The sequence below is a fragment of the Coenobita brevimanus genome, chromosome 82, assembly GCF_032717465.1.
Source record: "Coenobita brevimanus isolate Jiangsu-jjx chromosome 82, ASM3271746v2, whole genome shotgun sequence".
In the NCBI taxonomy this organism is placed as follows: domain Eukaryota; kingdom Metazoa; phylum Arthropoda; class Malacostraca; order Decapoda; family Coenobitidae; genus Coenobita; species Coenobita brevimanus.
In genome coordinates this window covers 17,491,252-17,635,430 of record NC_137035.1, presented here as the reverse complement: position 1 = coordinate 17,635,430, position 144,179 = coordinate 17,491,252, and the positions used below count along the sequence as shown (strand labels likewise).

Here is a 144,179-nt window from a genome sequence, read left to right as displayed (position 1 = left end):
GGACTGCGTGGCGCCGATGGACGGGGCGCCGACAAGTGCTGAGATGTAAAACCGCCCCGACACTGCCCTCAACCTCTGGTGGAAAGGGCGATGGAAACTCGCCCAGCTCTCCAGCAGCAGCAGATGGAAGCATGGAGGGGAGGCCCGGTCCCGGTCGTCACGAGGGCACAACCCCGGTCCTGGTGGTGGCGGAGGGAGGGTCGTCGGCCGGGTAGTAGAGGGCGGAGGAGCCTCGACCTCCTGGTGGACCGACCAGGGCACTCCCTCAGATGGTAGGACAGGCGACCCTCGGCTGGTACGGCTGCTGTGGAGAGCTGGTCCCGCCGGGACCGAGGTGTTGCCTCGGCGAGAGGTGGGCTGCGAGTCGGACTATCCATATAACCACCTGTATGTCCACTGCTTGCCACCCCAACATTCGTCACACTCATATCTCAAGTTAAACCTGGAGAACAAGTGGTTAGAGAGGTCTGTTGTCTGAAAGATTATGGCACTGAATGAATGGTGAGAAAAACTAGCACCAAGCCTAGAGAGGCTAAGTAGCACTAAGGCAGCAAAGAATGAAGGATAATTAACTTAGATGCAAAATACACAGAAGAGAAAGAAAAGCAATATTAGAAATAGAAAAAGTAGAAGAATCATCAGGGAAATCAGCAAGCAACGAGGGGTGGGGTAATAATGAGAGGAAGGGAAAAGTAGAGCGATGATCAAAAAGTATGAACGGGCTGTCAAGAAAAAGATGTCTGATAGTCAAGGGGCAGTTACAGCGTGAACAAAGTGGCAGGGGGTCACCATTCATTGAGTGAGTGAGTGAGTCAGGTGTGACCCAACTGAAGACAAGCAAAGACAGTCTCCCATCGACGATTGGGATGAGTGGAAATAGACCAAGGAAGAACAGAAGGTTCAACGAGATGAAGCTTACTGGAGACCGGGGAGTCCCAGGAAGTTTGCCACAGGTCACGGAAGAGGCGTGTAAGAATAGGAAAACAATCAAGAGCAGGAATGGGCTGAGCAGAAGACGTGAGAGACCGAGCAGCAGAACGAGCCAGTGAATCTGCACGTTCATTACCAACTCCAACATGACTAGGGACCCAGCAATACTGAATCGACTTCTTACGCAGTGAAAAATAGAAGGGCCACTCTTGAATCTGGGTGACAAGGGGATGAGAAGAGGCCTGTAAAGAAGAAAGCACACTGTGAGAATCGGAGAAGATAACAAAAGAGGAGGAAGAGGAAAGAAACAGTGCCTTCAGAGCAAAAAGAACAGCATAAAGTTCTGCTGCGAGAACACCCGCAACAGAAGGAAGGGAATTGGAAAAAGAAGACCCAGGGGAGACAACAGCAAAACCAACACCACGAAGGGATTTGGAACCATCGGTAAAGATAGGAGTAGCAGAAGAGTGAGAAGACCTGTGTTCTAGAAGAAGGGAGCAGAGAGCAACAGGAGAAAGAAGAGAACGAGAACATGAGGGAAGAAAAGAACAAACCACTGGCGGAGGCAAAAGCCAAGGGGGGAAAGAAAGGTAAGGATGGGTGGAAAGATGAAACCAAGACTGAAGAAGCGCAAGGACATGGAGGGAAAAAGGACGCAGGTGAGAAGCAGACTGAAAAGAACAGTGAAGAAAGGGAGGAGGGCGGAGCAATTTATCAGATGGAAACTAAGGCAAATGTGCATAAGACCTAACTGTAAGGAGAGAACGACAAGAAGGGGGGGAGGGACGCCCAATTCGACACAAGCAAAGGCTTGTGACGGGTTGACCAAAAGGCACCTATGGCTAAACGAAGACCAGCATGATGAACGAAGTCAAGTTTTGAAAGAGTATAGGCAGAGGCAAAAGAATAGACACCCAAAATCGAGTTTAGAAAGAATAAGGACGGAGTGGAGATGAAGAAGCGTGGTGCGATCAGCGCCCCAAGAAAGGTGAGACAGCTTGTAGTAAGTGAAGACAAGGAAGAGTAGAAGAATGAAGGAAAGAAACACGTGCATTTCAGTTTAACCGAGAATCAAAGACAAGACCAAGAAAGGTTGCATAAGATCGATAAGGAAGAGGAGCTTCATACAGGTAAAGAGGTGACTGAGGTACAGTACGGGAACAGGTAAATGACACAGAATAAGACTTGGAGCGTGGGATACGAAAACCATGAGTGCTGGCCCAAGTCGAGACTGTGGTAACGTCAGACTGAATAAGAGATTGGAGACGAGGGAGATCCAAATCCGCAGTGTTAATAGCAAAATCACTGACATATAGAGAGGCAGAAATGGCGGGAGGCAGGGAAGAGACAATACCTTAATGACGATGAGAAAAATGGTAGCACTGAGGACACAGCCCAGGGGGATGCCCTCATGTTGAGGGAAGCCACGGGAGAGATGGGAACCGAGATGGACATGGAAGGTGTGGAGGGAAAGGAAATTTGAAGAAAAACACCAGAGTTACCATGAAGACTAAGGGACGCAGATTAAGGCAAGGAACAATTTGATTATATTAATTTTGTTACTTTTTCCATACAACCCACTGATATATCATATAAAAACATCACTGTTATTATCATCACACCATTCCTTAATGAGACAGCCCTAGCATTAATCTCAGTATGGACAATGAGTCCTGTATTAGTGCTGAAGTGGTGAGTTGCGTAACATGTGTAGACCGCTGGGCTTTCAAGTCTATGTCAAGTGACAGCTATTATCATCATACCAGTCCTTAATGAGACAGCCCTAGCATGACTTTCAACATTGACAATGGGTATTAGTGCTGAAGTGGTGCGTTGTGTAACTTATGTAGACTGCTGGGCTATGCCCAGTGACATAAAAACAAAAAATAATCTACTAGAAGTGGCAGCTTCAGGGTCTGCTGGTAGTAGTAGTAGTAGTAGTTGTTCCCTAGGCAGTCTGGCCGAAGAGCCCCGAGTCCCTCAGGAAGGCCATGGCCGAGACCGGGCTTTCCCACAGAGCTCTCAAAGAGTGTATGTTGTGTTGTTGGCATAGGTGATTGTGTGTAATGCAGTCTTCCATAATGTGCTTAATAGTATGGGGTGTTGTGTTGCATCCTGGACAGGCATCAGCAACGGAGTCATCCAGCCTCTTCTGATAGCTTAAGAGGGCTGGATGGTGCCCACATCTCAGCTTTGCCAGGTGGACCCTGTCCTCACGAGGAAGATAGGATTCAGAAGGTTGGATGTCAGGAGGCCGTGCATGCAGCTGTGTGTTGTCTTTAAGTGACTGAATGGAGTGGCGAGTGATCCGAGTGTGGATATGCTTCTGGAAGCTGGTCTGAGGTGGGCGAGATGACAGTATTTGTGTATGGTATCGTGTGCTGGGTGTTGTTTTGATGTTCCTTGGTGTGGGTGGATGTGCTGCCATGTACGAGTACTGTAGTGGATGTTGTGAGTTTGTGGAGGCTGCAGCAAGAAACTGGGTGCCTCTCATGTCTAGGTGATCCTTGACTTTGACTTTGGTTTCTTGATGTAGGTGGTCTGTGGGTGTAGTAGCTGTGCAGCCTGTGATTATTTTTAGGGCCTTGTTCTGTATGGTCTGTAGTGTGTTGTAGTGTGTTTTGGTGAGGTTAGAAGCCCAGGCAGGGCTTGCATAATTCATCACTGAACGTATGTATTGTTTGCATACTGTGGTGGTGGTTTCTTTGTTGTGTCCGGATGTTGGATGGGCAAGTGACCTCAAAGCATTGAGTCTTGGTATTATTTTATTTTTAATATTTGTGATGTGTTGTTTAAATGACATTGATGTATTGTACGTTACACCAAGGATTTTGTGTGTGTGTGTGTGTGTGTGTGTGTGTGTGTGTGGTAGGGGTGTTGTTTATGGTGAGGTGTGGGATGTGACTGTGTTCTGCTGTCCAGTTTGTGAGAAGAGTCACTGTAGATTTGGCTGGGGCTATTTTGAGCATGTTTGTGGTGAACCATTCATGTAGTGTGTTGAGGTAAGGTTGAATGATGTGTGCAGCTGTGTTTGCATTTTGGTGCGTACATGTAAGTGTTATATCTGCATAGGAAGCTATGTGTATCTGTGGTTTGTGGGGTGTGGGTACGTCGTGCATGTATAGGTTAAAGAGTGTAGGGGACAAAACAGATCCTTGGGGAACGCCGTTTGTGAAGTTTCTGATATTAGAAGACTGACCGGCAAATGTTACGTGTGCACATCTGCCTGCTAAGTAGTTTGCCAGCCATCTTTTTGTGTTATTGTGCATGTTTGTGTTGAGTATTTTGTTTGTGAGGTTGTGCCGAGGGATAGCATCAAAAGCTTTGCTAATGTCTAGTGTGATTAGGATTGTTCTGTGTGGTGGCCTAGCTGAATTCATGCCGTTGAAAACTCTCTGCGTAAGGTCTGTAAGAAGGGTGTTTGTGGAGTGTAGTGGCCTAAAGCCATGTTGTGACTGGGCTAGGGGAATGTGAGGTGTGACTAGTTGTAGTACCAGTCGTTCAGTGACTTTAGAGGGGGTGCAGAGGAGTGTGATGGGGCGATGTGAGGAGGGTAACGTGGGGTCTTTGTTGGGTTTAGGGATAGTGATGATATTGCCATGCTTCCAGATATTGGGTATTATGTTGTGTGAGTAGCTGTAGTTTGATATGTTGGTGAGTGCTTGTATGCCTTCTGATCCTAAGTGTTTAAGGTGAATGTTGCTTATGTTGTCTGGTCCACAGGCAGATGAGTGCTTGAGGTTGTTAATGATGTGCTTCGTCTGGTTGTAAGTGAAAGGTGCGTAGTCTGGGTCTGTGGGGAACTGTCTCTTACGTCGGATGATACGTCGGTCTTCGGGATGGGGGTTTAGATGGCTGACTTGTGAAAAGTGATTGATGAGAGTGCTTGCTTGCTGTTTGTTTGAGGGTATGGTGTCTGTCGTTGTGATGGAAGCGTGTGATTGTGTGGTGTTGCTGTTGGAAAGTGTGATGCTGTTTAGTGTTTTGTAGAGTTTGCTGATGTTTGTTTTGTGGTCAAGTGTTTGGAGATAATTTTTCCAGTTTAGTGTTTGCTGTTCTGATATTTTATTGTTTATCTGAGTGTTGAGTTCTTGTATTTGTATTTGTTGTATGGTGTCTTGTGTATGGGGTGTTGGGGAGTGTCGCAGTGTGTCCCGTTGTCTGATGAGGCCCTGAATTACTGGTGTGAAGTTGGGGTTGTGTCTCTTTCTGTTGTCTCTAGGGATGTGTCTTTTGTCTGCGTTTTGTATAACTGTATTGAAAGTGTGCGCAGCGGTGTTGATGTTTGTGATGGGTGTACTGTTTAGTGTTTCGAAATGTTGTTCTGTTTCAGTTACAAAGGCTTCCCAGTTGGCTCTCTTATAATTAGTGTATGTGTGTTTGTGGCCAGCTGGGGTGATTCTGGTTTTGGTAGTGATGATGATTGGGAGGTGATCAGAACCTAGGGTTTTGACCACTCTCCATGATGTAGTGGGAGCGAGGTTTGGGGAGCAGAAGGTGATGTCTGGAGATGAAGGGAGGAAGAGGGCTTGGTGTGGGATATGGGTATGTTGGTCTAGACTGTTTAGTATGAAAAGATGATCTGTCTGGGATTGTAGTACCAGCCCTCTGTCTGTGTCAGGGTTGTTGACATGCCAGGCCGACGACTTGGCGTTGAAATCACCACCCAGGATGATGTTGGGTATGTTAGTGATGTGGTGTATCTGTGGAGAGTAATTGTGTGGTACTGTGGGGGACGACTGGGGGGGAATGTATGTGTTAGCGATTGTTATGTGTGATTTGTTACCAGTGCGTATTTTAATTGATTGTATTTCTGTCGTGGTGTCATGTGGGGGGAGAAGTGACTTTGTGTGTGCACTGGTATCTGCAAAGTTGATGGATTTGTGTACCAAGTTGATGAGTCCACCGCCACTGCCGTCGGCCCGGTCTTGTCGAATGGTGGTGAAATTATGAAATGTCGGTGTTTTCTGTGCTCTGTGTAGTTTTGTTTCTTGCAAGATGGCAATGTGTATGTTCTGTTGTTTGATGATTTGTGTGAGTTCATGTTTTTTGGTGTTTATGCCATCTACGTTTAACTGAAGGATGTTTATGTTGTGTGTGCGATGTGTGTTGCCTGCTGCAGCACGGGGTGATGGTGGTGTGGGTGGAGGGGAAGGGGTAGGAGGTGGTTGTGATGGAGGTAAGGGTTGAGGTGGATTAGGATGGGTTGGAATGGGAGGAGTTGGGGGATTGGATGGTGTGGGAAGGGTCGGTGGGTTTGGCTGTGGTGCGAAGGAAGTAGGAGTAGGATTGGAAGAGGGGTTGATGGGTAGGGGGAAGGAGCATAAGGAGCAGGTCCAGGTGTTTGTGTAATGTTTTCTGGATGCAAGTGTTGTGCAGGTGTAATGGGTCCAGTTCTTGCAAGAATCGCACTGAACTGAACCCTTTGTCTGTCGGCTCGACGTGATAGGTTTTGAGGATGTTGGACATATGTATTTGTTGGTGGGTCCTGGATTGCTCTCAATGTCTCCGGCTAGAAGTTGTCGAGAAATGACAGCCGGGGAGTCATTTCTCGGTGTAGAAAAAACGGTGTTGTTGTGCGTGTTATGTTGGGAGATGTGGTACTTGCCCGGGCGACTGAAGCCACTCCCAGGTACTCGAGCCCCGTGAGGGGCTGGGGGGGTTTGCGGTGGTTTGGCCCCCATGCTGTCCTCCTCTTCTCTTCGACAGCCTCTGGGGGGTAGACCTACGACGACTGCTGGTTAAAGCCATTGGTGTGGTATAATGTGAGAAGGTGGTTTTCTTTGGTGTGGAGTGTTTTGGAATAGTGTGGTGTCGCTAAAGTCTAAGGGAGTGAAGCACCTTGTGCCTGAAGATCACAAGAAAGGGAGAGCCTGACCAAACCATACCTAGTGATGCTCCTGCATCTAAAAATTAACACTCATACAGCATGCCACATGGCTGGTGTGCCAGCTCATTCACCTGAGTCAATACACAAGCAACCTTACCTCAACCTAACAGACAGTCTTATTTTGTTGGAAAGGCAGAAATATACAATAAAGTACAGGTACTCATAATAACTTCCCTCCCAACTCTCTTTTTGTGGGAAGGACATGAAGTGTGCAGAATCTATCAAAGTTTTCTGTTTTCCGCAAAAGTAAATCTTGGTTACCAGGAGAATTATCACGAACTATTTTATTTTTAAAAAAATTATAAGGAAAGACAAGTGAACAAAATTCCCTTGCCTCCTGTTTTTCCTGCAGATCACACTACGGGTTATACCAGGGAATAAATTACATGTTTGTTAACTGAATCTGGCCTCTGAAGCATTGTCCCAGTCCTAAAGCATTCATGGAAGAACAGGCTAGCTGAACTACATTCAGTCATCCAGTGTAAGAATGCAGGGATTTAAATGAGGCAATCAGTTGGTGGCTGTTGGACATTTAACCCCTTTAACCTGAGAATTCATTTCAAAATTTATTCTTGCTTTCTGTAAATAATTTTAGGGGTTTGTTGATGTGTGTGAGTCCTTTTCAGATCGAAAAGTCTCCTCTAAGCCAGATAAAACTGTCTGGAGTTATCAAGAATAAAACTAAAAACAATGCCACCAGTCACCTGCTTCAACCACAGCATCTCTCAACTCACCACATAATTACACTGACTCTCAATGCTCCACACAATTACAATGGCTATCAACTCACTGACTCTCAATGCTTCGCATAATTACACTGACTCTCAACTCTCCATTCAATTACAATGACTCTCAACTCCATACAATTACACTGGCTCTTAACTCTCCACACAATTAGACTCTCAACTCTCTGCACATTCTACGCCACATGCTGAACAATCTTAGCACTTGTGTACGGTATAAGCATTAAGTCCTCATTATTAGTTACTTTTTATAATTTCAGTGTTTGCAATCGTTACTTTTTATAATCTCAGTTTGATCAATGAAGTCCACAGCATAGTTAAAAAGAAAAAAAAGAGAGAAAAAAAAAAGTTCCATTGCTACTCATAAATCTGAATTATCAATTTCCTTACGAGGAGCCTACACATAATGGCACTGTGAAACCCAGGTGGGTAGCTGTGTCATCCACTTGGGGGTAAAACCTCCTCATATTTCTCTGCAACTCACTCTGGGAAGGACCTGGGTCCAATCCTGGTGAGGTTCTGTCTACTCCAAGTGAGCACTGATCCTCACACGGTGTATGTACCGTACTGTACCTGTAGGATAGCCCCACAGAAGCAGTTGTTTACCTGTGGTTGACAGGTCTGCTCAGGCAGGCAGACTAAGGTCAACCAAGAACAATAACCAAGTTCCCTCACTTTACAATATTGGTTGTATGAAGAACGTTGTGATGTTCTGGAACCCACTCCTATTACATAATGACAACTTCATTACACCAAACCATGTCTATACAACATTAAGTGGCATGCTCAGTTATTAATAACAGAACATAAATCATTTAGATATTACTGTCATCAAACATTTGAAGTACTGTCCTGATCAAAAGTTTCCCTTCCATTCTCTGCCTTTTGTGACGATGAAAGGTGTTATACTGTACCGTTATGTGACAGGTGCATGTTGGTGATTTCTCCTTTATGGGATACTTCTCTGATGCACACTTGGAGCTCAAGGGTGGTTGTACTGCTGTAGTGTATCAGCTCCATTGCTTCCATACAATTTTTAGATGCTTGGTGGTCTAGTGTGTTACAGCACTCTAACCAGAGGTGAAACATAAAGGTAGATTTCTGAGGTGTGCTTGATGTTCACTGCTCATGTCCTTTCACTAAAGGGCATGCAATTGGTTACTTTTTCCTTAAACATCTGGTCTGAATAGCCTAGCCTTGGGCCCCTATGCTCCTGATGAAACAATACAGGATTGGATGATAGTATTAGCAGCAACATGAAGTATATAACAAAAAAAATATATATATATATATATATATATATAAGAAAGGTGGATATTCTTTGACACTGAGGTGGGAAAGAGAAATATACAAGGCATAACAAAATGCAGGCAGGGGAATGTCGGCAAACTTTTGCTCAAGATAGTACACATTAATAAAAAAATGTTGAATAAAACACCATTCCATTGTATATTGTAACTTAGGCAATTACATTTAAAGCACCTACTGTATATATTGTACTAATCACAAAATATAAACCATTTCACAGCATTAATATCATAGAACTTCTAAGGTTACACATTAATAATGACTGTTCAGTAAAATATCACACCATATTACACTATAATAACTTTGCCATTAAAGTTAAAGGTACTTATACTAACCACAAAGTGTAAATCATTTCAAGGCATTAATGTCATGAAACTTCTAATGTTGTGCATTAACAATTGCAGTTTAGTACAATGCTTCACCACTGTATACTATGAGAACTTCAGTACAGTACCCTCGCATCCAACACGGTAATATTGTCATGCATGGGTCCGGTGTTGGACCAAAAACGTGTTGGACAAACAACAGAGCTTATGGGGAAAAATGAATTATGTCAGCAACCCTGGGAAAAGTCACCCTAAATACCTACCATATACCTATACATATACTGGTACTACTGTAATTATAATAAATGATACTGTACTATGAATGATGACTAACCTTTTAGGATAATGTTGGTGGGCTTGATGGGAATGGAAGGTGATATCTGAGACTAGGTAGTCCTACTGGGTCCCTGGAGGATGGCTGCTGGCGTCACTAGCGGGTAATGGCTGCTGCTCCTCCTCAACCTCCCTCATAAATCCTTTGAAATTCCTCTCCCCTTTCTTCTGCCTCTCGAATTCTAGCCTGGTGGCCTGAGGGAGGTGCAGCCGCTTCTTGGGGTTCTCAGAAGGCTTCCTAGGCATCGTGAGCAGGGTAAAATGCAATAGCAAGGGCAGAAAATGCAGTAAGAAAAAAGCACCGTCCAATGTGAATTATACAACTGAGTGGCGCTGTGGCGGGAGAAATTTAAACAAAACATCACGTGAGAGCAGAAGCATTTTTCATTGGGCGACATCACGATCTCGTCACGATAGCGGGGAGGGAAGGCTACTTGATCGGAAGTTTTGATTGGCTGTCAGCGTCATGGGAACGTCCAGTATGACCGTGTTGGACCAGGGGTGATCGTGCTAGAGGCGAACTCTGCGGATTTCGCCCACTTCTCGGAGCTCCGTCAGTGTTATGCTTACGCACCCGTTTTACAGTACTTAAATCATATTAAATCGTACTAATTTTTTGCTCTCCGTGCTGGACGCGAATCGAGCTGGACAAACACATGTTGGACGCGAGGGTACTGTAGTTTTATTTAAAGGCACTTGTATATAGTATATAAATCACATGCAGTAACAACCACATATATCAAATGCACATACTCTAAATAGCTGTATCCAAATATGCATACAACACACTGTGCAAAGCAATGCACAGATGCAAACGATTAAAGATGTGGTCAACTTATCATGTCAGAATATGAACTATATTTAGACTGAAATAAGCAAGGCATATTCAGATTTGGCATATTAATATATGTTAATAGTTCAGGGGTACTTGGTGGTGTATTGGCTATGATGATCCCATTCAGAGTGATGGCCATTCTTAAGTTTGATTCCCAAGAGGTGAATGAAGGGTTTTCAGTCACATAATACCTCCAAGGGAAGCAGGCTGGTCAACTATCCTTAAACATACTGACAAAAGTATCCTAGCCCTGGGCCTCTGCACTTCAAAGAAGGTAAAATGTAACTGGCTGTTGTGATACAGTAATGATCCAGAAAAATATCTTGGCTACTGGTCACACATGCATGTATGCTGTACCCCTACACCAGCCACTAATTTACTGGTTTAACCTTTCCGGGGCTAGCCAGTTTTACTTTATGCAAACAGGCCCAGATACTCTACCAAAACCAAAGACCAAATTTAGAATACTATCCTGCAGTGCCTCATAGGCTTAATCCTTCCATTCTCACTTTTTAACCTCCACAACCTACCAACCCTTCCTCTTTCATTAACAGTATGGTCCTATGATGTTAACCTGTCAATACTTTCAACAGACAAAACTCAACAAGCTGCAGACTGGTTCCAACAGTACCTACTGGTATTTATTATTAGTCTATCAATCTATCTACAGTTAGACACCATAATCTGGTAAGGGGTGGCCATTTGACTTTGAGTTAGCTGTTTTGAGGGGAGGGGCACCAACTCTCCACCAATCCACATGTAGACGCATAAGGAACATGTATAGGTTGGTTATATGATTACCACCTGACATTGTACATGGTTTCCTGGCTTACAAGAAACCACTCGATGTAAAGTACATATTGTGTGTGTCTGTATATACTGTATATATATATACTGTATATATGCAGTAGGCTTGCACAGTGTGTAAGATGATGGGCAGTCCACAATCTCGCGTACTGTGAATACATAATCTTATGGGAAAAATAACATATGGGCGGGACTCCTCTATCTATCTATTGCTAGACGCCTCAATCCCATTTGGGGTGGCCACAAACAAATCGACTCCATGTATCCCTGTCCCCCGCCATTTCACTGCCCCGCTCACAACTAACATCCCCCTCTCTCATATACCTCTCCACCCCATCCCTCCATCTCATCCTCGGCCTCCCCCTCCCTCTTCCCCCCTCCATCTCACTGACATACACTCTCTTTGTCAGTCTTTCACCCTCCATCCTCTCCACATGACCAAACCACCTCAGTGTATTCCTCCTAATGCTTCCTATCATGATGCGGGACTCCTCAAACCTTTATATATTTTTTAACCTTAAAGGGAAAATTTTTAAGACATATACTACAGATACAGCTAAAATACAAAAACATGGTCAGTCACCTTAAAAACAGTAGACGAAAGGCCTGATGGACTTAAACAGCAGGGGTTCTGAGGTGCGGCAACACATTTAGTGTGCCCCCACCGCTCCACCCACACCACACGTGTTTAACGCTTGCCAGTGTTGTATTATTCCAGGCTCTGACAAAGAAATTTACGGCCTGTCGAATGTTATATTTCTCCTAGAATGCAGCGAAAGTCATTATGGTGAGGGTTGCAAGTATGCAAGGTGAAGCAGGCGAGTCAGGTGGGGCTGTGGAAGTGGAGGGGGAGACGGCTGGAGAGTAAAATGGGGCCGTGGTGGGGGAAGGGACGGCGGCAGGTGAGTCAGGGGAGGTGGTGAGGGGAGGACCCTTGATCTCCTCACTACTGTTCACATTTTCGGTAATTTCTTTCATCTCTTCTTGTTTGTCCATTTCATTCCTCATCTTGTTATGGATGTATTTGCAGTATAACAACTTGACATTCACGAAATAACCATTATGCAAGTGAATTAAAACGTTATTATAGAAACTGGATATCTATTCTTACTTACAGTTACTGCCGAAAACGTTATTGTCGAAGTCGTTATTGGTGAGATCTTACTGTAGACTCCTCTTAAGCACCTTCCCCAGGAGCCTCTAAGTCAAGATGGGCGCGTCATGCGTGGAGGAGGGTCGCGTAGTCAGGGAAAATAGCAGTTTTGGGCTATTCCTTGTCTCTGCCTTACGTATTGTGGGCTAAACTCGCGCATTCAAAGTTTTATGGTTATGATTTTTGGTCACTTGTGTACTATGCGATTTGCGCCATATATATATATATATATATATATATATATATACATCTATATACATCTTTCTATCTATCTATCTATCTATCTATCTATCTATCTATATATATATATACATCTATATATATATATAAATATATATATATATATATATTTATATATATATATATATATATATAAAATCTATATATATATATATATATATATATATATATATATATAATCTAGCTATATATATATATATATTCTATCTATCTATCTATCTATCTATATATATATATATATATAATCTATCTATCTATCTATCTATATATATATTAGACAGCAGCCCATTTCCCAAGACCCAGTCCTCTTCTGTGCCAAAAAACTTCATGTTACCACTTCAGATAACATCTCTGATAATGAAGGTATTTTTTATTGCTATATCTAACTCCTCCAGTCTGAAAAGTCTGTAATAAGTTTAATAAGTTTGTTAAAAGACGACACAAATACAATTATAAGATGGACTCAGGCTTATTGGGATAAGAAGACCTCAGAGTTTGGGTGAATATCATTCAATTTGGCTGGGGTGAGCAGACACAGGACAATGTCATGTAATATTAAGCTGCTGAAAGCTAAGTAATATATTATAGTTGTGGTTATTATGCTGAATTATTTTTCAACCAGTTTACTGTGGTTCTGCTAGTGTTCAACTGAAGAACCAAATATCCCTCAGACTGCAACACCCATCCATCAATTTATATATCCAGGTGCCTTCTTCAGTTGTCTATAAAAGACTGGGTTAAAGGGACCCAGCTCAATTAACTCTTGGTTGGCCTGGAAGCAAACCCAGGATTTCTCAGCTGAATGCCAAGTGTGCTGCTAATTTTAACACTGCCACCCCCATTTGAAAGCCACCCAGTTCTTCCATTAATGTTCCAGAGTTACATGTTGTGCTGACTTATCAATGTTATTTAGATACCATGGATTTCCCTAGTGGTACCTGGTGGTCTAATGGTTAGAATAGTCCAGTCAGGGTGGTCTTGCACAGATTTGATCCCCAACAGGTGACTGGCTTTTTTTTTTTTTTTTTTTTTTTTTTTTTTTTAAATGCCATTATAAGTAAGGTTGCCACTGACCTACAGAGGTATGGAATTATGATCTTCTAGCCCTGGGCCCTTGCACCTTAATGGGAGTAAAATGGGAATCTCTTCCTTTAGTAGAGAACCAGGAGTTTCAATGTACAGTGGTTATTCTGCGTTTGTAGGGATATGATGGTTATCCTGCTCTTTAAAGTTTAAGTTCTAGGTGCAACTTTTTCAGCATGGTTTACATAAATACTGGTTGGTAAAAAACAGTAACACCCAGTACCCCCTGTGAGGTGTACGGGTTCAAGGCTAGGCAATAGCAGTCCTTCACTACATGCCTTAAGTTTAAAAACCATCCACAAGTAGCATGAATAAAATAAACAATACCTGACTGGATTGACGGGGTTCTTGTTGCACCCCAAGGTTCATCCAGGGGACCACTGAAACCAATCACTTCAACCAGACACTCCCAGAGATGTTTGTTAAAGTTTGACTGAAGGGTTGTCTATGTTGTGACAGTGTGGTGCATGAGGCAAATAAGTGTGTTGTGGTGTGAGGGGCTGCACTGCAGTGTAGGCATAGTACTGTAGATTGACTGAGAGTTGTATCTGGTGTACGTAGGGAAAAGAAAGAGGGGTGGTGGACACATTGCAGTCTGGCTAGGTGTACTTGTGTCTTTCAGGGTTGCATAATATTTATGGGGTGGCCATCTGGTGGTGGTTTATGAAGGATGTTGTCTGACTAAATGTTTTGGATGGCTGCAGTGGCTATGGAGAAGAGGGGATGTTGCTGAGGCTTTGTGTGTGCAGTGTTCACAGTTTTCTCACTTTCTTCTTCTCTTTCATGGGGGTGATGCAACATACAGTTACACAGGTGGGATGGTGGTAGGTGGAGGCTCCCATCATCCACACATCTGATGTAGTGTTGCCGACTTTTCTTCATCTTTATTGTTCTTCTCTGTGTCTGCCCTCCTTGCTTCCTACTGACTACCATCCTTCCTTCCTGTCTCCTTTTACTAATCTGCTTTCCATTTAAGGTGACACTACACTAAGTGACAAGTCTAAGGGGTTCCTGTAACCCAAGAAATCATTTACAATGTTGAGTGGTAAACATATAACCAAATAATAGGGTAATGTGGAGCCTATTATGATGCCCCTGCTAACTGGGTGGAGAGATGCAAAAGAGCAAGTGTGGCATCCATCTTGGTACCAAACCTTCACACTCCTCCCTGCAAGCTGTCTATCACAAAGGAATATCAGTTCACTGTACAGGATGGCCCTGCTGAGGTGACTGTTTGCCTGGAGTTGACAGATGCACTTGGCCTGACAGACCGGGGGTACTTAAAAACATGGGTGGGATGGACCTTGAGCTGAAGCAATGAATTGTGTGCTTCTCATTTTCACGTGATATTTGACTAGAAGTACTTTCATTTCTTGAAGCAGGTAATTATTTATTTTTGTAGCTTTTGTGTAACCTAGCATTACCAATAAGGCTTTGTTTTGTGCATTATCTTTTCCATGTTGCTGACAGCTAATGTGGGACTCCAACCTAGGGTCAAGTACTTCTCTGCCATTCTTATGGACTGCTTGTAGAATGTTTTCAGAGATTCCTTCTGCTGTCTGCAGTAAGCACTTTCAGGGCTTCAAGTTTATGAGATATCTTTGCATTACTGTTGCCTGTATGGTGAGGAAAGGTCACGTGAGTATCTTTCCAGTGGAAGTGATTGGTTAAAGAGGGGAGGCTTGAGGGTGTGGGTGTGTATAAGATCTACATCTCGCCGGAGATAAAGAAGTATTGGTTTATTTGGCTGGCAAGGCAGATACAGTACCCTCGCATCCAAGAGGGTTTGTCCAAGATGTTTCGCATCCAAGATGGAGACCATAAATAATAATCCAAAATCTTGCTGTAATACAGTTGCATACGTCCAATACGGAACCAAAGGTTCATAATGGGCCAAATCCGAGGAGAATACAGCTATGACAGTTTCACCCGGTCCAGCATGGTTCCCGCGCCTGGGAGAGTGACGTGGTTGAGACGTTGTCCAATAAAATACTGGCATCTGGTCACGTGATGAGCAAGCAGGGCTTGATTTTGTCTTTCACTAGAACATCGTGGACACATTTACCGTGTGTTGCACTCAGTGTTTGTTCCTAGGTAACTGCCTATCCTTACGTAACCATGCCTAGGAAACTGTCTGCTAACCCCCTGAAGCATTGCCATCTACCTCAGGATACTAAGCTGGAGTTAAGCTCAGAAACACACAATTTCAAGGTGAGGAAATTTGTTTTGGTGCCAAAATAGGTCTAGGTTGATGTTTTTAGGGGCACTTTTCTAAGATTTTGTGACAATATTAATTTTTTTCATAAAGTCTTCTGTTGGTCCAAGACATTTTTCGTCCTAGAAGGGACCCTCAGGTGACAATATTACCGTCCTGGACAAGAGGGTACTGTAATCTGTTTCATCTAAGCCAGTATTCTAGTAAATATACAAGTAAATGTTTTGTTTCAATTTTAAAGGCCCCAGCATGATTGCAGGAGTCGGCCTTGGTCACCTAATGGTGGCTCTCCATGCTGATCGATCTCTGGCGGCTTCCCTATTCAGTCCCGTATTCCTAAGTTCACACTCAATGACCTCATCCCAGGTCTTTTTCGGTCTACATCTCGCAACCCTACCCCTAACGTTAACACTTCTAACTTTCTGCACCCAATTATCATCCCCCATCCTCTCCCCATGCCCAAACCATCTCAATCCACCTCTCCTCATCACAACACCAATACACTCCAGTTCCATCCTACCTCTCAACTTTTCCATCGTAAACCTAATCCCCCCCCCCCCCCCAAGCCTCACACTCAAGGATGCACTGTACATCTACCTAATCACTGTTATTTCTGTATGTGTGAGCCTCTGAATATCCTCTTCCTTTACTGCCCTGGTCTCACTATCATAAAGCATTACACTCCGAACACATGCTGCATACAAAGATCCCTTACCATGGAGGGAGAGCCCTCTCAATGTCAAGAGAGGCAACAGCTCCATGAACTTCTTCCAACCACTCCTCACTCTAACCACAGAGCTAGCTCCAGCACATAACATGTCTCTCGAATAACAAAACTCTTCCAAATACTCAAGAGCCTCACTGGCAAGATCAATCCTTTCATACCTGACAATCTCCACAAGCTCTCCCCAACACACTGCACACATGAAATCAGCATTATCTCTCTCTCTCTCTCTCTCTCTCTTTTTTTTTAAGTGTCCGACTCTGGGCAAAGGCTTCAGGGCCTATCCCAAGGCCCAGTAGTCCTCTTACACACTTCCACATGTCACCACCTCAACACTAACACCAACTGTCCATACTGAATACATGCCAGGGCTGTCTCATACAGGACTGGTGTACTGGTATTAGCATGAATATTTTAAAGACATGTCAGCAGGTCTTCTGGTAGATCAGTAAAGTCTGCTTTTTATGAAATTCAAATCCTTTGACTGTTCCCTGCCACGGCCGGGATTTGATCCTGGGTCCATTAGGACTGCAGGCCGCCTCTCTACCAATTCGACCACCACCTCCCCAGTCTAATACAACTACATTTCTTACGCACCCACTTATCACAAACTCGGCAAAAGATGAAATTACTTCCCATGCCCTTGTCGCAAATTGCACATGCCCACTCTCCCCCTTCTTTGAGAGTACAACAACCAGCCCTAGATACCATAACTTTTGTTTTATCTGCATTTACTCTTAGCTCTTTCAGGTAACAAATAGGTCCGTAGGTCCAGTGTGAGAAACTGCATTTTTCCCCAAAAAATCAAGTTTGTAAATTTAGAAAAAATGTTATATTTATGCATAGGGAACAAATGCATCTGTCTACAAAAATATTAGGGCTCTGCTTATCATACAAGAGCTGTAACAATGATGGGAAATTGCATAGCAAGTGGCGTGTGGTGTCACAAGTACAGGTATGCCCCGGTTTAACGATTCAATTGGTTATGTAAAAACCCATCGCTAGGTGGGGTATCGTATATTGGGGTAGATTCAACATGCAAAGTAATGGGATGTGTTTCTCAGCCATGGGTTTCCCCCCAAACCAAGTCCTAAACCCACGCAAATGAGCCCCAAAATAAAAAGCCAATCTAAATGGCCTAACAGCTGTAAAAGAAGCTAACCTAAGCCTAACACCTGTAAATACCTCACTAAAACCAACAAATAAATCTGAAAATCATCAAACATAAATCTGGAAAAAATCAAACTCAGTAAACTGTCATCAAACCTAAGTCTGGAAAAAATCAAGCTTAGTAAACTGTACCCCAAAATGACAATGTTCACCCCACCTATGGCTAAAACACATTAATCTGGAAAAAATCAAGCTTAGTAAACTGTACCCCAAAATGACAATGTTCACCCCACCTATGGCTAAAACACATTAATCTAAGTTTAAAAACAGTTTATGAATCAACCTATATACACAATTTTAGTCCAAAATATCAAAACAATCGGTTAAAAAATTCAAAACCCATCGTTAAACCAGGGTTTGGCCATCGTTAGGGGGGGTATGGTAGTATTTCTACCCACATCGTTAAGCCGAGGTATCACATCTAGGGGTATTGTATATCGAAGTACAGTATACATGTACATGGATTTCCATATATAAAATGATAAAGAAACACTCCTAATAACCTAAAATAATAAATCTCTGTTTATTTCTTCTCAACTGGACTCTCTAATACCCACGAAATCAGTAACAAATACTGATAACATTCACCAGCCTCCTGCCACAGCTTAAAATCTCCCATGCAAATGGGTGAGCCACGATTGTGGCCAAGAGACCTGTACCCATAAAGCCACGATCGTGGCCAAGAGACCCCAAAGGGTTAAACCCTAGCACCCCATACCATCTCTCCACTTCCTATATCTATCCTCTGCCTCCCTTTCATTCTCTGCAATCAGCACCAAATCTATTAGCATACAACGTCTCCCACAGAGTCCATTTCTGAAGTCACGTGAGAGGGTTTCAAGTACAGGTATACCCCAGTTTAACGATGCAATTGGTTAGGTAAAAACCCATCGTTAAGCCGGGTATTGTATATCGAGGTAGTTTTAACATGTAAAGTAATGGGATGTGTTTTTCAGCCTTGGGTTCTCCCCCCCCCCAACCAAGTCCAAAACCCAATCAAATGAGGGCAAAAACAAATTTAAAGCCAAACTAAATGGCCTAACAGCTGTAAAAGAACCTAACCTAAGCCTAATACCAGTAAATGGCTCACTAAAACCAACAAATAATATCTGAAAATCATCAAATATAAGTCTGGAAAAAATCAAACTTAGTAAACTGTACCCCAAAATGACAATGTTCACCCCACCTATGGCTAAAACATCTAAGTCTAAAAACAGTTTATAAATCAACCTAAGCACATAATTTTACTCTAAAACATCATCAAAATCGGTAAAAGAAAATCAAAACCCATCGTTAACCTGGGGTTTAGCCATCGTTAGGCTGGGTATGGTGGTATTTCTAACTCCATTGCTAAACATGGGTATCACATCTACGGGTATCATATATCGAGGTATACCTGTATACAGATCTCTTGCTCTCTCTGATATATAAAGGTACAGATATATAAAGTGAACTACAATCTTTCAAATCCATAATGCTTGGGTTCAAAGGCTCTGTGGAAAATGGAATACTGTATATTGAAAAGCAGAATGATTAGTATGGTAAAATTTTATTAATAATGGTAAAAAGAAATAAAGAAAAAAAACTACAGCACCATGAAGAGTAAATGCGATGAAGTACGGATATACCCAGAGATGAGGCACATCACTACCCGACGATTCGCTAGACCAGACAAAAGAAACGGGGGAACATTCCCACAATCCAAACGGCCATCGATTTGCTAGTCCAAATACTTGACCCCTCTCTAGGTCTGAAACGCATGCGTCTGAACACATATGTAGTGAAGCACGAGGCTCTCCCAGTCCTCCCTTCATCCCCTCTCTTCTCCCCCCCCACCAAGGTCCTTCCTCCATCCCCTCTCTTCTCCCCCCCCCAATGTCCCTCCTCCATCCCCCACTACACTTAGCACAGAAGTCTCCCAGGCATGTCTCCCTCCCCCAGCCCTGGTTTTCTCCCTCCATATCCCTCCACCTTCCCCCACTCCTGCTTGTCTCCCGTGTGTGTGTGAGTGAGTGAGTGAGCAAGAATGAGTGAGTGAGCGAGTGAGATGATGGAGATAGTAGGGCAGTCTGGCTTTCCTGTCTCCCTCCCCATCCTCCTACCCACCTCCACCCCCACTTATCTCCCTCCCCATTCCCCATCGCAGCACTGCACGTCCCACCACCTTACCTTCCTGCATGTAATGTTTGATGTTTCACTTTTTAGCAACAGTATTGTTTATGAGGACAGTAACATTACCTATTGTGTTTCTTTGTCAGTCTCTATTGACTGAGTAGGGTATATGAGAGTTTGGGTTTGGACCTGGAACACATCTCTGGCTTTTCTTCAGTATATATCTTACAAGGAAAACTGCTTTGATATCCGACATACTGTACTCGCTGACCGTACACTCCCACTGGGACGCAACACTTCGGGGTAGGCCTGTACCATGCATTAGTACTGGTAATATATCATCTGTTGTTATATTTGGTTCACATATTAACCCTATTAGGTTTCAACCCCAGTCAGATTACATCTGTCCTAGAGTCAGCTGCTCTAGTGCTGACCCACATCTTCGCTCTGCGATATTTTTCTTTGATCGGTCTGTGTAAATACACTTTTCATGACAGAATGATAGTTTTGGTGTCATTTTAAAGCTGAATAGTTGTACTTTATCACAGTATGTTAAGAAAAGGAAAACAAAGAAATTAAAAAGTCAAAATGGCAAGTTGAAGTTAGACAAAAACCAAAGATTTTATATCTTGCCTTAGGAAAATATTTGCCAAGAATAAAGTTATATGTGGTAGGTGGGGGTGCCCATCATCCACTCACTCAATGTAGAGGTGCCATAAGATCTCTACACTGAGTGACAAGCCAAATGGTTTCCTGTACCCAGGAAACCATTTACTATGCTGGGTGGTAACCATATAACTGGGGTTTCTGGCAGGGTTAAGTGTCCCCCAGATTCCCCTATCCAAAATCACTTAATCATGGCAGTCGTTTCAAAGAGCCTTGGAGGGCCCAATACTTGCCCAGGGCCCCAACCAAATGGGCAGACTCACGTGGCCATGTGGAATGTGAGAGGTGTGAATGAGGAGAGCAAAAGGGTGGAAGTGGTGAATGTGTTCAAGAGTGCAAGATATGCTGTGATGGCACTGTGTGAAACGAAGTTGAAAGGGTGCGACGTGGAGGAGTGGGAGGGTGTGAAATGTGTAAGATTGGGAATGAATGGGCGAGGAAGATGCAAGGAAGATGTTGCTTTGTTGATGAATGAGGTGTGGCAGAGTGGAATGAGAGACTACAAATGTGTTAGCTCGAGGTGTATGTATGTCAAGTTCAAGTTTGAGAAGGTGAAAGTGGCGCGATTTTAGTGTATGCACCGTGTCAGGACAGGAGTGAGAGAAAGAAAGCCAGGTTTTGGGATGAACTGGGTGAAGTAGTGGGAGAAATGCCCAGGAGCTATGAAGTGTTTGTGATGGGGGATATGAATGGAAGAATAGGCACTGGTCCTGAGGGTGACATAATGGGTTGTTATGGAGTACCAGGAGAAAATGATAATGGGAAGAGACTACAGGATATGTGTCAGGAGAGGAGGTTGTGCATTTGTAACTCGTATTTTAAATACAGAGATGCACATAAATATACATGCTATAGAGGGAATGAGGATCGTGATGAAAGAAGCCTGATTGATTACATGCTCGTAGAGAGGTTGATGATGGGAATGGCTGCTGATATGAGGGCTGTGAGAGGACGATGTGGAGGTCTGTCAGATCATATGATTGTGGTATGCAAGACTGATATGAGAGGAGTGAGGTGGATCAGGAGAGAGAGGAGCAGTCAGGGAGAAAGACTGAAAGTTGAGAAGCTGAGGATCAAAGAATGGCAGATGAATACAGGACCAAAGTTGAGGAGGAGTTGGAAAGAGTGAATTGCAACGAAATGGATCTGGACAGACTGTGTAATGCATATAGGGGTTGCTTAGTTAGGAATGCTAAAGCGGTGTGGCAGGAGTAACAACAAAGAAGAAAGGTACGGCATGGTGGGATGAGGAGGTAAAGAGAGCGGTGGAGGAAAAGAGGAAGAAGTGGCTAAAGTGGTTACAGGATAGGGGTTCAGCTGAAATAGGAACTGAGTATAACGACAGCAAGAAGCACGTGAAGAGCCTACTGAAGAGGAAAAAGAAGGAGGTAAATGAGGATCTGGGAAGAAAAATGAACGCGAACTACTTTGAAAATAGAAAGTTATTCTGGAAAGAGATGCGCAAATGTAGAACTGAAAGCGGAAAGAAATGTGATGGTGTGAAGGATGCAGGTGGTAGATTATTAACCAATGGAGATGAAGTAAGGACCAGATGGAAAGAATATTTTGAAAGCCTGGTGAATGTGAATAGAGAGAGCAGAGAAGTGGTAAACATGATTGGTTTCGGGGGTGTGCAGAGAAGGAATGCAGTGCCAGGAGACATGACACTCGCACAGGTGAAGAGTGCTGTGAAGCGGCTGAAAAATGGGAAAGCAGCTGGGGTTGATAAGGTGTAGGCAGAGATGCTTAAGTGCAGTAGAGAGAATGGAATGAAGTGCTTGTTGGAGATATGTAAGAAGGCATGGATGAGTGAAACTGTGCCTGCAGAGTGGAAAAAGGCTGTGATTGTACCCCTGTACAAAAATAAAGGTGAGTGAAGTGAGTGCAAGAATTACCGTGGCATAAGCTTACTGAGTGTGGTAGGGAAGGTATGTGGAAGAATTATTATAGAGAAAATCAGAGAGATATCAGAAATCCTAGTGAGTGATGAACAGGGTGGCTTTAGGAGTGGCAGAGGATGTGTGGACCAAATATTTGCAGTGAGACAGATAGTAGAGAAGGGTTGTGAGAAGGACCATAAGGTAATTATGGCATTCATGGATCTGGAAAAAGCATATGACAAAGTGGACAGAGAAGGATTGTGGAATGTTTTGCGCATGTTCGGTGTAAAGGATAAGCTGCTAGGTGCCGTCAAGAGTTTTTATGATGGTAGTGAAGCATGTGTTAGGGTTAATGGGCATCTAAGTGAATGGTTCAGGATCAGTGTGGGTGTGCGACAAGGTTGTGTGATGTCCCCATGGTTGTTCAATACATATATGGATGGGGTGATGAGAGAAGTAAAAACACGAGTAATGGAGAGAGGGATGGCATTGGTAATGAATGGTGATGGGTGGAATATCTCATATTTGTTGTATGCTGATGATGCAGCTTGCAAGTACCGGACAAGAGCTTGGTAGGCTAGTGCAGAGTTTTGCTGATGTCTGTGAGCATCGTGTCTTGAGAGTAGATGTAGAAAAGAGTAAAGTGATGGTTATTGAGAGAGAAGATGACACCCAGTGCGATGTTACTGTGTATGGAGAGAGGCTGGAATTGGTAAGAAAGTTCAAATACCTGGGTACAGTGATAGAAAAGAGAGGAAAATGTGCAAAAAAAGTGGAAAGTAGAGTGACACAAGGAAGAAAAGTAGCTGGTGCAATGAAGGCCTTGATAAGAAACAGAGGCTTGAGTGTTGCAGCTGCACGAGGCTTACATGAAGGAGTGTTACTGCCAACTTTAACATATGGATGTAAGACTATGGTGTGGCATGAAAATGAAAAGTCAAGAGTAAGAGCAGTGGAGATGGGACTGCTGAGGAATGTATGTGGAGTACAGAGGGTGGATAGGATACGAAATAATGTGATTCGCGAAAGATGCGGAGTGAGGAAGTCAGTGGACACCAGAATTGAAGAGAGTGTACTGAGATGGTATGGTCATGTGGAAAGAATGGACAACAATAGAGTGGTGAAAAAGGTATATCTGAGCGAATTTGAAGGAGGGAGGAGGCAAGGTAGGCCAAGGAGAAGGTGGAGAGATAAGGTGGATGAATATGTGAGGAAGAGAGGTTTGGAAGTCGGTGAGGCTAGGGAACTGACAGGAGCTCGGGCTGGCTGGATGAATGTTGTGAGGAGAAGTGCATGATCAGGGATTTTTGGCACCCCTTTTTAACATGGCAGCGTCTGGACTGACTCTGTCAAATATGATTATGTGACGCTACAGAACGTGGTGAATGTTTCTGGCGTATCCGATAGAGCCAGGATTCCGGGGGCTTGAATGATGAGTGAATGGAAGCGTGGTCCATTGAATTGTGCAAATTTGGGCTGTCTGGACATTGCTACTCCTCACCCTGCCCTAGGGTGGGAAAGGTCCGGATGATGATGATGATAAAGTTATACAGATATATCAATCTGGTTTGAACCATGCAAAGCTACAATAAATTACCTTTACAGTGATATGTAGTTTATGGCTTATTTATGCATGTTACTGTGCAGTAAAGCAAAAGAAAAAAGATGCACAATTTTGTATGATTCTCGGCCACATACAACATTCACTTAATGATCTTCTTCGTTGATCAGCCTGTGTAAATATACTTTTCATGATAAAAAGCTGGTTTTAGTGTCAATTTAAAGCTGAATAGCTGTACTTCATTGTAATATGTTCAAAAAAGGAAAATAAAGAAAATAATAAGTCAAAATGATGAGCTGAAGTTAGACGAAAACCAAACATTTTATATCCTGCCATATAAATTATATTTGCCAAGAATAAAGTAATAAAGATATATAAATCTGGTTTGAACCACGCAAAACTATGATAAATTACCTTTATGATATACTGTTTATGGCTATTTATGCATGTTACAGCGTGTCTTTGTTATGACACTTGAACGTGATTTATGATGAATATATTTCAAAAGTACAGTATGTGCAGCATGTGATGTGGTGTGTGGGAGGAAGAGAGGACGGAAGGGGGTGCAAGAAACAGTGTGGTGGACTGAAGAGGTGAAACAGGCTGTGGCACAAAAGAGGAATGCATACAATGAATGGATGAGTAATAGGGGCGTGGAAGAAGATGAGAGGCGGAAGAGAGAGTTATATGTAGAAATAAAGAGAGAGGTGAAAAGATTAGTATGAGAGAGTAAGAAGAGTGGATGAGGAATTTGGAAGGAGTTTGAGTGTAAAGTGGAGGGACTGTAAGAAAATGTTCTGGAAAGAGGTGAAGAGAGTAAGACAGGGTGGAAGTGAGGTTAGCACGGGAGTGAAAGATAAAAATGGTAGATTACTAGTGGAGAAGGGAGAAAAAGTGAGCAGATGGAGAGAACACTTTAAGGAATTGTTGAACATACAGGATGAAAGGGATGCAAGTATAAGTGGCTGGGGAACGGCTGAGAGAAGGAGGGAGGTGAGAAGACAGGAAGAAATCAGTAGGATAGAAGTTGTGGAAGCAATGAAGAAAGTTAAATTGAGGAAAGCCCCAGGAATTGATGGAGTGTGTAGTGAAATGCTGAAGCATGGGGGAGAGATAGTAGTAGAATGGATGTGGAAGATACGCAGATTGGCCTGGGAGGAAGGTAGAGTCCCGGAGGATTGAAAGTCAGGTATAATTATTCCCTTGTACGAAAGAAAAGGGGAAAAAGAAGTGTGTGGTAATCATACAGGCATTTGTCTTCTTAGTATAATAGGAAAAGTGTATGGTAGGATACTTATTGACAGAGTTAGAAAAAGAACAGAGGAATTACTTGGAGAAGAACAGGAAAGTTTTAGGAAGGGAAGAGGTTGTGTAGATCAGATATTCATTCTTAGGTCTTTAGTGGAAAAGTTTCTAGAGAAGAGAAAGAAGTTGTATGCGGCTTTCATGGATTTGGAGAAAGCATATGACAGGGTGGATAGACAAGGATTGTGGAAAGTATTAAGAATATATGGAGTAGATGGGAGGTTGTTGAATGCTGTGAAGAGTATGTATGATGGTACTAAGGCTGCAGTGCGTGTGGATGGTGAACTAAGTGAATTTTCCTCTTTGAAGGTTGGGTTGAAACAGGGATGTGTCATGTCTCCATGGCTGTTCAATCTGTACATGGATGGGGTAATAAAAGAGGTACAAGGTAGGGTAGTGGATGTTGAAGTGGCCCTGGTGAGAGAGGATAATGTTTGGAAACTCCCTGTACTGTTGTTTGCAGATGATACTGTGTTGTTGAGTGAAGACGAAGGGGAGCTGCAAGGCTTGGTGGATGAGTTTGGGAGAGTGTAAGAAACAGAATCTAAAGGTGAATGTAGGGAAGAGTAAAGTGATGGTCTGTGAGAGAGGTGAAGTCAGTGAATGTACAGCGAGGTTGGATGGTGAGGAATTGGAAAATGTAAGTACTTTAAGTACTTGGGTAGTGTGATGAGTAAGGATGGAGGTTTGGAGGGTGAAGTGCTTGAAAGGGTACAGCAGGGAAGAAAGGTTGCTGGTTCTTTGAAAGCAGTGACAAGAAACAGGGAAGTGAGCATGGAAGTGAAAAAGTTACTAAATGACAGTATTGTGATACCAACTCTAACGTATGGAAGTGAAGCTTGGACGATGTTGGAAGGACACAAATCAAGAGTGACAGCAGTGGAAATGAGTTATTTAAGAGGAGCCTGTGGAGTCACATGGAGAGACAGGCTGACGAATGAGGATATAAAGGAGCGTTGTGGTGTGGATGTGGATGTGATAGGATGCGTTATGAGGAACACACTGAGGTAGTTTGGCCACGTGGAGAGGATGGAGGATGAAAGACTGACGAAGAGAGTGTATGTGAGTGAGGTGGAGGGGGGAAGAGGGAGGAGGAGGCCGAGGATGAGATGGAGCGATGGGGTGGAGAGGTATATGAGAGAGGGGGGTGTGAGTTGGGAGCAGGGCAGTGAAATGGCGGGGGACAGGGCGATATGGAGGTGATTTGTTTGTGGCCACCCCAAACTGGATTGAGGCATCTGGCACTAGATAGATAGACAGATATTTGAAAAGCACTTTAAAATGACGGGTGAATGTGTCATCGAAATCTCCGAGGTTGGATCTGAAATGACACGTGAATGCGTCATCGAAATCTCAAAGGGTTAAGTTTGTTTTCAAATATGCAATGACTGTGTGAGGACATATAATGTGATTTCAGCACCGATCTATTGCATGAAAAAATATTTTGGAAAATGGAGGTTTTGGGAAACAGGGTCTTCGGATCTGGGTGGTTGTCCTGTGTGTGTGTGTGTGTGTGTGTGTGTGTGTGTGTGTGTGTGTGTGTGTGTGTGTGTGTGTGTGTGTGTGTGATATATACAGTTTCGTTTCGTTTTCGTTTCGTTTTTAAAGGCTCCAACATGCTTGCATGTGTCGGCCTTGGTCACCTAATGGCGGCTCTCCACGCTGCACGATCCATTGCAGCCTCCCTGTTCAGTCCCTTAACCCTAAGGTCACACTTAATGACCTCGTCCCATGTCTTTCTCGGTCTACCCCTCATAACCCCACCCCCAATATTAACACTTCTCACCTTCCTCACCCAATTATCATCCCCCATCCTCTCCACATCTCCAAACCACCTCAATCTACCTCTCCTCATCACAACACCAATACACTCCAGTCCCATCCTACCTCTCAACTCTTCCATTGTAAAGCCAGCCCCTCCAGGCCTTGGACGCAGGGACGCACTGCACATCCACCTAATCATTGTCATTTCTGTACGTCTGAGCCGGTGAATATCTTCCTCCTTCACTGCCCAGGTCTCACTGCCATACAGCATTACACTCCTAACACATGCTGCATACAAAGACCCCTTAGCACGTAGGGAGAGCCCTCTCAATGTCAGGAGAGGCAAGAGCTCCCTGAACTTCTTCCAACCACTTCTCACCCTAGCCACAGAGCTAGCTCCAGCCCCACCTCCAGCACACAACATGTCTCCCAAATAACAAAACTCTTCCACACACTCAAGAGATTCACCAGCAAGTTCAATCCTTTCACGTCTGACGATCTCCACATGCTCACCCCGGCACGCCGTACACATAAATTCAGCATTATCTCGCAGTCTACCTCTGATACCACTACATCTCTTATGCACCCATTTATCACACACACCGCACAAGATGGAATTACTTCCCACGCCCTTGTGGCAAACTGCACATGGCCACTCTCCCTCGTCTTTGACAGTACCGCCACCAACCCTAGATATCATCACTTTTGTTTTATCTGCATTTACCCTTAAACCCTTTTGCCCCATACCATCTCTCCACTTCCTAAACCTTTCCTCCGCCTCCCTTTCATTTTCTGCAATCAACACCAAATCATCAGCATACAACAACTCCCACGGGAGTCCGTTTCTAAAGTCACGTGAAAGGGCTTCAAGTACCATGATAAACAACATGGGACTCAAGACTGACCCCTGATGCACACCAACATTCACGGAAAACTCATCACTCAAATCTCCATTCACTCTCACCTGGGTGTGAGCACCCACATACATGGCCATAACCATCCTAACCAGCCACAGTATATATACGACAACGACGACGACGACGACCATCATCATCATCATCATACTGTACTAAAGACCACTGGTATTTGTTCATTAGGCAAATTATGAAAATCATTACATTTCTAAATGCAAGTTACACTCATACCTTTCACAACAAACTTTAGTTAAAATTTACCAGTTATGCTAAATGAATCATGATATTAACAGAGGTGACCGGACAACTGAACCATTGACTACTGAACTAGTGGAAAACTGAACCAGTGACAACTGAATAGCAGGCAATTGAACCAGTTGACAATGGTTAAAAATTTACTGAGAAACATATTCATCACTGTGAATGTTATAGTAAAATAAAGTGTAATATAAAAACATGTACCAGAGGATAAAGAATATGAAATTTTATAATTATGGTGCATTAGGCTGGGTTGGGTTAGGGTAAAAATTTATTGAGAAACATATTCTTCATTGTGAATGGTATAGTAAAATAGTATATAATATAAAAATTGTGTACAAGTAAGCAGTGCTTCAAGTGCAAAATGTAGAAAAATCACATCCAGGGCACTACAGTGTTCCTTATTTACAACACTGCTTCAGTTGTGCAATAGTTCAAGTCATTTGTTCGACTGTCATTGGTTCAGTTGTCCGGTGTCGTATGCACAGAGTGACTTACGTAGGAAGTTACCATTCCCTTCTCTGTTTAGCCTAAATTAATCTAACCTACCCTAACCTTATCCTAGAAATATTTAGCTTAAATTAACCTAAACTAACCTTAATTCATGAAATGACTGATTTCACAATCTGCCCATAACATCCACCGTTGACATAACTCATGCAGTAGCTCTTGATATTTCTAAAGCTTTCGACAGAGTATGGCACCGTTCCCTGCTGTCCAAACTCCCTTGCTATGGACTAACGTCTTTTGTTCCTTTGATTTCTTCATATCTTAGTGACAGGAAAATACGAGTAAAAGTAGATGATGTATATTCCAATTTTCACTCAATTAATACCGGCGTGCCGCAGAGGTCAGTTCTGGTGCCAACCCTATTCCTGGTTCATATTAATGATCTCTTATCTGTCACCCACAATCCCATCCACTCATACGCAGATGACTCAACACTACATTGTTCATTCACACTCAGACACCCATTTACAAAGTCTATCATCTCTACCTCTCAACTCAATACAGCCATCTCCATAAATCAAGACCTATCTACAATCAGTGAATGGGGACAAAACAACCTTGTTTCATTTAATGCTAGTAAAACTAAATATATACAATTTACTAATAGACAGATATTGCCAGATTCGTACATTGCCTTCAGTGCTACTAATATTTCCATCTCCAAAAGTATTGAAATTCTTGGCATCTCGCTTAACAATGCCCTCAGCTGGACCTCTCATGTTAGATCACTTGCTAAAACCACCTCAAAAAAACTTGGATTATTGTACAGAGTCCGTAACTTCTTCACTGATGAGCAGTTAGCTATAATTTATAAGAGTCATGTGCACGCTCAGCTTGAATATTACTCACCCTTGTGGAATGGATGTGGAGAGGTTGCATTAAAACAACTAGACAAAATTCAGAACAAAGCTGTTAGAATTATTAACAACCCTGCCATTACAAATAAACTACCTCCCCTGCAAGTAAGAAGGAATGTTGCCTCCCTTGCATTATTTTACAGATATTTTTGGCAAATGCTCAGACGAAGTTGTGTTCATGGTGCCATCTCTCCATGCCTTCCCTCGTGCTACACTGGCATCTGGTAGCGCTCATGACCGGAATGTCACTCAGCCATATTGCAGAACTTCTGCCTATCAGAATTCTTTCATTCCCCAAACTGCATCTCTCTGGAACTCGCTTCCCCAGAGTTGTTTCCCTCCAAATTTCAACCCACAGCTGTTTAAGTCTAACTGTTACAGATATTTTATGAAAAGAGGACACCAGTAATCTGATGTATGGATTATCTTTTCTTTATTCAATAGTTTTTCCTTCCTCCGTTGTTATTTAAAAGAAAAAAAAAAAGTATATATTTATTTATATTATCTGAGTGGGAGTGCTCACGATCCACTCACTCGATGTAGTGCTGCTGTCAGGTGTCTGCCATTTCCTCTCCTCCATCCTTCTTTCCTTCCATCCTCTTTTGTCTTCCTTTCCTTCATTCTTTCCTTGTCCTTCTGCCCACGGGTAACTTTACACTCGCTCTTCTGTCTTTCTTTCCTTCATTCTTTCCTCTTCCTTCTGCCTGTAGGAGTGACAAGCCAAACGGTTTCCTGTACACCAGGAAACCATTTACTACACTGGGTGGTAACCATATAACCAAATTATGGCGCCTGGTGGTTTAGTAGATAGTTATTGCGCTCCAATCGGACTGAGCTGGTGAAGGTTTATATCCAAAGAGTGGTTGGGGTTGATTGCTCATGTAATGCCACTCAGGGATGAGTGAGGCTGGTCACTCTCATCTTAACCCTTAGACTTACCAATGATGACTTGGGTCGTCATGCATTTGTCAACCTCTGACGTCAGTATGACGACTTTGCCCATCATCCGATGTAAGCTCTAAAGAAATATTTAGGAAGTTGTCGTTTTTGTTGGATGATGGGCAAAAGTGGGTGGAGCTAAGCCTGCCACAGCTGGTGCATGGGTGCTTACTTGGTTTGCTTGGCTCAGTGTGGTGTGAGGTTCCTCACAGGTAGGATGTACACCTCTTGACTTCCTGCCAAACACTTATGCTCCTTTTTCTCACGTATATATACGGTGTTATTATTTAAGAAAATACAACAAATTATGCATTATTGAAAAGGAAATTTATTCTGCTACGTATTGAAGCAAAAAATATTATTACTTCTTGAATAGTTTTTTTGGGGCAAATATTTTTTTAAAGAACAGTGTAACTCTAGCATGTCAGCTAACTTCAACTCACTTTTTTTGCTTTTTATTTTGTATATATTTTCTTTTTGAACAATGTACGACAGAGCAAAAGTCTTCATCTTCAAAATGAGACCAAAGTGGCCTTTCTATAATGAATAGTAACTTTCCTATGAGCGTTAGAAGTAAAATATCTCTACGCGACTGTTCTGAAAGCTCTTGAGCAAGAGACACGCGCCACAGCCAGAATTTACGCTCACCCCTTTACAGGATAGAGTTAAATGTCGGGATCAACTACCTAGCTCCGGGCTCCTACGCTCCTCATGGGGAAATGTAGGGTTGGATGATGGATGGATCTATATATCGACCTATAATTACCTATAGGTCGATAAAACATCCAACTATTTCCCTGACACATGTACAGTATTTCATAAAATGTTGTTGACAAATGGCACAATATTTGAGATAATATGCAGATACTTTCAACACAGCAGCTAAAAGGGCACTCGGAGCATGCACACTTATAGAGAGTGTGCAAAAAGAAATGGGCGCGGAAGCGCGTGCTCATCTATTTTTGCCATAACTGACATCACCGGTCTCATTAGTCGACTGTTTGTCAGGGTATGATTGATCGTACGTCAGGCATTCAAGCAGAGATCCCTCTGTATGATAAGGCCCGATATGATGAGCTCAGTGTGCTTGCAACTGTGACAGGGGAAGGATTGTGTGACTGCCTCTCACGTTTCAACATGCTGTCACACCCTGGGTCGTGTGTGTTTTCCCCCCCCAATAGGCGTTATTATGGTCAGAGGCAAAAACTTAACGTCTGAGCAGTTATCTACGATAACTATGCTGTGTAGGGATGGTACCTCCAACAATGAGACTGCACGCTTAACTGGAATTAACATCAAGACAGTGCGTCGTTGGACAAAGCGCTTCCGTGATGGCGGCGACAGCACCCCACTGCACCACAAGAAAAAATCTGGCAGGCCCTGAAAAGTGACTCAACGCACTTTGCATGTACTCAGAAGACAAATAGAGAGTAATCCTCGTCTAACAGCAAGACAGTTGAAGGAAAATAACCCGGTTTTCTTAAGAAATGTCAATGTTAGAACAGTACGACACGTTTTGCTCCACAGGCTCGGCTACCGCTCACACCGGCCTCGCAGGAAGCCACTAAGAACTTATGCCAAGCTCGCCTTAGGGTCGATTTTGCCAGGCGCTACTTACAGTGGGATGTTGCCAGATGGCACAAAGTGCTGTGGACAGACAAGGCAACCTTTACTGTGACTGGAAATAGGTGTGGAAATGTGAGGCGCTGCCGCACCAGCAACCCTCTCGCGAATAAATACATTGCTGCTACCACTAAACACCCTGATTATCTGATGGTTTGGGGTGCTTTTAGTTTCTTTGGTGTTGGTGAGCTAGTGTTCTTTAATAAGAAAGAAACTGTGAACAGGTATTCCTATCTTGAGCTTCTCTTAGAGCATTTGCCAGAGTGTTTCCGCCAGTGTTGCGCTAACTTTTTCATGCAGGACGGTGCGCCTGCACACACCTCAAAATATGTAACTAAGTGGTTAGATGATTGTGATGTAAGATACTTCAAGGACTGGCCTGCTAATTCTCCAGATTTAAACCCAATTGAAAACCTGTGGTCAATCGTCAAGCACCGGTTAAGGGGCCAGGACACCCCAACACTCGACAAGCTCCGCACCACTATCACGGATGAGTGGTGCAATATTCCACTCAACATCATCCAGAACCTTGCCTCATCAGTCTCTTGCCGTTTATGAGCATGCAAGAAGGCTAAGGGATGGAGCACGAGGTATTAGAAGTGGTAAGTGTTAAAATTTACTGTGTTTTATGGATGTAATAGGGTAACTTTTGGTGCTCACTCAGAACTCAGAGCCACTGCCCAATTCTTTTTGCCGCCAGATATATATATATATACAGGTTATCCCTTAATTCACGCGAACTTTTTTCACGCGATTTCGGTTATCCACAAATTTTTCGTACAATAATTAAAACAAAATTATAGTATTCAAATAAGTAATTTCAATATACAAGAGAAATAAATAAAATATAAAAAATGCCTACCTGCTGCCCGTGTGCACACATATATGTATGTGTGCATGTGTATGTGTGTGTGTGGGAGCCTGAGAGGTCGGTCTACCATGCACCACACAGTCAGTCTGAATCCGACGGTTGAATCATACATGGCTCGAGATCGAGAATCGTTATTTGTGGCTTATTTTTCTGCCTTCCAGTGATTGCTTGCCTTGTCTGCCAACATGGGGCCTAAGCGTAGTGCTAGTGATCCATGTGGTAACTCACCAAAGCGGCTGGTAAAGTGGTGTCACTGACAAAGTTAAAGTGTTAGACAAACTTCAGGGTGGAATGTCGAACCAATTCTCCATCAGGACGATTCCCCATCATTTATTTACATACCAGTTTATTTAGCACAGTACACTAGTTTTTTACCTATATGAATTATAAAATCCCCCTGAAAATTAGTTATTAAAGTATTAATTATTCAATAATAAGTATATTAACAGAATGACGGGGAACTGTCCATGTTTTGACGGTGAATTGTCTCAGAACTGTATGTTTGGGGTGAGTCAACTGTTCATACAATAAAGAAGGAGAACGTAGCATATGGGAGACAGTGACGGCTAGTGCACCAGACTGCTGAAGTGTCTCCACCTACGCCTGTGAACTGTCTTGGAACCGCATGTTTGGGGTGAATCAACTGTTCATACAATAAAGAAGGCAGAATGTAGCATACGGGAGGCAGTGAGGGCTAGTGCACCAGACTGCTGAAGTGTCTCCACCTACGCCTGTGCTTGTCAGGTTTCAGTTTTAAATTTCTTACATTTTTGTTGTTTTTAATACTTTATGCTAGTTTATAAGGTGTATGTAGTGCATAAACAGTATTATGCAGACGTAATATACGTATAGGCATGCGTAATTATGTGCACACATGGGCAGAACATATACGCGAATTTACCACATACGCGAAGGGTCTGGGAACCTAACCCTCGCATGAATTAAGGGCTTACTTGTATATATATATATATATATATATATATATATATATATATATCTATTGCCAGACGCCTCAATCCCGTTTGGGGTGGCCACAAACAAATCGCCCTGTCCCCCGCCATTTCACTGCCCTGCTCCCAACTCACACCCCTCTCTCTCATATACCTCTCCACCCCATCCCTCCATCTCATCCTCGGCCTCCCCCTCCCTCTTCCCCCCTCCACCTCACTCACATACACTCTCTTCGTCAGTCTTTCACCCTCCATCTTCTCCACATGGCCAAACCACCTCAGTGTGTTCCTCATAACGCTTCCTATCACATCCACATCCACACCACAAGGCTCCTTTATATCCTCATTCGTCAGCCTGGCTCTCCATGTGACTCCACAGGCTCCTCTTAACCCCTTAACCGTGGGGCGTCACTTTTGTGACGCTTGGGAGCATGGGATCATACCGCGGGGTGTCACTTTTGTGATTCTGTGATATTTTGAATTCACCCGGGCTTTCAAGTGGTGGCTTGTATCACCTATCAGTACTGCCAACGTCCAACACTAGTCAGCACTCCTAAACTCATCTGTACTCCCATCCATTGTTGACAATTTAGCCATTTATCCCCGTTCTTGACTCCCCTTTCTACCCCCCCTCCATTACCCTATCCTCTCGCCTGCCCGGCCGTGCTACGCTAAGTAAATCTTCCCTGGAATTTTTCACTGATTTCATCCATTGAAATAAGCCCTATGCCCTATTCTTATACCAAATAATATATACAAGAAAGAAATAAGGTAAGTGAGAGTGCCATACACCTGGAATTGGCTAATTATCACCTGACAACACCTCACGTGCACTCGTTCACTAATTTTCGCTGTTTATTTCCCCTTGAAATATGCCATATAATCTATTTTCATAATAAATATACATATAAGGAGGGAAGGGAGAAGCCTAAGTGATATTTACATTCACCTGGAACTACCTAATTTATTATGTATTGTCTAGATTTCCTGCCAATCATTTCACTGCTATATATTAGCTGCTGTCAAGAGGCTAACGTTGGCAGTAATGCATTTCCCTAGGTAGCCCACCACCCCGGCCCACCCTTATCAGTTCACTCTCATCTTCCAATGTGAAGGTACGTCTCTTTGCTCCTGCTTACTTTAGGCACTTTTCACCCCCATGCAAAGGGCCCTGTGACCTTTACTCCCTACTAAACCTCGAGTGGAAAGAGGTAAAGGGCTGACAAATGATAAAAGAGTGACTACGATCTTTCTATTGAGTAAAATAGTGCAAGTGGAATTGTATATAATGTGTAAACAGCAAGTGAAAGTAATGAATGTAAATATACGTGAACAGTGGAAAATAGTTTTATGTTACTTCAAGTGACGGTGCCTAACACAGTGTAAATAAAATAGAAATGTAAATAACGTAAATAAAATAGAGAACGTAAATAGAAATGTAAATGAGTAGTATTATAAGAGTACGAGTATATACCCTAGGAGTAATGAAAGTGAAAGTTTCACTCTAGCATGTATGAATACTATGAGCTATGAGAGTGAAGGTGAAAGTGACATTCACTCTCAATGCTAGTATACAGGACGAGAAAGTGAATGCTACGTATTTTACTGAAAGAAATTGAATCCCTACAGTGACAATAAACTAATACTACTGAAGGAAACTTATGGATAAAGACTGTAGATATATATAAGTGTTATATAGTAATAGAAATATAAAGTGTGAGGGGTTTTATGAATAATAAATGACAGAATAACAACAGCGAACTAGCGCAAGTGGGAAGGTCATGTGCGCTCGTAATTTTCATTGCTTTCACAGTGGTTTTTATTTGGAGTATGGATCTCAAACTACTTGATAATCATAGAGTAGTGTTTATAGTGTTAATATCTGGCTGTGGTAATCATATTACGGGTTGTCGGGAAGTGTAAAGTGGAGACTTCGTTACCCAACTTCAGCGGTCTCCACAAGTCCTACGGTAATCAACGAAAGCTCAACAAACATCCCAGGAGAAAGCTGAAGGTATGTGCCATATGCATATGTAATTTTAATATTCTAGGACTAATAACTGATTTTTGGGAAATATTTTTTGAGAGTCTGTCGGAGACCGAATAACCCCACGGGAGACGCAAAACATCGGGAAACGTGCCCGCGGTGTAAGGGTTAAATAACTCATTTCCACTGCTCTCACTCTTGACTTGTGTCCTTCCAACAACATCCAAGCTTCACTTCCATATATATATAAATATATATATATATATAATGTGTATGTGTGTGTGTATGTGTTTGTAACAAGCCAAATGGTTTCCTGTACATCAGGAAACCATTTACTATGCTGGGTGGTAACCATATAACCAAATTTTGGCGCTTGGTGGTTTAGTGGGTAATTACGGCACTCCAATCGGATTGAGCCGGTGAACATTTTATATCCAAGGGGTGGTTGGGGTTTATTGTTCACGTAATGCCACTCAGGGATGAGTGAGGCTGGTCAATCTCATCTTAAATGTCAGGACCAACATGCCTAGCCCTAGGCTCCTACGCTCTTCATGGGGTAAAGTAGGATTGGATGATGGATGTGTGTATATATATATATATATATATATATATATGGAGCCTCTGTGGTACAGTGGCAGAGTGCGTCTCGCACGCTGGTGGGAGGTGGGTTCGCCTCCTGCCAGAGTTGTAAAAACTTTGGGTTCACTGAGCCACTCACCACTTTGGCGGACACAAGGGGTGCTGTGGTTGAACCAGTGTTGCATACTAGTATGCTTGCACTCAGTTGGCTTAAGGCGGGCCAATTACACTTGGTTCAGACTACACAAACATCCAAAGCCACTACAACACTACAATCACACTCACAAGCACTTCTCACCCTACATACAGTCTCTACCAGACAGCCTAAGCCAATGGGTAGAGATACATTGGCTGTATCGTCCCTGCTACGGTAGGGATAGGCCGGTCCTGCAGTGGACCTCACCGGCTGATGATGATGATGATATCTATCTATCTATCTATATATATATATCTATATATATCTATCTATATATATATTGTTACGGAACAGAAAGATAATGTACACTTTAAGTGAGAATACTAAAAATCACTACTGTCCCGTAAAGTTCCAGGTTCAAAACAAAAGAGTTAGGTAAAATTACAAGTTAAAGTTTAATGCACAAACTAACAACAAAACATTCAGGACTCATAAGGATAATGTAATGGCAAATAAACAGGATAAATATATGGTTAACTGCAATAGCCTCTATTAACACGAAATTAGCAAGAGTAAATTTATCTAAGTCAGCCCTGATAAAATGAGATACCAGATAATACTCAGTGAATGCCAGATAAATAATTACAGATACAAACTATTATCAAAAATGACTGACAGAAAGAACCCTACATGAATTACAAAAACTTCACTAGGCCTACAAATTAAACTTATGCTATACAGTACAAGAAAAAATGCAACAATTATACTCAAATTACACACAGCTGCTAGATGTTTGGAGATTTCTTGAGCACTCACAATAATAATATCTGTACAGGGGAGGACAGAGATGTGAACAAAATGAGGAGCAGATCTAAGTGGCAATGATGCAGAGACTGAGCTCATTATATAGGAGCCAGGAGAGCTTGATACAACTTGTAATAAGGACGCGCAAATGAAGCCATGGGGACATAGAGTTGACAATCCCGCTCTGGACAACAGAGAGAACGACTTACTCTACTATAACGGTAGAAGGGGGGGACTGAGGCAGAACACGCTCGTGATCAAACATGCAGCATACTGTGCGTTAAAATTACACAAAGGATGATGAAATCATAGGCTATGTAACACCTCCCCACAAAGAAAAAAGAAATTTACAAAGGAAATTTCTTATTACTCTAAAACAATCTGTACATGGCATTACAGAACATGCAAATGTCTTTCCTAATGTTACAAAACATGAGATCTCCCTAGCACGTTCAGTCATAGGTACTTGCCAGTATCCCTTTAACAAATCAAACTTACTTATGTACCTAGCCTTTCCGATCTTGTCTATGCAATCTTCCACACGAGGGAGAGGGTAAGTGTCTGTTTTAGTTATCTGATGAACACGTCTGTAGTCGATGCAAAGCCTCTGTGACCCACCTGGCTTAGGGACTAGAGTGACAGGAGAACTCCACTCGCTCTGACAGGGCTCAATCATCTTGTGGTCCAACAGGTAGCCAAGCTCCTTCTGGATGAAAGGAACTTTCACTGGGTTCACACGGTAAGGAGGCAATTTAATTGGCTTTGCGTCTCCAACATCGACATCATGCATCAACACAGTGGTTCTTCCTGGAGTGGCACGGAACACTTGCGGGTACTCCTGCAGTAATGCCGAAAACTCCTGCCTTTCCTTCGGAGGTAGATGAGAAAGCTTAGTCTGGAGATCATTCATGATATCAGGATTCTTCCCCAAACTATCACTCAGGCTCATACTGCATGGGAGAGCTTCACTTGCAGACTCGGGTGGAACAGCTACAGTGCAGACTGGATTATTTTCGTCCCGCCTGTGATATAACTTTAGCATGTTGATGTGACATAGTTGCTTGCTCTTTCTACGATCTGGTGTGGCGATGACATAGCTGACATCACTGAGTTTCTTCTCCACGAAATAAGGACCACTAAACTTGGCTTGAAGAGGTTGCCCATGAACTGGTAGCAGAATCAAAACCTGATCTCCTGGCTGAAAGTGGCGTAACCTGGACTTCTTGTCATACCAAGTCTTCATCTTCTCCTGAGCAGCTCCTAAATTCTCTCTCGCCAGCTGTGAAGCAGTGGACAGCCGTTCTTTGAACTTCATCACATACTCCAGCAGGTTGACGTCATCTTCCTCCGACAGCCAGCATTCCTTGAGTAACTTAAGGGGTCCTCTTATTTCATGGCCAAACAGTAGTTCAAAAGGTGAGAAGCCCAGTGATTCATTTGGAGATTCTCTTGCAGCAAACACAACGAATGGAAGACCTTTATCCCAGTCTTTCTGATGTTCCAAACAGTATTTCTTGAGCATCGATTTGAGTGTTTGATGATATCTCTCCAACGCTCCTTGGGTCTGGGGATGGTAAGCTGAAGACGTGATCTGGGTGATGCCCAACTCTTTCAGAGACTGCTTGAAAACGTTTGACATGAAATTACTTCCCCGGTCTGACTGTACCTCCTTAGGCAGACCAAACTTTGTGAAGAACCCCAGCATTTCCTTAACCACGTTCTTTGCTGAGATGTTTCTAAGTGGAATGGCTTCAGGATAATGAGTAGCCATGTCAATCATGGTCAACACATAAGAAAATCCTGAAGAAGTCTTAGGAAGAGGGCCCACAATATCCACCAACACACGGGTGAATGGCGCCTCAAAAGGAGGAATGGGAACTAGAGGTGCAACCTTTTCGGTCTGATTACACTTCCCCACAACTTGACAGGTGTGACAAGACTTACAATACCAGGAAACATCCCTGAAGATACCTGGCCAGTAGAAGTGTTTCAAAATGCGTGCCACAGTCTTCCTCACTCCAAGGTGTCCTGCCAAACTGGAATCATGAGCCACTCGAATGATATCCTGCCTACAAACATGAGGGATGACAACTTGATGTACAACCTCCCATTCACAGTCGGCTGATGCTGTTGGGGGTCTCCACTTCCTCATAAGTACTCCTGACTTTACATAATAACAAGTAGAAGCACCGGCTGACTCTTCTTCACTGTAAGCAGAGTTAGCTAGACCTTTCAACTCAGGGTCAGCAACCTGCAACTCAACCAACTCTTGACGAGACAAATTATCAACACTACGGGGTACTGCCTCATCTGGTGAGTGGTCCAAATTAGCAAGAAAAGTGTCAGCTAGGATAACATCATCATCATCATTATCCTCTAAATCACCAGTAACTTTAGACTTAGCCCTAGTGACAGCACATGCAGGGAACACATCAGGGACATCACAATCCTGGGACGCAGCCACTGGCTCACTAGACAACTGAGGAGCTGGACACACTTGACTTCCACCAATATCATTTCCATACTAAAAATCACTACTGTCCCGTAAAGTTCCAGGTTCAAAACAAAAGAGTTAGGTAAAATTACAAGTTAAAGTTTAATGCACAAACTAACAACAAAACATTCAGGACTCATAAGGATAATGTAATGGCAAATAAACAGGATAAATATATGGTTAACTGCAATAGCCTCTATTAACACGAAATTAGCAAGAGTAAATTTATCTAAGTCAGCCCTGATAAAATGAGATACCAGATAATACTCAGTGAATGCCAGATAAATAATTACAGATACAAACTATTATCAAAAATGACTGACATAAAGAACCCTACATGAATTACAAAAACTTCACTAGGCCTACAAATTAAACTTATGCTATACAGTACAAGAAAAAATGCAACAATTATACTCAAATTACACACAGCTGCTAGATGTTTGGAGATTTCTTGAGCACTCACAATAATAATATCTGTACAGGGGAGGACAGAGATGTGAACAAAATGAGGAGCAGATCTAAGTGGCAATGATGCAGAGACTGAGCTCATTATATAGGAGCCAGGAGAGCTTGATACAACTTGTAATAAGGACGCGCAAATGAAGCCATGGGGACATAGAGTTGACAATCCCGCTCTGGACAACAGAGAGAACGACTTACTCTACTATAACGGTAGAAGGGGGGGACTGAGGCAGAACACGCTCGTGATCAAACATGCAGCATACTGTGCGTTAAAATTACACAAAGGATGATGAAATCATAGGCTATGTAACAATATATACTATATATATATATATATATATATATATATATATATATATTACTGTTAATTTCTCTGTGAATTACAAAATTATTTCCAGAAGTTTGACATATTCATAGCAACAGTACTGATCTGCTAGTCCCCAGAATTTACAACATTAAATGTATGGATAAAGTTGCATATTCTGGAGCACATTCTTGACATATCACAAAAACTAACTGTATTTGCGCTTTTTATAAAAAGATAATTATACTATGTGGTCTTGTGGATTAAGGCACTTCTATCAGGTGTGTCCCATAAGGGTTTATGTGAGGGAAGGTTAGGGTTTACTGAAAATAATGACACTCAAGGAAGTGCAACTAGTCACCCTTGCCTTGAATATGTCTTGATTGACTTTTGTAGCTCTGGGTTGTGATGCACAGCATGATGTAACAATGGACTGCGTGACTGATGGATAAACAAACAGACTGGCCCATGGCAGCTTCATGCGTTTGCTGTCATTTCCACTTTACCATATACTCCTTGCATCATTGCTGTGGAATAAAAAAAACATCATATCATTATTTACACTAAAAGCAGTGCAAAGTATAAGTGGTTGGGGAATGCCTGGGAGACGAGAAGTGAGAAGGGAGGAAGAGATGAATGTGTGAGGCACTGAAGAAAGTCAAAATGAGAAAAGCCCTCCAAAGTGATGCTGTTGAGAGAGAGAGAGAGAGAGAGAGACAATATTGACTTGGGTCAAATTTTCAACCAATACAGAATGACACTTACTGATGATCTTATGGAACAATTATGGGGGAGATCATTTTTGTTTGTATTGCAGGGACATGAGTTATTGCTGCTCCATAAGAGCTAAGAACTGGACCCATGCTGATGTAGCATTTTTAAAAACTCAAATTAGCCCTAGATATTATTATTACCTCCTGCAGTTAATAGGTCAAGTCCTGGGACATCATGTATATGGATGGTGTTATAAATGAGACACAATGTAGGACTGTCAATGTTGGAGTGTGCTACGTGAAAGTGGGTAAGGTTTGGAAACTGCCTGTACTGCTGTTTGCTGATGATACTGTATTATAATGGGAAGATGAATGGGTTTCAGAGTCTATGTAAGAAACAAAATCTAAAAATGAATGTAACTAAGAGTAAAGTTATGGTCTTTGAGGGAAATGAAGTAACAGAATGCAGAGTGAGGCTGGGTGGTCATGAAATAGGTTAAGTAAGTGTTTTCATATGCTGGATTTATGTACAGCAGTCTGATGAGCAATTAGAGGATGAAGTGCATCATAAGGTACAGCAGGGAAGAAAGGTTGCTGGTTCAATGAAAGCAGTAATTAAGAATTGGGAATTGAACAAGTAGAAAGTCTCTTCATGGCAATATAGTACCGTGATCCCCACTCTAACAAATGGAAGTGAAGCTTGGCCCCTGTTTGAAGGACACCAAATCAAGAGTGGGAGCAGTGGAAATTAATGGTCTGAGAGAAGCATGTGGAATTATGTGGAATGAGGCACAATAAGGAAGTGAAAGAATGCTGTGGTGTTGTGTGGGTGTGCTGTAACGAATTAGGAGAAATACTATGAGATGATTTAGTCATGAGGTGAGATGGAGAATAAGTGACTGATTAAGAGAGTGGTTATATGGTGGGGGAAAGGGACAGCGGGAGGCTGAGGATGAAGTGGTGGGACAGGATGGAGAGACATCCAAAAGGGGTGAAACTGGAAAGGGCAGCCTGATGGCCAATGACAGAGTGACATAATATTCATCTGTGGCCACCCCTTATGGGATTAAGGTATCAGGTGACAGATGTATAAAAAATCACAGGCCCAACTCAAACTCCTCTACTTTTTTTTTTACACATTACCCCCACCATAAGCAAACTAGTACTTTCAGTCAATAATCATTATACTGTACTGTGCAAACACACTCTTACTCTCTCTCCCTGTCACACCACAAGACATAATTTCAATATATTTAAGATGATGTTTGTGTCATTACTATACTCTGATGAAGGAAGAACTTGGTGGGAATGGAGAAGAAGTTCTGAGGCTACATGAAGTACCTACTATACTGCAGGAGTGAATATTCTACTGAAGAAAAATGGGAGAAATGGAGTTCCCCCGAGCTAAGCCCTGTATTGGACTATATAGCCCCGCTAGGGTTACAGGAGGGAGCTACCCCTCCCGGCACGGCAGCCCGGGCGAGGCTCGAACTTGCAATCCCCCGATCACAAGTCCAGCGCGCTACCACTGTGCTACCGCGCCCCCCTATTCTACTGAAGAGAAAGTGAATACTGTACTGCTGATGGAGTGGGTACTGTACCACAATAGGAGCAGCTACTGTACTACAGAAGGACTGACTACTAGAGGGAGTGATTTGTACTAAAGGTAGTGGCTATTGTACTGCTGAGAAAGTAGCTATTTTATTACAGGAATGGCTATTTACTATATTCAAGGAATTTGTGTTCATTTATTTACCCATTTGGTGTGAGGATTCTCTTGGGAATGAAGAAGCTTTGTAATGACCCTGATCATTTCATATCTCATTGATGATTTCTCATGACACATTCAGCTGATCAGCAACAATTGGGATGTTACTGAAGTCATTCATCATCAGATCTGAAGGGTGACCAGAGTGCATATGCTTGTTTCTCTCCTTTTACTCTTGTTGGGGAAGGAAGTTCTCAATTATGTCTCTGTCATCATCTCTGTACCTTAATTCACAACCTTGGCCCTATCACAATAAAAAATGACTAACACTTCTCTGATAATTGAAGGTGTTCTAGGAAAAATTGTTGTTGTTGATGTCATTGCTTAACTCTGGTCTGTCTGGCTGAGCAAACCCACTGACCACCAGTAAGCAACTGCTTCTGTGAGGCCAGCCTACAGGTACAATAATATATAGAACATACAATGTATAGGAAACCAGCATCCCCTTGTGGTGGACAGTGCCTCATCAGGGTTACACCAGAGTCCACTCCCATGATGAGGTGCAAGGATATAAGAAGTCTGGCTCCTGAATGGACAATGCAGCTGCCTTGTTCCACTGAGGTATGTAGATGGAACATATATAGTATTCAGCCCAGAGAAGACAGACACCCCTGCCCTGCAAAGTCCCGGGCCACCACTGGGCAAGGTGTAGCACCGGTTAGCTCATTTAAAACGTAGTAGGTAGGTGGTTGTCCTGGGAGGTTCTACCATGAGAGTGACATGGGGCCAAGGTCCAGTAGCTGGCCTTCTTCAACACTCCCAAGCAAGGAATTCAACCATATTTATCAAGTCGTTAAAGTCTGGGATAGGCGTACAGCTCATACTTATCTCCTATACACAGCTCATCCTCTTGGGGACTATGCCTCCTCCATTTTCCCTGCGTATTGCCATGCGGAAGAACCTTGTTCTGACCACTGCAAAGCACTGTCTGCCACAGGAAAGCCGCCACTTGCTCGTAATCAATGGGTCTGCTTGGGCAGACAGATCAGGTTACAGCAATACACTCTGGGTACATAGCATCAACATGTGTAGGTTCCACATCAGCTCCAGTTTATCTCTAAAGAGTTGGAGGATCCGAACCAAATTTTATCATGTACAAGGCTCCATAACAGTTAACTATCATGGTTCATTTTCTTTTTTGCATTTTATCACTTTATTTTCACTGTGACATGTTAGGTAGCTGTGTGAGTGAAGACAAACATATACTGTAAATACAAGAAATCCTAAACATAACTTAAGCTTAGGAGAGTTTTTAACTATGGTTCCGGATGAGTGTGGCTGGGGCAGATCACTTACAGGTGGCATCAGTCCTGCAACTGCACTTCTGCTTCTTACATGCTCAACACCAAATTCTTCACAATAACTATTGCATTACATTACTTACAAGAAAAGCGTACACTGTAGTCTGCTGCTGGCAAGTTTGATCAGCTCTATTTGCTCAGGATGAGTGAGGGTGGGGCAGATTACATGCATGTAGCATTTCCTTTTCATCTGTATTTTTGCATCTGATAGTTTTAGCACCAACGTCTGCACACCTTCAGGGGTCAGGTTGCTCCGTGGGAACAACAGACTGTTGCACTGCCTGTAAGATAAAAGTTTGATGGAAGACATACACTCATAGGGAAAAGCTGTTTACTGGGGATACAGACTAGTTTCAGTCCCACTTGCTCCAAGTTGGGCTGAAATTGTTTAATCTCCCAAATATGCTACTGGGTTATGTCTCAATATGTGACTATAACTCTTCCATCTAAACAATTCATTGCACTGTCACTGCAGGGGCAGTTGCTTGCCAGTGGTTGATGGGTCTCCATAGCTAGATGGACTGGGGTTGATCATCGACAGCATCTGCACTGTCATCATAAGAAAAGTTTATAACTCAATTATGACTCTGCATGCACTTTTCTTAGGTGCTTATGACTTCTGATAAAACATATACTGTACAGCAAGAGAATCTGTTTGCTGATGAATGATGAATGCTGAGAGGTATGAGGCATTAATTCTGTATTAACACAAAGTGCATGTTCATCAAATTTAAGTGTGACATATATGTGTTGTAAGTGGTATGGGGGATGATAAGACTCTAGTTTTGGGAGGGGACTTAAATGGTCATGTAGGTGAAGCAGCTCATGGATATGAAGGAGTACATGGGGGATGTGCATATGGTACAAGAAATGAGGAAGGGGAAAGGATACTTGAGCTTGGGGAGGCAATGAATATGACTGTGTGAAACACTCATTTTAAGAAAAGAGAGAGTAGGATGATTACATACAAGTTTGGGGGAAACAGCAGCCACACAGACTATTTCCTGGTCAGAAGGGTTGATAGGAGGTTTGTAAGGGATGTTAAAAGTTACAGGGAGAAAGGAGTATGTGCAGCAACACATGTTTTTGATGCGTGACATGAAACTTAAGGAGCGGGTGATGAAAAAGAGGACTTATGCACCTTGGAGGACATTATGGAAGTTGAAAAACCAGGTAGTAAGGGATGCCTTCTATACTGAGACGAGTAGAGTGGTGGCTGAACAGGGAGACCTTGACAGAAGTGTTAATGAACAGTGCATAGCCCTCAAGAACAACCTCTTAAGAGAGTATGTGGATGGACAAGGACCCCTCCCTCCCCAGACATAAAGTAACCAGTAACCTGGTGGTAGGATGAGGGTGTATAAGTTGCAGTTAAGGAGAAAAGAAAGCTTTTCTGGGAATGGAAAAAGGGTGGCAACAAAGAGGAATACTTGGCTGCCAAGCATAGGGCTAGAAAAGAGGTTTACAAGGCAAAGTTTGAGTCTCACAGACTTTTACTTGATTACCAAAATGATGTTTATGTTAGTTATTATTATTATAGGGGGTCTTAATTATTAACTAACATAAAGCGAACAACTCATCATTATATACAGTACGTGGATGGTGTTTTGATCAATACTCGGTATAAATATCTGAAGGCCTAAAATAAATATGCTGAGTACTTAGCTGTAGTGTTGATGATACTAAGTGCTGAATGATGAAGTCCAGGGATCGTGACAAGTTTGTTTACTGTCTGGTGGCAGGGAGAGAACTGAATAGTCTGGTGGCAAGGAGAGAACTGAACTTTCTGGTGGCAAGGAGAGAACTGAACAGCTTCGAGCAGCTTGGTGCGCGAAGTAAATGAACTTAAACTTATCAATGAATATATAATTAAATATGTTGTTTTGAGCATGACCATATTTATCTCTACTGATAAATAATATCTTACCTAACATATACAATACAAGAATTTATTTACAATAAAATGTGCTGTCGTGGGCGGGAAACTCAAATCCGAAATCCACGACATACTCCCCTGCCCAAAATATGTACAATATTTACAACTGTCCCGTCCCAATCAGGGTAAGCCAAAGTTAGGAGGAACCAAGAGCAGTCCAATGTGATGTCCTCCAAGGGGCATCACATCGGTCATTTATGTGTGTAGGGGGATGTTGGGTTGCGCCAGTTTGACTGTCATCTTCTTTCATTTCTAAATCAATTTCTAGTGGATACAGCTTAACCACCAGCGTAGTGGTCAAACCGGCACTTGTCCTTAACTGCACTACCCTACATTCTTGATTGGGACATGTAACAATTTGGTGACCCGACCTAGTCGCCAAAGAAGTCGAGGCCCATCATCGTGTATCAGCACGACGTCCCCAACTTGAGGCGCTGCCTTCCCTTTCTTGGATGGCAATTGACGATGTTGCTCCCTGTGTGATACTAGGTAGTCAGTGGCCCATCTCCTCCACAGATCTCATGCGATCTTTGTCACGTATAGGAGACGTCAATTTATTCCCGAATTAGTCCGCCAGGTGACATCCGTGAGATCATCATCCCTGACTTCCTGTTTCGGGAACTAAGACACCTCCCATTAATAAGTTGTGAAGGAGTAATAGGGAGTGGATCATCAAGTTCACCATATGTATATCCAAGTGGACGGTCATTGACTGTGGCCTCGAGCTCCAATAATACAGTATCCAACTTTTCACGAGTTACTAAAGCTCGACCCAATACCTTTCGCAGGCCAGCCTTTAGGATGCCTATCACTCTTTCCCAGATGGCACCAAACCATGGCGCCCTGGCCGGTATAAACCACCACTCACAGTCTACTTTTACCAATTCATTCTGTAACCTTGGATCGTTTTTTAACTACCTCAATACACTGGCTCCACTTACAAATGCAGTGGCATTATCACTAATTATGAGTTCAGGGAAGCCTCTCCTGCTACAGAACCAACAGAAGACATGAATGAAGGACTCACAGAAGAAGTTTGACACCGTCTCGATGTGTATAGCCCTAGTAACTGCACAGGTAAACAATACTACATATAATTTTCCTACAGTACCCTTCTCTTTAATGGGTAGAGCACCTGTGTAGCCTACTCCTGTTACTTGAAATGGATTCACTTCCTGAACCCTAAAGTACAGTAACGGCAGAGGCTGAACAGCACTATATGGGGCACCGTGTAACCTTTTACAAGTTATACATCTTCTTAAAACTTTCTTTACAACTTGTCTGATCCTAGGAATCAAAAATCTTTGTCTTATGTTACTTACGACATAACTTACTCCACTATGGCTACATACCTTGTGGCAGTTATTCAGAGAGGAGAGCCGCTAACCTATATTTACTAGGTATTAAGACAGGGTACTTTGCTTCATCCTTTAACCCATTGGAGCCCAGTGTTCCAAGTATTGGACAGAACTGGGATTTTTTAAGTCTTTATAAAGTAGGGAACCCCCGGGTAGGGACCTATGAGCTTCGCGACTACGAGCCGATAGGCGGAGGGCAGTACGCTCAGTACCCTCCCAGTCCCATGCCTCACCCAGCACCCCTGGGACCCAATGGGTTAATGACTGGCAAACCTATCAGTCTCTTTAACCCACTGGAGCCCAGTGTCCCGTGTATTGGACAGAACTGGGATTTTTCAAGTCTTTATAAAGTAGGGAACCCCAGGGTAGGGACCTATGAGCTTCGCGACTATGAGCCGATAGGCGGAGGGCGGTACGCTCGGTACCCTCCCAGTGCCATGCCTCACCCAGCACCCCTGGGATCCAATTGGTTAAGTCTGACAACTGTAACCTACCTTTACAACGCAATAGCTCACCTTCCGTATAGAGGCCTAACTGCTTCACAACATTACTTGGTGTGCCCTTTCCAGTGGACAAATAATGGTAATCCTCAGGGTACTCTTCCATTTGAGCTAACCTACTTATTACTGATTCTGCTGTCCTTAATTCCGGCACTGTCAAATAAGCCGGCATTGCCTCATGTTTTCTTTGTCTCCTATCTTTCAGTGTCTTGATAAATCTCAATACCCATGCCATCACATGCCTTGTCTTCACATAAGAACCATATTGGTCCCTATTCAATATGGCAGGAAGGGTTACCGATACTGGCAATGACAGGGTCTCTTCAAGGAGACAACCCTTGGTGGCGTCCCCAACTTCCTCAAATGGACCATTTTCCAGCCACATATCTTGGTGAGGTAGCCAAGTGGGCCCTCCCCACCACAAAGAGGAACCTATTAAGGACAAATGTGACGTCCCTCTGGAAACCATATCACTGGGGATGTCCTTTGTAGACACATAACAAAATTCAGAATCAGGGACTAATGCCTTTATTTCATCAATTCTGTTCTGAACATATACAGGCAACAGTTTTTTACTAGACAACCAGTATAGGGTTATCTGGATATCCGTCCAGAGGTATATATTTTCTATGCTGAACTCGTCCACATAGGCCTCATAAATATACTGGGCGAGACGAGCTGCTAGCATAACAGCAGTCAGTTCTAACTTTAGTACAGTGAGGGGTTTAATGGGTGCTACTTTGGCCTTTGCCATAACTAATCTACAACTTCCCCTCACTAACTAGGTAGGCTGCTACACCACATGCAGTTGTGCTTGCGTCACTAAATAGATGCAGCGTGACCCTTTTACTATCAGAGACTTGGAGTAGATGGGAAGTTGTTGAATGCTGTGAAGAGTATGTATGATGGTGCTAAGGCTGCAGTGCGTGTGGATCGTGAACTGAGTGAATTTTTCTCTTTGAAGGTTGGGTTGAAACAGGGATGTGTCATGTCTCCATGGTTGTTCAATCTCTACATGGATGGGGTAATAAAAGAGGTACAAGGTAGGGTAGTGGATGTTGGAGTGGCCCTTGTGAGAGAGGATAGTGTCTGGAAACTCCCTGTATTGTTATTTGAAGATGATACTGTGTTGTTGAATGAAGACGAAGGGGAGCTGCAAGGCTTGGTGGATGAGTTTGGGAGAGTGTGTAAGAAATGGAATCTAAAGGTGAATGTAGGGAAGAGTAAAGTGATGGTCTTTGAGAGAGGTGATGTCAGTGAATGTACAGTGAGGTTGGATGGTGAGGAATTGGAAAATGTGAGTAAATTTAAGTACCTGGGTAGTGTGATGAGTAAGGATGGAGGTTTGAAGGGTGAAGTGCTTGAAAGGGTACAGCAGGGAAGAAAGGTTGCTGGTTCCTTGAAAGCAGTGGTAAGAAGCAGGGAAGTGGGCATGGAAGTGAAAAAGTTACTACATGACAGTATTGTCATACCAACTCTAACGTATGGAAGTGAAGCTTGGACGTTGCTGGAAGGACGCAAGTCAAGAGTGAGAGCAGTGGAAATGAGTTATTTAAGAGGAGCCTGTGGAGTCACATGAAGAGACAGTCTGACAAATGAGGATATAAAGGAGCGTTGTGGTGTGGATGTGGATGTGATAGGAAGCGTTAGGAGGAATATACTGAGGTGGTTTGGCCATGTGGAGAGGATGGAGGGTGAAAGACTGACGAAGAGAGTGTATGTGAGTGAGGTGGAGGGAGAAAGAGGGAGGGGGAGGCTGAGGATGAGATGGAGGGATGGGGTGGAGAGGTATATGAGAGAGGGGGGTGTGAGTTGGAAGCGGGGCAGTGAAATGGCGGGGGACAGGGAGACGTGGAGGTGATTTGTTTGTGGCCACCCCAAACGGGATTGAGGCGTCTGACAATAGATAGATAGACAGACTTGGCGGGGAAATACAATATTGGTACTGTTAATCATATCCTCATATATCCCCTGCCATTCAACCTCCATATCTTCTGGTATGGGAACATCCCATCCACATTCAAAATGCCATAGATCTTGCACAAATTTTCTTGCACAGATGGTCACCGGCAATAATACTCCCAGAGGGTCAAACACACCTGCAGTTATGCTCAACACCTCATGTTTTGTCACTACGGTGGATATACTTTCGTGTCCCTTCACCTGCAACATAATATAATCATAATAATAACATCCACTATAATAAAATTCTGCAACAAAACTAACAATTCTGAATTTTTTTCAGCATCAGACAAAAATGTGGAACTTAACTGCACTATGACTAAAATAACAGATAATTAACTTACAGCTGACATAGGCCTACCCAAATTTCAATGCTTTCGCTTTCATACAAGGGGAATAAAACTGGATATTGAGTTGTTCTTGTAACAATGACAGTGATTTTGACTGTTGCACATGCACCACATGATGACAGGGATGTGGTAGAGAAAAACAGATTTTGGGATCAAGTGAGGAGTCATTGTTTGTGATGGGTGATTTGAATGGAAAAGATGGTAAAAGTCTGGTAATGATAACAGATGTTGGTTGAAGGACTCATGTCAGGAAAGGAACATAAGCATTAATCTGCATCATCGTCATCATCATCATCGTCATCATTCAGACCTCCTTTCCCATCCTAGGGCAAGATGAGGAGTAGCAATGTCCAACAGCCAAAGTTTGCCCAAGTCAACAGGCCAAGCTTCCATTCACTCATCATTCAAGCCCATGGAACCCTGGCTCCATGAGATGGGTAAAAAAAAAAAAAAAAATTCATCATGTTCTGTAGTTTCACATATACCTATCTGACAGTCAATCCGAACACTGTCACATTAAAAAGAGGTGCCAAATCCCTGATCATGCACTTCGCCACACAAAATTCATCCAGACAGCTCGGTCTCTTGTCAGTCCTTTAGCCTCACCAACTTCCATACCTCTCTTCCTCACACACTCATCCACCATATCCCTCCATCTTCTTGACCTACCATGCCTCCTCCCTCCTTCAAATTTGCTCAGATATACCTTTTTCACCACTCTATTGTCATCCATTCTCATCACACGACCAAACAATCTCAACACACTCTCTTCGATTCAAGTGTCCACAGACTTCCTTACTCTGCATCTTTCACGAATCACATTATTCCATATCTTATCCACTCTCAGTACTCTAAATAAATTTCTCAACAATCCCATTTCCACTGCTCTTACTCTTTCATTTTCATGCCACACCACAGTCTCATATCCGTATGTTAAAGCTGGCACTAACGCTCCATGCAAGCCTTGCACAGCTGCAACACTCAAGCCTCTGTTTTTTTCCAAGGCCTTCATAGCACCAGCTACTTTCCTTCCTTGTGTCACTCTACTTTCAACTTCTTTTGAACACTTTTCTCTCTTTTCTATCACTTTACCCAGGTATTTGAACTCCCTCACCAATTCCAGTTTCTCTCCATTCTCTGTAACATCACACTGGGATTCACCTTCTCTCTCAATAACCATCACTTTACTTTTTTCTACATTTACTCTCAAGGCACAATGCTCACAGACATACACAAAACTCTGCACTAGAGTACCAAGCCTTTGTTCAGTATTTGTAAGTAGCACTGCACATCCAACATACAGTATGGCCCCGCAACAAACGTTTTTTGACTGGCGATTTCAAGTCTAGCGATAGGATAGTGTTACGTGAGAGAGATGTCCTTTAACAACCCTACACAGTAACACTTAATACCCAGGTTCAAGGTTAACAAAAAGTAAACTAACAAAAAGATTCAATGCGTGTAATTATGACTAAATAAAATAAAATAAACAATGAAAGAACAACACAAATTAAATCAAGATCGTCCCGATTATAACTGCATAATTTATCACCAACAACACTCCAAAATATAACAAAGATCACAAATGCAAATTATCCACAAAGTTAAAACACTAACTTAGTTTCCAATACAAGGGTTAACAACAACTGGCACTCTCTGGTGGATGATTAAAAACCCAGCTCCTCACTCTGTCCCATCCAAAATCACTCTCCCGATCAATCTGCCGGCTTGTGTGAAGCCACCACCGGTAGGACTTTACGTCACCCTGGTAAATGGTGCCTCGTCCAATCACACGTGAGATCCTTCAACCAATCATCACGTTCCAGCGTTGACAGTTGTATGAAAGTAAGAAAGGAATCTCCGAGTGCCACAGGCTCTGAACTGACGTCCCACTCCGATTAACTGAAGCCTCAGGTGAGCGTAGGTGATGAATGAAGCAGAAGTTGAGGTAGCTGATGCTTCAGGTGAATTAGTATTGGCAATTCACGTCACACCTCCACCGCTAAAAGAGAATACGACAGTGGAGTATTCATTCACTTCTTAAGCTCGCGACAAACAGTCAGCAAGTACATTTTGGATGCCTTTGATATGTCTTATTTCAAAGCTATATTCTTGCAGTAGTAAGCTCCACCTAGTTAATCTCTGGTTTTTATATCTGAACTTACTTAGGAATTTAAGTGGGTAGTGGTCAGTAAAAATGGTAATGGGGCCCTGGACAGATTGCAAGTATACCTCAAAATGCTGCAGGGCTAAAATCAACGCCAATAACTCCTTCTCCACAACAGAATAGTTACATTGTGCATTATTAAACTTTTTACTAAAATAGCACACTGGGTGGTGAATACCATGATGGTCCTGCAGTAAAACTGCACCTGCCCCAATATTACTGGCGTCCACTGCCAAGGAAAAGGATTTCTCAAAATCAGGAGCCCTGAGCAGAGGGTAAGTGGACAAGATATCTTTAGTATGCCTGAAGGAAGTTGCACACTCACTAGACCAAGCAAATTTCTTACCCTTCTTTAAGAGGTCCGTTAAAGGAGCTGTTAAATGGGAAAAGTTACGGATAAACCTACGGTAGTAGCCGATCATGCCCAAGTACCTCTGGACATCTCGTTTACCTGTGGGAGTAGGGAAATCTAAAATAGCATTGACTTTAGCTGTAGGACGTGCCACCTGTCCATGTCCAACCATATACCCCAAATACTGTACCTGAGATTTTATAAATTCACACTTTGAGAGATTGACAACAAGATTAGCTTCATTAAGTCTAGTAAATAACATGGCAATTTGTTGGAGATGGTCAGCCCAAGTATGACTAAATAAAATAACGTCATCAATGTACACAACACAATCAGGAATATCTCTGATGACAGAATTCATTAAGCGCTGAAAGGTGGCAGAAGCATTCTTTAACCCATAGGGCATTACCTCACAGCAGAAAGTTTGATCATTTGCTACAAAACATGATATTTCTTTAGCTCTTTGAGTGAGAGGCACCTGCCAATAGCCTTTCATCAAATCAAATTTGCTAATAAACTTTGCTGTACCAACCTGATCAATGCAGTCATCCACACGGGGTAATGGATATGTGTCAGTCTTCGTTACTAAATTAACTCTTCTATAATCAACACAGAACCTATATTCACCATTAGGTTTGGGGACAAGAGTGACAGGACTGCTCCATGGACTGATTCCACGAGAAATTAAGTTAAGGTCTAACATATAATCCAGTTCCACCTGCAAGATGCTACGCCGTTGGGGGTGAAACACGATAAGCAGGCAGTTTAATTGGCGAAGCATCACCAGCATCAATATCATGGGTAATTAATGACGTAAGTCCTGGAGAATCCTGAAACACATTTGGGCTCTGTGAAAGAATTGTGATTAACTGGGTAATTTGATCAGGTAAGAGGTGGGACAACTTAGTAGGTAATTCTCTCCAGGCTGTAGAATTCTCTCCAAAAATTCTAATACCACCAAGAGTGAATGGACAGAGTTTGTCATCACCCTTAGATGGAAGACTGACACATACAGGACTAGGAGCAGTCTGCTGCAGAGTACCAGTCCCACTGTAGGCATCTCTCACAGCAGAACACTCCAAGTCGCTCATTCCCTCTGGAGACACCATTGCAACTGTGGGAGGATCAGGAGGAGATGAGTTAGGGACCCTGTAATATGGTTTTAACATGTTAATGTGACACAGCTGATGGGGCTTTTTACGATCAGGAGTGACAATGAGGTAATCAGTCTCACCTACTCTTTTGGCTACCATGTAAGGACCTCTATACTTAGCAGTAAATGGCTGGCCAGGCAAGGGAAGCAAAACTAGCACCTCATCCCCAGGGTGGAACTCCCGAGCACGTGCTCGTTTATCATACCAAGATTTCATGTTACCCTGAGCAACCTTCAGATTACTATTAGCAAACTCCCAAGTGGAGTGAAGACGCTCCTTGAACTCCATACAGTACTTGAGAAGATTGGTTTGACACTCCTTATCAACCCACTTCTCCTTCAGCAGTTGTAATGGTCCACGAACATGATGGCCAAACACTAACTCGTTGGGTGAGAATCCTAAGGATTCTGTTGGAACTTCTCTAGTTGCGAATAATACAAAGGGTACCCCTTTATCCCAATCTCTTCCCGTCTCTTCACAATATTTCCTCAACATAGATTTCAGTGTTTGATGGTAGCGTTCAAGGGCCCCTTGACTCTCAGGATGATATGCACTGGAGGTTATATGCTCTACTCCAAACCCCTTTAGGGATTGTTCAAAAAGATTTGAAGTAAAATTACTCCCCCGATCACTTTGGACTTCTCTTGGAAACCCCATCCTGGTAAAGAATTTTAAAAGTTCTTGTGTAATCACCTTGGAAGATGGATTCCTGATAGGGATTGCTTCAGGGTACCTAGATGCCATATCCAGAATCGTGAGAAGGTAACTGTGTCCATGAGAAGTCTTTGGTAGAGGGCCAACAATGTCTATCACAACCCTAGTGAAAGGGACCTCAAACACCGGTAAGGGCACTAAAGGGGCCACAGGCACCTTTTGGTTGGGTTTGCCGGAGATCTGACAAACATGACATGTACGACAAAATTGCGATACATCTGCACACATTCCCGGCCAGTAGAAATGAGAGCGTATGCGATCTAAGGTCTTTCGGACACCAAGGTGCCCTGCTAAAGGTAAATTATGTGCAGTTTCTAAAATTAACTTACGGCAAAGTTTGGGTACAACCACCTGATGGACATCCCACACACCATGGTCAACAGGCAGGTGTGAGGGACGCCATCGTCGCCACAATATCCCATTTTTGAGATAAAAGCATTCACCTAATTCATTCTCAAGGCTATCTGCACTCACAGCCTTAGCAGCCAAGTTTTTACAGTCAGCGTCCTCCTGCTGCAATGTTACTAAACCACTAGGACAACCTGGAGGTAAATCAGGTGGCGTAACTTCATCCACTGCGCGGTACATAAATGTATCGGAAAGATCAATATCGTTGCTAATTTCAGCACCACACACCACATCCTCACTTTCAGTCATAGTTCTACTAGAGGAAACAGGATCTTTGTGCTCAAAAGGGGTTGCCACACTTGCCATTGATCTAGTGACAGCACATACCGGAAAGGCCTCAGGAATCTCTCTCTCGAGCTCACAGGTCAGTTGCTCATATACCGGGACCACAGACAGGATAGGATCCACTTTAACCCTATCCCCAGCCAAATCGTTCCCTAACAAGAGATCAATCCCAGGCATAGGTAGCTCCTCTACCAGGCCAACACTAGCTCTGCCCTTAAAGAGACCACAATCTAGTTCGATCTCCGCCAAAGGTACAGAGAAAGGCCCACCAGCACCCCTCAACACTATGTGGTGGATAGCTTGACATTTATCTGGGTTAGGATTAAGCAATAGGGACCGAGATGCTCCAGTATCTCGCAACACTTTCACCTCGTACATTCTACCAGCGATCTTAATAGTGCCCTCAGAAATAAAAGGCTTGTAGGTGTCCAAGGACGTAAACATAACACTGTTCACCGATTTGGCCTCAGAGCGCTGAGCTACACAAGCAACCACATCGCTATCCTGACCCGATCCTTGGCTAGACTCCTCAGCTCTATTGTCAGCTACCACAGCAATTGCTTTCATTCTTCTTTCATCCCTTTCCTTAGCCCAACATTTCTCTGCTGAATGTCCCACTCTACCACAATATGTGCAATTTCTTTTGTTAGAACTACTCTTACCTCGACCCTGGAGAGTGATTCTGGCATGGGGTGGAGTCTGGGTACCGAAAGGTTTAAGAGGATTACCATCAGTAGAGTCAGGTTTATCATAGGGTATTTTACTACGAAGTTTTAAGTTAAGAACATAATCATCCGCCAGAGTAGCTGCCTCAGAGAGTTCACCGACACCTTTGTCTCTCAAATGATTTGCTACACGAGGTTCTATTTTCCACAAAAAGTTTTCCATTAACATTAATTCTTTAAGAGAATCAAAGTCATTAACAGCCTTACTTTTCAACCAATACTGGAAAGTAGTAGTCATGTCACTAAGAAACTCCACATGAGTCTGATCAGCCCGTTTGTGTGTTTTGCGAAATTTCTGTCTATAAGCTTCAGGCCGTAACTGGTATGCGGTTAAAACTGCTGACTTTAAGCGATCATAATCCCGCCTCACAGCAGGCTCCACAGACACGTAGGTAGTGCGAGCACGACCAACCAGAGCAGTTTGAAGCAAAACAGGCCACTGCACTTTCGGCCAACCCATGCCATTAGCAACCTCCTCAAATAAGAGGAAGAAATCATCCACTTTGTCTTCTGTGAATCGTGGAATTAGATTACTAGTGGTGATGGACATGGAAGATGCAGCAGTGGTAACAGGTTGGTTAAGTTGAGCCATTCGATATTCATGGTCAAGCTCAAGACGCCGTTGCTCGAGTTCACGATCTAGGTGACGTTGCTCTAGTTGGATTTTGAGCCTTTCTTGATCAAGGTCCTTGTCAGAAAGAATAGGATTCACCTCAGTGAAGTCTCGACCAGTAGCCCCCTCGCCGAGTCCTTCATTTCCTTGACGTCCATCTTGTTCCATTTGCTCCACTTCTCTCACGTTACCCCCGCTGCATGTGTTTGCTATCCCCACGACTTCCTTTTTCACCATGTTAACTAGAGCGGTTTTACTCATTGTCGAGAGTGCAGGCAAATTTAAGTAGGATGCAATCACAAGCAGTTCATGAGCAGTTAAATTATCAACATCAGATTCAGTTGGGTCACTGTCGATAAAACTTTTCGCATCTTCATTATTTATAATATGCATGGTTATCAAATTAAGCAGCTACATACACGAGACGATCCTGGTCACGGCACCACTCTGTTACGTGAGAGAGATGTCCTTTAACAACCCTACACAGTAACACTTAATACCCAGGTTCAAGGTTAACAAAAAGTAAACTAACAAAAAGATTCAATGCGTGTAATTATGACTAAATAAAATAAAATAAACAATGAAAGAACAACACAAATTAAATCAAGATCGTCCCGATTATAACTGCATAATTTATCACCAACAACACTCCAAAATATAACAAAGATCACAAATGCAAATTATCCACAAAGTTAAAACACTAACTTAGTTTCCAATACAAGGGTTAACAACAACTGGCACTCTCTGGTGGATGATTAAAAACCCAGCTCCTCACTCTGTCCCATCCAAAATCACTCTCCCGATCAATCTGCCGGCTTGTGTGAAGCCACCACCGGTAGGACTTTACGTCACCCTGGTAAATGGTGCCTCGTCCAATCACACGTGAGATCCTTCAACCAATCATCACGTTCCAGCGTTGACGGTTGTATGAAAGTAAGAAAGGAATCTCCGAGTGCCACAGGCTCTGAACTGACGTCCCACTCCGATTAACTGAAGCCTCAGGTGAGCGTAGGTGATGAATGAAGCAGAAGTTGAGGTAGCTGATGCTTCAGGTGAATTAGTATTGGCAATTCACGTCACAATAGAAACTGTCTTCAGCTTCTTAACTAGCGACAAAACCTCGAAACTAACGACTCCGTGGCAATCATCATCTAGCGAGCGAGCCACGAGGCACATTTCGACTCATTTTCCTAGCGAGTGAGTCTCGTCTAGGAAGTGAGTTGCATCTAGCGAATGAGTCATATGGCGTGTTTCGAATCACTGTTCTCCTGCCCATCGCTACGCTAGTGCAACCTTGCCTTTTTGTATACCTGGCCACCCCCATTGTTCACTGTTTTTGATAGCCTCATGGCTTCTGTGGCTGGTGGTGGAAATGGTGTGCCACCTGAAAGGCCATTTTCACTATTTTCATAGAGAAAATGAGGAACGTGATGCTATGAGAACGGCTATCAATGCAAATGACGAAGATGAAGGACCAGATGATGTTGCCCCATTCAGCCCCACTGAATCTAATGACTATGAAGGGCTTGAAAGTGATGATGAGATACTACAGGAGATACGGAGAAAGGCTGGTGCTCGAGAGGGTGGCAATGGTGAAGAGGAGGGTGGCCCTTACTCCCAGTAAGCATGCGCACTCCCGACTCCCAACTTTTTCTTTCAATAAACTGCATTCTGAGCATTTAATAGTGACTTTTTGTTGATTTGTCCTATTAATTATAATAAGTATATAAAAAGGTCTCTATTTAGTGGATAAAAGTAGACAAAAATGGAAAAACAGTCAAACTTTCTAAATGATCCAGTCTATTTATATTTTTCACTATACCTGTATAAAGTTTGCCTCCAAACTAGCGGTTTCACGACTAGCGAGGTTTCATCAGTCTCTTATGATCGCTAGTTGCGAGGCCCTACTGTACAACAAATCTGAGATATTCCAACCATCACCATTCAATACCAGCTTCATCCCTCTCTCCACTACTCATGTTCTTACTTCTTTCATCACCCCCACCCATATATGTATATATTGAACAACCATGGGGAACTCACACAACCTTGTTGCACACCCACACTGATCATGAACCAATCATTCAGATGCCTATATTCCCTCATACATGTCTCACTAGCATCAAAAAAACTCGACAGCACCTAGCAGCTTACTATCGACACCAAACATGCACAAAAGCTTCCACAATCCTTCACTGTCTACTTTGTCATATACTTTTTCCAGATCCATAATTGCCATAAACAACTTAAAGTTCTTCTTACACGCCTTCTCCATTATCTGTCTTACTGCAAATATTTGATCTGCACATCCTCTGCCACTCCTAAAGCCACCCTGTTTGTCACTCATTAGGATTTCTGATATCTCTCTTACTTTTTATCATTCTTCCATATACGTTCCCTACAACACTCAACAGACTTATGCCATGAAAATTCTTGCACTCACTTCACTCACTTTTATTTTTGTACTGGGGTACAATCAGTGCCTTTTTCCACTCTACTGGCACACTTTCACTCATCCATGCCTTCTTATGTAACTCCAACAAGCACTTCATTCCACTCTCTCCACTACACTTAATCATCTCTGCATACACCTCACCAACCTCAGTTGGTTTCCCATTTTTCAGCTGCTTCACAGCGTTCTTCACCTCTGCAAGTGTCACATTTCCTGGCACCACATTCCTTCTCGGTACACCCCCAAAACCTATCATGTTAATAGTTGCTTTCCTCTCTCCAGTCTCATTCAACAGATTTTCAAAATATTCTTTCCATCTGGTCCTAACTTAATCCCCATGGGTTAATAATCTACCACATCCATCTTCACACTTTCACACTTCTTTCCACTGTCACTTCTACATTTCCGCACCTCTTTCCAGAATAACTTCCAATTTTCAGAGTAATATGCATTCATTTTCTTTCCTATATCACCATTTGCCTCCTCATTTTTCCTCTTCACTAGTCTCTTTATGTGCTTCTTCTGTCTATCTATCCACCTATTGCCAGAAGCCTCAATCCCATAAGGGGAGGCCACAAACAAATCACCTCTACGTCGCCCTGTCCAACGACACTTTACTGTCTTGTTCCCAGCTCACACCCCCCACTCTCATATACCTCTCCACTCCCCTCCATCTCATCCTCGACCTCCTCCTCCTCCCTCTACCTCCCTCCACCTCACTTACACACACTCTCCTTATTAGTCTCTCACTCTCCATCTTCTCCATATGACCAAACCACCTCAATGTATTTCTCCAAATGTTTTCCATGACATCAAAATCCACACCACATCACTCCTTCACTCCCTCACTTTTCAGCCTGTCTCTCCATGTAACTCCACGTGCTCCTCTCAAATAACTCATTTCCACTGCTCTCACTCTTGACTTGTGTCCTTTCAACAAGGTCCAACCTTCACTTCCATACGTTAGAGTTGGAATCACAATACTTGTACTGTCATGCAGTGACTTTTTTACTTCCATCTCACTTCCCTGGTCCTTATAACTACTATCAAAGAACCAGCAACCTTTCCTCCCTGTTGTACCCTTTCAAGCACTTCATCCTCTAAACTTCCATCCTTACTCATGACACTACCCAAGTACTTAAATGCACTCACGTTTTCCATTTCCTCCTCATCCAGCCTCACTGTACATTCAGGACTACTTCCCTCAATGACCATAAATTTACTCTTCCCTACATTCACCTTTAGATTCCTTTTCTTACACACACTCCCAAACTCATCCACCAAGCCTTGCAGTTCCCCTTCGTCTTCATTTAACAACACAGTATCAACTGCAAACAACAGTACAAGGAGTTTCCAAATACTGTCCTCTCTCATTAGGGCTGCTCCAACATCCGCTGCCTTACCTTGTATCTCTTTTATAACCCCATCCATATACAGATTGAACAACCATGGAGACATGACACATCCCTGTTCCAATCTCACATTCAAACAGAAATATGTGCTCAGTTCACTATCCACATACACTGCAGCCATAGCACCCTCATACAAACTCTTCATGGCATTCAGCAACTTCCCATTTACTCCATATATCCTTAATACTTTCCATAATCCTTGCCTATCCACCCTGTCATGTGCTTTCTCCAAATCCACGAAGGCCGCCTACAACTTCTTTCCCTACTACTCTAGCAACTTTTCCACTAAGGATCTAAATATGAAAATCTGATCCACACAACCTCATCCCTTCCAAAAACCTCCCTGTTCTTCTCCAACTAATTCCTCTGTTATTTCCCTAACTCTGTCAATAAGTATCCTACCATATACTTTTCTTATTACACTAAGAATACAAATGCCCCTATGATTACCACACACTTCTTTTTCCCCTTTACCTTTGTACAGGGGAATAAGTATACCTGACTTCCAAATCCCTGGGACTTTACCTTCCTCCTAGGCCATTCTGCATATCTTTCATATCAATTCTACTACTATATCTCCCCCATGCTTCAGCATTTCACCACACACTTCATCAATTTGTGGACCTTTCCCCATTTTGACATTCTTCATTGCTTCCACTACTTCCATCCAACTGATTCCTTCCTGTCTTGTCACCTCCCTTCTCCTCGCAGCCATACCCCAGCCACTTATAGCGCGTTACTTTCATTCTCTATGTTCAACAATTCCTTAACGTTTTCTCGCAATCTGCTCACTTTTCCTCCCTTCTCCACTAGTAATCTACCATTTTAATCTTTCACTCATCGACTTACTTCTTTATCACTCTGTCAAACTCTCTTTACATCTTTCCAACACATTTTCTTAAATTCCTTCCACTTTACACTCAAATTCCTTCCAAATTTCTCATCCACTCTCTTCTTACTCTCCTTACTAATCTTTTCACCTCTCTCTTCCTCTCTACATATAACTCTCTCTTCTGTCTCTCAACTTCCTCAAAGCCCATTTCTCAACCAATCACTACATGCGTCCTACTTTTGCACCACAGCCTGTCTCACCTCTTCATTCCACAATGCTGTTCCTTGCACCCCCTTCCATCTTCTGTTCACCCCCCCACACCACCTCACATGCGGCCCGGATTTCTTCTGTGAATATCTTGCACACACCTTCCATGTTCCCCCAGTCTGCTCCAAATCATGTTTACCCAATCACTCCTCCACTTCTCCCTAATATTCTGCCTCTTTTCCATCCACTTGCAACCTTTCTACCCTCCTTGTATGGACTACTTCCTCCTATCCTTCCCTTCTCCTCCTCCTCCTCCATTTCCTTTGAACCTTGACTTTCACCACCACCAAGTGGTGGTCAGAAAGTCCACTCCCCCAACCTCTGTATGATCTTGCATCCATTACACACCTTCTCATTCTATCATCCATACACACATAATCAATCACTGCCTTCCATTAATTCAGTTCACCACCCAACCTTCTCATCACTTGCCATGTCTATCAGTGGATCATTTTGTGTCTAAAGAGGGTATTGGCTATTGCCAATCCCCTCCCAGCACAAATGTCCACTAAAGCACTGCCATTCTTATCCACTTCTGCAGGCACACCCCACTCACCATCTACTCCATCCATCTTCACATTCCCTACTTTTCCTTTCACATCTCCAATCAAAAACACTCTCTCATTCCTTTCAAAACTTTTCCATGCATGCTTCTACATTTGTCCAGAACTCTTCTTTCACTCTACTTACACGATCCTGCATTGGTGCGCGCACACACACACGCGCACACACACACACACACACACACACACACACACACACATACACACCATACACACACACACACACACACACACACACATACACACCATACACACACACACAGTGTATGTATGCGTAGTGTATGTTCCCCCAAAGACGAGAGCATGGAAGGATGACGAATACCATGAGATGTTGTCAGATATGGCTAGCTACTTGCAAAAAATAATTGAGAAAAGCAATAATATAATTTTGGTGGGTGACTTTAATTGTAAAGAGGTGAACTGGGAGGAATGGTACTCGGGAGGCGGCGAGGATTCGTGGGGTACTATGTTATTAAATATAATAATGAATAATGTGATGACGCAGTGGGTCAAAGAAGAAACACGGTTTCGAGGTGAGGATACACCAGCAAGGTTAGATTTACTGTTCACCAAAGAACCCGATGTAATAGAATCATTGGAATATCTCTGTCCTTTGGGAAAAAGTGATCACGTGGTCATTGAGTTCCAGATGTTAATAGGAAACGTCGAGCCAAGAGACGAGCTTCATAGACAGGGAAGATACAACTTTGGCAAAGCAAATTTTACAGGATTGAGAAACTTTTTTTGAAAATGCGGATTGGAGAAAATTCAGAGAAACAAGAGAGATACAGAGGAAGTGGGATATCTTTCTAGACCTCTATAATTTGGGAGTGGAAAAATTTGTACCAAGAGTAAGAGGGAAAGAAAACAGGAAAAAGGAGTGGTTTAATAGAAGGTGTATGATAGCCAAAAAAGAGAGAGATAAGGCGTGGAACAATTGGAGAAAGAGAGGTAACGACAGAACAAAGGAAGAATATAAAAGAACAAGAAACGAATACACAAGAATACGTAGGGAAGAAGAAAGGAATTTTGAAAAAGGTATAATTGACAAATGCAAGGATGAACCCAAACTGTTTTATAGATTTGTTAATGGCAGACTGAAACAAAAGGAAGGAATCACCAAGCTGAAAGTAGATGGAGAGGTCTTTAAGGATGCGGCAATGCAAGCAGAAATAATGAACAAACGTTTCCAGTCAGTTTTCACTAAAGAAAAGGAGCTTGTGGAAGGGGAGGGAGTGATTAGAAATGTTCCAGTGATGAAAGATATAAAAGTGGAGGTGCAGGAAGTGTATAAATTACTGGAAACTCAAGATGTAAGGAAAGCCCCAGGAACTGATGGAATTTCTAATTGGGTACTGAAGGAATGCAGAGAACAACTGGCGGATAAAATTCACAGCTTAATTGTATGCTCACTGGAAGAGGGGAAAGTGCCAAAAGAATGGAAGAGGGCAAATGTGGTACCAATTTATAAGGGAGGAAACAGGGAAGAACCCCTGAATTATAGACCAGTGTCTCTAACCAGCATGGTCGCAAAATTGTGTGAGAGAATCCTGAAAGACAGATGGATAAAATATCTGGAAGAGATGAATATTTTGGCTGAATGTCAGTTTGGATTCAGAAGTGGAAGGTCATGTGTTTCAAACTTGTTGAGCTTTTTACTCAAGAGCGATTGATGTGGTACAGGAGAGAGATGGTTGGGTGGATTGTGTGTACTTAGACTTAGAGAAGGCCTTTGACAAGGTACCTCATAAGAGACTAATGTGGAAGCTAGAATATATAGGAGGACTAAAGGGGAAACTTCTGGAATGGATGAGAGACTTTTTGAGAGACAGACAAATGAGGACAGTAATAAAGGAAAAGATGTCTGGATGGAGGGAAGTAACAAGTGGAGTCCCTCAAGGCTCAGTGTTGGCGCCAGTAATGTTCCTGATTTACGTAAATGATATGGTAGATGGAGTGAACAGTTATGCGAGTCTGTTTGCTGATGATGTAAAGATCTTGAGGAAGATAGAGGTTGAGGAGGATTGTAAAATACTGCAGGAGGATTTGGATAGGATACACAATTGGAGCCGGACGTTGGAAATGAAATTTAATGTAAAGAAATGTAAAATATTGGAAATGGGTAAAAGTAGCAGGAGACCATCACTGAATTATTTTTTGGGTAATGAATTAATCACAAAAAGGAGAGAAGAGAAAGATTTGGGAGTGCTGGTCCAAGATAGTTTGTCACCAGAAAAGCACATTAGCAAGATAGTTGGAGAGACTTATAAGCTCTTGACTAACATAAGAGTAGCATTTCATTATATGGATGAGGAAATGATGAAAAAATTGATAGTGGCCATGATCCGCCCCAGGTTAGAATATGCAGCGGTAGTGTGGTCCCCACACAAAAAGAAAGATATAAACAAGATTGAGAGAATACAAAGAACAGCAACCAAGATGGTCCCCAGTCTGACAGACCTGTCATACAGAGAGAGGCTGGAAAAACTGGATTTGCCTTCGTTAGAGGAAAGGAGAAAGAGGGGAGACACGATTGCGGTGTTCAGGACCATGGTGGGAGTAGATAAAATTGACAAAGAAGATCTGTTTGTATGGGATAAGAGAGCAACAAGAGGACATGGAATGAAATTGAAAAAGTCAAGCTGCTTGAAGGATATCAAGAAATATAGCTTTCCTTACAGAAGTATAGACTTATGGAATAGCCTGGACAAAGAGATCGTCCAGTCTAAAAACTTAAACGAGTTTAAAGTTAAATTTGACTTATTGAGAAACAGCGACGGAAACCCACGAGCATAGTACATTCCGTGTATATCACAATTAGGTATATTCTTAAATATTTGGAATGACTTAGACAAAGAGGTGGTGCATGAGAAAAACATTCATGTGTGTAAAGGTAGACTTGATAAATGTGGATATGGAGACAGGACAACACGAGCATTGCTCAATTCCTGTATACTACAAATAGGTAAATACAAATAGGTAAATACACACAAATTGCCCAAAATTGTAGTCCAACTTTCAATCTTACCCACACAATCCTTGAGCCAACGGATCCACACTCTCTTACATTCTCCTTCCATCTCTTGCACACAACAATACAAACTCCTTCTTTTGCCCTCTCGTTCTCACCTACTCCTGCACATATACCCCATCCATACTCCCATTCTCTCAGTCTCACCCTTCCATTTTCTCTCAGTTATTCCACATACATCCACTTTTGCATCCTCAAGCACCTAGACAATCTCTCTTTTTCACCTCATCATTCGCACCCCTTACATTCCATGTCGCAATCCATGATTCTTAATCTCAATATTTTCACTTCTCATTTCAACTGAACCCCCATCCTGTTTCCACTCGAGCTACTTCTTCCTCTTTTCCTCCACCGCTCTCTTAACCTCTTCATCCCGCCATGCTGTACCCTTCTTTGTTGTGCCACACTACACACCGCTTTAGCATTCCTAACTAAGCAATCCCTGTATACATTCCACATGCTGTCCAGATCCATTTCATTCCAATTCGCTGATTCTAACTCCTCCTCCACTTTGGGACTGTATTCATCTGTGTTTCTTTGATCCTGAGTTTCTCTACTTTCAGTCTCTCTCTCTGAGAGCTTCTCTCTCTCATGGTCCATCTCACTCCTCACAGCTTGATCTTGCATACCAAAATCATATGATCTGACAAACCTCCACATCTTCCTCACACTGCCCCTGTATCAGCAACACTACCCAGCACTGATTTCTCTAAGGGCACGTAATCAATCCGGCTCCTTTCAACATGATCTCCATTCCCCCTATACCACCTACATTTATGCGTATCTTTGTGATTAAAATATGAAATACAAATGCACAGCTTCCCTTCCTGACACGTCCTTCAATCAATCCCCATTATCATTCCCTCTTGGTACTCCATTACTACCCATTATATCATTCACAGGACCAGTGCCTACTCCTCCATTCATTTCGGCCATTATAATCACCTTATAACTCTGGGCATTTCTCCTACTACTTCATCCAGCTCATCCCAAAACCAGTCTTTCTCTGTCTCACTCCTGTCATCACACAGTGCATATGCTAGAATCACTGCCAGTTGCACCTTCTCAAACTTGAACTTGACATACATACATACTGAGCTGAACATTTGTAATCTCTCATTCCACTCTGCCATACTTCATTCATCAACAAAGCAACTCCTTCCCTGCATCTTCCTTGCCCATTCATGCCCGACCTTACACGCTTTAAACCCTCCCACTCTTCCACTTCACACCCATTCATCTTCATTTCACACAATGCCCTCACAGCATATCTCGCACTCTTGAACACATTCGCCACTTCCACCTTCTTACTCGCCTCATTCACACACCTCACATTCCACATGGCCATGCGAATCTGCCCATTTGGTTGAGGCCCTGGGCAGGTATTGGGCCCTCTAAGGCTCTCATAGTGATTTTTGATAGTGGTAGCTGGGGGACACTTAACCCGGCCAGAAACCCCGGTTATATGGTTACCACCCGGCATAATAAATGGTTTCTTGGGTACAGGAAACCATTTGGCTTGTCACTCAATGTCTAACTATCTATCTATCTATTGCCAGATGCCTCAATCCCACATGAGGTGGCCACAAACAAATCACCTCCATATCGCCCTGTCCCCCGCCATTTCACTACCCTGCTCCCAATTCACGCCCCACTCTCTCATATACCTCAATGCAGAGACCATAAACAACACTACACTGAGTGAGTGGATGATGGGCATCCCCACCTACCAACAACATTCAGATTTTAATCTCAAAGAAAAGCATACTCAGATGTGGTATGAAGAGACTGTAATGAATGATGACAGAAGCCTAACTGCTTAGTCAGGTGATAACACAGAGAAAGAGGGAGGTGCTTGAGTTTGTTACAGACATACATGGAAGATGAGAGGGCAGTGGACCTACTATCATATGACTGGTATGCAGAGCGACATTGGAAGGAACATGGAGGAAGAATGATGAAATGGGTACTCACAGTGAGAGAATAAAAGTTGGAAATGCTGAAAATCAGAGCAGCAGAAGAATATGAACAGAATACAAGTCTGTGAGCTTGGAAAGGATGGATTTGGAAAATCTGTAAAGAACATACAAAGTGTGTTTGGTTAGAAGTGATAAAGTGTGGTTGGCACCGTAAGGGTGTTATCTCTCAAGGATGGGGCAGCATGGTGGAATATAGAAGCAGAACAAGCAACAGAAGAGAAACTAAATAAATAGATGGAGTGGATGCATGAAAGGAATTCAGCTGAAAGAAAGATGAAATATGATGAGAGCAAGAAGTGTGCTGCTGTTGCTCAACCCCAGTCTGCTTGGCTGAGAAGATCCACTGACTGTAAGAAATTGCCCCTATAGAGTTGTCTAATGGGTTCCCTACATCACTGACACTGTATATACATCACAGTGTGACACATGCCACAGAGTGCTCCATTATATGTTCTATGCTGTGTGGGCCTATTCAACAAACAAGGCATATTATCTGTGATTCCACCCAACCCAAATCTAAGCTGCTAGCCAAGAAGGGCTGGGTGGAGTCCTGATCTAAGCCTTGATAAGTGTACTCCATCAGTTCTATCTAAAGATACCTCTGATAGGTAAATGTCAGGAGGGAGGGTTTAAAAAGTGTTCTCATCAAGGTGTTCCATTGCCTTGCATGCGAAATGAATGTGTAAGTGTTTCTTCATTGTTAGTCTTGGATGTCTGGAGGTGGGATATCGAAGAGGGTCTGATAACGTTTGCGTGGTGATTGCTTTTTAATTCTTGTTGTGTTGTAACATTTTCATACAATCCCAGTGGTGTTGTGTGTTAGCACAGGCTCCCACAGAGAATTGTGAGCCTCTAATATCAAGGTAATGTATTCTTTACCAGGAATGACTTTAGTTCTATAGAGTAAGTGAGTTGTGGGAGTGGTACTGGTCCACTTGCATAGCATTACTCTGCAGGGACGGCAGTATTAATGCTTTGTCTCCACCACTCCCCCTGAGAAAGGACTCGGTTCTTTTTGCCCCGTCCTTGATGGAACTCAAATTTTCCTGACCTGTTGCTTAGTCCCAGAACTCAATTTCTTTTAATTCTAATACAAGTCCTATTACGTATTAAAAATCAAGAGTGACAGCAGCATAAATGAGACTGTTAAGAACTCTATGTGGGCTGCACAAGCTGAACAAGAAATACAGAAATTTGTAGCAGATGTGAAGTGTAAGTCAGCCAATGAAAAGGTAAAAGTGTGTGTGTTTAGTTGGTGTGTTCACACAGAGACAATGGATGTACATAAGATTATTAAATGGGTATACAGTAAACTCTCAATTATCCGTCATCACATTTTCCAGCATACGTCATTATCCATCACAGCAAATGGCTGAGTTTAATTAATTTCCTATAAAACCCAAAAATCAAAATCTGCACCATTTGTCTTGTTCTCACACACAATTTCATTAATAACTTGGAATTCTGACCCACAACAGATGGCTTCACTTTGTTCTTGTTACCATAAGAGCAGAAGTAAACAAGTGCAAGCAGAATGTGTTTTAGAGTTAGACTGTAAATATATCTATCTATCTATTGCCAGATGCCTTAATCCCATATGGGGTGGCCACAAATAAATTGCCTCCACGTCATCCTGTCCCCCACCATTTCACTGCCCTGCCCCCAATTCACACCCCCCTCTCTCATTTACCTCTCCACTCGATCCCTCCACCTCATCCTTGGCCTTCCCCTCCCTCTCTCCCCCTCCACTCCACTCACATACACTCTCCTCATCAGTCTCTCACTCTCCATCCTCTCCACATGGCCAAATGGCCTCAATGTGTTTCTCTTAATGCTTCCTATCACATCCACATTCACACCACAACGCTCCTTCACATCCTCATTTGTCAGTCCGCCTCTCCATGTGACTCCACAGGCTCCTCTTAAATAACTCATTTCCACTGCTCTCACTCTTGACTTGTGTCTCTCCAACAACGTCCAAGCTTCACTTCCATACGTTAGAGGTGGTATCACAATACTGTCATGTAATAACTTTCTCACTTCCATGCTCACTTCCCTGTTTCTTATCATTGCCTTCAAGGAACCAGCAACCTTTCCTCCTTATTGTACCCTTTCAAGCACTTCACCTCCAAACTTCCATCCTTACTCATCACACTACCCAAGTACAGTACTTAAATGTACTCACATTTTCCATTTCCTCATCCTCCAACCTCACTGTACATTCACTGACTTCACCTCTCTCGAAAACCATAACTTTGCTCTTCCCTATATTCACTTTCTGATTCTGTATCTTACACACTCTCCCAAATTCATCCACCAAGCCTTGCAGCTCCCATTCATCGTCACTTAACAACACAGTATCATTTGCAAACAACAGTACAGGGAGTTTCCAAACACTGCCCTCTCTCACTAGGGCTACTCCAACATCCACTTCCTTACCTTGTATCTCTTTTATAACCCCGTCCATATACAGATTGAACAACCATGGAGACATGACACATCCCTGTTTCAATCCAACCTTCAAATAGAAAAACTCATTCAGTTCACTATCCACACACACTGCAGCCTTAGCACCCTCATACGTACTCTTCACAGCATTCAACAACTTCCCATCTACTCCATATATTCTTAATACTTTCCACAATCATTGTCTATCCACCCTCTCATAAACTTTCTCCAAATCCATGAAGGTGGCATACTACTTCTTTCCCTGCTCAAGAAACTTTTCAACTAAAGATCTAAGAATGAATATCTGATCAACACAACCTTTTCCCTTCCTAAAGCCTCCCTGTTCTGCTCCAACTAATTCCTCTGTAATTTCCCTAACTCTGTCAATAAGTATCCTACTGTATACCTTTCCTATTACACTAGGAATACAAATGCCCCTATGATTACCACACACTTCTTTTCCCCCTTTCCCTTTGCACAAGGGAATACTTATGCCTGACTTCCAATCCTCCAGGACTCTACCTTCCTCCCAGGCCAATCTGCACATCTTCCACATCCATTCTACTGTACTACTATCTCTCCCCCATGCTTCAGCATTTCACCACACACTCCATCAATTCCTAGGGGTTTCCCCATTTTAACTTTCTTCACTGCTTCCACAACTTTCATCCTACTGATTCCTTCCTGTCTTCTCACCTCCCTCCTTCTCCCAGCCATTCCCCAGCCACTTATACTAGCATTACTTTCATTCTCTATGTTCAACAATTCATTAAAGTGTTCTCTCCATTTGCTCACTTTTTCTCCCTTCTCAACTAGTAATCTACCATTTTTATCTTTCACTCCTCTACTAGCTTCATTGCCACCCTGTTTGACTCTCCTTACCTCTTTCCAGAACATTTTCTTACATGCCCTCCAATTGACACTCAAATTCCTTCCAAATTCCTCATCCACTCTCTGCTTACTCTCTCTTACTAATCTTTTCACCTCTCTCTTCCTTTCTACATATAAATCTCTCTTCCGTCTCTCAACTTCTTCCACGCCCCTATTTCTCATCCATTCATTATATGTTTTTTTCTTTTGTGCCACAGCCTGTCTCACCTCTTCATTCCACCATGCTGTTCCTTGCACCCCTTTTTGTCTTCTCTTCAGCCCACACACCACCTCACAAGCTGCACATATTTCTTCTGTGAATATCCTGCACACACCTTCCACGTCCCCCATCTGCCCCAATTCATATTTACTCAATCGTTCCTCCACTTCTCTCTTATATTCTGCCTTTTTCTCATCCTCTTGTAACCTTTCCACTCTCCTTGCATTTACTCCTTCCTCCTGTCCTCCCCTTCTTCTATTTCTCCATTTTACTTGGACCTTGATTCTGACCACCACTTGGTGGTGGTCAGAAAGTCCACTCCCCTAAACTCTATATGCTCTTGCATCCATTACACATCTTCGCATCCTTTCATCCACACACACATAATCAATCATTGTTTTCCTTTCATTCAGTTCAACATCTACCCTTCTCATCACTTGCCATGAATACCTGTGGATCATTTTGTGCCTGAAGAGGGTATTGGCTGTCACCAACCCCCTCCCAGCACAAATGTCCACTAATGCACTGCCATTCTCATCTACCTCTGCAGGCACACCCCACTCACCAACTACTCCATCCATCTTCATATTCCCTACTTTACCATTCATATCACCAATCAAAAACACTCTCTCATTCCTTCCAAACTTTTCCATGCACACTTCCACATTTGTCCAGAGCTCTTCTCTCACTCTGCTTGCACGATCTTGCATTGGCACATACACGCACACAATCACCCACATTCAAAGTCCAACTTTCAATCTTACCCACACAATCCTTGAGCCAACTGACCCATACTCACTAATATTCTCCTTCCATCTGTTACTCACAACAATACACACTCCTTCTTTTGCCCTCTCATTCTCACCTACTCCCACACATATACACCATCCATACTCCCATTCTCTCACAGTCTCACCTCTCCATTTAGTTTCAGTTATTTCACATACAACCGCATTCGCACCCTCAAGCCCTTGGACAATCTCTCTCTCTCTCTCTCTCTCACCTCATCATTTGCAACCCTTACATTCCACGTCGTCATCCGTACCAGGTAAATAACTGACACTATTTTTTTGTGTGGGTGTCAGTGCTGACCCTGTGTATGCAAGAATGTGATTTGAGGATTAAATATATTTCCACTTTTAGTAAGAATTAGTACTGTACTACTGAAATGAACGAACATATCTTGCTGAGTTTGGGTCATGTAAAGAGGTACTGTATTTATACAGGGGATCAGCGTTCTACAATTACCCTTACGTCACCATCATCATCATCGTCACTCTTACTTCTCAAGAAAAAAAAATGCAGCAGCCTAAACTAATGTAGAAATTTCATCCCAAATTATCTCAAATTTCATCCCACTTGTAAGAGAGAGAGAGAGAGAGAGAGCAAACTTACTGTAATTCTTCCATCTCCCACACTAGGTTCAGATCTGCCTGCATGGGCCTATGTAAAAGTGTCATGTACATTCTATTATTTTCTCTTTCATCTAAATTTTCTCTCTTTCTGTTGATTTCTTTTATAACATTTGGAAGTCTCGAAAATGAATGAGAAAGAGAGATAGAATTAACAGAAGGAAAAAATGAACAAAAAAAGGAAAAAAAAAACAGAAAACTGTGGGAGAAAAATAGAGTGGGGTGAGAAGAGAGATGAATTATTGTGGTCTGTCAATGTCTATCAATCTACTGTCAGTCACCTCAATCCCGTGAGGGGTGGCCACAAACAAATGTCACCCTGTCCATTGTCATTTCACTGTCCTGCTCTAAACTCTCACCCCCCTCTCTCATATACCTCTCCACTCCATCCCTCCATCTCATCCTTGGCCTCCCCCTACCTCTCCCCTCCTGCACCTCACTCAAACACACTCTCCTCCTTAAGTCTCTTGCTCTCCATCCTCTCCACATAGCCAAACCACCTCAATGTATTTCTCTTAACGCCCTCTATCACATCCACATCCATACAACAATGCTCTTTCACTTCCTATTTGTCAGTCTGTCTTTCCATGTAACTCCACATTCTCCTCTCAAATAACTCATTTCCACTGTTGTCACTCTTGACTTGTGTCCTTCGAACAAGGTCCAAGTTTCACTTCCATACATTAGAGTTGGTATCACAATACTGTCATGCAGTGAGTTTTTTACTTCCATGCTCACTTCCCTGTTCCTTATCACTGCTTTCAAAGAACCAGCAACCTTTCTTCCCTGTTGTACCCTTTCAAGCACTTCATCCTCTAAACTTCCATCCTTACTCATGACACTATCCAAGTACTTAAACACACTCACATTTTCCATCCTGTCAATGCGAGTTTTTAAAATGAAAACAAATCCCTACATACACAGGATTGGTTTCCATGGCATACCTAGTTTGACGAATGACTGCATAAACTGGTTACTGTACAAACACGTACCATGTGAGCATGAATTGCCTACTGTATGTGTTTAAGATATAATGAACCTTTATTCTTGTTTAAAATTGTCTTACATAACATTATAGATATAAGTCAGTGGGGTCAAGCACCAAAACCCCCCTTTTCCCGTAGGTCACTGTATTTCCCGCCACACAATGCGCATTGTCGTATAATGTGTACTCACGATTTGGCAAGGGATATTTAGGAAAAATATTTACTCAATTAACTAATTATTCTTATTCAATATCTACCAATAAGCTGTGAGGGAAATATAATTTAGCATTAAATTACTTATTTAACATGGAAATACATGCATATACAAATCTTTAACCCCTTAAACGCGGATCGTCGCTTTTGCGACGATCGCCAAAAAGGACATAACGGCGGATCGTCACGTTTGCGATTTGAGTTAATTTTGAATAAACGCGGGCAAGGATGTTCCAGCTGGTATTGTCTATCAGTACCGCCACCCTTTAACTACAATTAGCATACTTGACCTTTGTACTACTGACCTCCGTTGTTGCCAAGTATCGCGTCCCCCCCCCCCACGGCCCGGCCAGCCTGGCTGTGATATATGGCAGCGCGCTGACTGCTCAGAACTGTCAATCTGCGCTCTCCTCTCACATGCAGTTTATGCTAATAGGAAATGCTTGTTTCCCCAGTTGTCACACTAGCTTTTTTTCGCGTGGTTTTCCCCTGTTTAGCCTTATTTTCAGTGCTTATGGAAATGTTTGTTGAGTGACGGGAAGATCGCCGCCGCGCTGCATGTCGGCCATACGCTCCGTTGATTTTAGCCTTATTTTCAGTGCTTATTGTACAAATACGGATTCCAAACTACCTATACGTTGTAGTATAAAGTTTACTGTGACAGAATGAGGCTGTGGTAGAGGGGAAATTGGGTTGCTGGAGGTGTGAAAGTGAAGATTTTGTTACCCAACTTTGCAAGTCTCCACAAGCCCTTGGGTGGTCCAAGAAGGCTCAACACCTGTCTCTGGAGAAAGCTGAATGTAAGTACTATCTGCCATACCAAGTACAGTAATCACTCTAATATCCGAATGCCCAATATCCGAACATCCCCACTATCCGGACATAAGAATGTTTCATACTGTACTTTTTTCCATACTATACTTACCTCATTTCACTCTTTAATGTCCTTTATTGATGTAAATAGGGTGTTAGGAGCTATGCATGTGCAGTAGGAAGGTGTTTTTCTGAGTTAGGCTAGGTTAGGGTCCATAAGTACCAGTCCAGGAGCCAGGCACCAGAATGTTTATTATTGTATGAACCTACTTCTAAACCCTCATTTTATGTTTCTCTTGCATTTATTTCAGTCATTTATGTGCCTTATTGGTGTGATTTGGGTCTTAAATAGGTGCTATGCATGTCCAGAGGGAGTTGTATAGGTGTTTCTCTGAGTTAGGGTCCGTAAGTACAAGTCCATAAGCTGGGGCCCAATATCCGGACAGAACCAATATCCGGACCTACCTATGGCTCTATTACATCGGATATTGGAGTGATTACTGTATAATGTTCTAGGGTTAATCTCTGATTTTTGGCTAATATTTTCCTACAGGTACTCAGACCGAGATCCAACCAAGCCTCATGGTGGGGGTCGGATGTCCATGGCCGAGTTTTAGGGGTTAACCGTCACCTTGAATTTGCTGGCAGGCAATCAGCTGACTTTTTTTACATTCTAACAATGTAACTGATGTAATGTAATCACTCTATGCTCCATTGGTGTGCACATCTTACTGACAGAGTGCTTAATTTACTATTTATTTTTTATTTATTTATTAATTTATTTTTTTTTAATGTGACCAACTCTGGGCATAAGCTTCACAGCCTGCTTTCACGGCCCAGTAGTCCTCCTATGTACCGCACACCACTTCATGTCACCACTTCGGCGCTAACACCCACTGTCCATACTGAATACATGCTAGGGCTGTCTCATACAGGACTGGTGTATTGGTATTAGTGGGGGTATTTTTACGACATGTTGGCGGGCCTTCTGGTAGATCACTAAAGTCTGATTTTATGAATTTCAAATCCTTAAACTGTTCCCTGCCTCAGTGGGATTTGAACCCAGGTCCATCAGGACTTCAGGCCAACTCTTTACCGATTGAGCCACCGCCTCCTATTTAGGATATATATATTACACACTCATCTACATCTGCATTATTGAAATCATGACTTAATAAGGCCAGCATGTGATTTGTTTCTGACTGTTGGTGGTCTTTGTACCAGTCATCTCAACCTAATGGTCTACCCCAAACCATGACCTTCATGGTATAATATGTCGGGTGATATTTTTGAAGCAAAATTTTTCTGGGAGAAGAGCACATTACATGTCAGGAAATATACTCCATCACTACTCATCACTGTTCAGTACAATGGCATTTTATCAAGCTTAGTACAGTATTTAAGGTTGCTTTTCATGTCCGAGCAGCTATACAGTAAAGGAATAGGGTTTTATACAGGGATAGACCTCCTTTAGGGGGTACTACATTACTACCTGTCAGCATGTCACCTTCCGGCATCTTTTTTGCCACTATGTCAAATAATCATGTTTACTGTTTATGAGTGAGTATGAAGGTACGAGGCATGGAAGGCCAAAATGAAGGTGGTTTGATAATGTGGGTGAATATTTGGATCACTGAGGCATGGAAGTTAGGAAGTAATAGCACAGACAGGACAGAAATGGATGGGGTAAAGTAAGCATGGAGATGTACATGACAAGCATTGATTCCCCCCCCCCCTGCAAACTGGTACTCATTGGAATGGTTCTATTCCTTGGGTACAGTCAGCTCGACTATAATGCATTTTCTCATAACACTGATTGCCTACAGGCAGGAACCTGGTTAGGTCCTAAAAGTTACTACAAACTCACAATGAAGTTACATCTGCCATACCATTGGATACAGGCCTTAACATAGCCACATATAACACTTATCTGCCAGGGAACAGGTCATATGACTTCTTAGAGGTTCATTAGTGTGGTATGATGGTGTTTGATACTGGCATGGGGTGACTGTGTGTTCTACCTCAGCGGTTTGGACTAGTTACAATACAATGTTTTTTTAATTGTGCTCATCATTATCTGGTACATTTAGGGCCAGTATGAGATGGGTGGGGCAGGCTTAGGGTCATTTGGGCAACCCTGAGAATGGTGTTGACAATAAACTGTTCTTTCCATTGGCTCTGTGTCTTCCATGATGCTGTTCCTGAAGATGACTGACCTGCTGCATTAAAGGCAAGCCGACTGTATTAAAAATAGTGATTTTGTGTGGGTTATAATTTTAACCTAGGAAGTGGAGCCAAGAATTTTGAAGGTTTGAATGATGGAAGTGTGACAGATTTTTATTGGGCACTCAGCTGACAGTTCCCCTACTCATATAATTTCTTGTTTCTGTCCTGTATCTCCCCCAATCCATTTCAGTCAGAAACAGTTAAGATGATGATGATGATGGTAAAGATGACAATGCTGAGACACAACAACAGCCAATCCCATCCTGTCTCTTTGAAGTGTATGGACCTGAGGTAATATTACTGTAATTCAGTACATTTACGGGTAGATGGCAAGCATGATCAAAAGTTTCCAGTCACCGCCTGGGGATCTAACTTACAGAAGACCCTTACTCTACTGGGGCATTCTAACCACCATTAAAAGAGGACATAGCTGTAAAAAAAAACTGAAGTTACATGAAGATGTCAGGCATATACATTATCTTACTTATCACAGATAAGCGATGTCACCACATTCACCACTCGTTCCAGACCATCATTATTAACACCTGAAAGCCACAGCGCTGGACTTTGAGGCAGCTTTACCAGGTCCTTCCCTTCCACGTCAGGCAATACATGCAGGCCTGAAAGGTACAACAGTTGAGTGACTGATTACAAGGTCTGATCCTGCCAGTGTAATGTCAAAGGTTACTATTACCACATAAGAATAAAACTTTTGAAAATAAAAATAAAAACCTCACATACAACTGTAAAAGACACAATATAAAACCACATACAATAGGCCTGAAACTGTCCAAACAGCAAGCATGGCTCCACAGCAACTAAGGAGGTGGCCCCTCTCACCACAGATATATCTTCATCAAGCACTGGAGGACATCCCTTGGCCTAAACCTTGAGAATTACTGACAGCAAGCATCCCCTAGACTTGTACACTTAATTCATAGAGAGCAAACTCTACAACACAGTATATATATAATATATATATATATATATATATATATCTATATTTATATATATATAGATAGATAGATAGATAGATAGATAGATAGATAGATAGATACATAAATAGATAGATATAGATATATATATATATATATATATATATATTCTGGTTAGTACTTGGATGGGTGACCACTTGGGAACACCAGATGCTGTTGGCATCCCTACGTGTCAAGTGGGGTTGGTGGAGGATTAGTGCCTCTCCCTGTAAAACAATTAACTCTAAGCCATTGGCCACCCCGTCTGGGATACATGGCATCTGGCAATGATGATGATGATGATATATATATATATATATATATATATATATATATATTATAGCCCGACGCCCTAATCCCGCAAAGGGTGGCAGCAGACAAAACGCCTCCAGATTGCTCTGTCACCCACCATTTGACTACCCTCCCCCCAAATCATTCCCCCCTCCCTTACATACCTATCAACTCCATCCCTCCACCTCATCCTCGGTCTTTCCCTCCCTCCACTTCACCTACATACACCCTCTTAGTCAGTCTTTCATTCTCCATTCTTTCCACATGTCCACACCACCTCAGTGTATTTCTCCTAACCTTCCCAACCACATCCACATCCACCCCACAACGTTCCTTCACTTCTTCATTTGTCAACCTGTTCCTACATGTCACTCCACATGCTCCTCTCAAGTAACTCATTTCTACTGCTCCCAGTCTTGACTTGTTCCCCTCTAGCAAGGTCTATGCCTCGCCTCCATATGTCAGGGCAAGGATCACAATACTATATACATATATATATATATATATATATATATATATTAGATGGGAAGTTGTTGAATGCTGTGAAGAGTATGTATGATGGTGCTAAGGCTGCAGTTCATGTGGATAGTGAACTGAGTGAATTTTTCTATTTGAAAGTCGGGTTGAAAGAGGGATATGTCATGTCTCCATGGTCGTTCAATCTGTACATGGATGGGGTTATATAAGAGATACAAGGTAGGGCAATGGATGTAGACGTGGCCCTATTGAGAGAGAGCAGTGTTTGGAATCTCCCCGTACTGTTGTTTGTAGATCATACTATGCTGTTAAGTAAAGGTGAAGGAGAGCTGCAAGGCTTGGTGGATGAGTTTGGGAGAGTGTCTAAGGGACAGAATCTAAAGGGGAATGAAGGGAAAAGTAAAGTTATGGTCTTCATGAGAAGGGAAGTCAGTGAATGCACAGTGAGGTTGGATGAGGAGGAAATGGAAAATGTGAGTACGTTTAAGTACTGTACTTGGGTAGTGTGATGAGTAAAGATGGAAGTTTGGAGGGTGAAGTGCTTGAATGGGTACAGCAAGGAAGAAAGGTTGCTTGTTCCTTGAAAGCAGTGATAAGAAACAGGGAAGTGAGCATGGAAGTGAAAAAGTTACTAAATGAAAGTACTGTGATACCAACTCTAATGTATGGAAGTGAAGCTTGGACATTGTTGGAGGGACACAAGTCAAGAGTGAGAGCAGTGGAAATGAGTTATTTGAGAGGAACATGTAGAGTCACATGGAGAGACGGGCTGACAAATGAGGATGTAAAGGAACGTTGCAGTGTGGATGTGGATGTGATAGGAAGCGTTAAGAGAAACACACTGAGGTGGTTTGGCCATGTGGAAAGGATGGAGAGTGAGAGACTGACAAGGTGAGGGTATGTGAGTGAGGTGGGGGGGAGGTCAAGAATGAGATGGAGGGATGGACTGGAGAGGTATATGAGAGAGGGGGGTGTGAGTTGGGAGCAGGGCAGTGAAATGGCGGGGGACAGGGCAATGTGGAGGCGATTTGTTTGTGGCCACCCATTATGGGATTAAGGCGTCTGGCAATAGAGAGAGAGAGAGAGAGAGACCTCCTCCTCCTATCAGGTGTGCCTTCACCACATAATCAAACACCATTGGGCAACTAGCCCACCACCTACACTCGCACATTTTAACTGATAATTGCAATTTATATCTTTTAACTGGGATTTTCCCCAAAGTTACCATTATCAAAATTTTAAGATATATAGTATAAGAGTCACACCACAATCATAACCATTATGTCACCAGTTTATGACTTCATTCACCACACACAACCTCAGTCTTTTCACCTACGTCCTGCTACACATTACCCCCTCCAACACTCACTAATTGCAGTGACATCTGTAGGCATATCAAGGCAACTTTTCTGCTTGCTTCAATGACTGAACCTAATGAGACTTGGATTCACAGAGTGGTTCACGGAGGGAAGGAACTTTTGTGCTCGACAGTATGGTACAGTATACAAAAGTAGGTAAGGAATCACAACCCCCTTGCGGCAGACAGTACCTACCCCATGTTGGACCAGGATCTTCCCTATGGGAAGGTGCAGGGCACTATGAGGAGGTCTGACTCCTGGGAGGCTGCCACAAGCACTCCATCCATGGTGCACAGTGCCACCACATGTAGGCTCCTCATCAGCACCTGTGAGTGAGGTGCATGAGATGAGTAAGTGTCTTGTGGTTTGAGCAGCTGCATTATTGTGAGGGTATAATGGATTGATTGCGAGCTGTATTTTATGTTGTGTGAATGAGATGCATAAGCGTGTAAGTGTGCTGTGGTGTGGGTGGCTGCATTACTGTAAAGTCAAACTGGATTGTTCATGAGTGTTGTATTATGAAAGTGAGGTGGACAAGGCAAGTAAGTGTGATGTGCTGTTAAGGCGATTCCAGGGAATGCATAGAGGATTGTTTAAATGTTGTAGTTCACTGCTAAATAGATACTTGACTCCCAAGTCTTGTAGCAAGCAGTCAGCTGGTGAACTAATCTCATTAAAATTCTGCCACTAATCAAGCACATGGCATATGACTGACCCAAGTATTCTAATGAGAAATGATGACTCTCAATCATGGTTCTCAGAGGTCCCAATATCCTAGCAGCATGGGTGTCGTTAACGATGGAGAGCCGCAGATTGGTAATTGTGTCGGGTAACGATTCCAGGTTGTCCAAGTACGCAGTCAGTCGTATCAACTCACATCTGATGAAAGAAATTCAATACTGTACCCTGACCCTTCTATAAGGTGATGTATTTCTATGTCTGTCCTTGCTACCTCCATATGATTTTATTCACCTCTGGAGATATTTCTCAAGGTGTTAGACACACCCTTAATTAATTTACTCCATGCAAGAGGTCTCTCCCAAGGTTAATAAAGTTGTCTGGTAGGAGCATGAAAAAAATCAACAGTTATGTCTCTGGTCTGGAGGAGATAATACTATATATATAAAAATAAATAAATAAATAAATAAATAAATAAAAAATAATAATAATAATAATAATTTCTTGCTTAAAAAAAAAAAAAAAAAAAAAGGCCACCCAAACCTTGTGTCATCATCATCATCATGATCACTATCATCCGGACCTCCTGTCCCACCCTAGAGCAGGATGAGGAGTAGCAATGTCCAGACAACCCAAATTTGCCCACTCCAATGGGCCACATTTCCATTCACTCACCATTCAAGCCCCCGGAATCCTGGCTCAATTTGATACGCAAAACATTCACCATGTTCTGTAGCTTCACATAAATGAATCCGATAGAGTCAATCCGGATGCTGTCACGTTAAAAAAGGGTGCCAAATCCCTGATCATGCGCTTCTCCTCACAATATTCATCCAGCCAGCTCGATCTCTTGTCAGTTCTTTAGCCTCACTGACTTCCAAATTTCTCTTCCTCACACACTCACCCACCATATCTCTCCACCTTCTCGTTGGCCTACCTTGCCTCCTCCCTCCTTCAAATTCGCTCAGATATACCTATTCACCACTGTATAGTTGTCCATTCTCTCCACATGACCATACCATCTCAGTACACCCTCTTTGATTCTGGTGTCCACAGACTTCCTCACTCCACATCTATCATGAATCACATTATTTCATATCCTATCCACTCTCTGTATTCCACATACATTCCTCAGCAGTCCCATTTCCACCGCTCTCACTCCTGACTTTTAATTTTCAAGCCACACCACACTGTAGTCTCACATTTATATGTTAAAGTTGGCACAAACACTCCTTCATGTAGGCCTCATGCAACTGCATCACTCAAACCTGTTTCTTATCAAGGTCTTTATTGCACCAGCTACTATTCTTCCTTGTGTCACTCTACTTTCAACTTCTGCACATTTTCCTCTCTTTTCTATCACTGTACCCAGGTATTTGAATTCTCTCACCAATTCCAGTCTCCATTCACTGTAACATCGCATTGGGAGCCACCTTCTCTCTCAATAACCATCACTTTACTCTTTTCTACATTTACTCTCAAGGCACGATGCTCACAGACATCAGCAAAACTCTCCACTTGTCCACCAAGTTCTTGTCCAGTATTTGCAAGTAGTACTGCATGATCAGCATGCAACAAATATGAGCTATTCCATCCATCACCATTCATTACCAACGGCATCCCCCTCTCCATTACTCGTATTTTTACTTCCCTCATCACCCTTCATATATATATATATATATATATATATATATTATATATATATATATATATATCTATATATACATATATATATATATCTATATATATATCTATTTATATATATATATATATATATATATATATATATATATATATATATATATATATATATATGAACAACCATGGGGACATCACACAACCTTGTCGCAGTGACACCAATCGTGAACAATTCACTTAGATACCCATTAACCCTTACACATGCTTCACTACCATCATAAAAACTCTTGATGGCACCTAGTAGCTTTAAAAAAAAAAAAAAAAAAAAAAAAAAAAAACAAAAAGGCTTACCATCTACACCATACATGCACAAAAGCTTCCACAATCCTTGTCTACTTCACTGTATGCTTTTTCCGGATCCATGAATGCCATAAACACCTTACAGTCCTTCTCACAAGCCTTCTCCACTATCTGTCTCACTGCAAATATTTGATCCACACATCCACTGCCACTCCTAGAGCCACCCTGTTCATCACTCACTAGGTCATCTGATATCTCTTGTACTTTCTCTAGAATAATTCTTCCATATACCTTCCCTACAACACTCAAAAAACTTATGCCACGACAATTCTTGCACTCACTTCCTCACCTTTATTTTTGAACAGGAGTGCAATCACAACCTTTTTCCACTCTGCTGGCACAGTTTCACTCATCCATGCCTTCTTACATATCTCCAACAAGTACTTCATTCCGCTCTTTCCAAAACACTTAATAATCTCTATATACACCTTATCAACCCCAGTTGCCTTCCCATTTTTCAGTCACTTCACAGCACTCTTCACCTGTGCAACTGTCATGTTTCCTGGCACTGCATTCCTTCTCCGCACACACCCCAAACCAATCATGTTTACATCCGCTCTGCTCTCTCTGTTCCCATTCATCAGATTTTCAAAATATTCTTTCCATCTGGGCATTACTTCATTCCCACAGGTTAATAATCTACCACTTACATTTATATATATATATATATATACATGGTGATGACCATCATCCACTCACTTGATGTAGTGCTGCCTACTTCTTCCTTAGCCTTTATCATTCTTTTTCTGTGCCTGCCCTCCTCTCTTCCTATTTCTCCCATCTTTCCTGTCACTACTCAATGCTTTTCTTTCCGTTACAGGTGGCTTTACATTGAGTGACAAGCCAAATGGTTTCCTGTAAGCCAAGAAACCATTTACAACGTTGGGTGGTAACCATATAACCAAACCATACGTGCTCCCTATGTGTCCAGTGGGTTGGTGGAGGGTTAGTGCGCCTCCCTGTAAAACAAGTACCTCAGAGTCAAATGGCCACCCCGTACGGGATTATGGCGTCTGGCAATAGATAGATAGATAGATATATACAGTAATCTCCCACAGGTATACCCACTGTTTAATAATATTCAGCTTAATCCTGCATCATCCTTGAACATGCTTGGGGTTTCATTAACTCGGGACTTATCTTGGAATGATCATATTACATCTCTTGTAAAATCTGCTTCCAAGAGATTGGGTGTGCTAAGCCGACTCCGCTCTTTCCTTACCCCTGCACAATTGTTGACTCTATACAGGGGTTTTATCTGCCCCTGTGTGGAGTACAACTCTCATGTGTGGGGAGGCTCCCCACATACAGCTCTTCTCAATAGGGTGGAGTCAAAGGCTTTTCGTCTCATTAACTCTCCTCCTCTTACTGACTCACTTCAACCTCTGTCTCTTCGCCACACTGCTGCATCTTTATCTCTTTTCTATCGCTACTTTAATGATCACTGCTCCTCTGAACTGTCTGCATGCATTCCTCCAACTCTACAATGGGCGCGTAGCACCCGTCTGGCAGCAAACTCTCATCCCTTTTCTGTCCAACTCTCTAATGCAAGAGTTAACCGTTACTCCCAGTCTTTCATTTATGCAACAGGTCAACTCTGGAACTGTCTCTCTCTGTCTGTATTTCCTGCTGCCTATGATCTTGTCTTTCAAACGCAGTGTGTCCAGGCATCTCGAAATGATCGGATCTTGAATTTGGCTCTCTATTGTATTTTGTTTTTCTCTTGGATGGAACTGTTATTGCGGGCTCATGGCCTTTGGTTCCTTCTTCCTCGTAAAAAAAAAAAAAGAAAAAAAAACATACTATCCGGACGCCCACTCCTGGACACCCCACTTACCAGACATTGTGGGCCTGGACCTTTGGAACCCAAAAATGGCCAAAAAAAGAAAAAAATCCCCCCCAAATCCGACTTTTTCCCCACCCGTAATTTGAAACTGCCGCGCAGCGCCAAAAAGCTGTTTACACCATGGCCCCTTCACCCCTTCCTTCCTCCCCCCTTCCCTGTCAGGGTTGCCATTTGGTATTTTTCATTACCAAATGTGGGCCAATTTGGTAATGAAAAATTCATTTGGTAATGAATCAGAATAATGCATTACCAAACAGATTTTTCACATGTATGAGGATACACAGGATGGAGAGGGTGGATTGTTTGCTCTCTCTGATTAATTTGGTAGCCTACAGCGCATGAAAATAATCAACATGCTGTTAATTATAAGGAGAGTGATTACATTTATTTCCACTTGTAGCAAAGAGGAATATTTGGCTGCCATGCGTAGGGCTAGAAGAGAGGTATACAGGGCAAAGTCTGAGTCACAGAGACTATTACTTGATAACCTAAATCATGGGGAAAGGAAAAAAATATTTAGGGTGGCAGGTCAAGTGAAGAGGGATAATCGGGATATTATAGGTGAGCAGTGTGTGAAGAATGATGAAGGAAGGGTAGTGGTGAACAGTGAGGATATTAAAGATGCATGGAGAGAGCATTATAACCAGATGGTGAATGAGGAGTTTGACTGGGACAGAGAAGGTTTGGAGCCAGCAGATCCAGTGTCTGGCCCTTGGCCTTTGATTGATACTGCTACTGTGAGTGAGGCAATAGGCAGAATGAGGGTGGGGAAGGCAGCAGGTGTGTCTGGGTTGACTGCCAAAATGTTGAAGGCCTCAGGCGATATAGGGGTGAGTTTATTCACTGACCTGATTAATAGGATCATTTATGAGTGTGTTGTCCCAGATGATTGGCTGAAGAGTGTAATTGTAAATGTGTATAAAGGGAAGGGTGATGCCCTGGAAAGAGGAAATTATAGATGTATAAAGCTTTTATATCAGATAATGAAGGTAATGGAGAGAGTTTTAGAAAGTATGATTAGAGAAAGAGTGAATATTGATGAGATGCAATTTGGGTTTATGCCAGGTAGGGGGACCACTGACGCTATATTCATTGTTCGACAGCTTCAAGAAAAATATATTGGTAGGAGAAGCGATCTTTATTTTGTTTTTGTTGATTTGACAAAGTTCCTAGAGAGTTGGTGAAGTGGGCAAAGAGAAAGCTTGGCTTGGAGGAGTCGCTGGTTAGGGTGGTTATGGCCATGTATGTGGGTGCTCACACCCAGGTAAGAGTGAATGGAGATTTGAGTGATGAGTTTTCCGTGAATGTTGGTGTGCATCAGGGGTCAGTCTTGAGTCCCATGTTGTTTATCATGGTAATTGAAGCCCTTTCACGTGACCTTAGAAACGGACTCCCATGGAAGTTGTTGTATGCTGATGATTTGGTGTTGATTGCAGAGAACAAAAGGGAGGCAGAGGAAAGATTCAGGAAGTGGAGAGATGGTATGGGGCACAAGGGTTTAAGGGTAAATGCAGATAAAACAAAAGTGATGATATCTAGGGTTGGTGGCGGTACTGTCAAAGACGAGGGAGAGTGGCCATGTGCAGTTTGCCACAAGGGCGTGGGAAGTAATTCCATCTTGTGCGGTGTGTGTGATAAACGGTTGCATGAGAGATGTAGTGGTATCAGAGGTAGACTGCGAGATAATGCTGATTTTATGTGTACAGCGTGTTGGGGTGAGCAGGTGGAGCTTGCCAGCCGTGAAAGGATTGAATTTGCTGGTGAATCTCTTGAGTGTGTGGAAGAGTTTTGATATTTGGGAGACATGTTGTGTGCTGGAGGTGGGGATAGAGCTAGCTCTGTGGCTAGGGTGAGAAGTGGTTGGAAGAAGTTCAGGGAGCTCTTGCCTCTCCTGACATTGAGAGGACTCTCCCTATGTGCTATGGGGTCTTCGTATGCAGCATGTTTTAGGAGTGTAAAGCTGTATGGTAATGAGACCTGGGCAGTGAAGGAGGAAGATATTCGCCGGCTCAGACGTACAGAAATGACAATGATTAGGTGGATGTGCAGTGCGTCCCTGCGTCCAAGGCCTGGAGGGGCTGGGTTTATGATGGAAAAGTTGAGAGGTAGGATGGGACTGGAGTGTATTGGTGCTGTGATGAGGAGAGGTAGATTGAGATGGTTTGGACATGTGGAGAGGATGGGGGATGATAATTGGGTGAGGAGGGTGAGAAGTGTTAATATTGGGGGTGGGGTTACAAGGGGTAGACTGAGAAAGACATGGGACGAGGTCAGTAAGTGTGATCTCAGGGTTAAGGGACTGAACAGGGAGGCTGCAATGGATCGTGCAACGTGGAGAGCCGCCATTAGGTGACCAAGGCCGACACATGCAAGCATGTTGGAGCCTTTAAAAACGAAATGAAACGAAATGAAAACGAAATGAAACGATATATAATTAGTGAAGAATAAATGCTGGCTTTACGACTTTGGTAAAGAAAAGTTAAATCTGGCAATGAAAATTAAGGAGTTTGGTAATATGGCCAAGTTGCAATCTGGCATCCTTGCTTTGCCTTCACCATCAGTTACTGCACAACTGCGATCACGAGTAGATGCTTATTGCAGTGGATGCCCCACATGCTCGTTTTTGTGAATAAACAATGAATAAACTGCAATACCTCACCACTAGACCACACGGGAATTTACAGTGTTGTGCAGTGTTAAGAAATTAGAATTTAGAGTGCAAAGGATTAACTGTGGAGTGCAAACTGGCGGTTGAAACTGGCGTGGTGTAATTAAAAACAGAATTTGCAGTGTTAAACAATTATAACTCACAGTGCAAAGAATTACTGTAAGTGCAGCACAACACTGGATTATTGTACGTGCTTCAAGAGCATTTTCACCACTGCCAAGGCCATGGAGAGGGCGGCCACAGACGTTCTGTAAGTACCCTCACTGAGGTACAGTCACTTCTAATTCCTCATTCTTTGGTTCCTTTTAATCTATTTCATGCTTTATGTCCATTACTGGTGTGAATAGGGTCTTAAAGAGGTTTAAATAGGTGCTATGCATGCCCGGTAGGGAGTTATTTAGGTGGCTTTCAAAGCTAGGCTGGATTAAGGTCCTTAAGTACCAGTCCAGGAGCCAGAGGCCCACTTTCCGGACATGCCTTTGGCTCTATTAAGTTGGATAGTAGAGGGATTACTGTATGTAGGAATATATATATATATATATATATATGTGTGTGTGTGTGTATAATTATTCCCTTGTACCCCCCTGGGGGTAGGGGGGTTTTCAAGAATACTCCCCCAGTATCCCTGCTTGTCGTAAAAGGCGACTAAAAGGGTTGGCGGAGGGTTAGTGCCCCTCCCCGGAAAACAACTAACTAAAAAAACAAACAAGAAGCCTCGGACAAGGACTGACCAAACGATGACGACCCAGGACCGGACAAAGGACTTGGTAATGAGTACATGGACTGTAAGAGGAGCGAATGATGAGGTGAAAGAGAGAGAGATTGTCCAGGTGCTTGAGGGTGCGAAAGTGGATGTATGTGGAATAACTGAAACAAAATGGAGAGGAGAAAGTGTGAGAGAATGGGAGTATGGATGGGGTATATGTGCAGGAGTAGATGAGAATGAGAGGGCAAAGGAAGGAGTGTGTATAGTTGTGAGTAAAAGATGGAAGAAGAGCATAAGACAGTATGGATCAGTTGGGTCAAGGATTGTGTGGGTAAAGTTGAAAGTTGGAATACAAATGTGGGCGATTGTGTGTGTGTATGCGCCAACGCAAGATCGTGCTAGAAGAGTGAGAGAAGAGTTCTGGACAAATGTGGAAATGTGCATGGAAAAGTTTGGAAGGAATGAGAGAGTGTTTTTGATTGGTGATATGAATGGTAAAGTTGGTAATGTGAAGGTGGATGGAATAGTTGGTGAGTGGGGTGTGCCTGCCGAGATAGATGAGAATGGGAGTGCGTTAGTGGACATTTGTGCTGGGAAGGGTTGGTGATAGCCAATACCCTCTTCAGGCATAAAATGATCCACAGGTATACATGGCGAGTGATGAGAAGGGTGGGTGGTGAACTGAATGAAAGGAAGGCAATGATTGATTATGTGTGTGTGGATGAAAGGATGCAAAGATGTGTAAAGGATGCAAGACTGTATAGAGGTTGGGGGAGTGGACTTTCTGACCACTACTTGGTGGTGGCCAGAATTAGGATGCAAGTGAGATGGAGGAATAGAAGAAGGGAAAGACGAGAGGAAGGAATAGTTGCAAGGAGAGTGGAAAGGTTACAAGAGGATGAGAAAAAGGCAGAGTATAAGAGAGAAGTGGAGGAACGATTGGGCAAATATGAATTGGAGCAGATGGGAGACGTGGAAGGTGTGTGTAAGATATTTACAAAAGAAATATGTGAAGCGTGTGATGTGGTGTGTGGAAGGAAGAGAAGGTGGAGGGGGGTACAAGGAACAGCGTGGTGGACTGAAGAGGTGAAACAGGCTGTGGCACAAAAGAAGAAAGCATACAATGAATGGGTGAGAAATAGGGGCGTGGAAGAAGCTGAGAGGCGGAAGAGAGAGTTATATGTGGAAAGGAAGAGAGAGGTGAAAAGATTAGTAAGAGAGAGTAAGAAGAGAGTGGATGAGGAATTTGGAAGGAATTTGAGTGTAAAGTGGAGGGACTGTAAGAAAATGTTCTGGAGAGAAGTGAAAAGAGTAAGACAGGGTGGAAGTGAAGTTAGCAGGGGAGTGAAAGATAAAAATGGTAGATTACTAGTGGAGAAGGGAGAAAAAGTGAGCAGATGGAGAGAACACTTTAAGGAATTGTTGAACGTAGAGGATGGAAGTAATGCAAGTATAAGTGGCTGGGGAATGGCTGGGAGAAGGAGGGAGGTGAGAAGACAGGAAGAAATCAGAAGGATAGAAGTTGTGGAAGCAATGAAGAATGTTAAATCGGGGAAAGCCCCAGGAATTGATGGAGTGTGTGGTGAAATGCTGAAGCATGGGGGAAAGATAGTAGTAGAATGGATGTGGAAGATGTGCAGATTGGCCTGGGAGGAAGGTAGAGTCCCGGAGGATTGGAAGTCAGGTATAATTATTCCCTTGTACAAAGGAAACGGGAAAAAGAAGTGTGTGGTAATCATAGGGGCATTTGTCTTCTTAGTATAATAGGAAAAGTGTATGGTAGGATACTTATAGACAGAGTTAGAGAAAGAACAGAGAAATTAGTTGGAGAAGAACAGGGAGGCTTTAGGAAGGGAAGAGGTTATGTAGATCAGATATTCATTCTTAGATCTTTAGTGGAAAAGTTTCTAGAGAAGGGAAAGAAGTTGTATGCGGCTTTCATGGATTTGGAGAAAGCATATGACAGGGTGGATAGACAAGGATTGTGGAAAGTGTTAAGAATATATGGAGTAGATGGGAAGTTGTTGAATGCTGTGAAGAGTATGTACGATGGTGCGAAGGCTGCAGTGCGTGTGGATGGTGAACTAAGTGAATTTTTCTCTTTGAAAGTTGGTTTGAAACAAGGATGTGTCATGTCTCCATGGTTGTTCAATCTGTACATGGATGGGGTAATAAAAGAGGTACAAGGTAGGGTAGTGGATGTTGGAGTGGCCCTGGTGAGAGAGGATAGTGTTTGGAAACTCCCTGTACTGTTGTTTGCAGATAATACTGTGTTGTTGAGTGAAGACGAAGGGGAGCTGCAACGCTTGGTGGATGAGTTTGAGAGAGTGTGTAAGAAACGGAACCTAAAGGTGAATGTAGGGAAAAGTAAAGTGATGGTCTTTGAGAGAGGTGAAGTTAGTGAATGTACAGCGAGGTTAGATGGTGAGGAATTGGAAAATGTGAGTACGTTTAAGTATTTGGGTAGTGTGATGAGTAAGGATGGAGGTTTGGAGGGTGAAGTGCTTGAAAGGGTACAGCAGGGAAGAAAGGTTGCTGGTTCCTTGAAAGCAGTGATAGAAACAGGGAAGTGAGCATGGAAGTAGAAAAAGTTACTACATGACAGTATTGTGATACCAACTCTAACGTACGGAAGTGAAGCTTGGATATTGTTGTAAGGACACAAGTCAAGAGTGAGAGCAGTGGAAATGAGTTATTTAAGAGGAGCCTGTGGAGTCACGTGGAGAGACAGGCTGACGAATGAGGATATAAAGGAGCGTTGTGGTGTGGATGTGGATGTGATAGGAAGCGTTATGAGGAACACACTGAGGTGGTTTGGACATGTGGAGAGGATGGAGGGCGAAAGACTGACGAAGAGAGTGTATGTGAGTGAGGTGGAGGGGGGAAGAGGGAGGGGGAGGCCAAGGATGAGATGGAGGGATGGGGTGGAGAGGTATATGAGAGAGGGGGGTGTGAGTTGGGAGCAGGGCAGTGAAATGGCGGGGGACAGGGCGACTTGGAGGCGATTTGTTTGTAGCCACCCCAAACGGGATTGAGGCATCTGGCAATAGAAATAGACAAAGGAAAAGGGGAAAAAGAAGTGTGTGGTAATCATAGGGGCATTTGTCTTCTTAGTATAATAGGAAAAGTGTATGGTAGGATACTTATAGACAGAGTTAGAGAAAGAACAGAGAAATTAGTTGGAGAAGAACAGGGAGGCTTTAGGAAGGGAAGAGGTTGTATAGATCAGATATTCATTCTTAGATCTTTAGTGGAAAAGTTTCTAGAGAAGGGAAAGAAGTTGTATGCGGCTTTCATGGATTTGGAGAAAGCATATGACAGGGTGGATAGACAAGGATTGTGGAAAGTGTTAAGAATATATGGAGTAGATGGGAAGTTGTTGAATGCTGTGAAGAGTATGTACGATGGTGCAAAGGCTGCAGTGCGTGTGGATGGTGAACTAAGTGAATTTTTCTCTTTGAAAGTTGGTTTGAAACAGGGATGTGTCATGTCTCCATGGTTGTTCAATCTGTACATGGATGGGGTAATAAAAGAGGTACAAGGTAGGGTAGTGGATGTTGGAGTGGCCCTGGTGAGAGAGGATAGTGTTTGGAAACTCCCTGTACTGTTGTTTGCAGATGATACTGTGTTGTTGAGTGAAGACAAAGGGGAGCTGCAACGCTTGGTGGATGAGTTTGAGAGAGTGTGTAAGAAACGGAACCTAAAGGTGAATGTAGGGAAGAGTAAAGTGATGGTCTTTGAGAGAGGTGAAGTTAGTGAATGTACAGCGAGGTTAGATGGTGAGGAATTGGAAAATGTGAGTACGTTTAAGTATTTGGGTAGTGTGATGAGTACGGATGGAGGTTTGGAGGGTGAAGTGCTTGAAAGGGTACAGCAGGGAAGAAAGGTTGCTGGTTCCTTGAAAGCAGTGATAAGAAACAGGGAAGTGAGCATGGAAGTGAAAAAGTTACTACATGACAGTATTGTGATACCAACTCTAACGTACGGAAGTGAAGCTTGGATATTGTTGTAAGGACACAAGTCAAGAGTGAGAGCAGTGGAAATGAGTTATTTAAGAGGAGCCTGTGGAGACACGTGGAGAGACAGGCTGACGAATGAGGATATAAAGGAGCGTTGTGGTGTGGATGTGGATGTGATAGGAAGCGTTATGAGGAACACACTGAGGTGGTTTGGACATATGGAGAGGATGGAGGGCGAAAGACTGACGAAGAGAGTGTATGTGAGTGAGGTGGAGGGGGGAAGAGGGAGGGGGGAAGAGGGAGGGGGAGGCCGAGGATGAGATGGAGGGATGGGGTGGAGAGGTATATGAGAGAGGGGGGTGTGAGTTGGGAGCAGGGCAGTGAAATGGCGGGGGACAGGGCGACTTGGAGGCGATTTGTTTGTGGCCACCCCAAATGGGATTGAGGCGTCTGGCAATAGAAATAGACAAAGGAAAAGGGGAAAAAGAAGTGTGTGGTAATCATAGGGGCATTTGTCTTCTTAGTATAATAGGAAAAGTGTATGGTAGGATACTTATAGACAGAGTTAGAGAAAGAACAGAGAAATTAGTTGGAGAAGAACAGGGAGGCTTTAGGAAGGGAAGAGGTTGTATAGATCAGATATTCATTCTTAGATCTTTAGTGGAAAAGTTTCCAGAGAAGGGAAAGAAGTTGTATGCGGCTTTCATGGATTTGGAGAAAGCATATGACAGGGTGGATAGACAAGGATTGTGGAAAGTGTTAAGAATATAAATTATGGAGTAGATGGGAAGTTGTTGAATGCTGTGAAGAGTATGTACGATGGTGCAAAGGCTGCAGTGCGTGTGGATGGTGAACTAAGTGAATTTTTCTCTTTGAAAGTTGGTTTGAAACAGGGATGTGTCATGTCTCCATGGTTGTTCAATCTGTACATGGATGGGGTAATAAAAGAGGTACAAGGTAGGGTAGTGGATGTTGGAGTGGCCCTGGTGAGAGAGGATAGTGTTTGGAAACTCCCTGTACTGTTGTTTGCAGATGATACTGTGTTGTTGAGTGAAGACGAAGGGGAGCTGCAACGCTTGGTGGATGAGTTTGAGACAGTGTGTAAGAAACGGAACCTAAAGGTGAATGTAGGGAACAGTAAAGTGCTGGTCTTTGAGAGAGGTGAAGTTAGTGAATGTACAGCGAGGTTAGATGGTGAGGAATTGGAAAATGTGAGTACGTTTAAGTATTTGGGTAGTGTGATGAGTAAGGATGGAGGTTTGGAGGGTGAAGTGCTTGAAAGGGTACAGCAGGGAAGAAAGGTTGCTGGTTCCTTGAAAGCAGTGATAAGAAACAGGGAAGTGAGCATGGAAGTGAAAAAGTTACTACATGACAGTATTGTGATACCAACTCTAACGTACGGAAGTGAAGCTTGGATATTGTTGTAAGGACACAAGTCAAGAGTGAGAGCAGTGGAAATGAGTTATTTAAGAGGAGCCTGTGGAGTCACGTGGAGAGACAGGCTGACGAATGAGGATATAAAGGAGCGTTGTGGTGTGGATGTGGATGTGATAGGAAGTGTTATGAGGAACACACTGAGGTGGTTTGGACATGTGGAGAGGATGGAGGGCGAAAGACTGACGAAGAGAGTGTATGTGAGTGAGGTGGAGGGGGGAAGAGGGAGGGGGAGGCCGAGGATGAGATGGAGGGATGGGGTGGAGAGGTATATGAGAGAGGGGGGTGTGAGTTGGGAGCAGGGCAGTGAAATGGCGGGGGACAGGGCGACTTGGAGGCGATTTGTTTGTGGCCACCCCAAACGGGATTCAGGCGTCTGGCAATAGAAATAGACAAAGGAAAAGGGGAAAAAGAAGTGTGTGGTAATCATAGGGGCATTTGTCTTCTTAGTATAATAGGAAAAGTGTATGGTAGGATACTTATAGACAGAGTTAGAGAAAGAACAGAGAAATTAGTTGGAGAAGAACAGGGAGGCTTTAGGAAGGGAAGAGGTTGTATAGATCAGATATTCATTCTTAGATCTTTAGTGGAAAAGTTTCTAGAGAAGGGAAAGAAGTTGTATGCGGCTTTCATGGATTTGGAGAAAGCATATGACAAGGTGGATAGACAAGGATTGTGGAAAGTGTTAAGAATATATGGAGTAGATGGGAAGTTGTTGAATGCTGTGAAGAGTATGTACGATGGTGCAAAGGCTGCAGTGCGTGTGGATGGTGAACTAAGTGAATTTTTCTCTTTGAAAGTTGGTTTGAAACAGGGATGTGTCATGTCTCCATGGTTGTTCAATCTGTACATGGATGGGGTAATAAAAGAGGTACAAGGTAGGGTAGTGGATGTTGGAGGGGCCCTGGTGAGAGAGGACAGTGTTTGGAAACTCCCTGTACTGTTGTTTGCAGATGATACTGTGTTGTTGAGTGAAGACGAAGGGGAGCTGCAACGCTTGGTGGATGAGTTTGAGAGAGTGTGTAAGAAACGGAATCTAAAGGTGAATGTAGGGAAGAGTAAAGTGATGGTCTTTGAGAGAGGTGAAGTTAGTGAATGTACAGCGAGGTTGGATGGTGAGGAATTGGAAAAAGTGAGTACATTTAAGTACTTGGGTAGAGTGATAAGTAAGGATGGAGGTTTGGAGGGTGAAGTGCTTGAAAGGGTAAAGCAGGGAAGAAAGGTTGCTGGTTTTTTGAAAGCAGTGATAAGAAACAGGGAAGTGAGAATGGAAGTGAAAAAGTTTCTACATGACAGTATTGTGATACCAACTCTAATGTATGGAAATGAAGCTTGGACATTGTTGGAAGGACACAAGTCAAGAGTGAGAGCAGTGGAAATGAGTATTTAAGAGGAGCCTGTGGAGTCACGTGGAGAGACAGGCTGACGAATGAGGATATAAAGGAGTGTTGTGGTGTTGATGTGGATGTGATAGGAAGCGTTATGAGGAACACATTGAGGTGGTTGGCCATGTGGAGAGGATGGAGGGTGAAAGACTGACGAAGAGAGTGTATGTGAGTGAGGTGGAGGGGGAGACCAAGGATGAGATGGAGGGATGGGGTGGAGAGGTATATGAGAGAGGGGGGTGTGAGTTGGGAGCAGGGCAGTGAAATGGCGGGGGACAGGGCGACTTGGAGGCGATTTGTTTGTGGCCACCCCAAACGGGATTGAGGCATCTGGCAATATATATATATACAGTAATCACTCTAATATCTGGACGCCCAATATCCGAACATCCCCACTAACCGAACCTTATCGTCTTGGGATCAAACATTCCCAAAAAAAAAAAAAAAAAAAAAAAAAATTTTTTTTTTTTTTTTTTTTTTTGCCGTCCGTAATTTGAACTTGCCGCACGCGCCGCGTGAGAGCATTGTTTTGGTTCGTCATTCCTCCGACGTCCGATAGAGAGCCGCTGCATCCTCCCCACTTCCCGCCTGTCTCTCACCGCGACTGGACCTACGCTCTTCGCCATGGCTGCCAACGTGCTCGCTTTTGTGGTGGTGCCATACTTGCTGCAAGGCCTCCTGCTGCTCTCTGCCCTCCTCTTAGTGTGTGTGATGATGGCCCCGCCTCCTGAGAAAAGGAAGAGAGTGGTGTTGACTCTGGAGAAGAAACGGGAGATATTGGAGAAAGTTGATGCGGGTTGGTCTTCTTCACGCATTCTCCGCGAGTTCAACCTGGCCCGGTCGATTTTGTTCGATATCAAGCGTTCCCGAGACAAGCTCATGCAGTACACGGCTGACTTCTCGTCGAGAAGCAAACGCAACGTGGAGAGGAAGGTTATGTTAACCCCCAAGTATGCAGAAATCGACCGCTCCACGTTGATTTGGTATTGACAGCAACGTGCAGCTGGTGTGATGGTATGTGGAACGGAGCTGAAGGCTGCTGCTGAGAAGTTTGCAAGGCTTCACGACGCCCTAGACTTCAAGGCATCCGAGGGTTGGCTCTTCGCGTTCAAGTTGCGACATGGCCTTACTAACCGTAAAGCACATGGCGAAGCATTGGACGCTAACGAGGATGGAGTGGACGAGTTTCGGCACAAGGTGAAAGGCTTGATCGACAGGGAGGGCCTCACTCTCGGTCAAGTCGATAACGCTGACGAAACTGGCCTATTCTATCGCTCGGTGCCAACGAACACTCTAGCCGATGAGACGGAGAAGCGTGTACCTGGCCGCAAGCTTTCTAAGGAACGGATATCTGCTTTGTGTTGTGCCAATGCTAACGGCATGCACCGGCTTAAGCCCGTTATTGTTGGCCGTGCAAAGCAGCCTCGGTGTCTTCTTGGGGTGATGGATGTCCTTCCTGTCGTATGGTACCATTCTTTGAAAGCATGGCTCACAGCTATGATTTTCAAAGACTGGTTTCACCGTCACTTCGTCAAGGAGGTCATCCAGTACCAGACGAAGACACTGGGAATTCCTCGCGACCAGGTAAAGGCTCTCCTTCTCCTCGACAATGCACCTGCCCACCCGTGCGACAAGGACTTGGTTGCTGAGAATGGCCGTATTAGGTGCATGTTTCTGCCACCTAATACGACTACTCTCATTCAACCCATGGACCAAGGAGTGATCGTGGCAACAAAGCGCCTGTACCGTCGGAAGTTCCTGGATGAGGTGATGGTTGTTCTCGAGGACGAGGACGAGCGCAGGGAAGGACGTAACACTCGAGGCAAGCGGACTTTGGAAAACCTTCGCCGCTACAACATCAAGTCTGCGCTGTACAACTGGGCTAGTGCATGGAAGGAAGTCCCTGTGAAAACTCTTGAAAATGGTTGGTCTCGTCTGCTTCTCGGAACAGATGTGGAGTACAATTTCCTAAGGTTTGACGTGGATGACTTCCATGCACGGCTACGTACGCACAGCGACGATGTTGATGTGGACGATGTTCATGAGTGGTTGGACGACGACGAGGGCGATCCTCGGTATCAGACATTGTCTGATATCGAGATCGCGTCTTCGGTTGCTGGTGTCAGTCCCGAACTTGAAGATTCCGACGACGAAGGCGATGATGATGCGGACTCCTCTCAGCAGGACACTACTCCAGCCATCCCCAAGCTGAGCGCACTCCGGGAACATCTAGAGTTCGTCCTAGACTACCTGGAACACCCGGACTGCGACAGGGAGATGGTCGCCTGCCAGTGATACTCTCGGACTCTGACAGCAAATAAACAGCAAGAACTTCTCCACTAGACCACACGGGAATTTTGAGTGTTGTGCAGTGAAAAAAACGGTGTGTTGTGTTAAGGTTTTCGAAATGAGAGAAAAGACTCAGTAGAAAAGAAATTTAACGTAACTAACCTTCTTTGTTTTGGCTTTGGAAAATAAAAAAAACTTGGGAAAAGTTAATGTGCAACACTTAAATTTAATGGAACATTATTTGGACTAAAGTGAACACTGTGAAGAGAACGGACTTCTGTGTGTTATTGACTAAGTTCAGTGCAAGACTTCAGGAAGAGTGTACTGCAAGTGCTTCAGGAAATCGTTCTTACTGTCAGAGTCCGAGAGGAGGCGGTTATTCATCGAGGTGGCCAGGGACTTGCTGTAAGTAGCCAGAATGTTTCATATTGTACTTTTTTCCATACTATACTTACCAGAATGTTTCATATTGTACTTTTTTCCATACTATACTTACCAGAATGTGTCATACTGTACTTATTTCCATACTATACTTACCTCATGCATGTGCAGTAGGAATGTGTTTTTCAGAGTTAGGTTCGGTTAGAGTCCATAAGTACCAGAATGTTTATTAATGTATGAACATACTTCTAAACCCACATTTTATGTTTCTTTTGCATTTATTTCAGTCATTTATGTGCCTTATTGGTGTGAATTGGGTGTTAAATAGGTGCTATGCATGTCCGGAGGGAGTTGTATAGGTGTTTCTCTGAGTTAGGGTCCATATGTACAAGTCCATAAGCTGGGGCCCAATATCCGGACGAAACCAATATCCGAACCTACCGATGGCTCTATTGATCCGGATATTGGAGGGGTTACTGTATATATATTTATATATATATATATATATATATACACACATACAGATGAACCTCGGAATTTGTACACAATTTGTTCCTGGAGGCTGTACGAGTTGCAAATTGTTCAAAAATCGAACCATATTTTTCCATAAAAAGCGATGTAATTTGCATTAATCCGTTCTTTAGTATGGATGAAACAGTAGATTTCACTCGATAAAAGTATTGGGCACCCGGCGCCCCCCCAACAAAACAAACCTTTCAACTAGGGAAAAAACATGTAAATAATGCATTATAATTACCTTTAATGCTTGGTAGGGTTTCCTTTGCACTCTTCACGGACCTGAGACGTCGTGAAAGTGAAAGGGCCAGGTTCCTCAGGTGCTGGGGTGATAAACTTGCCCAGGAGTCATGAATGGCTACTTCCAGCTTAGGCAGAGAACTCACGTCCTTCGCTTGGAGAGTCTTCTTTACGAGGTACCAGAGGTTTTCTATTGGATTGATGTCTGGGCTATTGCCTGGCCAGTCTTTCATGAAGGAGACCTCGCAGTCACGAAGCCAGTTGGTGACAGATTTGGCTTTACGAGCAGGTGCACCGTCCTGCTGAAACACTCGTTCACCTGTGAGCTCGAAGGACTCAGGTAAATGATCACAAAGCAGCTCCAGGTAAACGTCCTGATTCACTCTACAGTTCCTGGGAAGCACAACAAGCTTCCCCAACCCCTTACCAGAGAAACAACCCCATACCATTAGTGAATCAGGGTGTTTAACTGTGCTCTCCACGTAACGGGGGTCAAGCGGGTCACTACCTCTGCGCTGGTACACGCACACTCCTCGATTACAGGTAACGGTAAAAATTGCCTCATCAGACCACAGCATTGACAACCATTGGTCCTTACCCCAGGTAAGGTACTTGTTAGCAAAGGCAAGCCTACAAAGTCGCTGGTTATGTGTAAGAAGAGGCTTTCTTACAGGCCTGTTGCTTGTGTAACCAAGTTCATAGACTCTTCGAGAAACAGTGCGCACTGAAACCTCGCCAAACACTTCCGGGTTGCTCTCCTTAATTCTCCTTGCAGTCACACGAGGATTAAACTCCACTGCACGTTTGAGCACACTAACAGACCTCGGGGAAGTTTTCCTGGGCCTGACAGACTGTGGTTTCTTTGTATGAACGTCACCACTATAATCACTCGGTAACGGGCACACCACCTCTACACTGTCGACCGAGCCACACCAACCAAATCACTAATTTCCTTTGTGGGGTGGCCTGCCTCCTTTAGAGCAATGATCTGTGATATTATTTCACTAGACAATTCACAGGTAGGGGCCACATTAAAGTAGCGAAAGCCAAAACACTGCGGTTCACTAGGTAAAAAATGGCGCAATGAGAGAGGGAGGAGCAGCTGGGTTCCCCTCCCTCACGCAGCCCACAGGCAACTGAGGCGCCAGCCAACCAGTGCACAGTAAGGCCTCAGGCTGCTGTGACATCAAGTTTGCACCCAAAACTTCTGGTTAAATTTTTTTTCCCGAAAAAAGGTGATTCTTTTTTCGTCAAAAGTATTGTGCGCCTTGACACAGGTGCGCAATACTTTTGTCGATCACTATATAATGAATGGCAAGATCGGAGACATGGGTTCCACTTTCAAACTTTGCAATGAGTTTTTTTTTTTTTTTTTTTTTTTTTTTTTTTTTTTTTTCAGCTCAATTATTGTTCTCACTGCTTTACTTTTAGCTCCAGCTGACTCACTAATCTTCTTAGGGCCCATGATAATGTACAATTTTCTATCGAAAATACATAATTCATCGCAAAGTTTAATCGAGCCTGTATGACTGACGCATAGCTGGCGGAACACAAAGCCAGACTGGAGACCATGTGGCACCTACGCCGCCGCATCTCTTAGTGCGAATAATGGGTCACTGTACGAAAACTGTGTTGTACAAGTAGAGAGGCGTACGAATTCCGGGGTTCCACTGTATATATATATATATATATATATATATATACAGGTATATATATATAAGTAATCCCCGTAATATCCAGACGTCCATTTTCCGGACATCCCCAATAACCGGACATTTTCGTCCCGGGATCCAATATTCCCAAAATGGGTCCAAAACCGCAAAAAATTAAAAAAAAAATCTGACTTTTTTCCCACCCGTAATTTGAAATTGCCATGTGGCGCCAAACAGCTGTTACACCATGGTCCCTTCACCCCTTCCTTCCTCCCCCCTCCCCCCTCCCCTCTCCCTTGTCAGGGTTGCCATTTGGTATTTTTCATTACCAAATGTAGGCCAATTTGGTAATGAATCAGAATAATACAATACCAAACGGATTTTTCACATGTATGAGGATACATAGGATGGAGATGGTGGATTGTTTGCTCTCTGATGAATTTGCTAGCCTATATAGCGTGATAATAATCAACATGCTGTTAATTATAAGTACTGTATTTTTTCGTTACTGTAAGTTCTGATGATGTCACAACTTACACCGCCATATTTGTTTACAAGTGATCATGGTGATGGTGCGTGGTGTGGAGGTTGATAATATTAATCGTGATGATTGATAATGTTAGTGTTGTTGGTTGACAGTGGTTAGAGTTATTAACAATGGCCAATACTGGTGATGGTGGAGGTCAGTGGTGATATTTGGTAGTGTTAAGGTAAATACTGTAACTCAGCCTACCATGATAGCTTACCAAAGGGTGTCAGTCAAAATTTCCATGATTCCAGTACATGAAAATATTATAACTAGCATATGAATGGTTATGTAGTGATATGTAAATGGGCCAAGCGCCGAAAGCATGCGACATTTAGGTAGGGGGTCTGGGGTTTGCTGCATTTTTTATTTGTCCCAGATTAGGCCTGCCAAAATTGGGGTGCGCCTTACATGCTCATGCGCCTTATATGCCCGAAAACACGGTATATATAAATACCGTGTGTGTGTGTGTGTGTGTGTGTATATATATGTATAATGTATATATATATATATATATATACACAGTGTGGTAGGTGGGGGTGCTCACCATCCATTCACTTGATGTAGTGTTGCTCTCATGTGTCTGCCCTTTCCTCTCCTCCATCCTTCTTTCCATCCATCCTCTTCTGTCTTTCTTTCCTTCATTCTTTCCTCTTTCTTCTGCCAGCGGATGACTTTACACTCCCTCTTGTGTCTTTCTTTCCTTCATTCTTTCCTCTTCCTTCTGCCTGTGGGTGACTCTACACTGAGTGACAAGCCATATGGTTTCCTGTACACCAGGAAACCATTTGCTACCCTTCGTGGTAGCCATATAACCAAATTTTGGCTCCTGGCAGTTTAGTGGGTAATAAAGGTGCTCCAACTGGATTGAGCCAGTGAAGGTTTATATCCAAGGGGTGGTTGGGGTTTATTGCTCACGTAATGCCACTCAGGGATGAGTGAGGCTGGTCACTCTCATCTTAAATGCCAGGACCAACTTTCCTAGCCCCGGGCTCCTACACTCCTCATGAGGCAACGTAGGATTAGATGACGGATGGATGGATGGATATATATACAGTGAAATTTCAAATTTCGATGGGCATATGTACCTAAAAATCACCGCGAAATTCAAATAATCAAAATTTAAACTGAACTTCTTATGGGAAAAATTAGTTTGGGTCCAGGGCCTCCAAACCTAACTCCCTAAAATCATGATTTTTTGCCCACACCTCCTGTAAACTTCATGAACTATAATTGTGGTTAAGTAACTGTAGTTCTGCATTGTACTGCCATACTGTCAGCAAGTGTATACTTGGTGTATTTCTGCCCTTTCCTGTATTGCCATTTCTCCTTTGGCTGCGAAGATTTTGAGATGCCAGGCTGCTCTCGTACATTACCACTGCTACCCAAAGAACCACTCTTGCTTGCCATGAAACAGGTAAGTTGCAATGAAAATACAAAGAAAATACATACAACTAAATTCCAGTGAAATGTATGTCCACATATGGAAGGTACAGGCTGAAGGTGCAGCACTTGACTGTAGAGGGCTGCTGGCAGGACAGACTCAAGATGGCCGCCGACAACAGAGCATCGCCTTGCACATGGCTTGGTGATGGTGCCTACTCCCATCTGGGAGCTCTTATCCATAAACAACATGACTATTTTTTTTCTCAGTCGCTACTGTTCATTTCTATGTTGCGCTTTATATTCATAATTACTGTACTTCTCTTTGTTTTAGTATTCTGCCTACTGTATTTGTTAACACCTGTAATTCATTTTGTTTCAGTATTTCTACTATTGATTCTCTTCCTTTAATTTCTCTTGTTATATCTTTGAGTTATTAAAGTACTGATTAATTAATAATAAGTATATTTATAGAATGACAGGGAATCGTCCAGGGTACGAACTGTCCTGACGGGAAATCGTCCGTGTTTTGACGGGGAATTATCTGACGGGCGAATTGACTTGACAGTGAACTGTCTCGGAACCATATCATCGTATGCTTCATATACTGTATGAATAAATGATGCTGATTTTCATTCTCTTCTTGACACATACGATATTAGGTTAAGCTCATACTTTTTCTTATAATTTTCCTTCACCTCTAGCATTTTGGTTTGCATCAAATATTATCTGTGCTTGTTCTGGTTAGAGTCTAGCCCTGAGAGCACGTCACATACGATATTAGGTTAGGTTCATACTTTTTCTTATAATTTTCCTTCACTTCTAGCATTTTAAACTTGTGATAATCTCTACTCCATCTTATATAAGCTTGCATTACTCTCGAAATGTGTACATTTTACGAGTATACTCTCGACGGGCAACAGCTGCCAACTCAGATACATCAAAACATGAAGAGTTGTCTCACATTACATAACACTAAATCATTTACCATAAGAACTTAAACTACATAATTTAACAAGCAGTCATTTAAATAAAACATTATTGTTACATCCCAGTCCCCACACTGCCACAGGCTCCAACAGCAATAGTACAGTACAGGAAGGACGTCACCCAGCGAGTTGTTCTTCCTATGGTCAGCCTTAACGTGTACAGTACACAAGACCAGCTGAGAAGAAAATAAACACTGGCTTCTTAAAGTTCACTGTCTTTATTTTCCAAGTAATTCCACTTAATGCTTTTCAACTTCTCTTCAATGTTCTCACAGGCACTGGAGCTATACACACTTTACCGACTGAAGTTACACTTAATGTTTAACAACACTTCACAGCTAGTACACTTAATGCTTGCTAACACTTCACTTATTACACAATTACAGATAATAATCTTCACTGACAGTAATTACACTTAATACACTTCACTGTCTTCTCAAGTTCCAATGATATACAAACTTCAATAACCCGTCACTGTTTGCCACTGTTTTCACAAGTACCAAAAGTATACAATCTTAACTGACACTACACTCAAACCAAAACCGACTGCACTTCACTCAAACTGACCTGAAACCCGACTAAACTTGTAAAAATCTCTACTCCATCTTATATAAGCTTGCATTACTCTCGAAACATCTACATTTAATGAGTATACTCTCAACAGGCAACAGCCGCCAACTCAGACACATCAAAACATGAGGAGTTGTCTCACATTACATAACACTCTAAATCATGTACCATACGAACTTAAACTACATAATTTAACAAGCAGTCATTTAAATAAAACATTATTGAGAAAAAGCTCATTAAATTAATGCATAACTTACAAAATCAATACACTCACAAACAGCCGGATAACTGGCAACTCTGACTCGTACCAATACGGAAACTACTGTACACGAAACTCCAAGAAGTTACGAGACTACCCAACTGGCAAATCTCCCTTCATAACGATATTATCTTTGCTTGTTTTGGTTGGAGTAGAGACTACCTAACTGGCAAATCTCCCATCATAACAATATTATCTTTGCTTGTTTTGGTTGGAGTCTGGCCCTGAGAGCATCGAAATACCCGACTTTGCATCGAAAAGTAGGGTAGGCAGACCACTCCAAAATGCATCGAAATTTGATTCATCGAATTCTAAACTGTCGAAATTTGAGATTCCACTGTATATATACTATATATATATATATACAGGTAACTCGCACGGAACACGAGGGTTTCGTTCCTACCGTGCCGTGTTAGGTGCGAAATCGCGTATATTTAAACTACTCCGTATTTTGCTCCCTAGACCCCCCAAATGTGTTGTTTTGCTGTTATCTGTCACTAGAAAGCACTTTAAGTGGTTAGAAGGTTTATTTAATGTTATAACTCACAAATACAGTACTCCTGAGCAAAACTTCAACACACAAGTACTGTACGTAAACACAAGGAAACATTCCGATGCCGATCATAGGTAATAAATTAGGTTAACTGGTACTAGTGCTTTAACTTACAAGTACATACCAGAACAGTACATATTTAACTTAGAAATGCAGTACTGTGATATCGAATGATTTCAGTACATAATCTGTTAGGAATGGCTGGAAAAAAAAAAAATGTTATGAATACATTTTCACCTTTTTGATATATGTTTATGGTAGTTTCGAGTTATTCTTTACGTTATCGTTGTGCCCATGCTTGGAAAAGGGGCGAAAGAGTTGAATTATCAGTCCTAAATGAGAAAACTGCACGTCCTGCAAGGCTAGACTCTGCCACGGGAGAATAAAGTGGAGGGTCAGTCCGATTAGCAATAAGGAAGTTGTGTCACAACTTCCAGCTCCCACACCACGAGAATGGCTAAAAATAGAATCGTAATGCAGTTTCAGAACTAACAATAAGTCTAATTATTACGAATACAGATACAAAGCAGAAATAAATACGTTTACAGACGGGGAAAACGTATTTCTTCCATCATAACATGTTCATCTTTCTCAATCATTTTACGTTCATCTTTATCATTTTACCTTGTTATTTTCGCAATATATATTGCTGTCTCGTAAACAGGGTGGTTGTTTGTGTTTTGCAAGGGAGGAAAAAGGTTGTATTTTCTGTCTGGGTCGAGATAATGGGTGTAACTATGTGTGATTAGGCATGGCCACGAGCGAAAAAATCGTACATCCACTCATCACGATAGCCGGTGGTGAAATGACAGATGATACATGAGACGGTGAAGTCAAGGTCATGTCCCAGATTTTCGTTCACTTCCCGAAAGTTTTCACAGTTTTCTACAAGTTGCAAACCATTACAGCAAACCTGAGCAAATAGGTAAAGATACCAAGACAAAAATGTATTTTTCTCTTATTATAAGTCTTTAACGAACAAACAAAAAAAAAAGGCAATATTCCGACGCCGATCATGGGTAATCATATAAATCAGGTTAACTGGTTACAAGGCTTTATTTAATGCTTTAATTGCTTACAAGTACATACCAGAACAGTAAATATTTAACTTACAAATACAGTACTGTAGAAAAGCAGTACAGTAAGAGTTTAACGAACAAACAAAAAAGGCAATATTCCGACGCCGATCATGGGTAATCATATAATTCGGGTTATCTGGTTACAAGGCTTTATTTAATGATTTAACTTTATTTAAGTGCTTACAAGTACAGTACATACGAGAACAGTAAATATTTAACTTACAAATACTGAACAGCACTGTGGAAAAAACGAACAAATAAAAAAGGCAATATTCTGACGCCTATCAGGTAAACTGGTTATAAGACTTTATTTCTTGCTTTAACGTTATTTAATAGTACTTTAAGTTGCACATAAACTTACCAGAACAGTACGGTACTGTAAATATTTAACTTACAAATATTGTGCTACTGTACTCGGGAATGTCTCACTCACTGAATAATTTCCCGCCTAGATCGTCACGTAATCAAAACAAACCGCGCGCTGCGGTGACGTTCGAGGATTTGATCTTTCAAAGGCCTCTCCTGCGTTAATTTGTAGTTTTCATAATGTTTTTTTAATCTTACGTTGTCTAATATGTATCCCAGCCCTTACCGCGTATAATTGCGAGCGCGTTCCGTGAGATCGTGTTCCGTGCGAGTTACCTGTATATATATATATATATATAGTGCTTCTTTAGCGCTAATTTATCTATAGTTTTACCGAAGTGCTCTAACGAACTGGCTTCAATTGTGCCTCCCCTTCATATTTTCTCCCAAAATACCCGGGCAGCTGGGAGTGCCCATGAACTCACACTCTCTCCCCCACAATGCAGAACCTCTGCTTATCAAAATTCATTTATCCCCAGAACTACTACTCCCTGGAATTCACTTCCTGGGAGTTGCTTCCCACATACATTTAATCCTCTCGATTTTAATTCCAATTGTTATAAGTATTTTATGAATGGAGGATGCCTTTAGGCACATGGATTTATTTTTTTTTTTTCTTTGTTTTTCCTTCCTCCATTCATTATCCAAAAATATATATATATACATACATATATATATATATATATATATATATATATATATATATATATATATATATCTATACCAGGTATATATATATCTATCTATCATCTATCTATACCAGGTATGTACATATATATACAGTGCTCGTCAGAAGTATTCAGCGTTGTCCGCCGGGCGCGCAATACTTATGGCCCAAAAAGAATCACCCATTTTGGGGGGTAAGAATTGAGCCACAAGTTTGAGCTCCGAGCATAACGTCACGGTAGCCTGAGGCGTTCCGACGCGCTGGTTGGTTCCCGCCCCAGTCGCCCACGGGCTGCCTGAGAGAGAGGAACTCTGCCGAGTGTCCCTCTCAAATTGCGCCATTTTTTACCGAGTGTCCCGCAGTGTTTTGGCCTTCAAAACTTTGTTATGGCACCTACCCGTGAACTATCGAGTGAAATCATATCCCAGATCATTGCTCTAAAAGAGGCAGGCCACCAGACAAAGGAAATTAGTGAATTGGTTGGTGTGGCACGATCGACAGTGCGTCGTTGGTGTGCGCGGTTTCGGGAGGAAAACAGTGGTGAAGTTCCCACAAAGAAACCGAGGTCTGGTAGGTCTAGGAAAACTTCCCCAAGGTCTGTCAATGTTTTAAAACGTGCAGTGGAGTTTAATCCTCGTGTGAGTGCAAGGAAAATTAAGGAGAGCAACCCGGAAGCGTTTGGTGAGGTGTCAGTGAGAACAGTGTCTCGTAGGGTGCATGAGCTTGGTTACACAAGTCACAGGCCTGTGAAAAAGCTTCTTCTCTCTAGCAGCCAGAGAATTCGTAGGCTTGCCTTTGCTAATAAATATCTAAATTGGGGTGAGGAGCAATGGTTGTCAGTGTTGTGGTCTGATGAGGCAACGTTTAGTATTACCTGTAACAGAGGAGCACGTGTGTATCGACGCAAAGGTAGTGACCCACTTGACCCACGGTATGTAGAAAGCACAGTTAAACATCCTGATTCACTCATGGTATGGGGTTGTTTCTCAGGGAAGGGTTTGGGGAAGCTTGATGTACTTCCCAAGGACCTCAGAGTGAATCAGGATGTTTACTTGGAGCTTCTGTGTGATCATTTACCAGACTCCTTCGAGCTAACAGGTGCACGAGTGTTTCAGCAGGACGGTGCACCTGCTCACAAGGCCAAATCGGTCACCAATTGGCTTCATGACTGCGAGGTATCATTCATGACAGACTGGCCAGGAAATAGCCCAGACCTCAACCCGATTGAAAACCTCTGGTACCTCGTAAAGAAGAGTCTCCAAGGGAAGGACGTGAGCTCTCTGCCTAAGCTGGAAGCCGCCATTCGTGACTCCTGGGACAAAATACCCCTCCAGCACCTCAGGAGCCTCTCCCTTTCACTTCCAAGACGTCTCAGGTCCGTGAAGAAACGTAAAGGCTACACAACGAAGCACTAAAGGTAAATAAAATGCATTATTTATATGTTTTTTCAATGTTGAAAGGTTTGTTTCTCAGGAGGGACGCAGGGTGCTCCATACTTCTGACGAGCACTGTATATATACAGTAACCTCGCGTCCAGCACGATTCGAGTCCAGCACGGTGAGCAAATAATTAGTATTATTTAATACGATTTAATTACTGCAACACGAGTGTGTTAGCATAACACGCACAGAGCTCTGAGAAGTGGGCGAAATCCGCAGAGTTCAACTCTAGCACGATCACCCCCGGTCCAACACGGTCATACTGGACATTCCCATGATGATGATAGCCAATGAAAACTTCTGATCGAGTAGCCTTCCCCGCCCGCTATCATGACGTGATCGTGATGCCGCCCAATTAAAAACGCTTCTGGTGTCACGTGATGTTATGTTTACATTTCTCCCGCCACAGAGCCACTCAGTCGCATAATTGCATTGGAAGGTGCTTTTTTCTTGCTGTATTTTCTGCTCTTGTTACTGCATTTTACCCTGCTCACGATGCCTAGGAAGCCTTCTGAGAACCCCAAGAAGCGTCGGCACCTCCCTCAGGCCACCAAGCTAGAAAGCATCGAGAGGAAGAAGAAAGGGTAGAGGAAAGTTGACACTGCCAAAGCCTACAACATGACTGAAGCCAACGTGATCATAATAAAAAACTTAAGACAAGATCCTGGCAGCCGAAGGCTATCACACGGCACTTCATACTAGGTTTGCTGAGGATACGATGGTAAATCGGAACGGTAACGTGGTAAAATTGCCGACGATACCACGGGCATTTGGAATTCATCTGGATGGATTCCTGCCGAGCATACGACGTGGAAAACAGTGTGATCAAAACCCAGGCGACTCGACAAAGAATGTATTGTACTACAGCACTGAACATTAGCCTGACACTGAATACATATTAATATTTTAGAATAAATATCAATCGTTTTGAAACCCTTCTCATTGGCGTGCGTACCAGTTTATAAACAAAGTTGCTTCTCCTTATTTTCTACCGAGTCAGCGACAGCGATCACTTTCCACAGTCACGAGACGGGGCTCTGGCAAAAGTGTGAGTGTCACGGGGTTTTTAAAATATAAATGCACAATTTTATTTAAATGATGATATTGTTCAACAGTATTGAAGAGCAGGGACAATGATTGTCTTACTAAATCAAGCAGCGATTACTTTACGCTGGCTTGCTTCACACGATTCTCTAAGAACGAGAATTTATAAACTTTCTCAATAGTACACAGCAGAGACTAATTACTCAATTGCTGTTTATCAGTACTGTTAGCCTCTGGAGAAAGTTACTTCACCCATGACAATAAATAACTAATACTAATAATAGCATCAGGTTCTTACTGGTGCTTAACTCCTAGGAGGCACAACGGATTTTAAGCTTAATACACAAGACTTGCCTAAGTACCAGTTATGAATGGCAAACGTCTATGCAAGCTAGGAGCTATAAGAAATAAGCTTAACTGCGGAGAAATGAAACAAGAGTTTACATTACATTAAGCTCAAGAAAAAGAACTGTTAAATTTATTGATTACAAAATAAATTTAACGTTACATTTCAAAATCAAATTAATGAGATCGCACTCACTCAAGAGCTAAATTCTTATGCCTAGGAAAAACACCTTAACTAAGCTCTTAAGACTAGGAAAAATGAAAAGAAATACTGGTCAATGATTGTGGTGTATCACCCAAAAGGGTGGGAGTCTGGAGAACTGTAGTCACCTCTCGCCGTCACAACAAACACTGGACTCTATTCAAACGATGCGTGTGGTAGAACGCACAGGCCACCGGAAGAAGGCGTGGCTAACGGTTGAGGCAAGTAGGGGCGAACAATAAAGAAACAATAGTATCGCTCAGTAGAGCACTTAGTGACGTGCATTAGATCGGTCACTTTTGAAACAGTGACGAATGTTTTGAAAACGGTTAACTGAGCGATACACAGTGAGTTTTCTACTAATAGTTCGTGATTTCTCACAAAAGGGAAATGTCGTGAATTTGATTCGTGACATTACGCCCCTACAAAATGAATTTTTTCCTTATGGGAAAAAATTTGTGGATATATATATATATGTACACATCCTAACTCAGTCACACAAGATTCACACTGTGGTGTGTGTGCTATCCTGCTACAGGAGAAAATCACTATCGCCAATGAGCGTAAAAACCTCGTATTTACGTTAATGGAGGCAAGCTTGAGGGAAAAAACTCCGTGACGACGGTGAAAATCCTGAACTCAGGTCAAACTGAGTGAAAAGTCACTACATTTACACTGACAACTAATTGTTGTGTAGTGTGATGTATGTAATACACGGTGTAGGTGTGACAGTTGTAGTGTAACTGTACCTACGTGTGAAATGACATAGTAAATATTAATAATATGGCGACGACGAAGGCAGAGGAGAAGAGGCGGCAGCGTGCGGCAGATGATCAGCTGGCCTGCACAGCAAAACTGCTACACACATTGCTGTACCTGCAAAATCAATTGAGGTGGAACTCTTATTACGTTACAATTACTCTCTCTGCCTAGCAATCAGTACATGCTACGAAAAGTACGCTCTGGCTGAAAAATACGAGTGACAGCCTAAGCTTCGTACATTCGAGGTCGCCATTAATTACAGCACACGATTAGTGTCGACAAGTTGAGAATCCTTGTGCAAACTCGGGCTTCTGTAGCCTCGAACTGCACACGGGTCCTCAACCTGTGCCTTAACCTACAGTACTTATATTAATATCGGGGAGCTGAGAATCCTTGTGCATCCTCGGGCTTCTGTAGCCTCGAGTCGCCTCTGTGGAGTTCTCTCATCCCCCTTAACCTACGGTACATAATATATATCGGGGAGCTGAGAATCCTTGTGCAAACTCGGGCTTGCGTAGCCTCGAGTCGCCTCTGCGGAGTTCTCTCTTGAACTTCCCCCTTAACCTACGGTACATAATATATATCGGGGAGCTGAGAATCCTGGTGCAAACTCGGGCTTGCGTAGCCTCGAGTCGCCTCTGCGGAGTTCTCTCTCGAACTTCCCCCTTAACCTACGGTACACCCGAAAGCACTAATCTCTCCCCCCTGGTAGCCGGAGTCGCGGCCAGTGAGCGACCAAGCGATCGAACACCCCACAACTACCGCCCCTCCCCCAACTTCGTGAAAGCTTTGGTGGATAGATATGGAATGGCTAAATGTGGCGATGTTATAGTGTGTCATGATAATTTTTATACACAATCAGAACTAGTAGGGATAAGAATAGAAAGGCATTTAATGTGTAATACTGTGCAGTTATCCACAACATATGAGAAAGGCACGACAATGAAAGAAGACCTACGATGTTTTATGTGAAATTGTCTATATACTTACATACTATAGTATAATGTTACAAATAAGTATAGTATAGTGAACAGCACCTGATGAAAGATATGATGCTGTTTCTCATACATTCTCGCTCCCACCCCCACAATTCTTCTCTCAGGGTTGCTGTCTCCACCAAATGCCTCTCGTTCCCTCTGGTAGCCCGCTCCCACCCATTGTTAACCAACATAAACAAAGATAATGATGAAAAGTCAGTTATTGATCATATTGATATTATCATACGCCTTTGTATTAAACACCAACAATCAATAACATACAATACTCCGGTATACGTGCCAACTATTTCATCCTGATGTAAGGTGTTACATGACAAACGAACTGCAAGTTGGACCATGTGTTACAAGGACATACGTTTGTTTATCGTTAATATGGGTTGTGTAGTTTTGGAAGTCCATTAATTCATAATATGAACGTGACAATTTAAGCCTTACATTCTAATCATGTAAGGTTTATGTTCCTGTCATTACTGGATGAAGGAAATGAATCAGGGATCGGCTCTGACGAACCACAAGCTCTCTGCTTTAACGAAAATATACCGACCTCTTGGCACAACAGTGACACAATGTCATTATGTATACGACTGACCCACATCCAGTCGTATAAATAATGACATAGTGTCATTGTTGTGACAAGAGGTCGGAATATTTTCGTTCAAACAGGGAGTTTGTGGTTCGTCAGAGCCGATCCCAGATTCTTTTCGTTCATCTAATAATGACAGGAATATAATCCTTCCGTTTTGATAATGTAAGGCTTAAATTGCCTCCCTCATATGAATTAATGGACGTCCAAAACCACACAACCTGTGTTAACGTATGTCCTTGTAACACAAGGTTCAACTTGCAATGCGTATGTCACGTAACACCTTACAACAGGAAGAAATGGTTGGCAGGTATACCGGAGTATTGTGTTATTTATTTGTTGGTGTTTCATGCAGAGGTGTATGATAAAATATGATCAACACCTGACGGATTATATCATCATTATCTCCGTTTATGTTAGTTAACAATGGGTTGGAGTGGGGGACGATAGGGTATGAGAGGCTTTAGGTGGAGACAGCAGCCCAGATTGAAGGGTGGTGGAGGTGGGAGTGAGAATGTATGGTGGAAGTGGGAGTGAGAATTTATGAGAAAAGACATTATATCTTTCAACAGATACTGTTCACTATACTATACTTATTTGTTACAGTATAATAGAGGACGTAAGTATATAGACAATTTCACATACAACATCGTAGGTCTTCTTTCATTTTCGGTCTTTTCTCATATGTTCTGGATAACTACACAGTATTACACACTAAATGCCTTTATATTCTTATCCCTACTGGTTCTGATTGTGTATAAAAACGATCACGACACACTATAACATCACCACCTTTAGCCGTTCCATATCTATCCACCAAAGCTTTCACAAAGTTGGGGGAGGGGCGGTTGTTGTGGGGTATTCGATCGCCTGGTCGCTCACTGGCCGTGACTCCGGCTACCAGGGGGGAGATATTAGTGCTTTCGGGTGTACATAATATGTATGTACAGGCCCTGGACATACTGTGTCCTGTGGGGCCAATGGGCGAGACGTCAGGTCTGCACCCATTTCAACACTACCCTGTCTCTCAACTGACTCAGAGATTACAGGTGTGGTTACAAACGGCACAGGAAGGATATGTCCCTGATTAGTGGTGTTACTTTGACACACACTGCAGGAATGGACAAAACTATCTATGTCTCGTCCCATCCCTGGCCAGAAAAGGTCAGCTCAGATACGGCCCTGGGTCTTCCTTTTGCCCATGTGACCTCCTGAGGCTGAACAATGACCCCATTGTAACACTGCTAGGCGGTACTTGGCGGGAACGACAAACTGCAGTCGAACCTCGCCCTCGAGTGTTCGTGACTCACGGTAGAGCCGTCCTTGTTTGCGAAGGAACTTGGCTCGTCCTCCCCGTGAATACTTAATCACTCGGCCCTTTTGTTTGTTCCGCACGGCAGCAAGTATCGGGTCAGAATGTTGTTCTTGTACAACAAGTTGACTACACATCAGATCTTGCGGCGATTCAATGATCACTGGGGTGACACAGTCTGGAGCCTCAGCCATGGCTCGTGTTACTGCAGCAGCCGAAGTCTGAGTAGCGTCATGTTCGGTGCAACTATCCTTGACACCGGAAATGTTGCCAATTATAAGGTCAAATAAGGGTTCTGGCATGACAACTGCGCGTGTCGTACCAGTATAAAATGGAGATGCCGCCTGGATACATGCCTCACGGAACAATCTCACTGATCCATTAATAAGGTTTGCATGGATCTGTTGACCTGTGTACTGCTCAGGCCGAACTAGACTCTGCTTGACAGAGCAACCTGAGGAACCATTATCTCTCAGGACCTTCACAAGAATGCCTCCCACAAACCCTGGCTGAACAAGGAAGGTACTGTCACCTGTGGGAGGGCCTGTGGAGGAAGCAGCTAGCCACTCATGAGGCTGCTGAACTGATGCGGCAAACATTGTGCCTTGTGACTTAGAAACTTGAGGGGTCGTACTCACCGCCCGAGGAGATGGAACATTGGCCATCTGTGGAGGAGGGTTCACTGTCACTGTGGGACTAGTGAACTGTGGGGGAGTACCCATACTGGCGGGGACGTGACCACCGTCCTGCTGCTGAGAAATGAAGGCTGCGTTCGCTTCCTGCCTCTTTTGAGCTGGTGGTGGAAAAGTTTGTCCCGACGGTCGGTTACGTGGCTGATACTGCTGCTGGTTAGGGTACTTGTTGTACCTCTTCCACTCAGGCTTCTGAGTGTTTTGCCCCTGGTCCTTCCACTGCGGTTTTGGACCTTGGCCATTATTCTGAGAATGGCCTTGTTGCTGGGGCTCAGTCTGAGACGATTTCCCAGATTTATCAAGTTTTCTGTTCCAGGTGTTTTGCTTACGAGTTTGGTACCCATATGCAGTAAAGAATGCGTCAGCCTTTTCTGCCATTTGGCTGGCATCTTTCACCTGGCAGATCTTAAGCTGTGCTATGAGCTCAGCAGGCCACGACCTCTCTCGCTGTGTACGCAGCATAAGATCAATTATCCCCTCATGCATGAAAGGAGTTTCATCTTTCTCCATCCACTCACCTAAGTAAGCAGTGAGACGAACGAGGAACTGAACAGCTGTCTCCTTGTCTTGGAGACGAGCTCGCATGAACTGAACTTTGGCGTCCTCTACTGTGAGACCATACGCCTTAATGAGTGCAGCTTTCATCATCTCATACGTGAGATTGTCTCCACGAATTCTGTGGAGAATATCGAGGGCAGGGCCCTCAAATAAACTAAGAAATTGGAGCCGCTTAGTTGCCTCATCCAGTTGATACATGTCTGCCATGTCCTCAAAACGAGCTATGTACGGCTCGATTCGCTCGCCTTCCTTGTATGAAGGAAGCTTGATGTGTGGGGTCGCCAGGACATGTGCAAGGAGAACGCTCGTGAAGCTTGGACCAACTGCACCGGATGTGTCTGAAGCCAAGGAATCTCGTTTGAGCTTCAGCACTTCAAGCTCATGTTTTTCTCGTGCCTCTCGCTTGGCACGTTCGTATTCACATTGTTCCCGCACGTATTCTAAGTTGAGTTCGCGCTGTTTCTGCTCGTGTTTGCGCTGTTCTCGCACGAATTCACGCTCCTTTTCGTGTTCCTCACGCTGTTCTCGCTCGTGTTCGCGTTGGATTCTACGCTCTTCACGAGCATCTTTCTCACGTTCTTGCTCGTAATTAAACCATGAGAGAACGTAACTCTGAATTTTTTCTGGGTCAGTGAGGCCCATTTCTTTAGCTTCCTGTACATAGACTCTGGCTGCCATGGCGCTAATTTACTAAGTAAACCGAAACTGAGTACTGACTGCTTCGCAAACGAATGCTAATAAATACAAGTAAAGAGTACAGACACAAGCTAGTGGTGACCAGTCTTATCTAGTTAACTGGATAAGAATAAAGCAAAAATGCAAATGACTGGGAAGACTCAATAATTAACACAATGGGTATGGCGACTTCCCAGAAGCGAATAAAATCGTCTGGCGTTACCAAGAATAAAGTACTAAATAGTGTTAAGTACTCTATGGATTAATAAAGCAAAAATTCACTTGCTAAATTAACGGTAAACACCAGTAAACTTGTGCCTATAAACTTTAATGATAAATACCCAAATATGAACGAGTGAGTATTATCTCGTGAATAGCTTTAGAGCTAGGAGTTAATATCCTGGAATGAGGTCGCCAATTGTCACGGGGTTTTTAAAATAAAAACAAATATTAAGTGATAAATGTTAATGATAAATATTCAATAATATTGACGAGCAGGGACAATGACTGTCTTGCTAAATCAAGCAACGATTACTTTACGCTGGCTTGCTTCGCACGATTCTCTAAGAACGAGAATTTATAAACTTTCTCAACAGTACACAGCAGAGACTAATTACTCAATTGCTGTTTATTAGTACTGTTAGCCTCTGGAGAAAGTTACTTCACCCCTGACAATAAATAACTAATACTAACAATAGCATCAGGTTCTTGCTGGTGCTTAACTCCTAGGAGGCACAACGGATTTTAAGCTTAATACACAAGACTGGCCTAAGTACCAGTTATGAATGGCAAACGTCTATGCAAGCTAGGAGCTATAAGAAATAAGCTTAATTGCGGAGAAATGAAACAAGAGTTTACATTACATTAAGCTCAAGAAAAAGAACTGTTAAATTTATTGATTACAAAATAAATTTAACGTTACATTTCAAAATCAAATTAATGAGATCGCACTCACTCACTCACTCAAGAGCTAAATTCTTACGCCTAGGAAAAACACCTTAACTAAGCTCTTAAGACTAGGAAAAACGAAAAGAAATACTGGTCAATGAATGTGGTGTATCACCCAAAAGGGTGGGAGTCTGGAGAACTGTAGTCACCTCTCTCCGTCACAACAAACACTGGACTCTATTCAAACGATGCGTGTAGTAGAACGCACAGGCCACCGGAAGAAGGTGTGGCTAACAGTTGAGGCAAGTAGGGGCGAACAATAAACAATAGTATCGCTCAGTAGAGCACTTAGTGACGTGCATTAGATCGGTCACTTTTGAAACAGCGACGAATGTTTTGAAAACGGTTAACTGAGCGATACACAGTGAGTTTTCCACTAATAGTTCGTGATTTCTCACAAAAGGGAAATGTCGCGAATTTGATTCGTGACAGTGAGAAACATGCACTTTCCCAAGGATTACAGTGCTAGGACAGGCAGAAGCAGGACCTTCCATGGCTGTGGACGAAGATAGTGATTCTGAGTGTGATTTCGAAGGATTTATTAGGGAGGTTTGATTTCAAAGGATTTATGAGGGAGGTTGAGCAGGAGCAACAGCCATTACCCGCTAGTGACGCCAGCAGCCATCCTCCGGGGACCCAGTAGGACTAACTACAGCCTTGGGTACCACCTTCCATTCCCAGCAAGCCCACCAACACTATCCTAAAAGGTTAGTTATCATTCATAGCACAGTACCATTTATTATAATTACAATAGTATCAATATATGTATAAGTATATGGTAGGTATTTAGGGTGACTTTTCCGAGGGTTGCTGACATAATTCATTTTTCCCCATAAGCTCTATTGTTAGTCCAACACGTTTTTGGTCCAACACGTGACCCATGCATGACAATATCATCATGCTGGACGCGAGAGTACTGTATATATATATACAGTATATATATATATATATATATATATATATATATACAGTATTTCCTCGTATTTCGACGCCTTGTTTTTCGCACTAGAAAAAAGTTTCCGAGTTGTTCCACACTTAGCTACTGTAGTTTCCTCGCACTTCGACACTCCCAGCTGGCAGCCGACACTCAGTAGATGACGCGTACCGATGCTCAGTCTAGGCACTGTCCATCTTTCTATGCAATAGTTTTCCATGACCTAAACACAGCAGGTCCAACAGGGAAGTAAACACACATGAGTTTGTTATTGTTTATGATCGTAACATACGATCTTCAGCTTTGTCATGAATACACAGCAGGTCCAGTGGGGCAGTAGACACACTTGAGTTTGTTATTGTTTATGATCATAACATACAATCTCAGCTGTACTGTTCTACTATTTCTTAATGAAGAATCGTTACATGTTTCTCGTAACACTATTTATTTTTGTTTTGATGGGCAGATACATGAAATGGATGTAAAACAAAGTTTATCGATACAGTGAAAGTCCAATTCTTCGGCATCCAATTCCCCGGCAAATCTGACATTTCGGCAGTTTTGAGAAACAGTCCCATTTACAAAAATCTGATCGTTCGGCAGCTTTTCTGATTTTTTTCGTCAGTCTTGAAATTCTCCATGAGGACCCTCTACTGCTGGGGACTTCTTCCAGCAGTAGCAGACTCCAATCAACCCCTTCTATTGTACATATGTAAATAAGGAACCTACTATAAGTTTACGTAAGTGCATGTGAACTTGTAGGCCTACTGTACCATTACATTTATATACAGTACGTTCACTAATTTCTTTATTTTTCATATTCATGTATAGTACTGTATTCATTACAGTATTGTACAGTATCAAACAGTATACAGTACTCTCTCCAAACACATCTGTAATGATATGAGTAGTGATGATAGTGTTCACCGAAACATATAAGGTTTTGAGTGGGTAGGGTTTTTGATAATTCGGCAATTTTGATTTTTCGGCACTAGCCTGGTCCCATAGATGCCGAAAAATCAGACTTCCACTGTATTTAAGGAAGGAAAGAATAATAACCGTCCCAATACAGGGATGGTAGACTCAGCCCACCAATTTTTTATTCTATTTGACTATATTACAGCCCCTCTTCCGTGTAGCAGTGAATAAAATAATGTTGTTATAATTTCTCCCTTCCTTTTAGTGACAAAGAGGGCACATAAAATGACTGGGGTTTAGTTGACTGACTTTGATGTTGAATATTAATCTGGTGAAAAGTAGCAGTTTTTCCTTGGTTAGTGACATCGGGAACTAGCCTATCCACCCTCAACACACTTCACTTGCAACTCACGCCAGTCATCACTTTATTTCTGGTATGGATTTTTGATGTTGCAGCTCTTTATAACAGTTTTAATGTCTTTTCAGGTACATGTTTACTGTGTTATGCTGTTTTAGCGCTAGTAAACACTTCATTTAATTTTGGGTAGGGCATGTTAGGTGTTACATTACTTTCTGATAGAGTAGGTACATGTCCCACCAGAATGCTCCTCTATTTTTCCCATTGATTCTTAACACTTCAACATTTCATGTTTCACGAAGTTTTGGCAGACCATCCAACCTGCGAAAAATGAGGAAATACACTGTACTGTATATATATATAAATAAATGAGGAAATACACTGTACTGTATATATATATATATATTATATAAATGAGGAAATACACTGTACTGTATATATACATATATATATATATATATATATATATATACAGTACCCTCGCGTCCAACACGGTAATATTGTCATGCATGGGTCACGTGTTGGACCAAAAAAGTGTTGGACTAACAACAGAGCTTATGGGGAAAAATGAATTATGTCAGCAACCCTAGGAAAAGTCACCCTAAATACCTACCATATACCTATACATATATTGGAAATATTGTAATTATAATAAATGGTACTGTGCTATGATTGATAACTAACCTTTTAGGATAGTGTTGGTGGGCTTGCTGGGAATGGAAGGCGGTATCCAAGGCTGCAGGTAGTCCTACTGGGTCCCCGGAGGATGGCTGCTGGCGTCACTAGCGGTTAATGGCTGTTGCTCCTCCTCAACCTCCCTCATAAATCCTTCGAAATCACACTCAGAATCACTATCTTCGTCCACAGCCATGGAAGGTCCTGCTTCTGCCTGTCCTAGCACTCTGTAACCCTCGGCAAACGGCATGCTTCTCACACTGTTGCCAGAGCCCCGTCTCGTGACTGTGGAAAGTGATCGCTGTCGCTGACTCGGTAGAGAATAAGGAGAAGCAACTTTGTTTATAAACTGATACACATACCGATGAGAAGGGTTTCAAAATGATTGATATTTATTCTAAAATATTAATATGTATTCAGTGTCAGGCTAAATGTTCAATGCTGTAGTACGATACATTCTCTGTCGGGTCGCCTGGGTTTTGGTCAAACTGTTTTGCCCGTCGTATCCTCGGCAGGAATCCATCCAGATGAATTCCAAATGCCCGTGGTATCGTCGGCAATTTTACCACGTTACCGTTCCGATTTACCATCGTATCCTCGGCAAACCTAGTATGAAGTGCCGTGTGATAGCCTTCGGCTGCCAGGATCTTGACTTGGTTTTTTATTGTCCTGACGTTGGCTTCATTCATGTCGTAGGCCTTGGCAATGTCAACTTCCCTCTCCCCTTTCTTCTTCCTCTCGATGCTTTCTAGTTCGGTGGCCTGAGGGAGGTGCCGACGCTTCTTGGGGTTCTCAGAAGGCTTCCTAGGCATCGTGAGCAGGGTAAAATGCAGTAACAAGGGCAGAAAATGCAGCAAGAAAAAAGCACCTTCCAATGCAATTATGCGACTGAGTGGCGCTGTGGCGGGAGAAATTTAAACATAACATCACGTGACACCAGAAGCGTTTTTAATTGGGCGGCATCACGATTACGTCATGATAGCGGGCAGGGAAGGCTACTTGATCAGAAGTTTTCATTGGCTATCATCATCATGGGAATGTCCAGTATGACCGTGTTGGACCGGGGGTGATCGTGCTAGAGTTGAACTCTGCGGATTTCGCCCACTTCTCAGAGCTCTGTGCGTGTTATGCTAACACACTCGTGTTGTAGTAATTAAATCGTATTAAATAATACTAATTATTTGCTCTCCGTGCTGGACTCGAATCATGCTGGACTAACGCGTGTTGGACGCGAGGGTACTGTATATGTATATATATATATATGTATATATATATATATATATATATATATATATATATATATATATATATATATATATATATATATATATATATATATATATATATATATATATATATATATATATATAAATAAGGAAATACACTATACTGTATATATATATATATATATATATATATATATATATATATATAGTATATATATATATATATAATACATATATATATATATATACACAGTAGAACCTCGGTCCTCGAACACAATCCGTTCTGGAAGGCTGTTCCAGGACCGAATTGGTCGAGGACCGAACTAATTTTCCCCATAAGAAATAATGTAAATCATTTTAATCCGTTCCAAGACTCCAGATGCTTACCTATTTCAGTTTCAGCACTGGTACCAGTGCTTTCCTTTACGAGGTGACTGTATATTTCTCTTGCCTTTTCACAAATTATTTACTCACTAACACTGTCTCCTGCTAAGTGTTTCTCATTGATGAAGATAAGCAATAATTTTTCCACTTCTTCAATTATTTTCCGCACTACGTTCCTCTTTTCACTGCCCGTAGCCGTACTGGATGAACTTGCTTTCTTTGGAGCCATTACTAGGGGCTAATACTGCAATGATCAAGAAAAAATGTGAAGCACAGCAGGACAACCACGTTGACGAACAACAAAAGTGGACACGTGACTGTCGGTCGGCCAGCTTCCCTTCGCTCGGCTACGTTCAGGTTGGTCAAGGTCCGATAGTTCGGTCGACCTCTGGAGCAAAAATTTCTTGAATTTTTTGGTCGAGGTCCGATTTGTTCGACATGTGAGATGTTCGAGGACCGCGGTTCCACTGTACATATTTATATATATACAGTAATCACTCCAATATCCGGATCAATAGAGCCATCGGTAGGTTCGGATATTGGTTTTGTCCGGATATTGGGCCCCAGCTTATGGACTTGTACTTACGGACCCTAACACAGAGAAACACCTATACAACTCCCTCCGGACATGCATAGCACCTATTTAACACCCAAATCACACCAATAAGGCACATAAATGACTGAAATAAATGCAACAGACACATAAAATGTGGGTTTAGAAGTATGTTCATACATTAATAAACATTCTGGTACTTATGGACTCTAACCGAACCTAACCGAACTCTGAAAAACACATTCCTACTGCACATGCATGAGGTAAGTTTAGTATGGAAAGAAGTACAGTATGACACTTTCTGGTAAGTATAGTATGGGAAAAAATACAATATGAAACATTCTGGTAAATATAGTATGGAAAATAGTACAACATGAAACAGTTTGGCTACTTACAGCAAGTCCCTGGCCACCTCGATGAATAACCGCCTCCTCTCGGACTCTGACAGTAAGAACGATTTCCTGAAGCACTTGCACTACACTCTTCCTGAAGTCTTGCACTGAACTTAGTCACTAACACACAGAAGTCCGTTCTTTTCACAGTGTTCACTTTAGTCCAAATAATGTTCCATTAAATTTAAGTGTTGCACATTAACTTTTCCCAAGTTTTTAAGTTTCCAAAGCCAAAACAAAGAAGGTTAGTTACGTTAAATTTCTTTTCTACTTAGTCTTTTCTCCCAACTTGAAAACCTTAACACAACACACCGTTTTTTTCACTGCACAACACTCAAAATTCCCGTGTGGTCTAGTGGAGAAGTTCTTGCTGTTTATTCACTGTCAGAGCCCGAGAGTATCACTGGCAGGCGTCCAAGGGGTGCATCGGTGGGTAGTGGTGATGGCGTACCGACTACAGAAGACTCTGAAGACAGCCGCAAACTCACGTCGAGCGGTGACTCCACTGTAGCTGATGTGCTGGGCTGTGGCTCGGAGCATGAGGGCCTGTCTTGGGGAGGCAACGGAGTGGAACCAGGGCTTGGCACAGCGGGGGTCATGGGCCTGAAAAAACTGTCAATCGTTGACTGACGCAAGGACCGACGATTCTGGCGATTGATGATGCGCTGCCGGAAAGCACGCACTTCCTCCACGAGTCCCAAGGGCCCCATCTCCCTGTCGCAGTCCGGGTGTTCCAGGTAGTCTAGGACGAACTCTAGATGTTCCCGGAGTGCGCTCAGCTTGGGGATGGCTGGAGTAGTGTCCTGCTGGGCGGAGTCTGCATCATCATCGCCTTCGTCGTCGGAATCTTCAAGTTCGGGACTGACACCAGCAACCGAAGACGCGATCTCGATATCAGACAACGTCTGATACCCAGGATCGCCCTCGTCGTCGTCCAACCACTCACGAACATCGTCCACATCAACATCGTCGCCGTGCGTACGTAGCCGTGCATGGAAGTCATCCACGTCAAACCCTAGGAAATCGTACTCCACATCTGTTCCGAGAAGCAGACGAGACCAACCATTTTCAAGAGTTTTCACAGGGACTTCCTTCCATGCACTAACCCAGTTGTACAGTGCAGACTTGATGTTGTAGCGGCGAAGGTTTTCCAAAGTCCGCTTGCCTCGAGTGTCACGTCCTTCCCTGCGCTCGTCCTCGTCCTCGAGAACAACCATCACCTCGTCCAGGAACTTCCGACGGTACAGGCGCTTTGTTGCCACGATCACTCCTTGGTCCATTGGTTGAATGAGAGCAGTCGTATTAGGTGGCAGAAACATGCACCTAATACGGCCATTCTCAGCAACCAAGTCCTTGTCGCACGGGTGGGCAGGTGCATTGTCGAGGAGAAGGAGAGCCTTTACCTGGTCGCGAGGAATTCCCAGTGTCTTCGTCTGGTAATGTATGACCTCCTTGACGAAGTGATGGTGAAACCAGTCTTTGAAAATCACAGCTGTGAACCATGCTTTCAAAGAATGGTACCATACGACAAGAAGGACATCCATCACCCCACGAAGGCACCGAGGCTGCTTTGCACGGCCAACAATAACAGGCTTAAGCCGGTGCATGCCGTTAGCATTGGCACAACACAAAGCAGATATCCGTTCCTTAGAAAGCTTGCGGCCAGGTACATGCTTCTCCGTCTCATCGGCGAGAGTGTTCATTGGCACCGAGCGATAGAATAGGCCAGTTTCGTCAGCGTTATAGACTTGACCGAGAGTGAGGCCCTCCCTGTCGATCAAGCCTTTCACCTTGTGCCGAAACTCGTCCACTCCATCCTCGTTAGCGTCCAATGCTTCGCCATGTGCTTTACGGTTAGTAAGGCCATGTCGCAACTTGAACGCGAAGAGCCAACCCTCGGATGCCTTGAAGTCTAGGGCGTCGTGAAGCCTTGCAAACTTCTCAGCAGCAGCCTTCAGCTCCGTTCCACGTACCATCACACCAGCTGCACGTTGCTGTCGATACCAAATCAACGTGGAGCGGTCGATCTCTGCATACTTGGGAGTAAACATAACCTTCCTCTCCACGTTGCGTTTGCTTCTCGACGAGAAGTCAGCCGTGTACTGCATGAGCTTGTCTCGGGAACGCTTGATATCAAACAAAGTCAACCGGGCCAGGTTGAACTCGCGGAGAATGCGAAAGGAAGACCAACCCGCATCAACCTTCTCCAATATCTCCCGTTTCTTCTCCAGAGTCAACACCACTCTCTTCCTTTTCTCAGGAGGCGGGGCCATCATCACACACACTAAGAGTAGGGCAGAGAGCAGCAGGAGGCCTTGCAGCAAGTACGGCACCACCACAAAAGCGAGCACGTGGGCAGCCATGACGAAGAGCGTAGGTCTTGTCGCGGTGAGAGACAGGCGGGAAGTGGGGAGGATGCAGTGGCGCTCTATCGGACGTCGGAGGAATGACGAACCAAAACAATGCTCTCACGCGGCGCGCGCGGCAAGTTCAAATTACGGACGGCAAAAAATCGATTTTTTTTTTCCAATTTTTTTGGATTTTCGGACCATTTTGGGAACGTTTGATCCCAGGACGATAAGGTTCGGTTAGTGGGGATGTTCGGTTATTGGGCGTCCGGATATTAGAGGGATTACTGTATATATATATATATATATATATATATATATATATATATATATATACACACACACACACACACACACACACACACCGCTCAATGGTGCAGTGGTAACGTTCTCGCTTGCCAACTGGTGGACGGGAGTTCGCGCCTCGCTCAGGTTGCAAAAAGCTTCACTGACGAAGTGGGTGGTTACTGTCCCCCTGGAGCAAGGGGACGGGTGTGTGCGTTTGTGAAGGTCACAGCCTTGCCCTTAGATCAGACTATATGAGCTCTCAGCTCCCTACCGGGAGGGCAAAAAGCTGACGATCACAACCATCAAGTGATCCTGACCGACCCGGTGAATTACACACACTGAGGCCTTGCATCTGGCATTTTTTTATCTGGCAGTTTCACATCTGACGACAGGCTAGAAACTTTCCAAAGCCCCACATCTGGCAGGCGTTCACCAGATGAAATTCTGTGCGCATCCAGCTTGGCACTTGGTGGCCATCTTGTGACGGCACCATTGTGTACGCCGCCACCACACAGACCACAGGTACCATCTTGCCTGATTAGTTTTTGTGCCCAGTTCTTGTGTTTGGCAGTGTTCAGCTAGAATTTGTTACAATAGTACGATGGGGACCTTGGGAGAGACAATGATGCAGCAACCCAGGCTGCCACCCAGTAGTTATTCATCAACCAATGACCCACACTTTTGGCCCAATAAAACACTCTTGAACTTGGTACTGGGAGGAAGTAGAGTCCCGAAGGATTGGAAGTCAGGTATAATTATTCCCTTGTACAAAGGAAAAGGGGAAAAAGAAGTGTGTGGTAATCATAGGAGCATTTGTCTTCTTAGTATAATAGGAAAAGTGTATGGTAGGATACTTACTGACAGAGTTAGAAAAAGAACAGAGAAATTAGTTGGAGAAGAACAGGGAGGCTTTAGGAAGGGAAGAGGTTGTGTAGATCAGATATTCATTCTTAGATCTTTAGTGGAAAAGTTTCTAGAGAAGGGAAAGAAGTTGTATGCGGCTTTCATGGATTTGGAGAAAGCATATGACAGGGTGGATAGACAAGGATTGTGGAAAGTGTTAAGAATATACGGAGTAGATAGGAAGTTGTTGAATGCTGTGAAGAGTATGTACGATGGTGCAAAGGCTGCAGTGCATGTGGATGGTGAACTAAGTGAATTTTTCTCTTTGAAAGTTGGGTTGAAACAGGGATGTGTCATGTCTCCATGGTTGTTCAATCTGTACATGGATGGGGTAACAAAAGAGGTACAAGGTAGGGTAGTGGATGTTGGAGTGGCCCTGGTGAGAGAGGATAGTGTTTGGAAACTCCCTGTACTGTTGTTTGCAGATGATACTTTGTTGTTGAGTGAAGACGAAAGGGAGCTGCAAAGCTTGGTGGATGAGTTTGAGAGAGTGTGTAAGAAATGGAATCTAAAGGTGAATGTAGGGAAGGGTAAAGTGATGATCTTTGAGAGAGGTGAAGTCAGTGAATGTACAGCGAGGTTGGATGGTGAGGAACTGGAAAATGTGAGTACGTTTAAGTACTTGGGTAGTGTGATGAGTAAGGATGGAGGTTTGGAGGGTGAAGTGCTTGAAAGGGTACAATAAGGAGGAAAGGTTGCTGGTTCTTTGAAGGCAGTGATAAGAAACAGGGAAGTGAGCATGGAAGTGAAAAAGTTACTACATGACAGTATTGTGATACCAACTCTAACGTACGGAAGTGAAGCTTGGACGCTGTTGGAAGGATACAAGTCAAGAGTGAGAGCAGTGGAAATGAGTTATTTAAGAGGAGCCTGTGGAGTCACATGGAGAGACAGGCTGACGAATGAGGATATAAAGGAGCGTTGTGGTGTGGATGTGGATGTGATAGGAAGCGTTATGAGGAACACACTGAGGTGGTTTGGCCATGTGGAGACGATGAAGGGTGAAAGACTGACGAACAGAGTGTATGTGAGTGAGGTGGAGGGGGAGGCCGAGGATGAGATGGAGGGATGGGGTGGAGAGGTATATGAGAGAGGGGGGTGTGAGTTGGGAGCAGGGCAGGGAAATGGCGGGGAACAGGGCGACTTGGAGGCGATTTGTTTGTGGCCACCCCAAACAGGATTGAGGCGTCTGGCAATAGATAGATAGATAGATAGAACTTGGTACTGGTGAGTTTTTATGCATCATCATCATCATCATTTACATAATTATACTGATGTTTAGTATAGTTATGACTGACTTCCTTGGGATAAAAGTACAAAAATATGCAAAACGGGTTCAGGTGACAAAAGACTCCTATTAACATTTCCCCATTTAAAGTTTGCCCCAGATCTGGCAGTTTTGCATCTGGTGCAATTTTTTTAGTCTACTGTATTCAGCAGATGTGAGGCCCCATTGTATATTCATATATACAGAGGGGCTGTTGTGTATATGTATGTAATGACCAATCTTGCTCTTGTGTTCCTGAACTTGATTCTTCTGAATTCTCTACTCCCTGGCTTCGGCTCTTCTGTCATTCTCTGACTAAATATATCTGAGCTGTTTACTTATCCCCTAATTCTACTATCAAAAATTCTTCAACTATCTTACTTCTACGATGGAACACATTCTATCCATTTCTCCTGTCTCTGAAATCTCCATTCTAGGAGATTTCAATATTCACCACCACCTTTGGCTCTCCTCTGTTTTCACTGATCCACCTGGTGAACAAGCCTACATCTTTTCTATCCTTAACAACCTAGAGCAGCTTGTATGGCAACCTAATTGTATCCCTGACCTCCCTGAAGAGAGCTCCAACATACTTGACCTCTTCCTTACAACTAATCCTTCTGCTTAAACTGTTAATCTTTTCTCTCCGTTGGGCTCCTCTGATCATAACCTTATTACCTTAACCTGTCCTATCACTCTGGTATGGCCTGTGGACCCTCTAAATAAAAGTTGTTTGTGGCACTTTGGAGCTGCAGATTGGGAGGCCCTCAAGCAGTACTTCTTTGATTTTCCCTGGAATGATTATTGCTTCCATGGCCGGAAGCCATCTGGGTGTGCTTTGTGCATTACGGAGGTTATTCTCTTGGGCCTGGAAGCAAGCCATCTGAGTGTGCCTTGTGCATTACGGAGGTTATTCTCTTGGGCATGGAAGCATACATTCCTTTTTCATTTCCTCTGACTAATGCAAGAATGCCTTGGTTTAAGCACACTTGTTCTAATGCTGTCTGTGACAAGGAGAGGGCCTATAAAAGGTACCAGAGCCAACCCACCCCTGAATCATATCTTTTTTATGTTTCTGCCCAGAATCGTATTAAGTCTGTTCTTCGCTCTACTAAAAATAATTTCATCCGTGCTAAATGCTCTCAACTCTCCAACTCGAATTCTTCCCATTCCTTCTGGCACCTTGCTCTGATGGCTCTGTAGCTATTTCTTCTACTGATAAAGCAGATCTCTTCGCTCAGACTATCTCCTCCAATTCCACCTTAGACAATTCCGGTGCTGTCTCTCCCTCACTTCCCCCCTCTGACTTCCTCTTAGCTGACATTGAAATTTCTTCAGCTGATGTATTTCTGCCATCACTGGCCTCAATACTAACAAGACATGTGGGCCTGATGTAGTCCCTCCTGTTGTCCTCAAGAACTGTGCTTCTGTGCTTACACCCTGCCTAAACTCTTTCGCCATTGTCTTTCAACTTGTACCTTTCCTTCTTGCTGGAAGTTTGCTCTCAGTCAGCCAGTCCCAAGGAAGGGTGACCATTCCCAACCCTCTAACTATCATCTAATTGCTCTAACATTCTGTGTCTCAAAAGTTTTCGAGGCTATTCTTAAAAAAAAGTTTAAAGCATCTTTCCTATCACAACCTTCTTTCTGATCGTCAGTACAGGTTCCGTCAGGGACACTCCACTGGCAATCTTCTCACCTACCGTTCAAACTCCTGGTCATCCTCCTTTCGGGACTTTGGCGAAACCTTTGCCATTGCATTTGACATCTCAAAGGCTTTCGATCAAGTCTGGCATAAATCTTTAATTTCCAAACTGCCCTCTTACGGTTTCTATCCTTCTATCTATGCCTTCATTTATAGCTTCCTTTCTGGTCATTCTACACGCTGCTGTTGTAGATGACCATCATTCTTCTCCTAGATCTATCAACAGTGGTGTTCCTCAGGGCTCTGTCCTATCACCAACTCTCTTCCTTTTATTCATCAATGATCTTCTAAGCTGTACATCTAATCCTATCCGCTTGTTACTGATGATTCCACCCATCACCTTTCCATTCGGTTTCTGCAACGTCCATCTCAGCAGTTACTTCAACAAATGAGGGATGAGGCTATGGCACACCTAATGTCTGACCTGGCTCGTATCTCTGACTGGGGTAAAAATAACCTTGTTGTTTTTAATGCATCAAAGACACAGTTTTCACACCTATCAACCCATCAAAATCTTCCACAGGAGTACCCACTAATGTTTAATAATATCCAGCTCAACCCTGCATCATCCTTGAACATGTTTGGGGTTTCATTCACTCGGGACTTATCTTGGAAAGATATTATTGCATCTCTTGTAAAATCTGCTTCCAAGAGATCAGGTGTGCTAAGCCGACTCCATGCCTTCTTTACCCCTGACAGTTGCTGACTTTATCAATCAGTCAATCAATCATTTCCTGTGGCACCCCACGGGATGCATAGGGCCTCGATGAACTCTCTCCACCATCATTTGTCTCTTGCCATCTCCTTCAGGTCCAAACCAACACTCCTCTCCTGTTTCTTTTTTCACTGTCCTCAACCAGGTTTCCCTCGGCCTACCTCTACCTCTTCTTCCTCTAGCTGTCCACTCTGGCACATCCTGTATCAAACTGCCTTCTTTTCTGTATATGTGCCCCAGCCACTTCCAGCGAGACAGTCTCACATATTCATTAACTGGTACCACTTTCGTGATATCCCTTACTCTTTCATTTATAACTCTGTCTTGTCACTTTACCCCAAGAATCCTTCTCAGTATTTTATTCCAAATCCTAATACTTTCTGATCTGTTGCAATTGTACTATACCATGACTCATGCCCATAAATTAAAACTGGTCTAACAATGGACTTGTAAATTTTCACTTTAGTATGTACCGAAAGCATATTATTATTCCAAACAGATTTCAACATTCCAACAGCTCATCAAGCCTGTCTAATCCTCTCCTCAATTTCATTGTTTAATGATCCATTAGATGATACAATCGTTCCCAGATATTTAAAGTTTTCTACATTCTTCACCACATTATTCCCAATTACACAATCAATTTGGTTCTCCACGTTCATATTAATAATTTCAGTCTTTCCACAATTTTTTACCAATCCCACTTTTTCTCCTTCCTCCACCATACAATCAAGCACCCTCTGCATCTCATAAATACTTCTGCAAATCAGTACAATATCAACAGCATAGTCCAAATCCATCAGCTTCTTATTTTCTTTATACACAGGTTTTATTCGCCCCTGTTTAGAGTACAACTCTCAAGTGTGGGGAGGCTACCCACATACGGCTCTTCTCAACAGGGTGGAGTCAAAGGCTTTTTGTCTCATAACTCTCCTCCTCTTACTGGCTCCCTTCAACCTCTGTCTCTTCGCCGCACTGTTGCCTCTTTATCTCTTTTCTATCGCTACTGCAATGGTCACTGCTCCTCTGAACTGTCTGTTTGCATCCCTCCACCTCTACGACAGGTGCTACGCACCCATCTAGCAGCAAACTCTCATCCCTTTTCTGTCCAACTCACTAATGCAAGAGTTAACCAATACTCCCAGTCCTTGATTTATGCAACAGGTCAACTCTGGAACTGTCTCCCTCTGTCTGTATTTCCTACTTCCAATGATCTCCAGTCTTTCAAACGCAGTGTGTCCTGGCATCTTGAAATGAATGGATCTTGAATTTGGCTCTCTTTTGTATTGTTTTTTTTCCCTTGGAAGGAACTGTTTTGTGGACTTAGATTTTGGTTCCTTCTTCTTTGCATTAAAAAAAAAAAAAAAAAAAAAAGTATGCATTACTTTAACTAGCAGAAAGACCTTACCAATTCAATTTTCCTCCAGATTCTTTTCTGTATTTTTCTGACTATTTTCATGGTGGTAAATGACCTTTTCTTGCTCAAAAATTTCCCACCATGTTCTTTATGCTGTACCTACGGTTGTTTTTTCCTGGGGTGATGGAAGAATCTTACTCAAATGTACTCAAAGGTGGATTTCGTCTCCCTTTTCCCAACAGGAGGCTAGGTTACATTAGGCTGAATTAGATTAGGTTAGGTTAAATCATTAGGTACAGTTAAGCTAGGTTAGGTTATGTTTAGTTAGACTCTTAGATCAAGACAATCCCTTCCACCATTACTCTGATGAATCAATAGAACTGTCATGGCGTAACATAGCTTAAAACAAAAGGGCAACATATTTAATAAGAAACGTTTATTTATCACCTTAGAAATAATAAGAAAAATATAACAGCCTATCTGGAAGAAGAACTGATTTTATAGGGTGCTTCTACTGCTTAAAGTGTTTGTTTACCAAATATATATATATAGCATATACACACACAGGTACCTTGCATCTATATCACATAGTGGACGTAGTAGTGAGTCTGAGGTCCCACAGTCACTGTTCTTCCACTGATGCTTCAGCAAGACCTCAAGGTAACAGTTACGACGAGCCACTTCCTTCAGGAGTTCCTGAAGCTGTGGCACATAACGAACTTCAGCCTCAAGAATGATCTCCACATAAGTAGATGAGCAAAGGTCAGGAAGAAGAGCTAATGCTGCTCCTGTGTGACCATCTCTCACTCCAAGTTTCTGTAAATAAAGTGGGAAGAATGATGAAAAGGGGCAGTGAATACAATGACAAAAGACCTAAGAACATACACACATAGTATTTCCACAGGCTTATCCCTGATGTTAACATCCACTTCTACTTAGAATGAAAAGAGGTACAGAAGTTTAAGCACCCCTCGTTTCAACTAAGGTGCACTACTGAAAATCTGATTGCAAGGCAAATAACTGTAATGATGAACAGGTTATGTGGGGACATCAACACATCTGAGGTGACCCTAGAGTCTACCCTCAAAGAATTTTTTCTCTATACAGTGATCCCTCAATTATCCATAGGCTCAGCATCTGGACGCTGGGCCTTGGCACTATTAAACCATTATCTGAATTTACTTGCTATTATCCGGCCGTGAAAGTGCCCGAGAACTTCGGTCGGCCAGCTGACATGTCCAAACATCCGGTATCGTGGCCGCTGGGTTCGAGCAGTGAACAGGAAGAAGTCCGTAACCTACAACCAGAGCTAAAATGTCCATCCGCTCCTGTACTGAATGGTCAAAGTTGCGCTTGTCCGATCACTCCCAATGAACTTCCAGCACCCATGCAATATGACTGTAACCTGCAAGTAGTGTCAAAACATCCGTACGCATCCCCACCCAATGTCTGGTATCACGCGGCCACCGGGCTAGCTCTTTCCTCACTGCCACTGCACATGTAACACAGACCACAAGCTACGAGTACATGTTTGCTGATAATGTCCGTCTGCCTCTCCACCGAACGTCGAAATTTGTGCCGCCACAGGGCTAAGTCATGCCCAACCGCCACCACCATCGAACAGAGACCACAAGCCAAGAGTACATGTTCGGTGACAGCGCCTGTCCGCCTATCTACCTAAGGCTGAAAATCATGCGGCTACCAGGAGGTACTCGCACCAGAGAGAGAGAGAGAGAGAGAGAGAGAGAGACCTTCCCATGCTGAGTACAATATCAGTACAGTACAGTAATTTCTGTACCAATGCATATGATAGTAATACAGTAGTGTACTGTACACAGTACAGTACTGTATTTGCATATGTACAGTACAATATTGTACATTACACTTCGACCGGTATGGGTATACGTTTCAATGCCACAGTCACCCACCTTTGCCAAGCAGCCATATTGGGATGGGTTAGGTTTGGTAAGGTAAAAAAAAAATCAGTTAACCTATGTACTTTTGCCTGGGAAACATGTTGAGCTTATTTTTGAGTAAATCCTATGGTTATTTTTTAAAGGACGAGGCTAGCGTGGTTCCTGGCTGAGAGGTGTGGGTGGCCACCGCGAGTGTACCACAGACCACAACCCACGAGTAAATGTTTGGTGACAGCGCCCATCCGCCTCTCTATTGAAGGTCAAAAATCACATGGCCACCGGGAGACACACGCACACAAAGAGATTCCTTTATCGCCATGATGACAAAGAGTACCGATATCAGTAAAATAATTTCTGTACCAATGCACATGACAGTACAGTACTACAGTACTGTACTGTACACAGTATACTACTGTATGTGTGTACAGTACACTATGTACAGTACAATACACTTCCATTCGGTATGGGTATTCGTTTCAATACCACAGTCAGCCACCTTTGCCAAGCAGCCCTATTAGGAATGGTTAAGATTGGTAAGGTTAGGTAAAGATATCCCATGTAATTTTGCCTGGGAAAGACATTGAGCATATCTTCGAGAAAATTCTATGGTTATTTTTTAATGGAGGAAGCGTGCATTGTTCCTGGCTGAGAGGTACCGGTGGCCACCACGCGTGTAACACAGACCACAACACACGAGTAAACGTACAGTAGAACCGCCTGTCTGGCCCTACACCGAATGGCAGGAGACCCCTGGCTCCTGGGCTAGTGCAGAAACCCCCTTCACGAGCACCTGTCTGCTTCCCTACCAAATGGTCAGTCACCTGGCAGGCCGCATGAGTGATACACTGCCTGAGGTGGTGATCTAATGGTCATTCGCTGCTGCCGTCACGTACTAATCCTTGCCTGGGCAAACGGATGTGATCCTTATAGGCAGATGTCAGATTGCTGCGTGTGGCTTCCTCTGTGCTTGGAAGCAACCGATGGGTGCGATATGGCAGCGCTGTACTGTACTGCTTGCCAGCGAACAGAAGCCCGCACTTCAGTTCCTGCCTTTCTGCCCTTCGTGAGTGGTTCCACTTGCAACGATCGTTGTGACTGTGGTTGCTTTTGTGGTGGTTCCCTACCCTCTTCAGGTTGTGGCCCTGCTCTGCTGCATTCTTATGTGTGTGGTAATGGCCCAACCACCACCCGAGAAGCAGAAGAGGAAAGTTCTGAGTCTGGAGAAGAAGAATGAGATATTGGGCAAGGCTGATGCAGGCTGGACCACAGGACACATTCTTCGCGAATATGATCTAGCCCTTTCAACGCTGTTCGAAATCAAGAAGTTACACAACAAGCTTACGCAGAACAGACAGGACTTTGGCGAAAGCATATGTCGCGGCAACAGGAAGGTAATGCTCTAGGCCCAGCACGCCGTTATCGACTGGTCGGCTTTGATGTGGTTTCGTCAGCAATGTGGTGCTGGTATGCTAGTGCGTGGGACCGAGGTGAAGGCTGCTGGTGAGAAGTTTGCACGCCTGCACAACGTGCAGGACTTCAAGGCTTTGGAGGGATGGCTCTTCAGGTTCAAGCTACGCCATGGAATTACTGGCCGTAAGGCACATGGCGAAGCCTTGGACACGGCAGCGGAAGAAGAAGACCCATTTCGCAAGAAACTGCAGCGCCTGATCAAGGATGAGGGGCTTGCCCTTGGTCAAGTCTACAATGCTGACAAAATTGGTCTGTTCTACTGCTCCTTGTCCACCCACACCCTGGCTGAGGAAAGGGAGAAGTCTGTACCTGGTCAAAAGTTGTCCAGACAACGTGTCTCTGTTTTGAGCTGTGCCAATGCTAATGGGATGCACCGCCTCAAACCTGTTGTTGTTGGGCGTGCAAAACAACCACGTTGTCTCCATGGGTTGATGGATAGCCTGCCTGTTGTGTGGTACCATTCTGTGAAGGCTTGGTTTACTGCTAAGATTTTCAGAGATTGGTTCCATAGACATTTCGTAAATAAGGTTATCTGTTATCAAACGGAGGTCCTTGGAATTGCTCGCAACCAGGTGAAAGCACTCCTGCTCCTGGACAATGCTCCTGCGCATCCGTCTGAGAAGGATTTGGTTGCTTTTGATGGGCGGATTAGGTGCATGTTTCTGCCACCTAATCCAACTGCTCTGATTCAACCAGTGTTATCATGGCTGCGAAGAGACTGTACCACCAGAGGTTCCTCAACGAGGTGATGGTGGTACTGGAGGACGAGGACGCGGTGGAGGACACATGTGGGGAGCAGACCTTGCAGAATCTTTGGCGTTACAACCTGAAGTCTGCCGTGTTCAACTGGGCGAATGCATGGAAGGAAGTCTGTCAAAACCCTCGAGAGTGGTCGGTCTCATTTTCAGCAGGGAATCAAAGCCGAGCATGACTTCAAGGGCTTTAACGTGGATCATTTCCACAGTCGCCTTAGACAGGCAGGAGAGCAGGTGAATGTCGATGACGTGCGAGACTGGTTGGACGATGACAGCGGCGATCCTGGTTACCAGACCATGATTGATGAGGAGATTGCCGCTGATGCCTTTGCAGGCACGGAAGAGGACAGCGGGACCGATAAGGAGGAGGAGGAGGACCCTGGCTTGCAGCCCTCCGCAACTCCTTCACTTCCTTGTCTCAGTGTCCTCCGTGGTTACCTGGAGTATGTCAAGCACCCACACTGTGACATGGAGTTGGTGTCACTCCGCCTGGCAATGGAGCCGTGGCCAGTCCAGGACACTGTTATCCTCCATTAGAATCGTCAGTCCTACTGTCAGATCAGAATCGATTTGTTCTTCAAGCCTGCAACCCCCGTTAGTGCCAGCCCATTCTCACCACCACTACCACCACCTCATTTCCCCCCTTCACCTTTGGATCCGCAACCGAGCACGTCAACAGCTGCTGAGTCTCTGTTGGGCGTAAGTTTGCTGCTGTAGGCCACCATCACAGCACCGCACATCACCAGTCATTGCCCAGCTCCAGCAGGTTAAGGATGACAAGGATGAGTTCTTTGACCACTGTTAGGTGCTAGTGTTTGCCACCAGACCACACAGAACAACCTGCTGGAGGTGGTGGGTTACGAAGCCTGGCGGTGGTGCTCTGGGTGGTAAGCACCCCAACAGCAGGTAGCTTTAGGTTTCTTTCATAGTTTCCTTGGTGCTAAATTCAGGATACTCCTATGTGCATTTTAAGGTCACAATATGGCACAATGACCCGAAAACAGTGCCAAAAGTAGGAGAGGTACTGTACATTTAGTGGTGTTTAGGTAGGGTGTTTTTTGGTTTTCAGTGGTTTTTATGCATGGTTTTCCTGGTGTTGAAAATTATTTAGGATATTCCTAAGTATGTTCTGACGCCAAAACATGCCAGAATGACCTGAAAACACTACCAAAATAAGGAGGGGTACTGTACATACAGAAATGATTAGGTAGGGTGTTTCTGATTTTCATTTTTTTTGGGGCCCGAAGGGGGTTGGTGATAGCTAATACCCTCTTCAGGCACAAAATGATCCACAGGTATACATGGCGAGCGATGAGAAGGGTGGATGGTGAACTGAATGAAAGGAAGGCAGTGATTGATTATGTGTGTATGGATGAAAGGATAAGAAGGTGTGAGATGGATGCAACAATATATAGAGGTTGGGGGAGTGGACTTTCGGACCACCACTTGGTGGTGGTCAGAATCAAAGCCCAAACAAAATGGAGAAATAGAAGAAGGGAAGGACAGGAGGAAGTAGTTCTAACAAGGAGGGTAGAAATGTAACAAGAGGATGGAAAAACGGCAGAATATAAGTGGGAAGTGGAAGAGCGAATGGGTAAATATAGATTGGAGAAGATAGGGGACGTGGAAGGTGTGTGCAAGATATTCACAGAAGAAATTTGTGCAGCATGTGAGGTGGTGTGTGGGGTGAAGAGAAGATGAAAGGGCATGAAGGGTACAGCATAGTGGAATGAAGAAGTGTGAGTGGTTGTGGCACAAAAGAAGAAAGCATATAGTGAGTTGATGAGAAACAGAGGCATGGAAGAAGTTGAGAGATGGAAGACAGTTATATGTAGAGAGGAAGACAGAGGTGAAAAGATTAGTAAGAGTGAGTAAGAAGTGAGAGGATGAGGAATTTGGAAGGAACCTGAGTGTAAAGTGGAGACAATGTAAGAAAATGTTCTGGAAAGAGGTAAAGAGAGTTAGACAGGGTGCCAAAGAGGTTAGCTGGGGAGTGAAAGATAAAAATGGTAGATTACTAGTCGAGAAGGTAGAAAAAGTGAGCAGATGGAGAGAAAATTTAAGGAGCTGTTGAACACAGAGAATGAAAGTAATGCAACTATAACTGGCTGGGGAATGGTTGGGAGAAGGAGGGATGTGAGAAGAGAGGAAGAAATCAGTAGGATGGAAGTTGTGGAAGTAATGATGAAGGTTAAAATGGGGAGAGCCCCAGGAATTGATGGAGTGTGTGGTGAAATGCTGAAGCATGAGGGAGAGATAGTAGTAGAATGGATGTGGAAGATGTGCAGATTGGCCTGAGAGGAAGGTAGAGTTCCGGAGGATTGGAAGTCAGGTATAATTATTCCCCTGTACAAAGGAAAAGGAGGGAAAAAAAGTGTGTGTAATCATAGAGGCATTTGTATTCTTAGTGTAATAGGAAAAGTATATGGCAGGATACTTATTGACAGAGGTAGGGAAATAACAGAGGAATTAGTTGGAGAAGAACAGGGGGGTTTTAGGAAGGGAGGAGGGTGTGTAAATCAGATATTCATTCGTAGATCTTTAGTGGAAAGGTTTCTGGAGAAGGGAAAGAAGTTGTATGCGGCCTTCATGGATTTGGAGAAAGCATATGACAGGGTGGACAGACAAGGATTGTGGAAAGTATCAATAATATATGGAATAGGGGAGGTTGCTCAAGGCCATGAAGAGTATGTATGGGGGTGCTAAGGCTGCAGTGCAAGTGGATAGTGAACTGAATGAATTTGTCCATCTGAAGGTTGGATTGAAACAAGGATGTCATGTCGCCATGGTTGTTCAATCTGTATATGAATGGGGTTATAAAAGAGATACAAGGTAGGGCAGTGGATGTTGGAGCAACCCTAGTGAGAGAGGGCAGTGTTTGGAAACAACCTGTACTGCTGTTTGCAGATGATATTGTATTGTTAAGTGAAGACGAAGGGGAGCTGCAAGGCTTGGTGGATGAGTTTGGGAGAGTGCGTAAGAAATGGAATCTAAAGGTGAATGTAGGGAAGAGTAAAGTTATGGTCTTCGAGAGAAGTGAAGTCTAGTGAATGTACAGTGAGGATGGATGAGGAAATGGAAAATGTGAGTGCATTTAAGTACTTGGGTAGTATGATGATTAAGGATGGAAGTTTAGAGGGTGAAGTGCTTGAAAGGGTACAACAGGGAAGAAAGGTTGCTGGTTCCTTGAAAGCAGTGATAAGAAACAGGGAAGTGAGCATGGATGTGAAAAAGCTACTACATGACAGTCTTGTGATACCAACTCTAACATATGGAAGTGAAGCTTGGACCATGTTGGGAGGACAGAAGTCAAGAGTGAGAGCAGTGGAAATGAGTTTTTTGAGAGGAGCCTGTGGAGTCACATGGAGAGACAGACTGACAAATGAGGAAGTGAAGGAGCGTTGTGGTGTGGATATGGATGTGATAGGAAGCATTAGGAGAAACACAATGAGGTGGTTTGGCCATGTGGAGAGGATGAAGAGTGAGAGACTGACGAGGAGAGTGTATGTGAGTGAAGTGGAGGGGGGGGAAGAGGGAGGGAGAGGCCGAGGATGAGATGAAGGTATAAAGTGGAGAGGTATATGAGAGAGAGGGGTGTGAGATGGGAGCACAGCAATGAAATGGTGAGGGACAGGGTGACATGGAGTCGATTTGTTTGTGGCCAACCCTTACGGGAATAGGGCGTCTCGCAATAGATATGTAGATAGATAGTTTTCTTGGTGTTGAAAATTATTTAGGATATTCCTATGTATGTTTTGATGCCAATATATGCCAGACTGACCTGAAAACACAACCAAATATGGAGGGGTACTGTACAATACAGCAGTGTTTAGGTAGGGTGTTTTTTGGTTTTTAGTGGTTTTTCTGCATGGTTTTCTTGGTGTTTACCATTACTTTTGATATGCCTATGTGTTTTGATGTCTAAATATGGCTGAATGACTGGAAAACACTGTCAAATTAAGCATAGGTACCGTAGAACTAAGTTTGGTATAGGTTGGATATGGGTGTATGTAGGGTCTGGGTGTGGTAGGGGAATAGTGTTCATTATGCAGATGTTGCTACTACCTGCACATGCCTTTGGCCCTATTATGTCCTGATAATTGGGGGATTACTGTATATTCAGAACTGAAGCAGAACATAGGGAACTAAATTTTGCAAGACCAGTCCTCAAATTGCCATTTGATGTGGGTGAATCTGGAGGCACACTAAGCCAATATATGCTGTGAGTGGCCTTTGACTCAATAACTCAAAAGGTAGTCTCAACCATGAGTCTGAATTGGTCCTTGGTTCTTATAATGATCAGCTAGTAATTGAGGCATATCAAGAATTCACACCCCAGGCAGGTTCAAGAAAGCGGTGTAGGACAAAAACCATATTGCTGGCCTCACGGAACCACAGGGACTGGATTATACCTAAGTTGTAGTACTACACATCAGGTCAGGAACCAGTAAAATTGCCTGCAACTTTATTGAGAAGATTACAACATATAATAAAGAAGGATGATTGTTGACTAACTTCATGACTGGCACTGCTGATCATCAACATTCCCAGGTGACTGTTGCAGAGGACAATGGGGTCTGAGCTCTGGGCCAGCTGTGGCTAAGTAAATACAGTACTGAAACTATCTACCCAACCCAACATCAAACTGTATAGGACACATCATGGGATCTCTGCCTCAGGAGCACAGCATGTTGCTGACTTAAAACTAAACCTGAGGATGAACACAGCATCCTATTTAAAGGATTAATAATTAAACTGACTGCAGGCCACGGCACCAGGGTCATTCAAAACTTGAGGGTGTAAAACCCTACATCGTTCTTCTCCTAGATCTATTAACAGTGGTGTTCCTCTGGGCTCTGTCCTATCACCAACTCTCTTCCTTTTATTCATCAATGACCTTCTAAGCTGTACATCTAACCCTATCCACTCATACGCTGATGACTTCACCCTTCACCTTTCCATTCGATTCCCACAACGTCCATCTCAGCAGTTACTTCAACAAACAAGGGATGAGGCTATGGCATACCTAATGTCTGACTTGGCTCGTATCTCTGACTTGGGTAAAAATAATCTGGTTGTTTTTAATGCATCAAAGACTCAGTTTTTGCACCTATCAACCCGACAAAATCTTCCACAGGTGTACCCACTAATGTTTAATAATATTCAGCTTAATCCTGCATCATCCTTGAACATGCTTGGGGTTTCATTTACTCGGGACTTATCTTGGAAAGATCATATTACATCTCTTGTAAAATCTGCTTCCAAGAGATTGGGTGTGCTAAGCCGACTCCATTCCTTCTTTACCCCTGCACAATTGTTGACTCCATACAGGGGTTTTATCCGCCCCTGCGTGGAGTACAACTCTCATGTGTGGGGAGGCTCCCCACATACAGCTCTTCTCAATAGGGTGGAGTCAAAGGCTTTTCATCTCATTAACTCTCCTCCTTTTACTGACTCCCTTCAACCCCTGTCTCTTCACCGCACTGTTGCATCTATCTCTTTTCTATCGCTACTTCAATGGTCACTGTTCCTCGAACTGTCTGCATGCATTCCTCCACCTCTACGACGGGGCGTAGCACACGTCTAGCAGCAAACTCTCATCCCTTTTCTGTCCAACTCTCTAATGCAAGAGTTAACCGTTACTCCCAGTCCTTCATTTACGCAACAGGTCAACTCTGGAACTGTCTCCCTCTGTCTATATTTCCTGCTTCCTATGATCTCCAGTCTTTCAAACGCAGTGTGTCCAGGCATCTCGAAATGAATGGATCTTGAATTTGGCTCTCTCTTGTATTTTGTTTCTCTCTTAGAAGGAACAGTTTTGCGGGCTTGTTGCCTTTGGTTCCTTCTTCCTCACATTAAAAAAAAAAAAAAAAAAAAAAAAAAAAAAAAAAAAAGGACTAGAATACATGAATTTTGGAGGGTACATGGATCCATGCACTAACAGAGGAGGGGAACTGAGTAGGGATGAACTAATTACAAGGAATGCATGTCTACATAATACAGTACACATATTGCACATACTGTACATACAACAAGCATCCTCAGGAGCAACTGGAAGTGTGCATCAAAAACATAAAATATCAAACTATGCTCTCAAATTTCAGTTAAGTGGAAATTACTGTAGCTCTGGGACTAACTGAGATACATTACAGTACTGTAGGGGGGCTTTCAAGAATACTCCCCCAGTATCCCAGTATCCCTGCTTGTCGTAAAAGGCGACTAAAAGGGTTGGCGGAGGGTTAGTGCCCCTCCCCGGAAAACAACTAACTAAAAAAACAAACAAGAAGCCTCGGACAAGGACTGACCAAACGATGACGACCCAGGACCGGACAAAGGACTTGGTAATGGCAACTTGGAATGTAAGAGGAGCGAATGATGAGGTGAAAGAAAGAGAGATTGTCCAGGTGCTTGAGGGTGCGAAAGTGGATGTATGTGGAATAACTGAAACAAAATGGAGAGGAGAAAGTGTGAGAGAATGGGAGTATGGATGGGGTATATGTGCAGGAGTAGATGAGAATGAGAGGGCAAAGGAAGGAGTGTGTATAGTTGTGAGTAAAAGATGGAAGAGGAGCATAAGACAGTATGGATCAGTTGGGTCAAGGATTGTGTGGGTAAAGTTGAAAGTTGGAATATAAATGTGGGCGATTGTGTGTGTGTATGCGCCAAAGCAAAGATTGTGCTAGAAGAGTGAGAGAAGAGTTTTGGACAAATGTGGAAGTGTGCATGGAAAAGTTTGGAAGGAATGAGAGAGTGTTTTTGATTGGTGATATGAATGGTAAAGTTGGTAATGTGAAGGTGGATGGAATAGTTGGTGAGTGGGGTGTGCCTGCCGAGATAGATGAGAATGGGAGTGCGTTAGTGGACATTTGTGCTGGGAGGGGTTGGTGATAGCCAATACCCTCTTCAGGCATAAAATGATCCACAGGTATACATGGCGAGTGATGAGAAGGGTGGGTGGTGAACTGAATGAAAGGAAGGCAATGATTGATTATGTGTGTGTGGATGAAAGGATGCGAAGATGTGTAAAGGATGCAAGAGTGTATAGAGGTTGGGGGAGTGGACTTTCTGACCACTACTTGGTGGTGGCCAGACTTAGGATGCAAGTGAGATGGAGGAATAGAAGAAGGGAAAGACGAGAGGAAGGAGTTGTTGCAAGGAGAGTGGAAAGGTTACAAGAGGATGAGAAAAAGGCAGAGTATAAGAGAGAAGTGGAGGAACGATTGGGCAAATATGAATTGGAGCAGATGGGAGACGTGGAAGGTGTGTGTAAGATATTTACAGAAGAAATATGTGCAGCATGTGATGTGGTGTGTGGAAGGAAGAGAAGGCGGAGGGGGGTGCAAGGAACAGCGTGGTGGACTGAAGAGGTGAAACAGGCTGTGGCACAAAAGAAGAAAGCATACAATGAATGGGTGAGAAATAGGGGCGTGGAAGAAGTTGAGAGGCGGAAGAGGGAGTTATATGTGGAAAGGAAGAGAGAGGTGAAAAGATTAGTAAGAGAGAGTAAGAAGAGAGTGGATGAGGAATTTGGAAGGAATTTGAGTGTAAAGTGGAGGGACTGTAAGAAAATGTTCTGGAGAGAAGTGAAAAGAGTAAGACAAGGTGGAAGTGAAGTTACCAGGGGAGTGAAAGATAAAAATGGTAGATTACTAGTGGAGAAGGGAGAAAAAGTGAACAGATGGAGAGAACACTTTAAGGAATTGTTGAACATAGAGGATGGAAGTAATGCGAGTATAAGTGGCTGGGGAATGGCTGGGAGAAGGAGGGAGGTGAGAAGACAGGAAGAAATCAGTTGGATAGAAGTTGTGGAAGCAATGAAGAAAGTTAAATCGGGAAAGCCCCAGGAATTGATGGAGTGTGTGGTGAAATGCTGAAGCATGGGGGAGAGATAGTAGTAGAATGGATGTGGAAGATGTGCAGATTGGCCTGGGAGGAAGGTAGAGTCCCGGAGGATTGGAAGTCAGGTATAATTATTCCCTTGTACAAAGGAAAAGGGGAAAAAGAAGTGTGTGGTAATCATAGGGGCATTTGTCTTCTTAGTATAATAGGAAAAGTGTATGGTAGGATACTTATAGATAGAGTTAGAGAAAGAACAGAGAAATTAGTTGGAGAAGAACAGGGAGGCTTTAGGAAGGGAAGAGGTTGTGTCGATCAGATATTCATTCTTAGATCTTTAGTGGAAAAGTTTCTAGAGAAGGGAAAGAAGTTGTATGCGGCTTTCATGGATTTGGAGAAAGCATATGACAGGGTGGATAGACAAGGATTGTGGAAAGTGTTAAGAATATATGGAGTAGATGGGAAGTTGTTGAATGCTGTGAAGAGTATGTACGATGGTGCGAAGGCTGCAGTGCGTGTGGATGGTGAACTAAGTGAATTTTTCTCTTTGAAAGTTGGGTTGAAACAGGGATGTGTCATGTCTCCATGGTTGTTCAATCTGTACATGGATGGGGTAATAAAAGAGGTACAAGGTAGGGTAGTGGATGTTGGAGTGGCCCTGGTGAGAGAGGATAGTGTTTGGAAACTCCCTGTACTGTTGTTTGCAGATGATACTGTGTTGTTGAGTGAAGACGAAGGGGAGCTGCAAGGCTTGGTGGATGAGTTTGAGAGAGTGTGTAAACGGAACCTAAAGGTGAATGTAGGGAAGAGTAAAGTGATGGTCTTTGAGAGAGGTGAAGTTAGTGAATGTACAGCGAGGTTAGATGGTGAGGAATTGGAAAATGTGAGTACGTTTAAGTATTTGGGTAGTGTGATGAGTAAGGATGGAGGTTTGGAGGGTGAAGTGCTTGAAAGGGTACAGCAGGGAAGAAAGGTTGCTGGTTCCTTGAAAGCAGTGATAAGAAACAGGGAAGTGAGCATGGAAGTGAAAAAGTTACTACATGACAGTATTGTGATACCAACTCTAACGTATGGAAGTGAAGCTTGGACATTGTTGGAAGGACACAAGTCAAGAGTGAGAGCAGTGGAAATGAGTTATTTAAGAGGAGCCTGTGGAGTCACGTGGAGAGACAGGCTGACAAATGAGGATATAAAGGAGCGTTGTGGTGTGGATGTGGTTGTGATAGGAAGCGTTATGAGGAACACACTGAGGTGGTTTGGCCATGTGGAGAGGATGGAGGGTGAAAGACTGACGAAGAGAGTGTATGTGAGTGAGGTGGAGGGGGGGAAGAGGGAGGGGGAGGCCGAGGATGAGATGGAAGGATGGGGTGGAGAGGTATATGAGAGAGGGGGGTGTGAGTTGGGAGCAGGGCAGTGAAATGGCGGGGGACAGGGCGACTTGGAGGCGATTTGTTTGTGGCCACCCCAAACGGGATTGAGGCGTCTGGCAATAGATAGATAGATAGATAGACCTACTCTTTTTCATTTTTGTAGCTCATACGCTTACAGTATCAGTGTGTGTATTATAGTTAAGTATTACTACTTACTATCTGATAAAATTGGACTGCCTAGATGATAATACTAATATTAAACTGATGCTCAGTCAATGCATGAAGATTATAAAAAGTTTTAACGACACTGTGCTCTATTACTGCTACTTCAGCATCAATGTACTATACACTATAGTTCCAGATATTATAATCTACATTTTAGAGCATTTTCCAACAAAAGGTGTTATAATAACTGATGAAATAAATAAAATAATGAAGTCAACATCAAACTAAAATAATATACACAAAAAGATAATTTTCAACTTGAAATCTTCTTTCAGAGGACTCTCAAAAGCTCCACACACAACCAAGACACTCTAGGGAATACAATGCTATGATTAAGCTGGACTAATGTAGTCCTGTACATTCTGGAGTAATGTCCAACTTCTGGCATTAGTATATGATCAAACCTCCTGTCACCTTCTATATCTGCATGAGTCAAGGCTCTCACTCTCACCAAGGCATTCTAAACACAAAGACACCATGAAGTCAACAAAAGGAGCATTTAAACCCTGCTTGTACCTGTGCAGAAGGGGAACACTTTTACCTGGCAACCAATCTGCCAGCTTGCTGGAAAAAATTACAACATTTGTATGTAAGAACACATGGGGCTCTGATCTTTCAAATTTATCAAGGCACTTTTCCCATGGTTGCTTCTTACCAAAAACAACACTTAAAACCATCATTGGTTCATAAATAAATACAGGAAGTTACTAATTTACCTCACCCTGCCCTAGGGTGCAAAAGGAGGTTCAGATGATGATGACAATGAAATTACTAATGCTGACATGGAAACACAAGCACTGCAGGTAAGGACTAAAACTGATACGGACATTGTCCAGGTAACAGAAGCATTGCAGGTAATCAAAATATTCCAAATTATATTGTAAAAAAAAAAAGGGGGGGGGTAAGCAAACCTATTATGACGTAACTAACACTGCAAAATCACCGAATGTGGACTTATCAAGGCTTTATAGCACAGTCATCCTTATTTGCAGCTACAGTTATGCCATCTATCTATCTATT

At 43.1% G+C, this 144,179-nt stretch overlaps 1 protein-coding gene across 1 annotated transcript; it reads right to left on the bottom strand.

Annotated features, from left to right (window-relative positions):
- Nucleotides 1-40,654: 40,654 nt before the first annotated feature.
- Nucleotides 40,655-130,217, bottom strand: LOC145409649 (uncharacterized). Its single transcript, XM_080280001.1, has 5 exons — nt 130,159-130,217; nt 80,579-80,742; nt 77,248-77,383; nt 44,599-44,796; nt 40,655-41,260 (listed from the first exon to the last, which is right to left on the bottom strand). The coding sequence occupies exons 2-5, from the start codon at nt 80,613-80,615 to the stop codon at nt 41,236-41,238; spliced, it is 396 nt and encodes a 131-aa protein (XP_080136127.1). The 5' UTR covers nt 80,616-80,742; nt 130,159-130,217; the 3' UTR covers nt 40,655-41,235.
- Between the last annotated feature and the right edge of the window lie 13,962 nt (nt 130,218-144,179).

What these genes read in the sequence shown, in the direction of transcription:
- LOC145409649 (XM_080280001.1), bottom strand. Translation starts at nt 80,615, where the DNA reads ATGATTGAGAGTCATCATTTCTCATTAGAATACTTGG. An exon ending in TTTCTCATTAGAATACTTGG is followed by an intron (nt 77,384 to 80,578) that starts GTCAGTCATATG and finishes TGTACCTTTCAG; the next exon opens with GCCTGCATGTATTGCCTGAC. An exon ending in ACATCGCTTATCTGTGATAA is followed by an intron (nt 44,797 to 77,247) that starts GTAAGATAATGT and finishes TTTATCTTACAG; the next exon opens with GCAGTGCAACAGTCTGTTGT.